This window comes from Elgaria multicarinata, chromosome 1 (genome assembly GCF_023053635.1).
Source record: "Elgaria multicarinata webbii isolate HBS135686 ecotype San Diego chromosome 1, rElgMul1.1.pri, whole genome shotgun sequence".
NCBI lineage: Eukaryota > Metazoa > Chordata > Lepidosauria > Squamata > Anguidae > Elgaria > Elgaria multicarinata.
Window position 1 is genome coordinate 84020306 of NC_086171.1, and position 144179 is coordinate 84164484.

A 144179-nucleotide genomic window follows, 5' to 3' on the forward strand; every position below is an offset into this window, starting at 1 on the left:
AGCAGAGAATGGACTGGGTTAGAACTTTCCTTGCTGATTTCTAATTTGCAATAAGATTTTTTGCCATGGGGGAGCAAAATTGATTCTGGTCCTGAAGTCTGAAGTAACACAAGCTGGCTCTTACCACCTCATTCTGCTGTTTATGTAGAACCAGGCATGATCAGTAGTTAAACTGGTCTGGGATTTGAACAGTTCATGGTACAAATGCAGCACCAATATTAGTCATATTAAAAGACTTACAAGGAACTAGTTTCAGGATTGTAATCAGCAAGACTTGCAAGGAACTAGTTTCAGGATTGTAATCAGTAGTTTGCGTGGTATAAACCTATGTAAAATAAACGGAGGTTGTGCCGCTACATTCTGCTGTATGAGAATGAAGATCTTGCAGACTTTGTGCTGATAGAAAAAACAATGATATAATTTGCTTTATTGTTTTGCACTCTTGTTATTAAAGACACTTCTCTCTAATTTTGCTGCAGAATAAGTGGATACTGCGAACGTTGCTTGTAGCAAGCTTTTGAAGATCCTTCATGCATAACAAAGGAGCTAAAATGTGTATATTAAAATATGTAAAACAAATTCACTAGTCTTGGAATCACATTGATTTTTTAGTTATTTCCATGTAGAACAAGTTTAATACATGTGCACCATGCAAATGAAAGCCTCCTAATCTATTGTGATGCTCTGTCTCTCCCAATCAAGGGAGTACTAACCAGGGCTGCCGACAGGGAGCAAGATCCTACAAGGTCTTTTTGGGCCCTCATGTGCTGATTCCACAAATCATTGAGGATGCCTAGCAACATGCAAGCATGCAAGATTCAGCCTCTGAGCAATAATATTGGAGCATCAGAAATTAGTTTCATATTCCTACAAGTAATTTAAAAGTTGAATGCAAATTATGACTTCAAAATAGCAGTTGGGGAACGTGTTTTTATATTAAATCTTGCAATGCTCACATCACGTCACCAAGATACATTCAGAAAGCTTTTAATCCATTGAAAATTAAAGTTCATGTAGAAGGGATTCTTTTCTGATGCTACTGGGCTGGTGTGTGTGTGTATGTTGGTCTGTATGGGATTTTGTGCAATTTTGAAGTTCATATGAATTTCATATCCAGTGGTGTAGCCTGAGAGCTCATGAATGGTGCCTGCTGAATGCAGAGGGCTGAGCCAGATGACACTTAAGATATTTTTTTCTAAAGAGAGAGCATTATTTTATTTATTTATTTATTTATTTATTTATTGCATTTATAATAGCTGAAGCTCTCTGGGCAGTTCACAAAATTAAGACAATTCAAGTATAAAACAACAGTATAAAACCATAATATTAAAAAACAATATAAAAGCACAACCAAGATAAAAACAGCAGCAATGCAAAAATACAAATTTAAAATACAAATTTAAAACAGCAAGTTCAAATTAATTTATAGACTGTTAAAATATTGGGAGAATAAAAAGGTCTTCACCTGGCGTCTAAAAGCATATAATGTAGGTGCCAAGCGAACCTCCTTAGGGAGCTCATTCCACAGCCGGGGTGCCACAGCAGAAAAGGCCCTCCTCCTGGTAGCCACCTGCCTCACTTCCTTTGGCAGGGTCTCACGGAGAAGGACCCCTGAGGATGACCTTAGGGTCCGGGCAGGTACATATGGGAGGAGGCATTCCTTCAGATAGCCTGGCCCCAAGTCATTTAGGGCTTTAAATGTTAATACCAGCACTTTGAATAGGGCCTGGACCTGGACTGGCAGCCAATGAAGCTGGAAAAGGACTGGCGTGATGTGGTCTCGTCAGCCAGTCCGTTAGTAACCGTGCTGCCCTGTTTTGTACCAGTTGAAGTTTCCGGACCATTTTCAAAGGCAGCCCCACGTATAATGCATTGCAGTAATCCAAACGAGAGGTTATCAGGACAGGATGGGAAAGCATGTATATGTGTATTTAATATTGTAACTTATTCATTTATTTTAATTTTTGTACATTTCTTTTCCTAGGTTTAAAATGTATATTTTTAAAATTTTGTAAGGCTGCCTTGAGGCCCAGTATTGGGCAAAAGGCAGGATACTACTACTACTACTACTACTAATAGAAAATATTTTTAAATTTAAAACAGCTGCGAAGGCTGGTCTGTGGAAACAGCCTCCATCTTGGATTCTAGTGCCTCTCCTGTAATTTAACATTCTCCACAAGACCCCCACCTTGGAACTTTCAGTCAAACTGAGCCAAAGACTATCCCCTTCCACTGAAGTGAAAAATAAATACTAAATCTTCAGGAGTTCAGTGTCCATGTCATAGTAGTATGCAGTCTAAATCAGGACCTGTGTGCACATTTGGGAATATGAGAAACTGCTGTGGGCACCGCCACAAAATGGCTCTCATGGAGCATGTGGTTTGTCACATACTGACTGTCATGGGGGGCTGGCTAGTCAAAAGAGGTGTGGGAGGAAAGAAATAGTGAGGCTAGGTTGGAGGGGGACATAACAAGGCAAAGAGGGAGAGAAAGTGTGAAGCTAGAAGAAGGGAGAAACCACAAAATAAGGTGGGAGGAGAGAAACAGCGAGATTACAGGCTGGGCGTGGAAGGAAACAGCAAGGTAAAGGGGTGAGTGGGAGAAAAAAGCAAGGCTAGTGAGAGGGGGAAAGGGTTAGGGATGGGGAAGAGAGGCTAGAGTCTGGCAGAGGGAAGAGACAGAGAATGCAAAGGGAAAAGTTCTGGATTGGTCTGTGTAGATGGAAGAAGTAGGGCCAGGAAGGAACTCTTTCCTTCGCTTCCTGCATGCTGAACAGCTGATCAGCAGCAGGTTCACGAAAGAGAAACTGGCACCCTACCATTTTTCATTTTTTTTAAAATGAAAAATAAATCTTTGAAGGGGTAATGAGCTTTGCAGGTACTGTTCAAGGTCTCTGTGGGTGCCATGAAACCCACCGGCACCATGTTGGAGACCCCTGCAGTAGATAGATCACAAAATACTAAAAGAAACACTGAAAAGACGACCATTTGCTATAAATTTAGTAACATTGTTGTGCTCTTTTCCCCCCAATTCACATCTCAAATTGCACCTTGGCTAAACTGCTAAGGATGGATATTTAAAGAAAGAGATTAGAGAGAGAGAGAGAGAAAATGAAAATAGCTCTCAACTGGCATAAGTTCATGTCACTAAATCCCAGCCGAAACCATTCTTTAAATTGCTTCCAGAAAATGCTGAAGACTGCTACAGTTTCCAAGTGGCCCCTGCATGATAAATCTAACATATAAACTGGTGCGTCCCATCCCCCATCCCAAGTAAATACAGTGTCTGTGTTTGTGTGATTATGGCTATAGGAAGCTAGTGTAGAGAGCACAGGACTGATGGAAACTGCTCAAAGCAGCTTGCTCTGCACCAGCTGCAGTTTCTTAGCAATCCTCACGAGCTGACGGTGATAAAATAGATGTTGGCAATGTCACACACCCCACTCTAAAAACAACACTCACTTTCTGTGAGTGAAAGTAAAAATAATATGACAAAAATTAAATGTGGGGCTAACTTATGCAACAGCCTGATATGCAGAAATCAACAGGCAAAAGTTTTCACAGCATGTTACCATATTCACAGCATGTCACCATATATTATCACCTGCCAGTGTCTATTATTATTATTATTATTATTATTATTATTATTATTATTATTATTCTCCTCCTCTCTTTTCTCTCTTATGGCAGTTTTTCTAGACAGACATGATGGGCTTTGCCAAGTCATGCTGTCTTTTACTGATTCAGAAATTTCCTGACTGTTATGCTTCTCGCCTGCCCAAGGGTCTCTACTTCCCTTGCTCGGCTTCGCCCATTTTCCTCTGCTGCCCCTCATGCCTGGAATGCTCTTCCAGAACACCTGAGAACTACCAACTCAATCACAGCTTTTAAAACACAGCTAAAAACTTTTCTTTTCCCTATAGCTTTTAAACTTTGAGTTTGTTCTGACTCTATACTGTTAGCTTCACCCTTCCCGGTGCCTGTTTACACTTCCCTGTGCCTGTTTGCATTCTCTTTCCCTCCTTATCGTATACTACAACTTTATTAGATTGTAAGCCTATGCGGCAGGGTCTTGCTATTTACTGTGTTATCTGTACAGCACCATGTACATCGATGGTGCTATATAAATAAATAATAATAATAATAATATACACGTTTTAAGTATGACTGCCTTCTGGAAGTTGGTGTGAATGTATTTTGATAGGCTGTTTCTAAAAATGTGGTGCTGGTGACTGATGTGACTAATGGAATAATTGTGATCTTTTCCTGTTGCTATAGTTCTTTAGCTTCCATAGTCAGTGGTGTATATTTTCCTCTTTTCCTCTTCCTTTTCTACAACATTGTCATTAGATATTGCTATGTCAATGAGGTAAATGTGTTTTTCTTTTTTGTCTATGGCTGTTTTGTCTGGTCAATTGCAAGGTATTGTCTTGTCTGGGTGAATTGTTCTATCACAGCATATTTTATGATCTGCATTTTCCAAAATTCTTTCGGGTGAGTATGTATAGTATGGTATAAGTTGTTTGATGAGGTAGAATTTGATGGTCAGTTGTTGGTGAATTATTATTATACCATCTATGAGCATGGCACTTTGAAGTTGGCAGCTCTAGATACAGTTGAATAGATTGAAGGAAACACTGGAATGAGGCAAGGGGCTGAGGTTAGAATGCTAAAGAGACAGTGGACAAAGTCAAGGATCCCAAAGGATGGAGAGAGAGAGAGAGAGAGAGAGAGAGACAGACAGACAGACAGACAAGAGCCCAGGGGGATGAAAGTGGAGGCAAAGCTGATGGAGAAGAGAAAAGAGAAATTGAAGAGTCCATCTACAGCCCATCTTTATGGCTATGCTTTCTTTCCAAAATTACCTAGTTTTGAATAATATTACATACAAGCATGCAATGTGGGAGGAAAATTGAGTCCCAGAGCCTGTTTTTGGCACCAGGGCCAAGTCCAAAGATATCTGAATATATTATTTATTTATTTATTTATTTATTTATTTATATAGCACCAACAATGTACCTCTGTATAATAAAGTAATGTACCTCTGAGCACATGCAAAGCACATTTTTCTTACTACCAAGTAACAACAGATGATCCCTATGCTTAAGAAACAGGACTTCCAAGGTAGATGACACAGATTCTCCAGTAGGTCTGAGGAACTTGACACCAGTTTTAGGAAGAAACTGACAATATAAATGTTACATAATCTACTCAAAAGTAAGTCCCAATGAGTTCAATGGAACTTATTCCCAGCTAAATGCATAGAGGAGCCTGAGGCTATTCCCACCCCCACCCCACTATATAAAGATTGTACATGTTTTTGAGCAAAAGAGTGGAACAAGGGGTTACTTGCATTTTATTACAATGTGGATAAGGCAGTGTAAGAATATCAAGGTCATCATCAAGTACACCAGGGAAACAACTTATCTATTCTATTCCATATCATGGCTAATGTAGTTGATTAAAATATTTGTGATAGCAGATTGTACTGGAACCTGGGGAGAGGAAGCACACAAAGCAGTAATACAGAAGCAAACTTGGAAGAAAAAGGAAGCTGGTCACTCAGCCCAACTTATCTCAAAGGCTTGATGTGACAATGAATTAGAGAAACTCCATTCATATTGCTCTGCCTTCCTTGGAGGAAAGATGAATAATAATATGATAAATAGCTAAGGCTGCAATCCTATGCATGTTTAGACAGGAAAAGGTACTACAACTCCCAGCAGTCTTCAGTCCGCACGCATAGAATTGCACCCTAAGTCAATCACTTTTGATTTGTAAGCTGCTCTGGGAGCCTTTCAAACTGAAGAATGGGTACAATGGTACAATCCTATGCCTGTTTAGACAGAAAAACATCCTACCATGGCCAGCACTGGGGAATGCTGGGAGTTGTAGGACGTTTTTCTTTCTAAACAGGCATAGGATTGCACCTTTAAATAAACAAATAGAATTATTATAAGAAAAATGAGACTGCAAAGCAAAGAACTGTGATATTTGAACATGTGTGGATACCAATAGTGAATGTAGCACGATCTGAGTGAACATCTGGCTGTTTGCTTTAGGGAACTTAGATTTTATTGGTCATTTTCACCAAAATGTGGTCCATTTTTTAAAAACACACAGGGCCGGTGCTACCATACAGGCCACTCAGGCGGCCACGTAGAGCGCCAAGCTAAGAGGGGCGGTGGGCATAGCGCAGCACTCACGCGCGTTGGCTGTGAGCTGGGCCATCCCGAGGATTCAGCTGGGCCTGGGCGGGCGAGATGGAGCCCCGCGCCCGCCCAGCTGAAGCGAAGCCAGGGACGCTGGGGTGGGGGTGGGGCGGCTCCATGTTCAGACTTCCGGAATGTGCCCGGAAGAGAGAGAGAATGTATGGGTGAATGGGGTGCATGCATGGGGCCTTTGAGTGAATGCATGTGTTCATGCGTGTGTTTGTTTGGAGTGAGTGATGCTGTGTGTGTGTGTGAGCGTGTGTGTGAGTTGGGGGGGGGATGATTTGGAGGTGATATTCTTATTAAATAATGCATTTTAGACCCATAGACGTTCCTTTCCAATTTGTTTGCTATAATTGGCATGATGTATTTCTTGCACTTTAAAATAAATTTAGCAGTTTCAAGTTTTGTGCTTCTCATTTTTTCCAGGAAACATATGTTCTTAAAAATCAAAGTTGGCATTTTTTGGGGGGGAGGGTGGTGAAAGTAGCTCACCTTGCCTAGGGTGCAAAATAGTCTGGTACCGGCCCTGAAAACATACATGCACACAGTAGTAACTTACAGATGGAGAAACTAATGGATGGTAAATGGAAAAAGATAGTATTTGAAAACGATAAGGAATAAATTAAAACAAGGTTGTATTCTATAAAATTTACTGAAATTGTTTAATGGTGCAATCCTATGCATTCCCCAGCTAGCTAGCATTCCCCAGCCATGCTGGTTGGGGAGTGCTGGGATTGCGCCCAAAATCATTTTCGTTGTGGTTATAATGAAGTGTTAGGCAACCCGATGTCTTCCTGATCTTCTGGACAACAACTTCCATCACTCCAGCCATCATGGGCAACGGGCAGGAATTATGGGCATTGAATTTGAAAACATCCGGAGGGGCACTGCTATAAGAAAACGCAGCATTTATTTCGAACAAGCAAGACCCAACCAACATTTAAACGCTTTGAAGTCCCATTGATTTATTTCCCCATTGAAACCCTTAGGACGTAAACCGACCTAAGTTTGCCTGGATCGCGTCCTTCTTTCTTGTTCCCAGATAATGGCTTTCGATTTCTTCTAAGTGTAAATTGCAAGAAATATGGGGAAAGCAGAAGTTAAATAACAACGGTTGAGTTCCGACGACACACTAATCAACTGGGGGTGGGCGGGGGGGGTGTTGGTGGTAATAGCAACAGACTGGGAAACAACCATTGATTAGCGTGTCGTCCGAAGTCAGCCCATGTCGATATCCTGCACACTCTTTGATAGTAAATCCCACTGTATTTAGCATTTCTGCAAACGCAGCCAGAAAGCATAAAAAAAAGCAGACCTTCTGTTAGGTTTGCTTTTGGTGTAGTTTGCACGATTGACGTAACGTAAGCTTATGCCCCGCCCACTGAAACACCTACAACCCTTCCCCCGCCCTTTTCCTATCTCCCAATCTCTTCTCTCGCTTCTTCTCTTAAGGCCAGGCGAGCCGGGCCACGTGACCGAAACATCCGGGTCACCTGTGGGCGGGAATAGGACCCCCCCCTCCCCGACGGGGGTGGGCGGAGCCCGGTGTTGCTGGCGGGACTGGGTTGGGTGGGTCGACGAGGGCGCGCGCCTGGTGCACGTGCGCGCGGGCGGGCGATGAAGCTGCGTTCTCGGGGCTCGCGGACGCGCGCGCGTGAGGTGGGACTGTTAACGCCTCGGGAGAAGCCAGTGGCTGCCGGCTGCGGAGACGCGGTGCTGAGGGAACGGCGCTGAGGAGGTGGTGCGGGGCCTGTGCCAGGGGATGCCGGGCCGGGCCGGGGCTGTGGCGTTGGCGGCGGTGACGGGCTGGCTGTAGCGGCGCTGCGTCCTCTCTGAGGCGACCACCGCGGCGGGAGGGCGACCGACCCACCGACCTCCCCCTCGCCGGGATCCTTTATGCACTTGTGACGGTCGGGCACGAAGTCCGAGCGGAAACCTCTCGCCGTCGCGGCGGCGGCGGCGGCGTTTGAAAGCCCCCGACGGATGAAAAAAGGGGCTGGTCTTTCCCGGGCTGACGGGGACGTACCCGGGGCTTCTTCCTTGGCTCGCTCCGAGCTGGCGGCGGCGCCTTCTCCTCCACCGCCAGGGGGACCCGGTTGGCGGGAGCGCCGCGGCGGCGGCGGCGGAGCTGCTGCTGGCCACATCGCCTCAGCCCGGCTCCCCGAGGCCGGGGCCGCGGTTGGCTGAGGAGGAGACGGGGGCGTCTCTCCTCCTCCTCCTCCTCCTCCTCCGAGGAGACAAAAGGCGACAGAGACAAGCCAGGAGAGGTGAGTTGGCTCCGTTCAATAGCCTCGGTAGCGGACTCCCTCCTCTCCTCTCGTCTCCGCTCCCCCACAGGTTCACACGTACGTGTCCATATCGCCGGATGACTTCGCAAGAGTTTAGCGTGTCGCCGTCACGAGCGTGACACCGGGCGGAACTTTTCACCTCGCTCGCATGCAGCGAGGCAAGTCCGCGCAGCGGCCCTCGCCCAGCCCGTGGCAGATGCCCTGCCCGTCTTTTTGTGACTTGGATCGGTGGTTCGATTTTATCGCCGCCGCAACCTCCGTAGAGTGGAAGCTGAAGAGGGCGGATTGAAAAGTAGGGACTGGCCCAGGGCAAATGTCACGGCAGGAAACACTTCGTCTATTGCCTTACTGAAAGGGATCTCAAGTGATGACAAGCGAACCTGCCCTAATTCCACGCATATTTACTCAGAAACAAGTCCAAGTGTTTAGTGGTGTGTACTCATTGTGAAGGATTGCAGCTTTAGTCTCTTTGACTACCATCTGTAGGGTTTCCCTCACTCAACGTACAGACAGTACAGGTGGCAGAATCCATTCATTGTAGCGAGGCCTCCAGTCGTTTTACCTAGTACTGAACTTCTCAACTGCCCATTTTTCATTATTCCCCCTTTAAAAACGCTATAATTTCCTCTTTACCATGTGTAAAGTCAGTGCTGGCCCTAGATGTTTTACTGCCTGAAGCAAAGCCCAAATGGTGTGCATTCACCGGCACTTCAAAAATACTTGCTGCACCACTCAGGCACCAATTACTGCCTTAGTCCACCCTCCATCCCGGTTGCACTAATGCATGGATTCCCACTTTTCTTGCTTCCTCTAATTCCTCCTCTTCCTCCTCTGTCCTCTCCTTCCTGCTCCGGGCTTCCTCCTCCTGCTTCCTCTTCTTTACCCCGCCTCTCCTTTTTTCTTCTTTCTCCCCACTGCTTCTGCCCCCACTACCTCCCTTCTCACCCCTGTTCTACCCCCACTGCTGATTGAGCAATAAGTCTCACTTTGTTGACTTCCTGCTTCCTAGCTGCTGAGCGTGGCTGGAGGCAGAGGTGGTAATAAAAGTGGAGATGGGGGGCATTGGGGGTCTGGTGAGCGCCTGCATGCTCACAGGCACTGAGTTGCTGCCCCCTGCCATAATTGTACTGCTTGGCACCCTGTCTTCATGTTTGTTTACATGAAGACTAGTCATAGTAAGTTTACATAGTTTACATAACTAGTCATAGTAAGTGACTAGTATGATACCTTCTCTTTATGTGGGAGAGATCAGTTAATAATCCTGCACCAACTTGAAAAAAGTCTTTTCTCCTTAAGGTAGGGATCCTTAAGGTAGCAGATTAAGTTGCCTATGGATTCTTAAAGCATTTATACCCTGCTCTTCATGTGGAAGGGCTCCCAGATAAGTACAAATTAGACTATCTTAAAATATTGTGTTCCTTTTTTCTGTGAAGATGCAAGTTCCTCTTTCCCCTAAAACGACTGCTAAATATGGGCAGAATTCTCAGCTTGCGGGGTCTAATTGCATTTATCTTTTGTTTGAAACTGGAAGGAATCAAAACACTAGATAAAGGCAAATTGCCTATGCAGCGTTTGCTATACAAAGTGATTTTTTAGGCCATAGTGACACAGTTGACAGCTGTGTATCTAATATATTTAATTTATCCAGAAATCTTTCAGGACAGAATATAATGTCCTTTGTTTACAGCAAGTGATAGGAGAAACCAATTTATCTTGTGTGGGATGGGAAGTACCAAACTGTTGTGTTTGGGGTGTGTGGGGTGGGGGGATGCTATCATGCTGCTAAACTTACCAGTTCTGGCATTTATATTTAACTTTTCTCATTACTGCAAGATATGTTTGCAGTTAGGTTCTAATGAGAATTTTTGCATGTGTTTGCAATCCTTGTAACAGAACTTGGCAATCTTAACCTTTACTATCTAGATAATAAGCCTTAAGAATGCTTTGTTCTGTTAGTGCAGAATATTATTTCTTTGAAATGTGCCTTATCCTGGGTGAGGGGGGGAGTGCTTAAGTTCATCACTGATGTACTCAGTTTTCCAGTGCTGTGATATGACTTTTAGGTGCTGCGCAATGCAAGGCGCATGTGCAAAGCCAGTGAGGTGTAGTGGCTAAAGTGTTGGACTGGGAGTCGGGAGATCCGGGTTCTAGTCCCCACTTGGCCTTGGAAACCCACTGGGTGACTTTGGGCCAGTCACAGCCTCTCAGCCCAACCTTCCTCACAGGGTTGTTGTTGTGAGGATAAAATGGAGAGGAGGAGGATTGTGTACGCTGCCTTGGGTTCCTTGGAGGAAAAAAGGGGGGATATAAATGCAATAATAAATAAAAATATATGATTATAATATGAATAAAGAATTTAGTGGCTGGTGTGTATAGCTGAATCTTGGTTGTACCAAGTAAGGTAAACTAGATGGCATCTAATGTAGAAATACCTTTGATACATTAATGATGTATGTCAGAGTGGTAGGTTATCTTGTCTTTTCTAAGCTGCCGGGAAGAATACTTAAGAGCAAATTTCTCTGAAACTTGGATTATGAAATAATTAATTTAAAAAGTAGTTTTGAGGGAGAATATCAGCTGTTTGTTATAGATTGTCTGAGTTCTTGATTCTTCAGTTCTGTTTTTTTGTTAATGCGGATTTAAGGTGTTAAATGATTCTAATGTAAGAATTATTAGTATTTTTTTTTTTTAGTGACTTGAAGTTTAGGCTGCTGTTTTGTTGACAAAACCAATACAGCACAGGTATCAATCTTACCAGACAGGCCTATCTTTTGTGCTTATTTGCAAGGCACAACTTTACCTGACACAGTCCTCCGGCTGTTCTGACATCCCTAGGCATTTTTTAAAGACTACGCCTCATCCTTAACAAGTTTACTCTGAGTTCAGTAGGACTTATTTCCTGTTAAGTATCACAACATAACTGGAGAATAAAGTTGTATTGTAATTGATCCAGTCCACTATAGCTGTGGAGGCTGTATGTAGAGAAGGAGTTCCCAGCCTAGGGCTTAAGAGAATCTGGTTTCTCCCTTTGAAGCATGGAGTCAAACGATTACATTTTGGAGGTCTGTCCAGATTCAGCTATAGCAGAATTCCAGTTCAGGCCAATAAAAGTAAATAAAGTAACTGATTTGGGGCACACAACCTGCCATTTGATTTCCAGTTCACATAAGAAAACTTAAATATAAGGCACATTATTTATACTGATCATTTGCACAGTGGGATGGAGTTTGCTGTACCTGAACCCTGGAAAACATAGCCACCACAGATGGCTAAGCACTGCATTATGGGGTCGGGGGATACTCTGTAGTGCAGAACAATGGTGTCCTCTCCTTTTTCCTTCCTCCAGTATGTGTACTGCAAGCCCTTATGTTTGTCCCTTCCTCCCCCATTCAGATTTTGGTTCATATTATTGATCTGAATGGGATCTGCTTGATCTTTATTTCTACATTTCTTGTCTTTTAGTAATCCTATTTCCCATTTATTTGCTCCAGATTCTCCTCTACTTCAAACACATTCCTATTTCAGTTTACATCTATATGTGTATGACTACATGTCAAGACTGTTTGATAGGTAGATTACCTGTATTGTATGTGAGGTGATAAACTGTAAATTATATGCTCATCTTTCCTGTTGTAACTTGTAAGTGGACCAAAACTCTGCCACAAAGATGACACAACCCTTCAGTTCAGCCCCTGCTAATGCTTCCAAGGCCCAGCCTTTGAAGAAGCGGAGTGTAGAAACCTGTTCAACAGAGATAGGCAACTTGTGACTCCAGATATTTTGGGCTGTAACTTCCAAGATCTTTCACTATTGGCTATGCTGGCTAGAGCTATGGGAGTTGTAAGGTGAAATACCTGGAGGGCTAGAAGCTGTCCACCTTTGCTGTACAAATTCAGAATTCATAAAAACTCCAAGATACTGGCTTTATTTTATATGGTCATTCTGATTCTGAGTCATTGTGATGTTGCCAGTGAGTGTAATGCATTAAGTATTATTTGTTTGAGCCTTTATTTTGTGCCTGTAATGTGATTCTCTACTTGCCACCCTTGCCCAGTTCTGTTTCAGTTCAGGTTCAACAGAGTCTTTCAGATAATGGTTCATATTCTGCTTTTGGGGTGGGGGTGGGAGGAATTAAGGTTTGTTCCAGCATTTTGTTCAGGTTTAGTTTGACTCCCTGCTTTGCAGTGCCCACTACCCTCCTGTTATAGAGAATGAGAGGACTGTGTAGAGCTCCTGTATCCCTGTCCAGGGGTGTGCCTAGTTTAAAAAATAAAGGAGATCCCTGGTATCTGTAACTTCTTGCATTTTTGTCCTGCAGGTCCTATTTTGAGAATAAAATCTCAAAAACCTATTGCTGTTTTTTGGGCTATAGTTATGGTCAATTTCCCCCCATCTGTTGAAAACCTTAATGGCTGAAATGTGTTAGGGTTAGGTTAATATGTATGTGTATGCAACACGTTGGACTGTCAAGTTTTTGTTTGTATAATTTTATAATTGTTTGTAAAAAAAATTATGATCATTTTTTATTTTAGACTAGGTTATTAATGTTTGTTTGGTTGTAGGTGTTTTTTTTATCCTTAGTTACTTACGAGCTCTCTAGACCTATTTTGCTCCTCCCTCCCATAGGAACTTAGGAAGCTCTCCAGGGTTTCAGGCAGAAGTTTTTCCAGCGCTGCCTAGAGATACAGGGTGTTGGATCTGGGACCTTCTGCATGCAAAGCACATGCTCTATCGCTGAACTACGGCCTCTCCCTTGCACTTCTTAGGCTGCAATCCTATGCACACTTACTTTGGAGTAAGTCCCATGGAACTCAGTCGTGTAATTAGGTTTATATCAGAGTAGTCATGTATGGGATTGCACTGTTAATAAATGCAAATTCAGAGATCACATTCTTTCACAAATGGAGGTGGAGGGCTAGATGGGCATAGGGCAGGTGCACACAGGCATCCCATTCCCCACAGTGGTCTTGTGTACTGAGAGCCAGCATTATTTGGGGTGACAGAATTGGAGGACTAGCCTCTATTATGCCATATGTGTCCTTTAAAAATGATTTTTTAATAGTTACACTACACACTGTTAACAATTAGATATTAATGCATTAAGTGTTCGAGTATTTCAATGATTTCCCAAAGGAGTATCTATGGAAATAGGATAGCTTTTGCTTAGTAACTATTTCAGATTGTGGCCTTGGTGCTCCTGTATTTCAGCTTCTTTTTTGTATGTAGGGTATTGCTTCAACATCTTACTTCTCTTTCCTCTTTGTGTGGTGTAGTGCAATAATTATATATGGAGAAGACTGTTTATATTTTGATGATTCCTTTAAATCATGTGGGATTAAATTAATGAAGTGGTAAAAGACTTGTCTAAAAGCAACTAATGCAGCATTTTAATAACTAATTCCTATTTTCCAAAAAAGTAGTAGTAGAATGCTTCACATGTCCTAGAATCCTGGAAGGATAGATGCATTAAACAGTGTGGTGTATTTAAGAAACATCTGGCTTTGCTGAACTTGGCAACAAGTCTGAAGCTCAAGTAAATGTTAACATACAGTACTGCTGCAGAATAACCTTTAAAAAGCCTTTATTAATAAGATCTCTTGAAACCTCAAATACCATTCATTCTCTATATTGCAGAAATGCCATACTTGAAGGTAAATAGATAGATCTGTATATCTACATCTAAGACTAGAACAGTGTTCTTGCTACGAACTTTCAAATAAAGACGTGACTAAACTAGTGGACTAGGAATTTCCAGCCATACTACAATAGGTGACTCAGTAGCAGTTGTTTGTACTTTCATAAAGGAAGTGAACTCTTGGTTCCTGATTTCTCATCCCTTTTGTCTGCAGAATCTTGGAACTTCAGTGCATGCTTTTCCCTGTATTATAAACTAGGCACAAGTCCCCTGCCCCAAATAAATGTGTGTTCTGTTCTGATTACACTTAAGCTGCTTTAGGCACTTATGATCAATTTATCTTTGGAAAAGCTCTATGAAATACATTGCTAACTAGAGTACTATGATATGAATTAAAGGCTACAATTTGTACTTCTAGATTAAGGTAGGTCTAGTTTAGTTTGAGGTAAAATAGTGGCCTTTCTCCTGACACAGTTCTGTAGATAATGATCAGTGAAAGCATTTCATCTAGAATTATTATTACAATTATATACCGCCCCATAGCCTAAGCTCTCTGGGTGGTTTACAAAGATTAAAAGACTGAACATTAAAAATCAATAGAATCACCTCTTATGAAAGAGACTGATTTTCCTGACTATTTTAAATCTGTGGCTCTCAACTTCGTTTACAGTAGAATCTATGTACATATTTTAAAACAGTAAATATCAAGTTTCTCAAATAGCTATGTTAATATTAAATCTGAACATAAGTATTTTGGCCCAGCAGAGGCATTTCTGTGTGAATGAAGAACCAATTTGATCATTTCTCTAACATTTATATTCTACCTGTCAAACATAAGTATTTTTATTTCACCTGATGAAAATGCTGCTCTAGTATGCCTAATTGTCAATGGGACATGGGTATGAAAAGAGGCGATCATAACCATCTGGAATAAATAAAGTAGTCCCTTTTTGATGGCCTTTGACCCTAGTAAAATGATTAGCCATGATGCTTGTCAGTAATGAATAGTTTCCCCTGTAAAAACAATTTAATGATATGTTTTAAAAAGCCCCCAAACATGTAATACTTATGTGGAGCTACAAGTTAAACACTTTTGCCCAATTATGGCCCAAGAAAGCTCAAATTGACCAGAAAATATTCATAATGTATTGAAATAATGGAGGGAGGGACTGAAAAGTTACAGAACAAGGTGAAAATATGTAAATCATGTGTGAAAAAACATGTGTTTTGTTGCCTGCATATTCTACACTGCAAGGTTCCTTGGTTAGGATACTACCTTTCCTCAGCCTAGTATCTGATCAATCATATCTCTATTGAGATAATATTCTTGATGTAAAACAATACTCCCAGGACAGCTTCCAGATACATGGGTCTTTACATGGGATGGTTGGTCTCATCTTGAGAGATTAACCTTCCACAGAAATGTGCATAATGTGCATAAACAATACAAAAACAAGAAGCTGTGTCAGTATTTCATTACAATAAACAATTTAGTACCAGTTTATTTCAAAACATAACATCTCATTGCAATAATACTAATGTAACATAACACTTTACATTCATTACAAAAAAGACAATACCAATAATTAAAACACAATGCGTTTAGGGAAATTATGGGCACCCATACACATTGCTATACTACAATATTTTAATGTAGTGTTACGTATTTTATGAAAACCTATGTCTTTATTGCGATTGACATGCATTTTTTGCTCTAACTAGATAAGTTTTTGTTTGCTGTTTTCTGTGTATCACTTTTAGCATTTTAAATCTGATTTTAATGAAAAGATGTACATCTAAAATATGTCTCCTTACTGGAAGATTGGAATACAATTGTATTACAATTCTTTAAATGATGTAATGAGGGCCCAGGAAATTACAGGTCACAGCAGCCTTCTAAGTTCTAAGATGGGAAACTCTATGGCTAGAATGGTGTAACATACATACAAAATCAAGCCGGACTGTGGTGGGAGTCATTGCAGCTTCAGCAAAAGGAAATCTTGCATCTCCAAGCTTACAGAATTCTAAGAGTGTTAGCTATGCAAGTAGGTGAAATGTATTTTTATGGCACCAATGTTTTAGTCAAACTTTTAATTTAGCAACTGAAGGGATGCTCTCAGTTGGGCAGTAGAGTTTAAAATGTTTTTAATAGAAATACTTTTAAACTGCAGGTGGCAGGTGCCATTATTGCATACAAGAGGAAGAAGAATGTGTCTTAAAATGATGCCTGTGGGAGGATTAAAGCAGCTGTGCTGGTTAAAAACAGGAAGCAAAGGTTGAATAGGACAACTTGCTTAGTGGAAGGCAATAAATAGTGGGTTCTCTCCAGGATCAGCATTGGGACCAGTAGCATTTAACTCACCCTATCAGAGGTCCATAAAGTTACTAGTTCACATAATTTGTTTTTATTAGTCTTACTGTTTGCTTTTGCCTTTTCTTGTAAAATGATTGGGGGGGAAAAAGCATGCCTTTCTCTTTGCTTGGTAGCAGTTGTTTCCACATGTGACTGATTATTTAGAAACCTGGCTTAATTTATCAATAAATTATATGGAGTTGGCAGTAAACAGTGAGGTAGCTGGGTTTGTGGCTGATGCACCAAATGGTAAAATACCAAATGGATATTAGAAGAGCCCCAAAAGCATTTCCCCACTTTAAATTGGGCAACAGAAAGGTAGATGAGATTAATCAAAAGTGCAAAGTAATTACCTTGGGGCAAAAATCTGACCTTATAAATCTGATATTAGCAGCCCAGTTCATAAATTGTGAGAAATTTTGCTTGAGCTTGGCTCAAAAAATCTAGGGAACAATTTTGACTGGGTGAATTACCATCTCCCTTTATTTATTTATTTATTAAATTTACATACAGCCCCATAGGTTTACAAAAGTTAAAAACAGTGAACATTACAAAGTATACAAAATTTAAAACCATCAAAAATATAAAAACAACAGTATAAAACAACAGTGTCCACTTAAACAACAACAGTTCTGGGGTCCATTAAAAAGCAAACTTGGCATATGTTATTAAAGGCTGTTATTTATTTATTTATTTAAGTATTTTTATGCCGCCATTCAGCCAAAAACGGCTCTCACGGCGGCTTACAAAAGTATTTCTTGACAGTCCCTGCTTTTACCCTACCCTGTGCCTGTTTGCTTTCTCTTTCCCTCCTTATTGTTTTATTATGGTTTCATTAGAATGTAAGCCTATGCGGCAAGGTCTCGCTATTTACTGTTTTACTCTGTACAGCACCATGTACATTGATGGTGCTATATAAATAAATAATAATAATAATAACATGACACAAAAGGAAATGGGATTGGGAGGGAGAAGGAGGGGGGAAAGGAAAGCAAATTCAGGCACTACAGTGTTAGTTGCAAAGTTCAGCAGTTAAAGTTGACAGTTGGCAGCAGGAGGGAGGGGGCGCTCAGCTGGAGCTGGACCCAGGCACGATGGAGGGGTGCCTGGCTGCTGCTTCCTCCCTCACTGGTGGCCTCTGCAGAGACAGTTGGTAGCAGGAGGGAGGGGGCTCTCAGCTGGAGCTGGACCCAGGCACGGTGGAGAGGTGCCTGGCTGCTGCTTCCTCCCTCACTGGTGGCCTCTCCAGAGACAGTTGGTAGCAGGAGGGAGGGGGCTCTCAGCTGGAGCTGGACCCAGGCACGGTGGAGAGGTGCCTGGCTGCTGCTTCCTCCCTCACTGGTGGCCTCTCCAGAGACAGTTGGTAGCAGGAGGGAGGGGGCTCTCAGCTGGAGCTGGACCCAGGCATGGTGGAGAGGTGCCCGGCTGCTGCTTCCTCCCTCACTGGTGGCCTCTGCAGAGACAGTTGGTAGCAGGAGGGAGGGGGCTCTCTCTCTGTTGTGCTGCCTCTATCACTATATCCTTTAATAAGGGCAACAGTAGCAATGACGACATCTACCTGGGGAAAGGCTTTTCCCATCTTGTCTCTCCTAGCGCTTGGATGCCTAGAGGCAACTAAATGGGACGTTGTCATAAAGATGACAGTGCCCTTTCTCGGCTCAGGAAATGGAGCCCTCTTGAGAGGAATGTCACTTTCTTTTGCTGGAGGATGGGCTCTCTGAAATGCCTTGTGGTTATTATGCCTTTTTGCGGGGTTGTTTGTGTGTGTAGAATTGAGATCCCAGTGAGAGGCTTTATCTGGGACAAGAGAAAGGCTTTTAGTTGGACATTTTACCTGGATTTGTTTGTTGTGAAACAGACTTGGCTTGACTTAGTTGGAGGCTGTTGCCTGCATAGTTAAGTTTTGTTTTATCTTTTATTTGGTGTGAGGTATCGTATTGTTAGGTCTCTTAATATGAATTGCTGAATGCATTTTTTAAATGTGGGTATAGTCTTGATTTTATTTGTAGTGAATATGAATTGATATGTTTTGAGTTTGCTTATTTTAACTCTTGTTGAACTGTTATTATGTTGTACTGTATTCATAATTTTTTTTATTGAGTTGTCGATTTATTTAAATTGCTCTGAGCACAGTGCACAAATTCTAGGTCCTGAAGTAGAAAAATGGAGCACACGTGCTTGTCTCTGCTGAAGGGCAACCTCGGTTTTGAGTACTCTCAGGCACAAAGGCAAAAGAAAGCCTTTTACCCTCCTCCAGCTCTGTTGGAGGTTGTGCTAATTTTCTGTCCTTCCAACTTGCCCCCTTCCCCAAGTTCCAAGGTTAGAACTGAAAAGGGGACCCTGGCTACCTACTGTGTTTGAAACATTGCATGAGGTCTGATACAAAACCTCCCCCGCTGGAGGAGTGGGGTCCTGGCAACAAAGTTATTGTTGCCTTTGGAGATGTGAAGACCCAGAAAAAAACGCGAAATTCAAGGGGAAATTTTTCTTTCTTTCGTTTTTTCCCCCGAAACCCTTTTTTGTTTTTTTCTGAAAAATTGGAAAAAATGAAGAAAAGATGGATTATGGAATGTTTTATTTTAGCATGATGAATAAAATGTTTAAGACAAGGTGTTCATATATTTACTTTTCCAAATGATTTCTAAAAACTGTGTACAGTATCAGATTATTAGGATTTCTGTGCACCGAGGACAAGCAAGTCCTAGGTTGCAAACTGAGACTACAACTCTCAAATGCGAGAGCAGGATGCGTTTCTGCCTCTAGGGGGCACTGCCACTGAAGCAGAGATGGAAACTGATAGTGATAGCTATAGCTCAGAAAATGAGTTGGATTAAATTTCATACATATTCATTGAATCTTGCCCCTTTTCCCCTCAGTTCTTTTTATGGGAAAGGGTGCTTTATGTCTTCTCGACATGGTTGAGGACTAGCGGAGACGTACATAATTTGTTACTAATGTTGATGGTTGCTTGTCCCCTCCCCATTTGCCAGAGAGAAGGGGAATCCTTTGCTGCGGCAGGAAGGATGCAGGGGAATTGGACGCACAAGCATCCCTCCTGCCGCAGCAAAAGATTCCCCTTTTGTTCTGGCGAATGGGGAGGGGCACAAGGCTGCCCCCAGCCCTGCAATTCATTTGGAGATTGGCTCAAGGGGATGGAAGGGACTCAAGCTGATCTTCAGCTGGATCGTGGGGCGGGGAGAGCAAGGGACATGCGGGGCACTTTCTCACCCAAGGATGGCATGTGGCCGTCCTGGGAAGTATGTGGGGAGAATCCAATCGTTCTGCCAACCAAAGGATGGCATGATTGGCAGCTACCCAAGTGCTTCTCCAGACAGGATTATTTCCCATGCTGATATAGGTGTGCTGGGCAAGAGCGACAGGGGGTTCTGCCGCTCTTGCCTTGTGACACTGTAAACATGGGAAATAATCCATGGCGCCCACCACGCAACATGCTAATGAACGATTGTGCAAGGAAACAACTCTGCAAGCTGTTGGCTATCTCCGTTGGTTGTTTCTGGGAAATAACTAACAATGGTTAGGTTTTTGCCCAACCGACACATTAGTCAACGGGGAACCATTTCAGCAACGGTCGCTTAAATAGTCCACCGTTGACTAACATGTTGTCCGAACTGAGCTGTTATGTAGCCTGATTTAGTTTTAGGCCTGTACAATAGGGATATGCATTCCACAGTGGAAAGATCTGATAACTGTGAACATCTACTTAATGGGGCTCTGCGCCTGCACAGGGTCTCGATCGGACTTTCAATAGCTGAGAACTTTTTGAGCGGGAACCCCTCCCCCACCATCAGGGTGTATATATGTGGTGTTCCCGCCCACTCCCTCAGTTCCTCTTCGACCGCCGCCACCTTCGCCTCGTCGGGACTAGAGTGTTCATACTCACCGTTGCTGAGATTCTGTTCGTTTGTTCATTATTTCTTCTTCTTTCTCTTTCTTCATCTCCTGGAAAACAATAAAGAAGAGAGAGGGAAAAATTAGAGAAGTAAACATCGCTCATAGCGTCCTTGAGCGCATGGCCTCGAAGGCCCCGTTTACAAAATGCAGCCAATGTGGCAGTAAATTGCCACCTTCCGAAGGACACACCCTCTGCCTTCTGTGCCTCAGAGAAACTCATATCGTCGAGTCCTGCAAGCATTGCATGACTTTTTCTAGACAAGTGAGAAAAAACAGGGCAGATAGGTTAAAATCTTTTTTGTGGCAAAAAGCGCTCCAAACTGTCGATTCCAGTCGTCAACCCAACATGGCGTCCATCGATGAAAACGGCGCGTCTACCTCAAAAAACTTGCCTATCAGCCTCTCAGCTTCTGGGGGCTCCACGGCACAAAATGCAGCTAAAAAACTGACTAAAAAGGCAAAAAGACCTAAAGCATCAGCCGAAACACGGCCTAAGAAAAGGAAGGAAAAGAATAAAAATTCTACTCCTCCAAAAAAGCCGCCACAACCTCCCCCTATCCTGGGCTCTCCGATTCGAGTACTGATACGGTCTCCATTGCCTCCCCTGGTCATCGAGCCTATCTCAACCGCATCGGAAGGGGAAATTGTGGAATTACCTCCTCACAATCGAAACTCGGTCTTGGCCACTCGAACCCGAGAGACCTCACCGGACCAACCGGTTCCACCAAACCAAGCAGCTTATACTGCTTCTCCTCGGAACCGACGCTCTCCTCCACAACCTCGCATTCAAGCGACCTCACCTCCTCGTTCACCCTCGCATTCCTATTCGAGGGACAGAGGACGACATGCCTATCAACACTCGGAATACGACCCATACCGTGCCCGTTCCAGGTCACCACATAGAGACTGGGATCGTTTTTATGAGCACTATCCCCCACCATCTCACCATTTTTATGATTATTGGAGGGGATACCCAGAGCCCCCAAGTCCTAGATACCAGGACAGATACTATCAGCCTTCACCACACCCACCAAGACCGAGGTCCTCCACACCTCCTCCGCCAGTACCGCCAAGGGGAGCATCATTGACCGCCCCGCGTAGACAGCTAAGATCCCCATCACGGGACCGACCACTCCCACAGCCACCAACCTGTCAACAAGCTCCATCTTGAGCTATTAGACATGCTTCTCCTCTATCAGAGGAAGATTACCAATCTGATTCATCTTCGACTGCATCACCCACTCCATCCATGCCGTCGCCAGCCGACACGGTACCAACAAAAGGCAGAGTATCTCCATCGGAGGAACTTGGAATTTTTTCAGACCAAGTTCTCCGAATAGCTCAAAGTCTAGGCATTGACGCTCAACAACAAGTTGAACAAGTCAAAGACCCCGTATACGACGCAATCTATACAGCCTCCGCTGTACCAGTATCGGTTCCGCTCCTCCCTGCTCTCCTCCAGACTATTCAACAAACCTGGGATACCCCGTCAACTATTACTTCGGCATCAAGACGACTTGAGTCCATGTACAGAGTGCAAGAAAAAGACGCCTCCTTCTTATTTTCACATCCCCGCCCGAATTCCATAATAGTGGAATCGGCACAAGGGAAGACATATAGACAACACAGTGCACCAATCGACAAAGAGGGTCGAAAGCTCGACACTCTTGGTAGGAAGCTATATTCTACAGCAGCCCTCGGCCTCCGAGTTTCTAACTATGGAGCAATGATGTCTAGATATCAGCTTTTTCTCTGGGACAAAATAGGGTCCTTATGTGACTACCTCCCAGAGGACCAACGGGAACTAGCAAGGGTGTTCCAATCGGAGGCGATGAAACTCTCTCGCCACCAAATAAATACAGCTCGTCACCAGACAGATTGCCATGCAAAATCCATGGTCGGGGCTATTGCATTACGCAGGCCTTACCCTGAAGCCAGTACCAGAATTGAAGAGCTCCCCTTTGACGGGGAAGGCCTCTTCAATGCTAAGACTGACGACCAGCTGGACTCTGTACAAAAAGCTCGATCTACTGCTAAAAAGATGAGGATCAGCCAGCCATCGACACAGACGGCCAACAGCCCCCGCAGGTGGTTTAGACAACAAAACCCCTATTATAGTAAGCAGTTCACGGATCGCACACCACGGTACCAACCGCAACATCAACGAAAACAGTACCAACCACCGAAACCGCGTCCGACCCGTGGCCGCACTGACCTACCCCAGAGATGTCATCTTTGACGGTCATTTGGTTGCGCCCATAAAATTTGGCAACAGGTTGACCCATTTTCACCATGCTTGGGCTTCCATTACGACAGACTCATGGGTACTAGACATCATAACCAACTGATACCGCCTAAAATTCAACACCCTTCTGCCCCTGGGCATCGTAAAGATTACCCCTCCCACACAAGTCCTCAAATTAGAAACTTCCACTCTTCTCCAAAAGGGAGCCATAGAACAGGTCACTGTCGACCCATTCTCAAACGGTTTCTTTTCCCGATACTTTACCGTCCCCAAAAACGATGGAGGACTTTGCCCCATTTTGGATCTTCGCCCCCTGAACAAATTTATCTCGACCGAAAAATTCAGGATGAACTCATTAGGGACAATCTTGCCCCTCCTGCGTCAAGGAGTATGGTTCGCATCCATCGACCTTCAAGACGCATACTTCCATATCCAAATACATCCCAACCATCAGAAATATCTCCGCTTCGCAATCGGATCACAAGTATTCCAGTTCAAAGTCCTCCCATTCGGCCTCTCCTCTGCCCCCAGAGTCTTTACGAAATGCATGGCCCCCATATGTGCATTCCTCAGAACTCAAGGCCTCGAAATTTACCCATATCTGGACGATTGGTTAATCATATCGACCGAGAAACACAAACTTCAATCTGACTCAATTATACCCTCCACCTCCTGGACACCCTCGGCCTCTGCGTCAATTCCGAAAAATCCAACCTGCAACCTTGCCAAACCATACAGTTCATTGGGGCGCAACTGAACTCTCAAAAAGGAAGAGCGTATCTTCCCAGAGACAGAGCCACCAAACTTCTTTCTCTCACTACCACAGTATTCTACAGCAGACAGACAACTGCACATACCATCCAGAGACTGCTAGGCTACATGGCCGCGACCGTAGCCGTGGTAGAGTGGGCACGACTCAAAATGAGACCCATACAACTATGGCTACAAGAGGTCTTCGATTTCGCATCCGACAGTCGTCGGATCTGCCTCTCTCTTCCAGACACCATAGCCCAATCCCTACTCTGGTGGATGGACATATCGAACCTGACTCAAGGAATTCCATTCCTGACTCCCTCACACACAAAAACTATCACAACGGATGCTTCCCTCACAGGTTGGGGAGCCCATTGCGGCACCGTCCAAGCTCAACGCCTCTGGTCCACAGCGGAGACACGATTCCATATCAACAAGTTAGAACTCCTGGCTGTTTGGAAGGCAATGATTGCGTTCGAATTGGTCATAAACCAATATATACAAATACTGACGGACAACACATCTGTCCTATGGTACCTGAACAAACAAGGGAGTACTCACTCGCCACCCCTCGCCAACCTCACTATCAAAATCTTGACCTGGACTATACCCAGGAATATTCGGCTCAACGCAGTCCATATCGCAGGCGTCTCCAATACCCTGGCAGACTCCCTAAGCTGCGCGCCGAAAACATCCCACGAATGGGAACTGGCAACCGAAATTCGCCATTCTATATTTCTGGAATGGGGACAGCCCACCATAGACTTGTTTGCCTCCCCACAGAACACTGCATGCAGCAAGTTTTGCTCCAGGGTATGGCACCGTGCGTCGCTGGGAGACGCGTTCTCTCTCCACTGGTCAGGGACATTATTCTATCTGTTCCCACCGTTTCCCCTTCTCATGAAGGTTATAGCGAAAATTGCCAAAGAAAACACGGATGCCATCATCATTGCACCGTGGTGGCCACGTCAAACTTGGTTCCAATTCCAATTCCCCTTACTGACCTTTGTAAAGCAGCTACTTGGTCTTCGCATTCCACATTCATCAGACATTACAAGATGGATGTCCAAGCAAGATCCACAGCTCACTTTGGGAAAGTTGTACTTTCATCGATTCTACAGTGAGACACCAACCCACCTCTGGTAAGTCAGCTTGCTAATCGCCCCATTAAGTGTGATGCACAGAGACCACGAAGAAGAAATGCAGGTTGCTTACCTGTAACTGTAGTTCTTCGAGTGGTCATCTGTGCATTCACACTACCCCCCCACCGTCCCTGCTTCGGTGTCAGTATTCTGTCTATACCGATGGTGGGTTCTCCCGAAACCAGTGATCGACGTCGATCTCGAGGAACTGAGGGAGTGGGCGGGAACACCACATATATACACCCTGACGGTGGGGGAGGGGTTCCCGCCCAAAAAGTTCTCAGCTATTAAAAGTCCGATCAAGGCCCTGCGCAGGCGCAGAGCCCCATTAAGTGTGAATGCACAGATGACCACTCGAAGAACTACAGTTACAGGTAAGCAACCTGCATTTTGGATAATCCTGTGAAGGGAAAGTGAAGTCCTCATGCTGATGGAAAGAACTTATCAGTGTTCTCCCAGATTTGGTGCACCTAATGATGTGGGGTTTCTTAATAATAATAATAATAATAATAATAATAATAATAATAATAATAATAATAATAATAATAATAATATGTTCCCATGCAGTTCACATTAATTTGCATTGGAAAATGATCAGATGCCTTAGAGCACGAGTACGGGGTCCTAATCCAGCCCTTTGGGGTTCTATCCCTTTCCCCCCTGTACACCAGCTATTTGGTGTTTTCTCAGTTTTTGTGCAGTTTCTTCCTATTCTAAAAGTTTGAAATGTTTAAAATAAAATATGCTGGTATTTTTTGCTCCTGCCCCCTCAGGTCCTTCAGCACTTTTCCAAAATAGACGGGCTGAAAGAGGTTCAACGCCCGTACCCTGGAGAGTGATGTAATTTAGTATGTTTATGTTAAATGATGTAACTTAGTATGCTATAAAAAAAGTACACTCTATTAATTTTTTCCGCTAATACACCACAAATATTTGACCTGAAATATTTAAGGGAAAAGAAATAAAGCATCTCTAATGTGATTAAAATATTACACTATGTAGAATTTTTTATTTGAAATGTAAAGACAACATATTCTTTCCTTACATTTGTTAAATTTATGGAAATAACAAAGCTACTGAAAACTTTTGACATACTAATAAATTTTAGCAGCCTAAAGAGATATGCATACTGATAAATGCTCATCTGATTCAACAGAGTTCAACTCTCTTCCACCGAGGCTGTTGGGGCACCTTCAGTTTGTTGTCAACTACATATTCATTACATTTTGTAGTGAGACATATATCTATTTCAATGCCATTTATTTATTTTCTTACACACTAGCTATGGATAATCATCTGGAAAACATTAATTACAATTTTGAAACTGCCACACTTGCCTAATAATGTATTTGCAATTGGCATCCATTCAATGTTCCACAGAAAAATAAAGCAGTGGAAAAATTTCCAGTCTGGAAAATTTTCTGCCCCACACAACTGGCTGCATCTCAAGACTTTTGTCCCGATCAGTTCTGCGTGATTGTAGCTTATTTATTTATTTATTACATTTCTATACCGCCCAATAGCTGGAGCTCTCTGGGCGGTTCACAAAAATTAAAAACATTCAAAGTATAAAACAACAGTATAAAACCATACTATAAAATACAATATAAAAGCTCAACCAGATAAAAACAGCAGCAATGCAAAATTACAAATTTAAAACACCAAGTTAAAATTTATTTATAGACTGTTAAAATGCTGGGAGAATAAAAAGGTCTTCACTTGGCGTCTAAAGGCATATAATGTACGTGCCAAGTGAACCTCCTTAGGGAGCTCATTCCACAGCCGGGGTGCCACAGCAGAGAAGGCCCTCCTCCTGGTAGCCACCTGCCTCATTTCCTTTGGCAGGGGCTCGCGAAGAAGGACCCCTGAGGATGACCTTAGGGTCCGTGCAGGTACATACGGAAGGAGGCGTTCCTTCAGATAGCTGCAGATTGGAGAGTACACATAGCTGCACATCCACATTCTGCCCTAGCTATCAGGGTGAGGATGATATAAATCATTGATATAAAGCACCAAGGAAAAAAATCTGATTTTAAATCAAGTTTTCACCTCTCTAATTCATGCATTTTTGTTTTTTAAATGCATTTCTGAATAACCCTTTCAGTGCTTGAGTCAATTGTACAATAAAACTTTTAAAATAATAAAATTAAACAAACAATTCCAAACAAAACCTGGCTGCTATAACAATGAAACCATATCTGTTTGCGGTGAAATACATCTGTTATATTGTCTAGGACTGAAACTTCTCGTCATGCAGCTCATATATTTTTAATCCTACAAAATCTGTATTTGCTTATTGAAGACTTTGCTTGATTTCCTCTGTACGAGGCAAAGAGAACCTCTGGCCTAGGGGAGTTCTGCTAAATCTTGCCAGCTTCTTCCCCAGGCCTCACCCCTTCTCCCAGGAAGGAAAAGCTCTTATCTCTGAGCAGTTGCTGATTGGAGATAAGAGTTTTTCCCTGCTGGGGAGAGGGGGATGGGACCTGGGGAGGAAACTGCTGAGTGATTCAATCCTGCTTACTTTAACGCTTGCCCTGTTTACTTCTGAGAAGACAGGCAGAGGGATGCCCTGCTTACTTGTGAGTAGCTATTCTGTTCATATTCATGCTTACATTCATGCTCGACATTTAGAGGCTTGGTATTTGGGATGCTGTTTGAAAATCTTGCTTGCTTCTGAGTAGAAATGCAGAAAGGCTTGTTATGCTTATTTCTAAGAAGGCTTAAGATCTGGTAAGAATCTGATTTTGACCTCACTTGTTTAGCCCATTCACAGATGGAATGTGGCCAGGTTGGATTTAGACCCTTAGATTGAAAAAAAGTTCCCAACCCCTGCTCCACAGACTTGTAAGGGCACTATGGATGATTGAAGTGCCTGAAATTTTCCAGAAGCAAATGCTGGTAGTTACTTCGCAAAACAGTACTTCTCCATGACATGAACAGTAAATATCCATGCTGTTTCGTTAATAGCCATAAATACTCATAATATGAACGATGATAATACAATTCTTGTCCTATTTTGTTATTTATGATTTGCTTCAAAATATTTGTTTTGGCTCCTGGTTTTTTTTTTTTCTGCATAGAAAACCAGGCTCTGAATTCATGGATTCAGTTTTAAGAGAGAATGTAAACTTTAGTGCCGTTTGTATTTCACTCAGACATCACTTTACGCCAGGATTAGATTTAAAGTCACTTAATACATTTTGATACTTTTAAGAAGTGGTGGTTTAAACAACAAAAATGCCATTTTTATCCTCTGACTCCCTTTCCTCATGAAGTTTAATTCTCTGTCCTCCTCACCAGTAGCCCCTGTTCCAAACAGTTTTATATGAAAAATTTCCAAAAAGGGATGGTATGTTTCAGGGTGGGGGATATAGAAACACGCTTTTCTGGCTTTGACCCAGCAGTAACAGTAACACAAGATCTACATCACTGCTATTTGCATCATATCCAAAATATGTAGAGATAGCCACCATCAGAGCATGTCAAACAAGGCTTCCAGCTCAGAAGCCTTGTTTCATTCTATAATTTTCATTCGTTTATTTTGTTCTTTATGTGCTAGTCCTGTGGAGCCTAAATAAGATGCCTACGGCTTTGCTTCAGTGTTCTCCCTTAGTTGATAAATGACTAGCTTTACAGGCTTGGAAACGCCACACTCTTATCTGACATTGACTGGGATAGTGGAACTCCTAGAATTGGCATTTCAAGAACAGTGACAGATATGTGAAGGGAATACCTTTCACCAAGGTAATGGCATATGGCAGCCTTTCCCAACATGATGCCCTCCAGATATTTTGGACTACAACTTCCATCAGCCCTACCCAGCATGGTCAATGGACAGGGTTGATAGGAGTTGTAGTGTAAAACATTTGGAGGGCACCATGTTGGGGAAGGCTATCACATGGGATCCTATATGGAATTGGATGTCTTTCTGGAAGTGCTTTGACTACAACAGTATTACTTCCAGAGGGCAACAGTTGTGACATGGTAATCTGACTCTTTGCCAAGCTCATATACTTGCACACCCCTTCTCTGTCTTCCCCTCTCCCGAAATCACAACCTTCTGACTATTATTTCTTTTTTATTATTATTTTCAGTCTTGTTTCTTATCTTCCTATGTATCTGATTGAAAATGTGCCACTTTTAAAAAATAAATCGGAGTCCGAGACTGCACTCGGCTATTCATGTTTATGTAATAGAGGTGTAATTTGTTAGAAATCCCACTTTTTTATTATCTTTGTACCATCCAAAGAGATTATTTGTTTCAGAACTTTGTTCTAAGTATTTATAATTCTTCTCCATTTGTATAGTTATAATGCAAAATCTGATTTTGCAAAAAACAGCAAGAGTGAATATCTTATAACACGGCACACATCTATAAAAGCCAACATACTGCTGCAGCCTTGACCTTTATTCCATGTCAGAATACCACTGCATTTGTGGCAGCTTGTGTTGGTGTTGAGCTGTCAGCCATGTCTCTTCAACACTAATGTATGAAGCATACTATATAGCAGCTACATGACTTCTGGCTTTTAATTTCTGTACATCTGTGTCAAGGAGACTTCTGTCACAGAAAATACCAGTCCCTGAGAAAACTAAAACAGCAGAGGAAGAGCGTCCTCCTCCTCTGTCATTTGACGGTTTATTTAGAGAGAACATGTAGAGGCACTGATACCTTCAGGCATGTCAGATTCTTCAGTTTAGGCATTAAGGGCACTGAGAGGAAAAGCCTCCGCTCTTGATTCCTCAACAGTTTTGGTCACTTGATGAGATAATTTTTCTAATAGGTTCTGTCACACTCGAGGAAATTCTGCATTTAAATATGGGTTTCCTGATGCAGTTGTTACTAGTGAACCGTATTTTTGGGAGTTACAATTTTTGTCATGAAAAGTGGACTTCCATGGAGGGGCAAAACATTCTATCTTAATGGTATTTGGCAATTGGTCAGTCTCCAGGTAGATGTAGGAATGACTTTTGTCTGAAACCCTGGAGAGTTATTGACACTCAGTGTAGACCTAATCCAGTGTGCGGTGGTTCTCCATCTGGCTCACAGAGCCTCCTTTGCCTCCAAGACCTGCTCCCTGGAAGAATCCTCACTGGAGGAGTCCCTGCAGTTGCGGGAAAACTCAGCTTGGATGTGTCCCCAGCTTGGGTGTCATGCGTTTTCTTTAGCTGGTGCTTCGACGTTGATGAGGGCATGGCATGGCCGTGCCCCCTGATGTCATCCAGGCCACTGAAGGTCAGGCAGGGGTCATTTGGTTCCCCACACCTAAACTGTTTCCCACCCCTTGTGTAGATAATACTGAGCTCAATGGAACTATGATCTGACTTTATAACATGTTCAGTTTTTACATGCCCATTTGTAGGATTGATAGGCTGTTATTTCAGTGCCATTTTTAGAGCACCTTCATCACTGCTTGATCTCAGCTAATCACAGATTATGTAATGAACATGTTATCAAAGTGCAATGTATGCAACTAGATTTTGCTACATGATACATCCCTGAGCTTTCCTATTGCCTTGCGCTGGATATGGGCAGAGGGAACATGTGCTGTTGCCCAGGCAACTGGCAATACTCCCTGCATATGGGCAGATTGGTTTGTTGCCTGCCAACCTGCCCTAGGTTTGGGCAGCTTTGTTATGAATAGTTGGGGCACAAAGCAGACTAACATCCAGAATAATTGCATCTGACCAAGAGTCCATTTTCCTGAGGCAATTTTTTTTCCATAAAGGAAGGAAGCTTGGACGCTAATCTGAACATGCTGTACTTAATATTTCTAGACTGGTAGTTTGTGGTAGGATGTAATTTTCATGGGAGTACTTACATAATTTTTAGAGGTGACTATAAAAAAACATTCTTTACATGTGTGAACATACTGGAAAAGTTTACTAATGAATAAGACAACCTACTTAACCAGTTTCTGTTTTCTCTAGTATTTTGGAGGAAGAATATTAAAGCGGCTTTTAAATTTTATGTTTTAGTCTTAGACTGTGGTTGTCTCAAACTCTTTTTCACCATCACTGTACTTCAGTGGCATGCACCCATTTATAATATCTGAATCTGTTCTTTTATTATGCCTGTCTCCTTTTATTTGAATTCTTGAACTTGTTCAACACTTCTGAGGAACTTAAAAGTAACTTAACTGTATTCATGTTTGTTAGCTTCTCTAGCAAGCTATAAACAAAACCACTGGAAATGATTGCAGAAAATGGCCTTAGAGTGCCTGTACTATTTTATCTATTCCACACAGCTATTTCAAACCTATTAAATATTTGTTCCCTAACTCATTTCCTATAGTTTGATCCATGAAATGTCCAAATTGGATTATTATTTACAAAGTTAGGACTGTAAATGGGAGACATGATCATACCCGTGAAAGCAGGTACAAGCCAACAGTGAGAAATGCTTTAGTCACCTCCCAATTAGACTAATCCAACACTGGCTGCCTTTGTGAAGTGCCTCGAAACTTCAGCTGGTGCTAAACGTTACAGCCAGACTGTTGTCTGTGGTGTGCTATATGGACCATATTACACTGGTTTTGCGGCTGTTGCACTGTCTACAGATTTGTTTCTGAGCCCAATTCAAGGTGCTAAATGGAATGGGATCAGGATATCTGAAGGATTACCTGGGCTTGTTTGAAAACAACAAAAAACCTTCCAGCAGGACTTTTTTCCATGACTATTGAAGGATGATACTGTGTCACAGCCTGTTCGTCCATGGAAGAATTACAAGTTCTATACATGTTTTGACAGCCTCATGTTAATGGTATTTAATCGGTAGCATCTTCATTTTCTAGCTTTGGAGAAGCAGGCCATCCATGTTTCAGTTGCTTTTATGGCTAGGAGGTGCAGAGTAGAAGCACAAAAGCTTACCTTTGGAGATTATTACAACTTGTTCATGTTGAGATCTTTTACATGTTTGGAAATGAGAGAGATGTCCCAAGCAGTAATGAATACAATGGCATGCATCGCGTGCCTATCTTAGAGAGTAAATAAAAGCACATAATTTCTTCCTAAATTTTCATTGAGGGCTACCATTGTCTGAATAGTTTGGGGATAATGAGAAATCTGATTTCATTATCTGATCTGTACATTTTGCTTTAGTTTATTGAGAACTGGCATGTTCAGTAAGATCTGGCTTAATAGAGTCCCTGTACATCAAGCAGTTCATGTTTCCTAAGCATCATTTTGGAAACTTGAGAACTATTTTCAGTAAGATACTTTATTCTTCAGATCCTCTAACTTTTTACTTTTTTCTCTCCCTAGATGCAGAACATGATCTCTGAAATGGATTTAAAGCAGTGTCATTAAGTCAAATGCAAGAAATAAGTGTTTATTGAAGTCAAAGTGCCATGAAAAAATTTGCATATTGCAAGGTGGTTCTTGCCACCTCACTGGTTTGGGTCTTTTTGGATATGTTTTTGTTACTTTACTTCAGTGAATGCAACAAATGTGATGAGAAAAAAGAGCGAGGCCTTCCACCTGGGGATGGTGAGTACATACTTCCTTATCCACAGACATTACAAATTTCAGTTAGCAGAAAAAAAGCTTCATTTCATAGTGAATCACATTAAGTTGGCTTGTGACTCATGCAATTTGGTGGACTGTTGTTTGAAAAAAGCAAGTGCGAAGCTTGCTTGGACACATTGAACTAGCTTTTTGGATGCTGGCTCTAGACTATACCAGAGACACGCAGCTGATAGATAGATGATGATGTTGCACTGCAGGGGACATATTCTAGCACATCTGGGAGGGTAAAGAGGACAAAATAATGCATTTGAGCTTTAGAGATGGGGAAGGGGAAATTCAGAAAATGTCTGTTTATACTATTTACATACACTGAAAGAAAGCAGTTTCCTTCCTCCATTCCTTCCCAATATCATTGGCTGTGGAACATTCTGAAGCTAAAGTGCTTTATAAGAGCCTGCCTTGAGCTACAATATAAGCCAATAATTTGTAGCCGCAATAATGAATTCATTTATTTATTCTATAATGAGGAAATCAAAATGATCCTAGCATTATGGAAAAATTCTGGTACTCTTTAACATGACAGCTGTAATCATCTAGTAGCTGCAGTCTGTATTTAGTGTTGTTTGGCCAACAGGGCTGAATCTTAAACACTGCATCAGACTACTCTGGAGGCAACACTGAAAACATGCAACCTTGTCCCAGTTCCAAATCTTACTATGGAAATTGGCAGTTTGTACCTAATTCTAATTGCTGTCATTCCCTGTAGAAGCTTAAATAATTAAGTCAAGCCTCCAAGCAGAATCATAATACACCCTAGATATGATCTTAACAATCATTAAACTAGCTGGCATTAAACTTTTTGATTAAATATGCTAGTTCACTAAAGACTTACTATTGATAATGCCCAGCTGCTTGCTGAGAAATTGACTATACCCTTGGTGTGGAACAAATTGACTATGCTCACCACATCAGATGGGAGGGCTTGCCACCCTTGGCTGTGCTTGCACTGATTGCCATAGTGAAGGGCACCAGTGCTAATACTAAAGGGCACCATTTAAAAGACTTATCATTCTACTACTTGACAAGTATTAAATGTTTGCCATCATAGCACAGATCAGCTATGACTGGCTAATAAAACAGTTGTTCAGTTTGGCAGGTAACTTATTGTAGTAAAAAAATTATGAGGTGAGGCACTAGACTTCATATGAGATATGAGGAATATCTTGTGTGGAGTAGCTGCTTTGATCACCATTCAATTTAAACACACATACATTAAATTGAAAGAGAGACTTTGACAGGTCTGCTGGCTGTAGTGGGGTACAACTGCAACGGCAACATATTGGCACTGTTTGCATGATGTAGCCTAATATGTATTTTACCCACGGCGAGGCTTTGCGGCATGCAGGTTGTTTGCTGCCGCCATTTTGAATGTGTAACCCCCACTTGGGGTTGTGTGGTGTGAACCCAGTGAGCGGGGGTCATGCAAGGCTTAAACAACCCTTGCATAACCCATGGTCAGTTTTAGGGGTTTGCGCGGGTTGTTTAACCCTCACATAACCCATGTTCTCACAACATGACAACCCCTAAGAGGGTGTTTCATATACAGCCTGACAGCCATGGACACTGTGGCTTGTCGTAGTTTAAATAACCTATGACAAGCTGTGGCATGTCGTCTGAGCCTTCCCTAGTCTGGTGCCCTCCAGATTTATTGAGCTACAACTCCCATCATCCCCATTCAGCATTGCCATTAGCTTTATTGATGGCAGTTGCAGTCCAGCACATCTGGAGGGCACCAGGATGGGGAAGGGTGGTATATATATTTATATGCCTCATTTTAAACCGAGTTTTGAACACAACTTAGAATAAAGCATGAACAGTACAAAACTGCATAAGCATAAAAACAAAATAACAGTAAAACTGAATAGAGCAACAATATAAACAAGAAGCGAAAGTAGCAGTATAAAGCCTAAAAAAAATTGGGGGTGGGGGGCAAACTCCAGCTGCTGTAGTTTGCAACAGTAAATCTACAACAGATCAGAGCTGCCATCTTCCTTAAGGAAGTCCTGTGGGTTTGCGGCAGCAGCTGGACATTGGGCCAAATGGTCTGAAGCACTTGGGCTGCTTCGGGCTGAAGCGACCCAATCTGGTCCCACCTTCGATTCGGGGTTCAGGACTGAGGTGATGCACATCCTTAATCTTAACACTAGTTTTAAGTATTGGTGTCTTTCAGCCTTTTAAATTCTGCTTTAACTTCTGCATTTCCTGTTTGTCCTATTAAAAATACAGCTCTTTAAGGCTAAGACACTGACCCAGTTCACCTTGGTGTGACATCTGAACTAGACCAGTGTTTCTGACCTTAACGTGCAGCTTCCTGCAGTGTTCTCTTCTCAACTTATCAAAGGATTTTAGTGGAAAGAAAAAATATACAATTCTGCATTTGTACAGATTGTTGGTGAGGGAAATCTTGAAACCATCAATAAGGATTGTCCTGAAGCAGTGTCATTGCATAGTTACCTGATTCAGTTGACTGGAAAGTAGCATCTTTGGGTAATCTGAAACAGAAGTTTGGACCTCTGAGGGCTAATATGTCATTGCCTCCTGACATCCATACTTTGGTGCCTTCTATGTGCCGCTGTTATGTTTCAGTTTTGTTCTGTTTGCTTTGACATTCAATGTTGCTTTCATCTATTCAGTCACATACTTGTCATAATCAGTATGTCATTCTAGAACACTTGTTTCAGAATAGCCTGTATGCAAAAAAACTGTCAGAATGTGTTAAAGTTGCAGTAGACCAGGGGGTGGGCAACTTCCCAGACTCAGGGAGGGCACATTTCCCTCCTCCCCCAGACCATGCTGGGGGCTACTCCCCTGCCCTGCCACCAGCAAAATTCAGTGATGTGACAGCAGCAGAGAAAAAAACTTCAAAATACCCCCCCCAGCAATTTAAAGCAAAAAGTCACAGTTTGCCACCAAAATTGGTGCTTGCATTCTCTACTAAATACTTTTAAATCCAATTTAATGGTATGACTCACAATCCTATTTTTCTCAGTGTTAAATATCTTTATATTCAATATTTATAGTGATTTGATTATAGCCTTTAGTCTCTTTTAAACTGTTTTATTAATACAGACATTGTTATTAGTTCCAGAACTGGTACAGAAACCTCATGAAGGCCCAGGAGAAATGGGAAAACCTGTTGTTATTTCTAAAGAGGATCAAGAAAAAATGAAGGAAATGTTTAAAATAAACCAGTTTAATTTAATGGCAAGTGAAATGATTGCACTCAATAGGACTTTACCTGATGTCAGATTGGAAGGGTAAGTGCAGTTACTGTGCTTTAAAGCTATATACATTTAAAAAGAACATTTGAATTCTTTAGAGTTGCAGATACTGGTATGAAATATATAAAATGTTCTCAGAATTTGTTTTTATATACTGTGCTTTCTGAGCTGTTAAGTGCAAATAACATTTCAGTGCCAAATGAATATATCTAACTATCTGGAGTTACAGATAGTAGATATTATTTTAAAATGACAGTTTTGCAGAAAAAAACACAGTTTGGAAAAATGGTCTAACATCTTCAGTGGACCTACTTGCGCATCCTCATGTAATAGGAACACATGAAATACTTCCTTACATTTCATTACCTTTTCAAATGGTAGAAGTTGGTAAGTACAATGAAAACAGTAGCTCTTACCATTTTGTTTTGTAATATTTGTAACTTTTTTAGCTCACTTTTTTTTCCGTTTTGGAGTTAAGCCCTTGCCTACGTGGCATGATACAGTTGTCTTAATATGGCACTATAGCTGACATTGACATGATATAACTATTGGTAGCTCTTGCCCATTGTGGCTAGAGAAGTGGAGGGCAAGGCAGCCAACAGTAGCTGGAGCCAGGGCTAATAGATTGAGTTGGGGGTAACAATAGGCAGCGCTACTACACAAAACCACTCATTTGGATCCAATTTTTTTCTGATGAAACAGAGAACCGTTTCGCTGAAAGGCAAAGTGAGGCTGAATTCTTGATACACTGTATTATAGCCAATTGTAAAAGTCTCACATAGCTGTACTACTCTGTCGGTGTAGCTTATAATTCCCCATTTTTTAATGAGTTATGTAAAGCTTTACCAAAAAAAAAAAAAGGGACACGTGCAGCACTTTTCCACTCTAACAAAATATGAATTTGCCACTTAACCAAAGCTTAGAACAGGCTACTTCATAGGTTGCGCGGATGTAAGAGAGAACAGGGCACAAGCCACACCTGCTGAAATTCCTTCTTGTACACAACTATTACAACCCTAGGAGTCTTGTTCTCTTGTGCAACTGCTTCCCCCCTACTCACACACCAATTCCTGTCTTCGCTTGCTTCCCCAGTGAGTAAACCCCATTGAACTCATTTGGACTTACTTCTGAGTAAACCAATGTAGAATTGATCTGCATATCCCATCTGCCCCTCTTTCCGATCCACCCCTGTCCCCACATCCATGTCCCGCCACCCCCCCGTCCCCACCTGCTGTGTCCCGCTGCTGCTGCCAGTGTCCCTAGCTGCTCTGTCCCGCTGCCGTTGCCAATGTCCCCAGCTGGCATTTCTTGTCACCATGTCCAGCCTGCAGGACATGGTGATCCTGGACGACAGGGATCGCCATGTCCTGCAGGCCGGACATGGCGACAACAGGAAATGCTGGCTGGGGAAATTGGCGGCGGCAGCAGGACAGAGTGGCTGGGGACATTGGCAGCGGCAGCGGGACATAGCAGGTGGGGACGGGGGTGGGTGGTGGGACATGGATGTGGGGAAGGGGGGATTGGAGGCCAGGGGAGGTCGTGGGGGGGAATCGGGGGAAGGGGGGGCAGGGGTCCCTATTTTTTTAAAAAAATTCCTTACCTTGGTCGTTGGTACGCTCCTGCGCACGCGGCCGCTTTAAGTAAAAAGAAAATGGCGGACGCGATGGGGCTTCCTTCGGCCCCGTCCGCCTCTGGTGTAGATGGGGCCTACAGGCCGCGCTACTTCTAGCGTGGCCTGGCCCCTCCTCACCGCCGGATTCGGTGGTACGTCTAGCAAGGCCCTATGAATCATGTCAAGTGCATGTTAAACAGGGAAACCCTTAATCTCTCATGGAACTATATGGAAGCTAGCCTGAGTGGAATCTATACTATTATTGTTTTGCATACTGGAAGAACAGAATGGTGATAAAGTAGAAAAATGTTTGCTAAATTCAGAATTGATTACCTTAGAGGTTTACGATTCTAGCTCAACTGGTGTGTGTTTTACAAGAAAAATATAACTTAACTGGTTATGTGTGGTGTTCTTTGTCCATAGATGTTGCATGTACTGCAGTTCTTACTTGAAGTGTTATTTGTATGGTTCAATGGGGGAAAAGTGTGTGTGTGTATTAATACTTAATCTCTTCAGCTGCAAAGGGCTGGACTAGATCTAAAAGGTTGTATCCAATGGTGTCATTTCGCAAACTCTAGTGCTTGTGTAGCCCTGCCAAATCTTTCAGTTGTGGAAGTGCATTATGCTAGTGGAGTGTGCTCAAGCAGAACTTGCATTGGATTCTCCCCTTGTGCATAGTTCTGAACTTAGTTTCTGCTAGTGCAACATCATTTACACTAGCGGATTGACACTGTTGGATATTGTCCAATGATTTTAAGTTACATGAGGGTAGATTTCAGTTGAACATTAGGAGAACTTCTTGAAGGTAACAGCAGTTTGACAATGGAACTAATTTCTGAGGTGCTGTCCCTCGGTGGAGCAAAAGGTGGCCAGAAATCTGTTGGAATGCTCTATCTCTGGATTTCCTGCATTGAGCAAGGAGTTGACCTATAAGGCTCCCTGCAGTTCTACGATCTATCAGTTGTAATTGTCTCATTTGCAGATATTTGAGAGAGCATCTTCTCCTTTACTAGTCTCGTCATCAGATGAGGCAATCCTGGTAATTCTGCATGGACCTATGGTTTGTTTGGAGTCCACTTAGACTAGAGCCTGCAGTGTGTTGCCCTCTCTGTGGAATTCTCTACCAATTGTTGTCGGGGAGGAATCAAGGTTGTTTTGTTCTCGCCATCTGCTAAAGACACTTTGATTGGGACTCTTATTGGATATAGAGCAGCATATAAATTCTGTAAATAATAAAATAAATATGGCTGGCTGTAACTTAGAGAAGAACTGATAGCCTGTAAAGTATTGCTCCTGATCTTAATTAATTTTGTTTAATCTGTTGCAGAATGCTGGCATTAACTCTCCCATACTGATAACATAGCAAATCTTTTAGCTGTTTAGCCATGCAGTCTTAAAAACTTCTTAAAATACTTTTTCCTCTAAAAATTTATAGTGGAAGATGTTTGCATTTGCAACTCTGCAATCAGTCCCATCAGAAAAGAAAATCTTGTGCTAGTGATTGCTTTTCCCTTGCAATGTGGCTTTCCCCTAATCAGGAGCAGTGATGGCAAGCACTTCAAGGGCCATCTAGACCTCCCTGCTTGACATAACAGGTGGTTGAGTAGGGTGGATAAAAATTAATAATTTACTTTATCAAAGAATCATACGTTATTTTTTAAATAACGGTTTTTAATTGTGCAATACTTGGCAAAAGCAGGATATAAATGCAATAAAATATAAATAAATATTGAAAACCCCTGCATCTCCTTGCATCTAATCTCCTTGCATATGATTTGCTTCTGAGCCACAGACTCTCAAAACCCGCCTTATATTAACTTGGCGCCTAGGATAATTCATCAAATAAGAAATTCTGTTAGAAAAGAAGGATTGCTGATTTTATATTAATATAGCACTTGAAAGCAGTAACAATAATTAGGAGCACTACTTAAAGGGTGACGGAAGAAAGGCATTTGATAAGGAAGGTGTTGCATGTCAGCCTAAGTTTGTCTTCAAACATACATATACAGCAGCCTCTCCCAAATAGTGTTGTCTAGATGTCTTGGATTTCAGCTCCCATCAGCCCCATTCAGCATGTCTGATGGTCAGAAAATGCTGGGAACTGTAGTCTAAAAAAACCTGGAGGCCACCACGTTGAGGAAGTCTGGTGAAGAGTTGGGTTCAGATGCACCTTTACCTTGTGGACCTCATATTTCACGAAGCATGCAGTTCCACTTAGAGTAGGCTTTCCCTCTTGTACTGAGTACCCCTGCTCAACATGTCTGTCCTGTCTAGGTTGAGCTTAAGCTTCTTCAGTTATCCAACATCACCACGCTCAGCATATGCAGAGACAGCACTACCTCAACTGGAGTACATAAGAAGAAGAAATTGACAGTGCACTCCATAATCCCAGATGACTTACTCCAGAAGTTTCATATAGCTATTAAAAAGTATGGGGTACAAAATTGACCCTTGATGAACCTCACAAGACAAATCCACGGGGAGGAGCAGTTGTCTCCATTGCTTTCTGAAACCTTCCCTGGATGCAGAAACTCTGAAAGGCCATATTTGTTTTACTTCAATTTTTTTAAAAAAACATTGTAATTGTACATTCACCTTTGTGCTCTAGGATAAAAGCCAACAAATGGTTCACATTTATAGAAAACTTACTTAACAGCAAGTTAAAATTAATTACATGTCTTAAAGTTAATTTCATTGTTTCACAATAGAAGTTAATTAATTTGTTTCTGCAATTAGTATGTTATCCAACATATTGGTTGGTCCTTTTGTTCTAAAAAATGCTTTAAAAATACTTGACCAATGTTTGACCAAACTTTTTTTCAACTGATCAAATGCCCAATCCTAATATATACATTATTTTTTAGATCTTGATTTCTTGTATTCAAAGCATGTTTAATTATATTTGGAGTCGCCTGTTAAAAAAGGGACTATTCTTCCATTAATGGTCATGTGGCAACTTAATTTGTTCTTCTTCGTGGTCTCTGTGCATCACACATATGGGCTCTGCGCCTGCGCAGGGCCAGCTTCGGAAACTTCTCTAGCTGAAAGTCTTTTAGGCGGGAACCCCTCCCCCACCGTCCACTGAGCATGCTCGGGGATTCCCGGCTAATCCCCTCAGTTCTCTTCAACCGCCTGTGGGTCAACAGCTTGTGGAGACTTCTCGTGTGTGGTATACTTTACCTCAGCTGAAAATATTCTATTTTCCTTCTTGTCTTTTCTCTCCAATGGACATCTGTCCACCACATCAGGCAGTGTATACCTTGCAGGCTAACCACCAATTTCAAGGTTTCCATTCCAGAGTCTCTGCGCTCTGAGTGCTTTGCTTTCAATGGAGAGCGTTTTATTACCATGATGTCTGATGTCATCATTTTTGGGGCTCCTCCCCTCCCTTGGAAGAGGAGGGCACACAATGTTAAATGGGCCACGTCTCCTGAGAATACCATACAAGCATGGATACTGGCTTTAGTACCGTGATGGGGATACGTACAACCGTGATCAATGTCATTGCGACCGATACACAGGGCTCAGCTGTTACAGCCACAATGTGTCAGCACAATTATTATTATTATTATTTATTTATTTATATAGCACCATCAATGTACATGGTGCTGTACAGAGTAAAACAATAAATAGCAAGACCCTGCCACATAGGCTTACATTCTAATAAAATCATAATAAAACAATAAGGAGGGGAAGAGAATGCACCAAACAGGCAGTATAAAAGTCAGAACAAAATCAAGTTTTAAAAGCTTTAGGAAAAAGAAAAGTTTTTAGCTGAGCTTTAAAAGCTGCGATTGAACTTGTAGTTCTCAAATGTTCTCGAAGAGCGTTCCAGGTGTAAGGGGCAGCAGAAGAAAATGGACGAAGCCGAGCAAGAGAAGTAGAGACCCTTGGGCAGGTGAGAAACATGGCATCAGAGGAGCGAAGAGCACGAGCGGGGCAATAGTGTGAGATGAGAGAGGAAAGATAGGAAGGAACCAGACAGTGAAAAGCTTTGTAGGTCAACAGGAGAAGTTTATATTGGATTCTGAAGTGAATTGGAAGCCAATGAAGAGATTTCAGCAGTGGAGTAACATGGTCAGAGCGGCGAAAAAGGTAGGGGGATCACTAATGGAAACTACAAGCCCCACTGCCTGACTCTTGGTAATTTTAGCCAACTCATGGCCCTGGTAGCCTTCAGAAGCCAGTAGCTAGGAGGGAAAAGCACACAAGGTAAGAAGGGCACCTTACTTTACCCCCCTGAACACCCTGTAATTGACTCGAAAAGAGAGAGAAAGCTCAGGATGCAAAGTCTTGTATTAGTGGAAATCCGAACGCGTTTCAGCGTCTAACTGATTTTTAAGGCTTTGTTCAAGTGGTTCTAAAAATGTCTGCGGAGATTCCGAGAACAAAACATCTCCTGCTGTAATTCACCGGCGACCTAGCAGACGCCTCTTCCCCCTTGAAAAAGGCCTAAAAATAAAGTAGGGCCCGAAACCCACTGGGCTTCCCACAAATAAAATCTTTGCATCTTGAGATGTCGCTCTCTCCCTTTTGGGTCTACCTCGGATGTTTGCGTCACCCCGCAATTACGCCAATAATACCTGAGAAATAAGGGGTAAGGTATAAACACACGCACACGTCAACACACGTGGGCCTTGATTGCAACGAGACAGAATGTTTAATGGGTGCTGTGTGGCCACAAATTCCTGAGTCGTGATTCGTTCTGCAGAGCAGTAGAGGAGCTACATTTTCAAGAGACACGGCTTTCGTACGGACTCCTGTCTTGTACAGGGGATGCGCCTCGCTGGGAGTATGCTGTGTCGGCTTCACAAGGGGCTTTGGTGCGAGGTGATGGAGCGAGGGCAGCGTCAGAAGTACCAGATGCCACAGTCCTGCCGGCAGCTTTGTTGGGGGAGAGAAAGAGAGTGTGGACGTGAGCAGTGCCATCGTTACCCTGAGCTCTTGGCAGCCGAAATGCTGAATGCAGGGTTAAAAAACCCGATCACAGGCTGGAATCCTCGAAGGCAGACACAGAGAGTCTCGCATCCAGAAGGGAAAAAGTGCTGCTCACAGCCTGCTTGTGCTGAGTTTTGGCTCTAGCAGAGTCCCTTCAAGCCTGTCACTGCCTGAAGACGTCTCTCCCTGCCTTGCTGATCCCATTTCCTGGACAGCTTCTCTTGCTTCTCTTTGCGTGAAGGGGAGGCGCCGGCGTAGTTTCCAGCCTTCGCACCCGCCTCAGGAGCTGTGACTGGACGCCCCTGCCAAGATTTGCTGGGCGATATTGGCTAGCGCAGGGAAGGCCGAACTCTTGGGAAATTCCTGCAGGAAGTCGCTGCCTTCTTCCAAGCTCCGGCTCAGCTGTGGGTCGAGCGGCACGCAGCCAAGGAACGGCACCCTGGCGTGCTTGGCCAGCTCCTGCCCGCCCCCTTTGGAAAAGAGATTTGTGCATTCCGAGCAGTGCGGGCAGACAAAGCCGCTCATGTTCTCTATGATCCCGAGGACGCGCAAGCCCGTCTTCTTGCAGAAGGTCAGCTCCCACCTCACGTCCCCCATGGAGACGGCCTGCGTTGTTGTAACCAACACTGCCCCCAGCGGCTTGTACGGTCGGAGGGATTCAATGGTGGAGATGTGCTCGTCAGAAGTCCCGGGCAACGTATCCACGATCAAGAAGTCGAGTTCTCCCCAGGCCACGTCGCTGACAAACTGTTTTATCAACGCATTTTTCTTGGGTCCTCTCCATACATCCGGCTTCTCCAGGAGGAAGCCAATGGACATGAGGGCGATGCCTTTGTCTTGGTCCACAAAGACCGGCACCCAGCCGCCGTCACACTGGTGAATGTCTCGGTCCTGCGCATTGAGCATGCGAGGGATGCTGGGGCCACAGAGGTCCGCGTCCAGGATCCCGACCTTTTTCCCAGCGTGATGCAACGCCAACGCCAGCTCTGTCGAAATGGTGCTCTTCCCTACGCCTCCTTTCCCCGACAGCACCAGGACAATTACTTAGCTTTTCCCCATTCCACCCCCATTCCATGGGACATCAGGAGATCAACTTGGGGAAGATGAGTTAGAGCATAAGAATAGACCTGATTCCCTTCAATCCTTTGAGGACCATCAGTCGGTCTCAACATTGCTCTCTTCTGCATCACCTACACAGGGCAGAACCTCCTTTGGAGGACTTATACCACTTCCCGGTCATTGAAGATGACCAGGCTTGGTATTGAGACACATAACTAGGAAAATAAAGTGCAGGATTTTGTATCTCATGCTGTATGTACTGAGAAGCCAAATCCAGTGTCGATATTTTTCCTCCCAGCACTGCTTCTGACAGTTAAAAATTCCTGGAAGGGCCCTTCTTTGATGGCTCTGACATTGGAAAGTGCAGAATCTTTACATAAGGTCCAGTAATCGACATGGGTTTTTTTTCTTTATGTACCCATGTTTCAATTCTATATTAGTTCAGTTAGCCCCAAGGGGAGTTTTCAGAACATATTCATCTGCTTTGGGCCCCGGAGTCATACACTATCTAGTTATGATGTCCAGATACAACTTTTCCTCTTGTCAGCAACTTAACATGACCCGTCACTTCACTGAGAGTTGAGAGCGATGGTGCGCGCTCTGGCGCTTCGCATGCATACCTATGATTAGCAGGTCTCACTCTGTGAACTAGATTGAGGACCTCCCGTCCGATGGTGAAGGATTGTTCAATCTCATTGCTCATCTTGTTTCCTGCATCAGAACCAGCAAATTACAGATGACACACTGTCCTTCTTAATGCTGCTCTTCAAGAAGGGAGTAGGTTTTGCCCCATACACATAAAGTATGCATACTTCCATATAGCCATTCAGAACACTTGCCAGAGGTACCTTGGGTTTATCATAAGTACCGATATGTCCCAGTTTGGGTGCGTCTATTGGACCTAAGCACAGCCCACCGAATGTTTGCAAAATATATGGCAGTTCATTTGCCTACACAGGGTGAAAGTCTACCTATATTTAGACAACTGGCTTCTAGTGGCATCTTAGAAGAGGATGCTGTCAAAGGCAGTGGGACTAATCCTCAATTTATTGAGCTCTCTGGACCTCATAGTAGAAACCACAATGTTAGACTGTCAATCCTTACCCCCTGATATATGGGACATAATTCTAGCAGCTAAGAAACTAGCGACTAGAAAGTCATATGCTACCAAATGGGAAGCTCACTCCTCCTTTGCACTAAGCAGGAATGAGAAACCCCTTTCAGAGCCTATTTCCACCATCCTCACTTTCCTTTTTTCCTTGTTAAAAGAGGCCTTAAGTTTCCTCACTTAGAGTTTATCTGGCAGCGATTTCTGCCTCACATTTATGGATTCAGGGCTGTTCGGTCTTCACTCATCCACTGGTTAAGCGCTTTATGAAAGGGATGAAAGATACAGTTCCACCCCATTTTTCCCTTGTTCCGCAATGGAGCCTTTCCGTGGTGCTCAAAGCACTGTCTGCCAAGCCTTTCGTACTGTTGGCAAAGACAGATTTGCGTTTACCGACTTTTAAGGTGGTATTCCTTGTTGCCATAACGTCTGCTAGACGTGCATCAGAGTTAGCAGCACTCCGTATGGATTCACCTTATACGGTTTTTCATGCCGACAAAGTGGTCCTTAGACCGGACCCAGCTTTCTTCCAAAGGTTGTTTCTCCTTTCACCTTGGGCAGGATTTTACTCTGCCAAGCTTTTTCCTTGCGCCGACAACTCTTCTTGAGTCAACACTACATACGCTGGACAGAACAGTGACTCTCCAGAGATCCCTAAGATTTTTTGTTTGTTATGGGTCAAACAAAAGGGACTCCAAGCATCTCCGCAGAGAATATCTGCTTGGGTTTTTCAGACTATTAAATTAGCCTATGAACTTGTTGGCCAAATCAACGGATTGCCGATAAGAGGCACAGTCTCTACGCGCTCTGATGTCCAGACGGTAGTGACTGGCAAAAGTCAGAGGTGTCGACCAGGTATCCGCTTTGCAGAGGTCCGGTATGGCAATACCTCTTTCAAAGCTGTCTTTGAAAGAGGTATTGCCATACCGGACCTCTGCAAAGCGGATACCTGGTCGACACCTCTGACTTTTGCCAGTCACTACCGTCTGGACATCAGAGCGCGTAGAGACTGTGCCTCTTATCGGCAATCCGTTGAATTTTCATCCATCACCTGACACCACCCACCTCCGGGTAGTCAGCTTGTTATTCACCCATATGTGTGATGCACAGAGACCACGAAGAAGAAAGACAGGTTGCTTACCTGTAACTGCAGTTCTTCGAGTGGTCATCTGTGCAGTCACACAACCCTCCCACCGTCCCCGTTATGGTGTCATTTTTTGATTACCTGGTGGTTCACCTCAGTGAGACTATTTAGGCGGTTTCAAGAACTGAGGGGATTAGCCGGGAACCCCTGAGCATGCTCAGTGGACGGTGGGGGAGGGGTTCCCGCCTAAAAGGCTTTCAGCTAGAGAAGTTTCCGAAGCTGGCCCTGCGCAGGCGCAGAGCCCCCATATGTGTGACTGCACAGATGACCACTCGAAGAACTACAGTTACAGGTAAGCAACCTGTCTTTTTCAGTTGCCAGAATGGCTGACTTCCCTTTTTTTGTACTATGCTTGAATAACCCCAAGGACTTACTTTAAGGGGCTAGAAAGTTTTCTTGAAAACTCAAAAGTAGAATCGGGTTGATGCAGCTAGTGTGGTGTTACCCTCTCCTCAGTCTTGGTTTGCATTCATCAAAAAGATCAAATGCTTTTTTTCCTTGTATACCCAATCCTTCCTCACTTCTACAATACTTTTGGAAGTTAATTTTGGGAAAATAAAGTCGACTTAGGCATTTCTTGTGCCACTTTAGAAATTGTGATTTAGTAGGAATGAAGATCAGGAATGTACATCTATGTATAAGGTTATGATTACTCTGTTTAAAATAGAAGTTGGTGATGCAAGGTTTTAAGTAGTCTACATTATTACCTGTAGGATAGAAGTCCCCAACATTTCTAGGTGACTACAGAAATGGGGTTGCTGCCCACCTGAAAAGAGCTAATACAGTATATCAGTCTCCTTTGTTTCCTTTTCTGCTGAGGAACCTTCCTTTTTGTCTTAGTATAAGAGGTATAGACTATTCAGATTTGTTTTCCTTAAGTGCATACATAACACCATGTTTGGGCCCATCACAGAACTTGGTCTAAGATTTCCTTCAGGTATATGGATGTTAAAGTGAATTTTCTAGGAAACATTAGCATCTAAATCTTGATTATTTTTCCTTCTTCTCAGAAGTAACTAACTTCAAATATCTAATAGTTTTGTAACATCTCATACTGATTTACAGTTTGATATTTCAAGCTTCATTCAGTTAGCATGTAGAATAATTTTATAAGACAAACAACAGAACCTTTAAGTCTTTTTTGTCAGAAAGAGCTCTCTTGAGAGCAGCTGGCTCTTACCATAAACACTAGAAAAGCTTCAGGCGTTTTCCTTTTGTGAATTCTGCTTGAACCACAATGGTTTTAAGGACCATTTTGGATTTTGTTTCCAGGGTCTAAAGAAGATTTCTACTTTATTGAATCATGAAATATTGCGACTTTCTTATATCCAAATCTTTGAACTGAGAAGAGAGGAAAATTTCTTACTCTTGCTGTCAGGTAAATTATGAATTAATGTTAAGGACAGATTTAGACTTAACTGGGAAACAATGTGTAGATGCCAGCAAGATCATGTTTTCGTAGTAGATAGAATAATGGAGATTTATTGAGTGACTCGGAGTCTTAATACAAAAGTTCTTATCCATTTTCTTGGAAAGTGTTGCTGTTGAATTCTACTGATCCTTCTGCTATGCACTTGTCTCATTTAGTAAGATGACTGTTCTTGACTCTTATTATTAAGTTCATGACTATGATATTCTGCAGGGAGATACTTGCTGCCTGTTGGATGGAAATACAAAATATGCTTTCATATAATGTTTTGATGTGTTCTGCATGGAACCAAACTTCTAGGAGTATCTCATAAATGTTGTTTTTATGTCTATAAAATATACTATAGGCAAATAAAATTTTCAAAGGTTGAAAATATTTTCTCAATACTCCTCTCCCACCCTCACCATTTGCCAGTATTTTAGTGGCATCTTTAAGATAATTTGATTCAAAATTTCAGCTTAGAATGGCAGGTGCTTGGCTTTTTTGTCTGCTGGGGATTATTATAAATTTTGACCTATTCTGGTTGGTAGTTAAAATCGATGAACATTACTTATTTTGGGGTAATTGATTTACCCTTGGTGAGATACCAGTGTTTTTTCTGTCTTAATATCACAATTGTTTTATGCGTGTCTGGTTCTGTGGATCAATGTCTTCTCTTCAAATAGGCCTAGATCAAGTCATTTGGGTCTATGAAACTACTGTAGAAGATTTTGTTCAATTTTAGATAATGTACATAGAGATTTCATCCTAGCTGTAGAATTCTACACTTCAGCATCACCAGTTCGGTGGCTTTCAAGGTAGTGTTGTAAAGGTTGTAATAAAGTGGGTCAGTTTTACTGCAGACATTAAAATTTTCTCTTCACGTTCTTATGATCAAAAGATCATGTTATTTTCAAGATTTAAGGCCTGTATCAAGAGTACTGTTTGGCTAACCAGGCAGCAGCTTCATTTGTCTTTTCTTGGGGAGCTGTTAAACTTGTGTGTGTGTGTTGCATTTTACAAGTAATCCTACTTGCCACAGCTTTTAGATGTATGGCAATTCTCAATCTGATTTTCTGTTACTGTGCAGTATATCTTTAAATCTGTTCAGTAGTCTTTGGGCCATTGAAATGATAGTCAAAGTACCATTCATCTCTTAGATGTAGCTGTATTGCAATAAACCCTTCTATCTTCTTAGTGCTAATCCTGTCTGTCAATTAACTCTCCATTTGGCAGAAGTTAATAATAATAATAACAATAATAATAATATTTCTTACCCACCTCTCCCTTTGGATCGAGGCGAGGAACAACATTAGCACAGGAATCAACACATCTTAAAAATTCTTGATTTTACATTGATCTGGGTAGGCCTGCCGGAAAAGGCTAGACTTCAAAGCTGCCTTAAAATTATGCCCAATTTCCAAAGCTATCATCTCAAGATAGGTGGTCTTTCAATAATACAGTAAATTAAGGTTGCAGGCATCAATTGATCAGTGCAACTACTCAACTAAAACATAAATAGTAGATGAATCCCCATCCAACTACCTACTGAACTGGTAGAGCTGAGAACTTTTGTGATAAAATGGCTTATAAATCCTGTAAATAAATTAAAAATAAACTGGCAAAGACCATTCCCTCTGCTTGATGCACAGGCACATCAATTTCCTTTTCCTGTGCTGAGTTGGAAAATAACTTTTCCTTCCAATTTCTGTACAAATATATAAAGGTTGCTTTCCTTTTATAGTGAAACCGCTGTGACTTTCTTCTTAACAATGACTGCAAGCAGCAGAACCTGACAGTTGAAATCTGTGTCAGCCTATTTAAAGCTGGACAACTTGCACAATTCTTGATACATGTTTCAGTTTTCAGTTTGAGTCCCAGCACTGGGAAAAAGGCGGAATATAAATAATAATAATAATAATAATAATAATAATAATAATAATAATTCATTGCTTAATTACCTATCAGGCTTTTGCATATGCATCAGACTAAGAACACAAGAACAAGAAAATACGAAATGTGAACGTATAAAGGAATCAAACTAAATATAAGAACAAAGTGATAAAAATAATAAATGCCAACAACTGATTCGTGTACTAAAAATTATTAATTATAATAGTTTAGAATCATAGAATAGTAGAGTTGGAAGGGGCCTATAAGGCCATCAAGTCCAACCCTCCACTCAGTGCAGGAATCCACCCTAAAGCCTACCTGACAGATGGTTGTCCAGCTGCTTCTTGAATGCCTCATGTGGAGGAGCCCACAACCTCCCTAGGTAACTGGTTCCATTGTTGTACTACTCTAACAGTGAGGAAGTTTTTCTTGATGTCCAGCCGGAATCTGGCTTCCTGTAACTTGAGCCCATTATTCCGTGTCCTGCACTCTGGGAGGATCGAGAAGAGATCCTGACCCTCCTATGTGTGACAACCTTTCAAGTATTTGAAGAGTGTTATCATGTCTCCCCTCAATCTTCTCTTCTCCAGGCTAAACATGCCCAGTTCTTTCAGTCTCTCTTCATAGGGCTTTGTTTCCAGACCCCTGAACAACTTGGTTGCCCTCCTCTGAACATGCTCCAGCTTGTCTGGGCACCATGCTTCATACTTCTTGAAGTATGGTGCCCAGAACTGGACGCAATACTCAAGATGAGGCCTAACCAAGGCCGAATAGAGAGGAATCAGTACCACTCACAATTTGGAAGCTATACTTCTATTAATGCAGCCCAAAATAGCATTTGCTTTTTTTGCAGCCACATAACACTATTGGCTCATATTCAGCTTGTGATCTACAACAATTCCAAGATCCTTCTCGTTTGTAGTATTGCTGGTTATATTAGTAACCTATATTATCACCTATTGAGATAAGAGGCTTCCTCTTCCCTATATCTAAGTTATCAAATTTAGCAATGCAGTATGACACATAATAATCCATCTCAGCCAATAAGAAAAAAAATAATCAAGGGGAGTTATCTCTAATACTAGCAGTAAAGGGATCAAAGTACATAGTTCTCAAATCTGAATACAAATGGAATTTCAGAAAAATGTGAGCCAAATCCTCTAACTTGTGGCAATATCTATACAACTTTGTTGGCTACTATAGTGCCCCTTAAGCTCCCTTAACTGTAAGGTGTTTAATCTGCACTTAGGTAAGAACCATTGAAAGCCATGTGGGCAGATAAAAGACAAATATGGGGGCAATTTCCTAGGAAGGGCTGTAAAATCTTTATACAGCATGTTGGAACAACCCTTGGCCACTAGCTCAATAGTAATCTGAACATCCAGGACAACAAGATGTCTTAAAACCTTCACAAGGGTGTCCTCAAAGCTCCCTGCAATCAGGTAGCCAATTGAAAAGTCCAGTATAGTGTAGAAATAATTTTAAAGATTTTGGATGTTCTAATGCCAGTAAAATAAGAGAGCCCTGTTTAAATATGACCTTAAGTAAAAAAAAAATAGACTCCTTCTAACTAAGGTTCCCACTGAACAGTAGTCTGACTAATTTTGGACAATTGCTTTGGGGGGTGGATCTAGGAACACCCTGGTCTCTAGACAGGAATTGTTCCAATTCCAGGGCCACGATATCTGAGTGAGCTCACATGGTACCCCATACAAGTGCTGGGACAATAATTGCATATCATATAGCTCAGCAGGGATGTCACAAGCTTCCACCTGCAGTGGCTTTCAAATGAGTGGATCAGGACCCAGAATGTCCTGAACTTTCTTTACCTCAGGAAACATTTCAGGAACTTGAGGCTGAGGATGGCTCAACGCTCCCTAGTATTTGTGAAAGGCTATATACGTTCAGTTTGTTCAGCCTTTCATAAATGAAGTAAAATTTAAGCGCAGAGACTGACTCCTGTTCAGGAAATAGATGCTTTGAGAATCTGAAGAAAATGTAAGGCACTTTCTTTTTTAGAGCACGGTTCTTCTGCAAAGACAGATTTCTAGCTTCACTTGTAGACCTATATATATATACCTGCTGAACTCAGCATCACACATGTAGTCCATTTTTCAGTTAGGGTTTTGTTTCTTGCCTAATCATTTCAAATGTTTGGAAGGATTCAAAACTGAGTGAGTGTTTTGAATCCTTCCAAACTGTTTGAATCCTTCCAAACTGAGTGAGTGTGAGCATGTATGGGCTTGTGAGTGTGGCCATTCCTTGATACTGATTTCCACATGGTTTTTGCTGTGACTTGCATGAGCTTAAAAATAACCATTGAAATGTTACCAATAGAAATCAAATGTGACACCACCCATAATCTCTTGCATCATAATCAGATTATTCCGTCACATCCACTGGTGTCCCCCCAAATAGCAGTAGTCATTATATTTAAGGCTCACTGCTGTTTCCATAACAAAAGTTCAAGCAGCTTCTTGAGAGTAAGGTGAACCTGATGTTTCCTCCCAGCCCTGGAGCTGCAGAAGGATGCAGAAACCTGCAATTTGTTTTGGCTCACTGCCTGCTGGATGGTCTGAGCTTAGACCACAGAGCAAGCTGACACACCTCTGCTAACCTTCATCAGCACTAAGCTACAGAGGGGAGGCCGATGTGTGGGCTTGTTTCTGTACCTGCTGGGCGTTCCAAGCACTGAGCCAAAGAAGCCTCTGCCCCTCTCAGAGCTGGGCAAGGGTGGGGTTTTGTTTTTATATTGGGAGGAATCCCTCATCTCCTCAGTTCCAAACTTGTAGCAGAGGGCAGGAGATTTTCCTCACCTTGCACTGTATTTCAGACAGGCAGCATGAAGACAGATGCATACTCCTTTGGGGAAGGGTCTTACTCTGTCAAACACCAGTTTTTAGTTGGCCACCAAGGTTACCCCAGGTTTGTGGACTCCCTGTTTGTGTGAATGTAAATAGACTTGTGCAGAAGTTTTGAAAGAGTTAAAAAAAACCACCACCTTGCTATTTCTGTTGTATAAACCATGTATAGATGTTTTGCTCAAAAACTAATTATAGCACTAAACGATTATAAGCACCAACTGCTATACACAACGTCCTGCGTAAAACATTTATGCATGGGTTTGAATCTGTTCCCACCAACTGGTGATGTGTATACTGTACCATCTAGTCCCAGAATGTATACACTTTCACAAGAAACCCTATACATTTCAGTTAAAACATTATGTATAGTTACTTTGTCCCAAGCGCATATGGTCATGCTTTGCAGCATGCCAGCATCTCTATTATTATTATTACTACTACTTACTACTACTATTTAAAGTCTTAAAACAAAAATCAGGCAGAACATGGAGCCTGGCAGGTACCAATAGAGGTTCACTGGTGCCCATGGTCACCATGTTGGAGACCCTAGCATTAGTGTGGCTGGCACAAGAACTTGCTTGTATATGGTAGCTACTAACTTCTGGAGGCATAGAGTGTTGTTTGCCTCTGTGAGTATGTGTGGGTTATCCCACTCATGTTACTTTTGGGGTGTGTGTGCCTAGGCCTATAGAAATTGCCACAGTTTTAATCACGTTTCCAAATACATCTCACCTATAAAGTCTTTAATCACTGGCACCATAATAAACCCTTTATACTAAAAGAAACACAGTAGCCGGGTTCTTATAGTGTAGGCACTTGTGAAAGCAACTACAGAAGCTACAGAAGTAGATATGGTTACATAGCATTGATCTATAGGCACAGAAAACTGCAAAAGTAATTGTGCTGAAGGGCAGTATCCAATCTTGTCCATCTAAACATGAGGCCCACTGATGCTTCCGTCCTGTGCACAGCAAGCCATGTCACTTCTGTTACACAAGCAGCCCCCACCACTTGCACAACAGCCGTTTAGCCCATATGGAGGCAAGCACTAAAATGAGCGGAAACAGTCATTTCTCTAAGGAGTCAGGTCAGCAGAGCTCCCTAGGAAATCACTATAAGTATATCAGAAGATAATTATGCAACGAATGTGAACCTTTGCTCTTGAAATATACGGTTATTCTGGATAATGTCAAGAATACAATAACATCAACAATTGGAAAGAATGTTAGAAGTCAACGCTGCTGGCCTCTTGCTACAGATTGTACTGCACTTTCTGGGATGTGAGGGGTATGCTGCTTCCTTCTAAAGTTTCTAGGCATATCTTAGAACTAACTACACTCCCCCCCCCCCAAAACAAACCTTTGCGTAGGATTTTGTTGAAGCTTCCACTCCGTTCTACCTTTATTCCTTGGATTTTATATAGTTTACCTCCATTAGCAATAATACCTAGTAGCAAAAAATACTCTGAATATGTATATGGAGGAAATCAGTGTAGAATCAGCCTTCCCCAACCTGGTGCCCTCCCAATGTATAATATAATGCACAGTAGATGTCTGAGTAGCTACCGCATGATACCTTCTGGTTGTTGATAAGATCAGGATGTTCTTTTTTCAGCCATTTATTTTTGCCACCAGTAAAAAATGACATGCTATTTCATTTCAAATGAATTTTTATGTACTGGTTAAAATTAAGCTTAATTCAAATGTAATCTAGTAGTATAGAATGCATTTATTATTCCTTTGCTTCCTTTGTATATTTTTAGGTGTAAGACAAAGGTATATCCAGATAACCTTCCTACAACAAGTGTTGTCATTGTCTTTCACAATGAAGCGTGGAGTACTCTCTTGCGAACTGTTCACAGTGTCATAAACCGGTCTCCGCGACACATGCTGGAAGAAATTATTCTTGTAGATGATGCTAGCGAAAGAGGTAAGAGCTTAGCATTGATTGCATCAGGTGCCATTTGTTTGCTGGGCACATTGGCAGAGTTGTAGGGCTGCTTCATACAAACTTCATTTGCTACATGGACGTAATTTCTGTGTAGAAGAGACACGTATATACTACTGGGCAACCAATGTGCCTTCTGACTTTGGTACCAGAAACAGGAATCAATTTCTGGATAAATATATACATGGACAGATTTTAAAACTGTTTCAATTTTAGTATCATTAAGCAAGGGTGTTCCATAGTCAGTTTGAGGTTCTAATGCAGTCTCCTTGTAAATTTGATTATTATCTATGCTTGTTGATGCTATTAAAAAAAACCCACCACCTCACTCATACCTGCATTCATTTTTAAAAAAATTTAATGGATCCCTTGAAGCTGCTCATTAGGAGCATTTGTTTAAACATTCCATAGAATGCATATTTGAAATACAGATTACTCTTCGTGTACTAAGCTAAGTCAGTCCCTCAAACAGTCTAGGTACCCTTAATGCTCAAACATGCATGGAATGGTTATTCATTAAATAATGTCTGTTAAATCTCTAAGGGTGCGATCCTACACATGTTTATACAGGAAAATAGTCCTACAGTTCCCAGAATTCCCCTGCCAGCCATGCTGCTATTGAGGAATGACAGGAGTTGTAGGACATTTTTTTCTGCTTAAACAAGTTTAGGATTGTGCCCTTAATCAGTATTTAGTTGGATTTTACTGACGTTTTTATAAGTAAAGCGCATCCACACCCTGTTCTACATTTGAGATTGCAGTGAACTTCTAAGAGAAGTCTTTCACCTCTATGTAGAATTAATGATTAGTTCATTGAAGTAGTGTTGGAACAAGAGCTTCTGTGCAAGGTCTGCTTTTTAAAGAATAAAACCCCTTATGTTTTCTAAGTTTGGCATTAAATAATAAAAGTAGAAATGTTGTGCACCTGCCTCTTTTCCAGTTTTATGTTGCACATTAATCATAATTTTCCTTGAAACATCTATAACTGACATGGATTTTTTCAATAAAAATAATTTTGAAGCTTTATCAAGCTGAAGGTTTATAGGCAGCAAATACAGACTTTATTCACATGCTTGTTACATATTCTGGGTTGCACATAGACATCATATTTGGAATGGATCCATTGAAATCAATAGGACTTAAGTTCATCATGAGTAGAAAATTCATTTCATTTCAGTGGGCATTGCTAAATATGACTAAGTCTTGACCCAACCCATTGTTTGTAAAAAGAAAATCAGACTTCTACAAAAAATAATTTCCTAAGCTGGAAGGAGTGGGTTGGATACATGCAATTGGCTAGGCAGGAGTGGACTCACCCACTCCATCTCCATACAGTAGCCCTCCAGCCCCCTGAAAATACTACACAGAGGGTCAGGTGACCCTGTTGAATGTAGTGAGCTGTGAAGGGGGAACCCCCCAAAACTTGGCAGAAGCACCTTCCATGAATGGAGTCCTTTCCATCAATGGAAGGCCAGACCCAGTGAGTTTCAAATTCTAGCATTAGGTGGTAGAGCTGAATAAAGCAAACTTTGCCTGAGGCAGGCTTTGTATCTGCTGTTGTCGTGTTCCCAACAAACTTAATTTTCACACTCTTCATACTGAAAAGAGAAATGTTAAAAAAAAACACCAAGTTTTCCTGTGAACATAATTTAAAAGTGTTAATTTTTCATTTCGAAGAAATGTCGTGATTAATTGAGGTTTTTTGATAACTAGTGGAAAAAAATCAGCCAGGGCCAAAGAAGCAACAGGTAAAAGAGAATGCAAGCTAGTTCTATGTTAAAATCTGTAACATTATTATTGTTATTTTATTTTTACAGAGTAGGAGAGAATATGCTGAGATATCTGAGTGTTGAACAAAAACTAAGCTACTTCATTTGGCTTTCATGGGCTCTGAAGCTCAAGTGGTTGTGAAGTATGGGACACAGTCTAGCTAAAGTGAAGTAGTTTTAAGTGTATTTCAGTGAAAGAGTTCTAATTATGTATTTAGTGTTCCTGTTAAAATCAATAGATCTTAAAAGTACTTCTCTTCTGCTGGATCACGTCCAGGTTAATTCATTAATGATGACAATATTGCCTGTCTAATCTTTACTATAAGTAACAGTAGTAACTCTACAAATGGCAGTGTAAAGGATATGTTAGCAATGACATGCACAAATTAATTTAAGTACAGCTGTCAAAAATTGATCTTATCTTTAGAACTTGAATGTTGACAGCTGCAATCCTATGCATATTACGTCAGAATAAGCCCCACTGAATGCAGTGGGATTAACTTCTAAATAAGCATGTATAAGTTTGCATCAAGTAGTTCTTGGAAGCTTATGGGAGAAGCCCTTGTCTCCTGTATGGTATGGAAAATTGCAATACTGAAACTGACAATACATTAGCGTTATTGTATGGTTATCTGAATTGTCCTGTCCTTCTGTCTGCTCCATTTCAGAGCTCATTTAGACTGGTGCCAATTTTTTGAAGAGTAAGTACACATAGAATGAATGTTGCATGCAGGCTACCATTTATTTGCCCATGTTTTTCAGACTTCTTGAAGAGACCTTTGGAGAACTATGTGAAAAAGTTAAGAGTACCAGTTTATGTGATTCGAATGGAGCAGCGTTCCGGTCTGATTAGAGCCAGATTGAAAGGCGCTGCCGCTTCTAAAGGCCAAGTCATCACCTTTTTAGATGCTCATTGTGAATGCACAGTAGGATGGCTTGAACCTCTGTTAGCGCGGATAAAAGCCGACAGGTGGTTATTTTATAAACATGTTAAAGGTTAATATTTCATAATTTAGCTAAACTGTTTTTCTAAAACATAGTTGGCATCCTTGGAAGCAATCGGTAAACCTTGAAATCCCTTAATATTTGATAGTTGTAGTAGAAGAGTGCTTACAAAAGGATTAATTAAAGACAAGAACTTGGCTGTCTTCAATTGTATTAAGCGTATATAATCGAAATATAGAATTAGGAAGTGTCAGACAGCCTGCCACACCCCATTAATAGTGTTGTGAGCTGTATGATGCCCTTGCCTATGTAGAAATGGAGCAACATATTCTCTTAGGAACAAAGGAAGCTGCCTAACATGTCAGACCACTGGTCCAGCAGTGGCTTTCTAGTGGCTTTTTAGATGCTCGTTGTGATTTCAGATAGGAGTCTTTACCCATCCTACCTGAAGGTGTCAGTAATTAAATCTGGAACATTTTCTATGCAAAACATATGCTCTGTTACTAAGCTACATATACCTCTTCTGGATATATATATATCCTCTTTAGTGAAATAACATGTTTAATATAGCTACCTTGAATTGTAATGCTATAGTTTGCTTGTATCCCATTTGTCTCCATAAAATACGTAATGTACAAATTTTAAAACACATTTACAATAGATTTGAATCTCAGTAAAGTATGTGTTAAAATTATTTGCCTCAGAAGCACTCTTAACTGTGTAGGCATAAAATATTTGGTTGGTAAATGATTGTTCCAATTTTGTTGAGCATAGCAGAGATGTTAGGCTGTAGTATTGTATTTCACATAGCTGGAATGACTGATGGTTTGCTTTGCTCCTCATAAACCTCCAATGAGAGCATCTTTTAAAGTTTTTAATGGATCAACTGTGGTATGCAGTTAATGTGATCCAGTCAGAGGAAAAACAACAACAATCCTCATTGAGGTAAATTAAATTAGTGAGAACTCCGTGCTTAGCATTGGGTGGGTTATGATAATCTAGTGATTTTAAAGATGCATGTTACCTTGAGATATTAGATTTAAGACTGACCCTTGAATATTGTTTAGGTCTATAACTTGTATAACTAGGATTATCAAGTAATTTATTCAGAACACTATGAAGGGAAAGAAAGTCTGATGCACACAACAATGGATGAGTCTTCGTTGTACGTTTGCTATTTGTTTAGAATCCACAAATAGAGATGTTCCATGGTTCACTTCCATAGAGCAGTAGATGAGCCTTGAATCTGATCCGGTGTGACATTTCATTTTAAAGGGACAAATGTGCATTGTCCTCCTTCTGCCAATATAATGTAAACCTGGAAGACACAAAGGGTGTGCACTAACGTATAGTACAGTCTTGTGCATATTTACTCAGATGTAAATCCCGCTAAGTTCAATGGTGTGTGTTCATGGGAAAATGTGCATACAATTGCAATGTTAGTGAGTTGCTCTTGTGTGGTGCTCATAGGTGCATGTAACGATGGCTGCTCTCCTGTGCTGTACAATTCAGTATATTGTTCTTATCTTTATCCTGTAACAATGTATGCTGTTTCTTTCTTTAGGAGAACAGTAGTTTGTCCTATCATTGATGTAATCAGTGATGATACATTTGAATATATGGCAGGATCTGATATGACTTATGGTGGATTCAATTGGAAGTTGAATTTCCGATGGTATCCTGTTCCTCAGAGAGAAATGGACCGAAGGAAAGGTGACAGAACTCTTCCAGTCAGGTAAGAGAAACTGATCATTATAATTTGGATACTCGTCATGCACATCCAACTTGTTATGGCTGATACTAATTTCTAAGTTACTAGGAACAGTGAGGAAATGCAATATATAATCAGCAACAATTAACTGGAAAGAGGACACAGTAAATTAAGGAATATCTTGGAAAGCTTGCTGAAACAAGATGATCTTACAGGCCCTTACTAAGTGCTTGCAGTGTTGAACATTGGGATTCAACTTCCACAGAGGATTAGTATATTGTGTTACCTATGCTGCAGTGTGCTTCCTGAGTGAAATGAGAAGTCGAAGGTCAGGTACTTGTGATATCAGCTGCCTCCACGGCATTTCTGAATACACATAGAGACATTCTTTCCGTTTATTTTCTCACAGTGAATTAAACTGCATTTTCCTCAATTCATGTCTAGACGTGCATTTTTCAATTCCTTATTGCATTTGCATAAAGTTTCGGGAAATTGCTTTACGGTTGCTCTTTGGATGTGTTTACTGAACAGCAGCACCGCCAGTGCACCCCAGAGCACAGTAGAGCGTAAAACTAAGCTTACAATATGTCATGGGAGTCTGCTGTTCAAAACCAAAAACCCAACTGGCTTTTTGCATCCTAGCCAAGTTAACATATTAATATTGTACAGCTAACATATTAATGTTCGGGAAGAAGTTGATTTACTGAAAGGGAAGTTAGATTTACCCTGAAAATATATGATTTTTGAGACAGCAAAGAGTGAAACAACTGTGTTAAACATATCAGCCTTTTCCCATCTTTACTCCCTGCTCCTACCAACATGAGGCAGGATCTACAGAGCTACTTTAAGCATGTCCAATGACTGAGGCCTGTCTAGTGGGGTTTTGGCTTTGTAATATAGCATTTGTGTGGCGTGGTCTGTTTTTCAAACTACTTTTGAAAGTTCCATCTATATCCCATTTCCCCCCATTTCACTCATGTTCAAAATAGGTTCATTTCATTTATGCCAATTGGAAGATGATTGTGGTCCTGGTTGTGGGGTGGGGAGGGTGCATCAGCTTGTGCAACTCTTTGTATCAGTTTCTTGGGGAAAATATGCAAGTCATGAATGAGAGACACTGTTTTTATTAATCCCTATTAGCTATTCCTTTTCAAACACTTTAAAATAAAGTATAAGATTAACTTTAATAGTGTAGCACTCACATTTAAAGGAGGGCAAGGGTCCCCAATCATTTTGGGGTGGAATTTTGAGAGTGTTGTGGGCACTCCCACAAAACAGTTGCTTGGGGGTGGGGGTGGGTCTTGCCCTTTCGTAAAATGGCTGCCATGGTGGACGTGGCTGATCACGGAACATTCATTTCCCAGAAAGTAAACTGGTGAAGCTAAAAGAAAAATAACTTGCCCAAGACCCTAAGTACAAGGTGACTTCTGAGCTCCAAAACACAAAAACATCCTTTTGAACCCAAATTAAGATGATGACGGAGAGTGGCGCTTGCTTTTCAGCATGCCAGCCTCCCATTTTAATGACAACAATAAAAAGCTTAAGAAATAAAATAGAAATCAGGAGGGGCAGGGAGCCAGGTGGGCACAAAGAAAGCTGTCTGTGAGCGCTTTGGTGCCATAGGAGCCACATTTGAGATGTCAGCTGGTGCAATAATACTGAGTACACACTAGGCTATTACAGAGAGTAAGAGGTGAGCACAGCACCCCCCCCCCCCATTTGCTATATAGAGACACAAAACATTTTAAATGATTATTGTAATTTCCTACAACCTCCCTATAAGGTAGGTGAACGTCAATAGTGCATTGCCTAAAGCCGCCTACAGCCTCTGCATGTTTAGACAGAAAAAAAGTTCTACAACTCCCAGCATGGCTGGATGGGGAAACATGCATAGGATTGGGGCCTTAGTTGGTGGGTGGCTGAGGTGCAATTTGAAGCAGGAACATCCTGGCTTACACTTCTAGTTGCTACAACTACATCCTTCTTAAACCATAGCTACATTTTCTATCCTTAGTAGTATGGAAATGCATGATACAGTTGGTAGTGCAGATAGGTAAAATAGCCATTTCAAAAACTAATTTTCCTCCTTGCTTTCTGTCAGTTACTTGGTCAACTTTTAAATCTGCACAGCTTGATGTGTACTAGCTTCATATCCCTGAAGTTTAAAAAGAGAAAGAGATGAAACTTACTTGATTCATATGTACCTTCAGTGAAAGAGGAATTAAATGAATTCATATTGTTCCAGCTACATTATAGGTATGGTAGAGCTTAGACTAGCCTTCCCCAACCCGGTGCCCTCCAGATGTGTTGGAACTTCAACTCTCAGCAAACCACAGGGCTGGCTGGGGCATGCTGGGAGTTGTAGTTCCAACACATCTGGAGGGGTGGCTTAGAGTAATACAAGTGGGCCTGGCAAGAGAATATTGCAATGTATTTTTGCTGTACTTCTGCAAATGTCTGGGTTCCCAAGCATGCTGGTGCCTCCCCCTTATTTGCTAGTGTTCCTGTTTTGGCTCCTTTCCTGTTGGCACTTCTTCACCACCTGAGTTCCCCATTAAGAAGTGCTAAATGTCAGGTTTGAAACTTTAAAAAAACACAATTGGGGTGCTGAGCACTCAACCACAAAGACTCACACGTGAAATAGACGCAATATATTACAAATGTGGGTGATATATACAGTATTCTTACATATACAGTTCGTAAATAAGTATACAAAACACTTTCTCCTTGTTGATACCCCGCCTTAAACCTCTCCAAAAAAATCCAATGGTGCAGAAGCCTCCACCATATAGACAATAAAGAAAACAATAACAATAATAGAGTCCAATGTGTCAGCACTAAAGTCTCAATACTATGTTACCAAACAGCATATGGGAAAAATATTTTTGTAGTAGAAGTACAGAATTGTATCCCCCCCCACATTCACTAATTAGGGTGTCTAAATAAACATTCACAATTCTAGGCGTCTAAATAAACAGGTGTCCGGTACAATTCCCGTTTCGAGGAGTCTTCATCAGTTGGACGCTTGTTCAAAGAAGGAGCTGTGGCTGTATGTTTGGGGTGGAGACGTCCAACATTGTCTTGTAGTTTTCATGTTTAGATCAGCCACATAATGCTCTCACCCACATTTGTAATATATTGCGTCTACCTTATATTTCACGCGTGAGTCTTTGTGGTTGAGTGCTCAGCACCCCAATTGTGTTTTTGCTATTTTCTCACATTTGAAACTAAAACATTTTTACCTTCTCTCAGGACACCTACAATGGCAGGAGGCCTTTTTTCCATAGACAGGGACTATTTTCAAGAAATTGGGACATATGATGCTGGAATGGATATATGGGGTGGAGAAAACCTAGAGATTTCATTCAGGGTAAGTAAGCTTCCTTTTAATTCTATACATTGTATAAAAGGTACAGTCCCAGCATAAACATCTGTGTAACATTACCAGGGGACAAATGAATACATATGGTATTGGGATCCTTCAACAACTCTTTTTTTTATCGTTTGGTTTTTGGGGATAAGAGAGGGTGATAACTAGTATGTTGTCAAAGCACTCTGGAGCAGCAGGGCAATCAAGCTGCAAACCTCTGAACAAAAGCTCTTGGATCTGGTGATACACCAGTGTCTGTGTGTGTCGTCTTCCCTCTGCTATTCACACATGCTGGCAAGCTTACGTGAGACACTCACATCAGTGAGAACCAGCTACTCCCATGGGAACTGCTTAAGATAAGCTTGCAGGGAACATCTGACATTCTCAAAGCATTTCTTAATAAATCTAATCACTAGGTACAAGGCCTATATCTGACAGTGTGTACAGTTGATTGAGCAACGATTAAACTTTGGAAAGACCATCATATACTGCATCACTGGCAGGCATCCATAATATAAGGGCGCAGATCTGCATGGGTTTGACACAGGCCCTGTTCAGAAGACACTTTAAGCCATGGCTTTAACCACGGTGACTAAGGCAAAAAGCTTTATTCACCATGGTTAAAGCCATGGTTTAAGGTGTCTTCTGAACACAGTCAGGCTTTCTGGCTTAACCACCATGGTAATAAAAGCTGTGGTTTAAGGTGTCTTCAGAATGGGGCCATTGTTTATGTATTCCAAGCTGCACTCCATGCAGAACCCTAATCAGTCACGTACTGGTAAGCACACAATCTTGCTTTTTACACGCAATGTGTTTGCCTCAACAAAATGTCCTTGCTATTTAATCAGGACCCAGTGTCACATGGGTGAAGAGTCAGGCATCTGGAGAGAGTACTTCTGGATGCAGCGGTCAAGGCAGTATCCACCGGTCAAGCATGAAGCGTACATATAATTTAATTTGTATAATAGTAATACAAGCTTTCTACTCCTTTAACTTCAATGTGTGTACTCATCAGGAACTTCCCAGAACTATTTTTTTTTAAAACCAATGATACCGTTTTTTAAAAAGTTGATCTTTGACATCTTCAGATTTGGCAATGTGGAGGGACTTTGGAAATCGTGACCTGTTCACATGTTGGACATGTTTTTCGAAAAGCCACTCCTTATACTTTCCCAGGAGGCACTGGACAGATTATTAATAAAAATAATAGACGACTTGCAGAAGTTTGGATGGATGAGTTCAAGAATTTCTTCTACATAATTTCCCCAGGTGAGCAAGGTCTCTTCAGTGTAAAATCGATTCTTAAACTAATATGGTGAGCATATAAAGCAGCCTTTTCTGAGATCATTGTGTTATCTAGCCCAGAACTGCTCTTACTTCAGACAGTAGCAACAGCCACCTCCCCCAAGGTCTCAAGCAGAGGATTTTTTCCCAACTCTTCTGCCTGAGGTCCTCCAAACTGGAGATACCAGGGATTCAACCTGGGACCTTCTGTTTGCCAAGACGTGCTCTACCAGTAAGTCATGGTCCCTCTGTATTTTTGTTACTTTGTGTGCGTGTTGGGGGTGGGGAGAGCAAACGATGTTTATTAAAAGGACAAACTTGAATATGCCTATTCTTAATTGGATGCACTTTTTCTTGCATATTAGAGTTTTCCTGTCATCCCCACCTGTCCCTAACTGGCATTTTCCATATTTGGAAAATGAAAGTCTACTAGCAAATTTTTGTTGACACAGTGTCTGCCTTTCTATAGCCCACTGTAGCACTGAGTCACTCGCGAAGCTTTGGGAAGGTTCTGGTGCTTTGGAGAGAATCCTGCTTTGCCTCAGAGAGCTACAGAACTGCTCAGAAATGGCCAGATTTGACTTGCAATTTTGCCAAAACCGTGGAATCTAAATTGAATACTTTAGCTAGGACTATTTTTTCCCTTGAGTATACACTCTTGAGTACAGTGTGTACTATCCTGAGTTCATTCCATGATAACTGAGTTGACACAGGCTGGCGGGAAGCAGCATAGGCAACATTTAAAATTTGGTGCCCACATACATGTGTACACTATAGTCTTCACCTCAAAATGTCTGGTAACTGGGAAAGGATTCTCACCCTGCCTCCCATTGTTCCAGGAAGAAGCAGCGATTTATACACAGGAACATCCTTTATAAATGATATGCTTATTGTGTGTCCTGTGCTCTGGATTGGGCTAAAAAACCCAAAGTGTCACAGTTGTGTAAGTGAACTTGGATTTAGAAACATGAACAAAATTTGTCTGTTAAATAACTATTTCATCCCTTGTATTGATGAGGATAAATCTGGCTGAGAGTTTGTGCTACTTTTGAAGGGCATGTCTACAGTGCTATAGGATGTCTATCCAAATGGCATTGTTGATGAGATCTATCTAGCATGTGCTGCAAACATTCTTTGGGGAAATATTGGAATATCCCAAGTTTCAACGCAATTATGCATGTTCATTCCATGAGCTCTGTCTGAGCTGTGTTTGCGCTTGCTGAGTGGTATCAAAACGTCTATGTATACAACTTCCTACAACAATAAGCAGCTAGTAGAAAAGTACACTATTTTTACCTGCTTGGCTCTGTGCTCCTGAGTATCTTTGTGCTGATCAGGATACTTGTGCTGTTTTGAGGCCCCAGGATAGCAGCACTTCTGCATTGACAAAATTCAAAGGTTACACCAAACCTACCTGTTTGGCCACAATTTTCTTGAGATTTTTAAGCTGCTGCTACTTTAGGTTAGATTTTTAATGATAGCTCTTTAAACACATTCCATGGAAACTACTTTAGATAAAGGAAATTTGATACAGCCCTGCAATATCCAACAAAACGGCTGTTTAAAAACATATCTATATTTAATTTAAGACTTTTGTGTGATAGTGAGATATGCAGTACAAATCTTGCTTAAGAGCTCGTCCTCAAACATGTGTAAAGATGGCTCTTCTCAAGCAGTTCAAGGAATCTATTACTGTATCTATGTTTCACTAAATTTCTGTAACTAACAATATTATACAATTCTCTACAGGGGTTACAAAGGTAGATTATGGAGACATATCCTCAAGACTTGGACTAAGACACAAGCTACAGTGCAATCCTTTTTCCTGGTACCTAGAGAATGTTTATCCTGATTCTCAAATACCACGTCACTATTTCTCTTTGGGAGAGGTAAAGATTTTAAGTACAATACAGATTTGAGAATTCAGTTAACTATAGGACTTGCTTTCATGTGCCTTTAGCATTATAATAAATGTGTCACAACTGCACACCTGGGCTTTTTCAGGGGCAAAGCTTTAACGTTTGGTGCAATGGGATTAAGGCAGATTTATTTCCCCAGTGTATAATGCTGTAATTTAGGTTTATGCAGCCTTTTTTCATATTGGATCTAAATTAAGCCTCCAAAAGAAATAGTTCATATGATACCACTGATGTGGATTGTGCTTTTAGCTAATAGTTTCTAAACTTAAATTATCCCGGGCTAATACAGCCTCCCCCAACCTGGATTCCTCCACACATTTTGGACTGTCATCAGCACCAGCCAGGATGGCCAATTGTCAGGAATTCTAGGAATTGTAGTCAAAAACATCTGGAGTGCCCCAAGTTGGGGAAGGCTGGGTTAGTTAGTAATCATGTGCTTTCTTAAAGCAGGCTCCTTCCATTTATTTTCTTGATCACATTTATATATTGTACCCAAAGTGGGGAACATACAATTTTTGTATGTTTTAAATATTTTTTAAAAATAATAGACATTGGGCATTATTCAGCTGTCATTTCGTTAGCACAAATGATGTTGCGCTTGCTGAAGCTAGGTTCTGAACAATGTGTAAGTGCAACTGTGCAGGTGGTTGTTCATTATGTTTGTACAAGCTATTGTGCAACTGGTTGCACTTAACTCTTATGCAACCCGTTGTGCATTCTAGTTGTGCAGGCATCATGGACAATTGCTTGCCAACAGAAAGATTCAGCAGAAGTCGGCTAGTGCTATTTGAGGTGTTGAAATGACACGGTTGAATACTGCCCATTACTATGAACAGATTCAAAACAAAGCCATAGTAAAAGCACACTTCTTGCTAAAATCCAAATCCCTTGTGAAATAAAAATATTGGTGATGGTTTCCAAAATGGGCCATGAGCAAATATAGACTGGCCTTTCAAGGGAGTTTGTTCCATAGCTTCAGAGCCATAGCCAAAATCATTTTTCTCCTAGTAGAAATTAATCTAATCTTCCAGAAAGATAGCATTTGGAGCAGACCCTAATCAGTATTTTTTTATATAAAACCTGGGATTTCACATTTCCTAAGACAATTGTGCCCTAGATCATGTACAACTTTAAAGATCAACATTGGCACTTTGAATCAGGCTCAGACAAATTGATGACCATTGTAGACATTTCAATACTGCTGTAATATGTTCTAGTCAGCTTGAGATGCCTTGGCAATTTTAAATTGAAAAGCAGAATAGTAATCTTAAATAGCCATGCCTCAGGCTACCTGAATTGTGGGACCCTCTTTGCAATGTGGGTGTAGATGCCAATACATAATGATGGGTATAGGCATTGGTCCATCCTAAGGAAGAATTGAATGGATCAGCCCAGCCAATAGTGATTGACCTTGTATTCAGTGGGTTCAGTCCAGGATTTTCATACCTACCTTCTTTAACTTCTGGCATCCTCAATCTGATATATAGATAAATAATCTGTCTAGCGTTCAGGCCATGTTGCTCTCTGTCCCCAGCTTATGCACTATTTCTCTGCTCCTCCATTCCTGCTGTTTTTTGTATACAGTGAGGGGAGTAAAGGAGGATGGCTTAACAGGCACTTAGTAATGCAAACAGCATCCTTGCTTATAATTTCCAAGGCTGACATGCAAATTGTCTCTCTGCTGTAAATATGTATAGTAAATGGAGTGTGCTGAATGTTTTTTTGTTTTGTTTTCAGATAAGAAATGTGGAAACTAATCAATGTCTTGATAACATGGCAAGAAAAGAAAATGAAAAAGTTGGAATTTTTAACTGTCATGGAATGGGTGGCAATCAGGTAACAGTATGAACTCCTTAAAAATAAAATATTTGCGTTAGATTTGACCTATATATTATTTGATAGATCTTTGGGCAGAATCCAACACGGCGCTTACAGCCCACTGATTCCTTCCTGTCCTGCTGATTCCCTTCCGCAAGTGGTGGATCCAGCCAATTCTGTTGCGCAAGCAGGACCTACCAGTTATGCAAGGGAGATTTTACTGCAGAAACACTCGTTTCTGCACTAAATGCAGAAACACTCGTTTCTGGAAGGAGGCAGATCGGCCCAGCTCCCTTGCACAAGCTCTGCTGACCTGCCCAGAAATGAACATTTCCATTCATTTGTGTTGTACTGGAAGTGCTAAATCTCACTTGCATCAGCAGTGGGTTCTGCTTGTGCAACAGCATTGGCAGGGCAGAAGAGAATCATTGGGGATGGAAGCACCAAAAAGCCTCTTTTTACAAATATAATCAATGGTCTGTCATCTCCATGGTTGGGGTCAATAATGGAACTTCCGAAGGGCTATTTAGATATAATTTGTTTTTTAGCAAAGCACTCTTAAATTAAGCCATAGTGGTATTTTATTCCTAATTGTGTTATCATTTTAGGCTACAAACCTGTATTCACTTACCTGGGAGTAAGTGTGGCTAAATAACTGACTGACATACATAGGATTGCTCTCTTAGACTTCCTTTACATAATTCTTTTGATTTCTGTTGAACTTGGCTAGAATAATCTTAACTGTTACGAGGCAGCAAGATTGTCCTGCTGGAAGGAGATAATCCTATTTCTTTGTATAGGATTGTTCAGTAGACTTCTTACAATGGGAAATTTCCGTAGCGAACAATGGGCGTGACTGCCACTGTTTTAGAAAACCATTTTATGTGAAAAGTTTACCGCAGCCTTTCCCAAACTGGTGCCCTCCAAATGTGTTGGACTACCACTCCCAGCATGGATGCTGGGAGTAGTAGTCCAACACACCTGGAGGATACCAGGTTGGGGAAGGCTGGTTTGATTCATAGGTTTAATGTTCAGATTTATTTAATGTGATAATAACTGAATATTGTTTTCTATCAAGGTTTTCTCATACACAGCCAACAAAGAAATTCGAACAGATGATTTGTGCTTGGATGTCTCCAAACTTAATGGCCCTGTCACAATGCTCAAGTGTCACCACTTAAAAGGCAATCAGCTTTGGGAATATGATCCAGTGGTAAGTTGTCTTTATCTCTAAAACTTAAGAAATTAGAAAGTTCAATGAATGTACATATTTTTTCACATTATTTGCATTTATGGGTGCTGTGGGTTAGGAGTGGGAGGTAAAAGTAATAGTGATAAATGCTCATTATTACTTTTATCTCCCACTCCTAACTAGCAATCCACCTAAGTATATATAATGTAAAAAAAAAACTGCATTCATTGAACCTTGTAATTATATAGCCATTGCATCACAGTTTGCAATTACGTTGGAATTAAAGTTCTTTCTTGATAAAGATTTTTAGAGTTGGAGGGGAGCTGATCCTTGGAGACACTTGGTTCCTGTGTTTCATGACTTACAAAGGACACGTGGATATATAAATAATAGCTGTATCCTTCCAAATACATATGAGTAGGTACTTGAACACCCATAACATCTATTTGGAAGGATAAAGTTGTAATGTATATATGAATCCACCCATACCAGAACTGATGAATCATACTGTATTTTGAATTTGACGGTAACTTCTCTGCAGCCATTATCCAAGTTCAGGTCATTCATATGATGTGCCTCAACAGCAGGGAAGAGATGTTTATCTGGTGGAAGTGCTATAAAGATGATGCATTTCCCTAAAAGAAGTTTAGATATTTGCTGAAAGTTAATGGAACAGTTCTTACAAAGAAGTGATATGAAATGTTGAACAGCTGTGTGGCAGTTTCATCCTCCAGGGATTTTTTACAAAAGAAGTGTGGAATGCACCACCCACTCATACACACACCATTTTACTTCTCTAATCAAAACCATTTTTTAAAAAAATAATTGCGGCCGTATTTTTACCAATCAGACAATCCATTGGATCCATCAGCTTATAATTAAAGAAATTAAATTTTGTCTGGACCAAGGTAATACCTTTGTATTTTTTGCATTTTCAAGAGTGATTATATGAAGTACTAGGTGGGTTGGATTACATCTCTTCAAAACTTTATCAGGAATTAGGTTGGTCCACTTTGTCATTTTCGCTTTTATGTCAATCCCAGGTTGCGCTATTGAGCACTCAGGTTTTAGTTTGCATGGCAAGAAGGAAATAGTCAAGCTGAGGCTATTTCCTTGATTGATCAAAAATGAATGTTGCTAAGTAAATCAAGTGACAGGCCCATGCTGCATCATGGTGAAAATGTTTTTTTAAAAACATATATGTCCATCTTTAAACTGATCTACTGACAGCAACAACCATTTGATAAATTGCCCATGGGATATTTATATTAAATAGTTCTCCAGGATATTAGCATTTTTAAGACAAATGTAATATTTAAGTAGCCTGGGTGTACAAAAAAGTAGTGGAAGAAAATAACAAACACACTTAACTCTCTGATTTCAATAGGGCTGTTCTAAAGGTAACTATATCTGGATCCAACCCACTCTCTTCCTTGATTCAAAGTTTTTACACACAAAAAATACACACACACAAAATAATTTCAATGATTTCTACTCATATTATTTTCCCCTCTAGTGTATTCAAAATCTAGCTAACCTAGATAAGGTATTTGGCCCCTCCATCTTGTGCTTATAGGCCATGTGTTCTTACTTAATTACATGCTTGTTTTCAGTTCAGAGCCTCATGTGGCGCAGAGTGGTAAGCGGCAGTTACTGCAGCCGAAACTCTCCCCATGGCCTGAGTTCGATCCCACCGGAAGCTGGTTCTCAGGCAGCCGGCTCAGGTTGACTCAGTCTTCCAGCCTTCCGAGGTCGGTAAAATGAGTACCCAGCTAGCTGGGGGAAAGGTAACTGCGACTGGGGAAGGCAATGGCAAACCACCCCGCTACGAAGTCTGCCAAGAAAATGTCAGCAAAAGCAGGCGTCCCTCTAGGAGTCAGTAATGATTCAAGTGCTTTGCACAAGAGGTTCCTTTCCTTTCCTATCAGTTCAGTTACCAGATAGGTTTACTGAAGAAGCCTGTCATGCCATCAAGTGCTATTGGCATTGTGCAAGAGGTCATTTACATTAATGTAACATGTTCGCAATGGCACAGGATTGGATACAGCCCAATGGTTTTTTAAAAATCATTCAATAACATTTTATATTTTTATTCAATCATATTTTTGATTTTGTGGATACTAGGTATCTGAATAATGAAGGTAATCAGCAAACCTATCCACTAAGCATCGTATCCTATAAAATGTTTTGAAATTTGTTAAAAATTATATAAAGCATCTCTTCATTTATAGTGTGAATAATATTCAACAAAAGGTCCTCTACACTACATTCCAAGGTGCTTTTGAACCATGGGGAGTGTTTCAAAAGCAGTTTGCAATGGAAGCGAGACTGCTGATCAAAGAAAAGATGTAAAATATCCGCGGCACCCTAACATTCCACTCCAAGCCTTTAAAAAGCTATATTGGCATTTCCTAGAACCTTACGGCATGCCCCGTTCCATTTGTACTTCAGAGGAATGTGGACCAGTTGGAAGAAGGAAAACGCAATTATTCTTTTCCCAGCAATGCTTCCAAAATATGCCTGAACACTGGTTTGGGCTTTCTCTTCCTCTTCAGTCATGCTGAATATAAACCACAGGTGCATTCCCCTCTATGGGAGGAGATAAAAGGTGAACGATTCCAGTCCTCAGGTTGATGGCCTAAATAGATAATTATCTAACCATCAGAGAGGCTGTGTTGTACTTGAAAGAAGCTTAATAGTTTACATTTGCTTGTTTTAAAAGTACTTTGGATAAATTTTCTTCCTTACTATAAGCTTTTCTTTCTTCCTTCCTTCCTTCCCCTCCCCTTCCTTCTTTGGAAAAAGAAATTAACCCTGTTGCATGTGAACAGTAACCAGTGCCTGGATAAAGCCTCTGAAGAAGACAGCCAGGTACCCAGCATCAAAGACTGCAGCGGCACCCGCTCTCAACAGTGGCTTCTTCGTAATGTCACCCTTCCGGAAATATTCTGAAAGGTATCTAAGAGGAGGATTCACTGGACTACCTCAGCAAGTACATTTGCTACATTCTTATGTGTAGCAAGCAAAGGCTGCAAGGTTTCTTGGCCATTGGAGCAGACTCTTCTAAATCTTCGAGAGCTGTGAGCCAGCCATCCTGGTGGAGCTAACTACATGAGTACTTGTGAACTTGTATGCACTGATGTTTACAAGAGATTTCTTCAAAAATCATTTTATAGAAAACTTGGACAGTGGAAAACTAATCAAGGAAATACGCTCTCTGGAGAGTGGCACAACCTAGTTTGCTTGTACATCAGCAACCTTAGTCAACGGTGCTGTCATAAAGATTCCTAAGATTTTTTTTTTTTTTTGGCAAGGTTTAACATTAACCAAGGTATCAAACATAGGCATAAATGGAGCAGATTCAATGTCACAACAGAAAAATCATTGAAGAAAGAAATGTGTAAAACAGGGTTTAGAGGCAAGAAATCAGAACTATAAAAAGTACAATTTGTAATACTAAATATCAAATTTATATGTAGAATTTTTTTTACCTCAATGGCAAAAATAACCAAGTGAGACAAAAACTTTCTCTTCCATTCTGTGGTAGTCCATTAATATATTTTTCCTCCCTCAATGGGTCTGAACGTATTTTGGGCAGAAACAAAACTGAGCATAAATTCAATTGGCTCTTTGAATGTCAGTTCAACTTTTAAAAATACTTTTCATTTTGACTTGTGGACTGTTGGAAATGTTACACCCTTTTTTTAAAAATTATCTTGAAACTGGAGGCTTAAGCATCAACATCCTTTGTGACTTGCTATTTCAGCTGAACTTGGGTCAGCCAATTTTTGACCTTCCATCACCTGTCTTAAGAATTTGTTAGTGCTTTCTAAATTTGTTAATGACTGATTATGCTTAATGGCCAAGTCTCTTACTACTGTACTACAGATTTTGTTTTCACAGCAATAAATCTTTCATTCTTCGACTCCAGTCATCGGAGCCTGCAGATATGGCTTATTCAGGTAATAGGCTGTTGGCATCAGAAGCATTTTTCCATACCATATTTGGATATCACACATATTTAGATTTTCGAATTGTAATGTTGATCTGCTTTTTTTCTAATAAAATCTAAGGAAATCGTTAAACTGGCCTCTTTAAATAATGATATAGACAATGGCCTTATGACCCTTTGTCACTTTAGTTTGGCACTTTGAGCCAAATAGCTTTATTGAATTACGTTTATGAAGAATCAGAGTACTGGGGGAAAAAATACAGTTTCTTAAATATGTTCCCTTTTTACAAAAGAGACAAAGTCGTGACTAGTAGCCAGAGTAATTTTCAGTGTAATCGCTTCCCTAAGAAGCAAATTAATATGTGTGCACAGAGAATGTGTCTCATTGCAGTTGGCTATATGCTGCTTTGATTAGCCATTCTCGTCTGACCCTATTACGCGCAGCATTTATAAAGCAGTGCCTGAATTATCTTTTCCATACATAATGGTGAACCTGTCTCACCAAGATGTAATTACATTTCTCAGCATCATATGGGCACTGAATTACTTGCATCTTCACTGATAAACGTTGCATATAAATGTGATTTGTACATGGTAGTAATGATCTCCCCAGTTAAATGTTTGCTTTTTTGAACTGTAGTTTAGCTGCAGTCAGAACTAAGCAAACCTTGATTATTTATTGCTGCAGAGTTTTTGTATGATGTTTGCCTGAGTAGAGGTTCATATCTACTATGTGCCTTTCAGATGTGGAATTTTAATTTAGAGTACCCCCAGAGCAGAGAATGCTTTACTAAATTACAGGGTGATTCTAGCAGTAAGAATTAAATGTGTACTAAGGGTTCAATCCTATCGCGATGCTTGGAAGCCTCCAAACTCAGATGCGTAAGGGCATCCAGTGCAGAGCAGGGTGAGTGACAAAGGCGATCGTCACCTCCGCGCTCCTCCTGCTCTGCATATGTGCTCGACAGGCATTTTCGTGCATCTAGCTGGGGTGCTGCAGTGGGGGAAGGAAGAAGGCTGGGGAGGCCTGGGGATACTTCTTAAGCTGGCCTCTTCCCCCCTCCTCGGAGGTTGCTTTTGCGACCTTGGAGAGGCATTCAGCACGGTTCTCTCTGTGCCAGCTGCAAAGGGGAGGGAAGTACGGATTCCTAGACCCAAGGTTGGAGACCAGGACTCTGAAATTTCCTCTGGCCCCCGGATGCTGTCTAGGGGCCATAGGATTCCTCTTGAAATGGCTTGTTAAATATATATTAAAAAGCTAGCAGGACCATAAAGCCAGAAGGACTAGACAGTGGTAATATGCAGCCACTGTAGAATACTGTAGCTCAGTTGTTACATTTGCATCCTGCTCTTCTAACAACTTTTTGAGGTATATTTGGCTGGAAGATAAAGGTTTGCCAAAGGCCTTCCTGTGACCTTCACAGCCAGGTCTCTCACATCTAACCCAGCATTCTAGCCACTCTCCAAAAGGTTAAACCTGTATCCTAAATCTATGCGTTTACTCATAAGCCCTACTAAGTTCAGTGTAGCTTGCTCTATAAGTGTGTGTGTGTGTGTGTGTGTGTGTGTGTGTGTGTGTGTATGCATGCATGTTAGTCCTAATGTTGCTAAAAGCAGCCGTGACTGAGGGTGGTGACCAGCTGAAGAAGCTAGTGAAACAGGAAAAGTAAAAGCTAAGTAAGGGTCCTCTAGAACAAATCAAAGGTTGCCCAGAGATGGTGTCTGCTTTGTCATTTTTCCCCACTAATGTCTCAACCTCCAATTTTTAATTCTTCTATTAACTCTGCAACATATTTGTTTAGATATTTTTTTTAGAAACATTGAACACAATCTATTTTAGAAAATAAATTACAGAAGGCAAAAACAAATAGAAAATGAGACATACTTAGCAGAAAACCACAAACATATCTTTATAATAATTGAAAAAGTTACCAATCCTGCTCTGGCGTTTGTTGCAATGAAGTCTGAAACACTTATAATCTGTTAGAACAGTTGACACTGTGCACTGCTTGTTGTAGCCTCGCTGCTCCTTTTTATGTTTAGAAAGTACAGTTTCCATAATTTAATATGCCATTATTTCAATCTCAAGAGTTTAAGGACTTCTTCAGTATTTTGCATATAAAATCCTGGCTGCTATAATCAAATGAAATAATAAGACTTCTTTATCTTTGGATGCTTTCCCTTTTGGAAAGGTTAATAAAAACAACTTGGGATCCAAGATTATAATAGATAGCTTTTACTTTAATTTGCCAATATTTTCTATTTAACGCAAAGCCACCAACAGTGGACAAAATCATATTGTATCCTTCCACACTTCCAACGTTTTTAGCAGTTTAGCTGAAATGTGGTACCAGTGCACTAACATTTTAAAATAGTTTTCTCATAATGAGAAGCAGTAGTGCATTTATTGACCTTTGTACAATGGTAGGACCATTCTTTCCTAGGAATTTTGGTTTGTAATTTGGCTGGCCATCCAGCCTCATAATCCAGACTGTCTTTCTTAACACATAAGGGGATCTGATGGAATGCCACCCATTAGGATCCAAGACCAGAATTTTTTCTTTTACATATTTTAGTTTGGTTTTCTTATTTGTCTCCGTAAACAAATGACACATTTTAAAACTTTAAATAAATAAATCTTGACCCAAAATGAAGGTTAGAAACTAAACAGTAGTTGCCCCAGATAATTGATTCTAGATTTGGCTTCTTTAGCAAGGCTTCACTAGTGCTTTCTTTAAGGACAACAGGAACTAGGGCTGTGCACGGACCCCCCCCCCCCCGATCCCCTTTGTAGCCCGATCTTCAACTTCCAGATCGGGCCAATCCACCCCGCCATGATCCACCTGTGGCCTGGTCCACTTCATTATGGAGCTCCGGATCCGAATCGGAGCTCCATTTCTCCCCCACCCATAGACTTACCTGGCTGCGCCACCATCGCCACACAAACTGCAGCGGGGGCAGGTAAGCCCCCCCTTGTGTACACCACTTACCTGGTCCGTCGCGGCCCGTCGCCGGCTTCACTTCAGCCCGCGGCTCAACCCGGAAGTGTAGGCCTACACTTGGGGCCTACGCTTCTGGGTTGAGCTGCGGGCTGAAGTGAAGCCAGCGACGGGCCGCGACGGACCAAGTAAGACTCCCCTGCCCCCTTACCTGGCTCTGCTGCCGTTGCTGCACAGGCGGCGGCAGCACCAGGTAAGGCTCCCTTACCTTTTTTTCGGAGCTCCGGATCGAGGCGAAGGATCTGCCTTCATCTCAATCCACTCCGTGATGCTCTGCTGCCCCCCCGATCCTCTTCGCCTCTTAAGGAGAGGCGAAGCACCCCAATCTGCTTCTCCTTCTCCGACCCTAAGAGAAGCGGAGCACAGCCCTAACAGGAACCCCTCCCTCCCTCAAGTGAGCATTCACTACCTCAAAGGCCCCAGTCTTCAGACCTGCCTTGACAGATTTTAATTTCATGGGCTAGGGTCCAGAAAACAAGTAGTTGGCCTCAGTCCTCCAAGCAGCTTGTCCACATCCTCAGGTTGCGCAAGCTGAAAGTATCCATTAAAACCCAACTAGATAGTGTTCTAGTGACAACCATTTCTGACTTCGTTTTAAAAAATGGTACCCAGTTTGGTGTGAATATGAGTAATTTTATCCAGAATTTTTCATCCAGCAAATTGGTTACGATGCACTTTCCAGGGTGCACTCCTTGGCCACTAAGAGGACACCTTTCCCCACCCTAAATTAGCTCCACTGGCCAGCCTTGCATGAATGCAATCGTGGCAGCAAAGAAATTGCAGCATAGCATAAGCCCAAAGGTGAATTTATACTTGAGTTTGGTCATGCTCACAGCAAGTCTTTAACTGTCTGCACTCCAGTCATCGGCCCAATTGTTGCTAAGAATACTAAGGAGTTGATACATCTCTACAATGTGATAAAGATATTAGTTTGTGATTGTATGGCTTGCCTAACTCTTCACATTCCAGGCAGAGACCAGAGCCTCGACAATATCATTGGGTAGGACTGTAATAAAAAGCTCTCAAAACTTCAGAAGACTTGGATTTATCAGCCTTAGGTACAAACCATTAAAGATGACCTTCTACCCCTATGGAGGCTACATGTAGCTTGAAAATCCACCGTGATCAAGTGAGTTATCTATCCATGAAAACAGCACCATTTCTGTCTCCTCTACCCACAGATCATCTTTCCCTTGTCCCAAGCAGAACTCCAGATCCAGAGTGTAACTTGCCACTTATGTTAGCCTATTCTTAATTGAGACAGACCTGTAGTAGTCGTAGCAGTTATGACATCCTGAGACACTCCAGACAATGTAGTCCAAACATTATTGAAAATCCCTCAAGACCATCAGAGGTGGTTTCCAACACCCACCAAGGCTACTGCCATCAGCTCGGACAGAAATGATCAAACAGGGTGGATGGTACAACAACAGAACCCTACTCCTGTCTTGGGTTCACAACAACAGTTATAGGTACTCAAAACTGGCAAGAGTCTGGAGTAGGGTATATGGCCAGAGAGATTGGATCTTTTCAGACCAAAGCTACTCGCTCCATGCCCTTCAAGTTGTTGTTGCTGCTGTGGCTGATAACATAACAGACACACACTTTGTCCAACCAGTTCTTGGCTGTATAAGCCAGGTGAATGTGTTCTTGCTGGATGAGGTCACTGATAGTGAAAGCCTTCTTGTTAACTGACTTGGCATACAATTAGCCCCACCATCAAACTAGAGGGAACTGCAATCAAGCCTCTGATATTATCAAGGTTGAAGGTAGGTTGGAAGGGAAAGCAAATGCAAAGCTGGGTAACTTTTCTTCACCTGACTTGACACCTTAGCCCTCTACTCCCATAAGACTCTATCTCATCTATCACTCTTAGCATGGCTCCACCTGCCTTCTGAACCTCTGTTTCTCCCTTCCACGCCCTCAACTGTAAATTGGCTTCCCCAAGCTTGCTTAGGCCTAAACCAATGTTGCCTTTAAACTGAAGGTAATGCAGTTTTTACAATAGTGTAACTCGGGCACAGTGAGAATGACCCCAGTGTCTTTTATTCCACAAGAGGGCAGAAACTGGGGTTATATTTCGCACCACCTGCCCAACTCCTAATTAAGAATCACACTGAATCACCAGTACAGCTCCAGACTCTACCTCACACACAATGGGAGGATTCCTCTTTGCAAGGCCTTTTGCCCTTGCTCCCCCTGAATCAATGTTCCCAAGAGGACACCGCCTTAGGCATCACTCCTTCAGCAACTCACACTTGTGTCAACTGCAGCTTAATGGACTGAATGCAACCATTCCATTGGTTTAGCCTCACATCTGCCGATCCTCTACATTTTCCAGAGCTAGTCTCAATGGTAGGCTGCAGGCGGGAGACTGGCCTTCACGGCTCGGGAGCAATGATGCAATTTGACACACTTAACATGAAGGTGCTAATTGTGTGTTGCCATTCCTTTCACACAAGACAGAATTAAGGTGAGTTAGTAGGTGGGCCAGACAATCTCTTCCGGTTGGAAGAGTCTCTGCTGTTAAAATGCACGTTCTGCAAACGATAATTTTCTTCGAGATATCTTTTTAATAAAAATTTATTGGAGAAATACAGGGCTGTATGTTCTCTGTAAGGACCTACAATTCTCTACAAAGGAATGAATGTTTCCAATCAGTGAACTGGGAAACCCCATTTTGATGTCTTAGTAATATCTTGTAAAAAGAAAGAAAATATTGCCCAGCCGCTCAGAAGGACTCTGGCAAGCCTTGTCATTACTTTGTTTTGGCAACCAGCTTGCTGTTATGTTTTACACAAGGATCCCTTGGGAGCCTTACAGATTAAAATAATTTACTGGAAAGGAATGAGCTCAAAACCAATTTAAGTGTGCAAAGGCATTAAGAAAGCAATAGTTTCTTTTGAAAGATGGCGGAATAGGGTGCATGTATGTTTACTAGAGCATTTAAGAGAATCATAATATAGGAAGTTTGGTTTCTATTTCACAGTGTTTTTAATTGTTCCCATGTATTATATTGTTGGGGGTGGGGGTTCTTCTGTGCTTACTATCATTTACATTAAAAAAAATGCTGTTTAACTCCCCCAGGGTTCAAAGATTATTGTTTGTCAACACATTTCTTCTTTAAACGTTGACTCTACATTCAAAGTGATTTGCAGGTTTCTCCAAACATTCAGATATTCTTGGGCCCATTGGAGGGAGGGAACAGAAAAGATTTAGTGGAAGAGAAGAAACAAGCTTCCTCCCCCTTTCTTTCTTTTTCATTTGCACAAGCCGTTCTTTGATTTCAAATATGAATTGTGATGCCGCACAAAATTGAATGGATAGTCTTCCTCAACGTTTTGAGAGTTGCCATCAAAAAGCCACAAAAGTTAATAAGCAAAGAGAAGGGTAGTCATTATCAAGGCTCAGCACGATCAAGAGAATCGTGCTGCAGCTCTTGCCAGATCATGATTTCAAATAACTGGTGGGGATCTTGCACAAAGAGAACTATAGTGTTTTAGGAAGATGGGTTCTAGGCTTCTGTAATCAAGGAACTTTTAACATGGGAAAGCATTCAAGTATGATTTCCACCTCTGATTCCATTATTTGAAATTGCACAGTGCAGCTAAAACAAAATGTGGTTTAGTTCATCCTGTTAATGTTTAGGGGCGTATTGTCCCTAAATATGGTGGCTGTATGTTGCAATGTCTCTTATTTCCCCATCCCATTCCCCCCCCAAAATACATTTTTCAAAGTGGACTAATATTTTAACATTACCCTTTTTAGCTTTGAAGGGATGAATGAGATCTAATAAAAGCAAGCACATCAGTGTGGTGAGTATTGGGCCTTAGCTAGACCTAGCGGATAATCCTGGATGGAGGAGGGGTGATCTCGCGTTGCGATTAACGCGAGATCTCGCCCTCATTTACACGTAAGGCATGGCGACCTCCGGAAGAGAGGCATCGCGCCCACCTTTTTTTTTAAAAAAAAAAAAAAGATGGAGCTCACGAACGCTCATGCACAAAGGTAAGGCATATATATATATATAATATTACCCTGCTTTCCTGCCCCCCCCCCCACCGATGGGTGCAGCACTCCCGGCTCTATGCGAGTAAACCCACAGAAATGAGCCACATGCTCCGTGGTCTCGGTCTCCGCCCAAGACCACGGAAAAAACGGGCCCAAAGTGTAGGGCTGTATCTCGGGGCCAGGGAGGAATGATCCCTCCCTGATCCCGGGATCCCCTGTGCGTCACGTGGACGCACAGGGACAATCCTGGGGTTCACCCCGGGACAAACGCTGGTCTAGCTAAGGCCTCAATCTAAGTGAGACCATATAAATGGAACTTGGCAAGTTTTGGCTATTAGAAAAAGGGGCCTTTATTATGGATAGCATACAAATATCAGCAGTTGGACTATGCAAATATTCATTGCTGACTGTGAATTTGCTGCTAGGATGTCTAAATGCTGTGAAATCGGCTACTGGGAGTAATGCAGCTGCTTTAACATTAAATACAAACGCCCATTACCGAGTACTGCAGTGAAATCAATTATACATAAAACAACGATTGTAAACAAAGCAAACTCAACCAAGATGTAGCTTAAACAGTTTGTACGTCAATATAATTGAAAATCACTAAGTATCACTTTTAATTAACTTCACTTAAGTGACAGGAGGAACTTTTCCTATACAACCTGAAGTGCCTAGAATTAATATAAAGCAGATTGGCTGTGTGCCATGATTCTGTTTTCTTATTTTAAACCGGCACTCTTCTTTAAAATAGACTCGGCTTTTGAGACCAGATGAATGAGTGCACTGTAAAAAAATGTTGCCTCAATGGTAGGTGTGGTGGATCATTGCTTGAGATGTTGGGGGAAATCTTTGTTCAAATGGCTGCACGGTTGTAAAGTTCAGTGTAGGTGGGCCTAGCGTGCTTCACGGGGTCCTTGTGCAGCTAAAATGCTACTCTGACTTACTTGGAGATAGGGTCGATTACACATGCAATAAATCCCAGTATTTTGTTGTTGTTTCTGTGACCCTTTGTGATGGGTAGCATCTGCCATGCCCTATAAGTAAGGTGAAAGGGCATGTTTCATTATAGAAATAGAAAGTTTCACTTTGTTCTAAAATGTCTTTATGCTGAGCTAGTTACGGGGGGGGGGGCAAGGTTTGTGGTAGAAATAACACTTCAATTCATCAACTGTAATAAATGGCTATATGAGTGCAAATGTTAGCTTGGAGTGCAAGAGGATCCCTGAATCCAGCAACTTGATGCATGTAGTTATTGAAGAGAAGGGTGCATAGAGCTGTGACCGGTGCAACCTCTCTTGCGCAAAAATTAACAAATTTTGCCTAGCAGGAAAATGGAGGCTCCCAACATCAAAGACTGGGGGTTACAATGTGCACATATTCCAGGGGAAAAGGCACCCAGATATTGTGGCACTTGGCTGACAGTTGTCAATCTGGATACTGTTTTATACTGTTGTTTTTATATTTTTGATGGTTTAAAATTTTGTATACTTTTTTTAATGTTCACTGTTTTTAACTTTTATAAACCGGCCAGAGAGCTTCGGCTATGGGGTGGTATATTTATTTATTTATTTATTTATTAGGGGTGTGCACGGACCCCCCGCTCCGCTTCACTTGCAGATCCGCCATTTTCCGGATCGGGCCGCTCCGCCCCGCCTCCGCTCCGCCCACTTCCGCTCCGCTCCGCTCGGAGCTCCGGATCCGGATCCGGAGCTCCGTTTCCCCCCCCATAGGCTTGCATTGAAAGCTAAAAAATTATACAACTTTTTTTCTGTTCAAGTTAGAAACCTCATGTTTGGCACCATGACACCTCATGGGGATATACACACGCACGCCAAGTTTCAAAGCAATCCCATCATCACCTGATTTTTGGGGAATTTTTGAAAATCGGGCACCCCATTCACACCCCTTTCCATAGCTCCGTCAATTTGCACGTTAGATACCTCAAACTTGCCACCATGAAAGCTTATCCAGGGATACATACGCACGCCGAGACTCAAGGCAGTCCCATCATCCCCTGATTTTTGGGGAATTTATGAAAATCCAACACCCCTTTCCATAGCTCCGTCAATTTTGCACGTTAAAAAAAAACCTCAAACTCACCACCATGAAAGCTTATCCAGGGATACATATGCACGCCGAGACTCAAGGCAGTCCCATCATCCCCTGTTTTTTGGCAGGGCTTAAACCTGCAAAATTTGGAACTTCCAAAACTCCAAGTGAGCGCAGGAAGGACTTCTCCCCTGAGTCAAAGCCACACACACACAACATCCCTGCGAGGTGGGCAGGGGAGGAGGGAGGGAAGGCAGGCAGGCATGCAGCTGGCATTTCTGGGGGCATAAGGAAGTGAGCCAAGGATAAGCCAGTAATGCATATAAAATGGAATAAATCAATAAATAAACAAAGGAGGGGTGGAATTAAAAGCAGCAGTGTTGCTGAATAAACAACAAGAAGAACTTTTTAAAAAAGGCTATATCTGTCTTTTACCAGTAATAGGGGGACGTGCCCGGGGGAGAGGGAAGCAGCTGCCAGTTCAACTCAAGACAGCCACCAACAGCTCTGAGATTAAGAAGTAAACGCTCACTTCAACTCATAACAGGCATCGCTCCACCACTAAAAAGTGAACATTCACTTCAACTCATGATAGGCATTGCTCCACCGTTTTACTCTCTTTGGAAGGCTCTAATGGCCTTCCAGTGCAGGAGAGAGTGGGGGCACGTCCACAATGAGATGCCCTAGGGGAGCTCATCCCCTTGCACCACATCTTTTCAGTTGTTCCCCAAAGTTAGGGTGGGGAGCAGTGCTGTGTTTCTATCTCTTATTCTTGGCTTAGTATATGATTTCAGGTTGTGTTTGTGCATTTGGTGGGGCTACTGTGTTAAAAAACACGGGGAAAAGCCCGTTCAGATGAAGAAAGAGAAGTTTCCCAGAATCCCAAGTTACCTGTTTTGCCTATGCCCTCCTCTAACTTTGGGATCATCATGACCGGGAGCTGACTCTGCCCCTCAGCCCTTTGAAAAAGGTATTTTTCCTGCCGATTTTTTAAAAACTTCTAGCGCGCGACCCGTACGACGCAGAAAGTTGAGAGTAGTCTCAAAATGACCCCCATCCACGACTCTCTGTGCACAAGAATTTTCAGAACGATAGCTTAAACCCCCCCAGTTATCCCCGATTCTTTCCCTCAATGCAATCCTATGGGCGAAAAGCCGAAAACGCCGTTTGAGCCGCGCGGTTGACCCGATTTTCAAAAAAATATAGCATGCGACCCACACAACGCAGAGAGGTGAGAGTGGTCTCAAAATGACCCCCATCCACGACTCTCTGAGCACAAGAATTTCCAGAACGATAGCTTCAAAAACAACCTAGTTATGCGCAATTATTTGCCGCAATGCAATCCTATGGCGAAATGTTTTCAAGATGGCGACCGGAGCGCTCCGCCTGAACTAGGAGCTCCGAAAAATGGTCGCTTCTCTTCGCCTTGCTTCTAGGGGTCCGCGGTCCGCTCCTACTCCGCCTCTGGGTAAGGCGGAGCAGGCCAATCCGCTACTGCTTCTACGCTCCTAATCGGAGCGGATCACACCCCTATTATTTATTACATTTTTATACCGCCCAATAGCCGAAGCTCTCTGGGAGGTTCACAAAAATTAAAACCATAATAAAACAACCAACAGGTTAAAAGCACAAATACAAAATACAGTATAAAAAGCACAACCAGGATAGAAACCACACAGCAAAATTGATTTAAAATTAAAATACAGAGTTAAAACAGTAAAATTTAAATTTAAGTTAAAATTAAGTGTTAAAATACTGAGAGAATAAATTTCATAAATACATACATACATACATACATACATACATACATACATACATACTCTATATTCCCAGGAGTTCAGAGAGGGGTTTTTGAGCTGTAACTATTGGGGGAGACAATGAAAGGTTCTAGTTAGGGCAGTGCTGAACATTCCATGAAGAACTTTTGTTTTTTTACACATTTGTGGGGTGGGTGGGGAAAGGAAGATTAAAAAAAAAGAATGGGAATGTTCTGATTACTTTTGGAGATGGAGTGTGTATTTTTAATTGAGTAGCCACAGAGGCCTTTTCATCTTTTCTTACTGTGCTTAAACGGTTCTTTGCCACCCCTCTCCCATAACAGCAGCAATCCTCCTTAGTCAGGAGCCATTTCACTCCACTGCATCTAAGGAAGGATGCTATGTCCTCCAGATGCACTGCAGGGTAACATGGATCTGTTGCTGCCACTAGAGGAAAGAGGGAACAAAAACCGTTCAAAGGGAGGGGTGAGTTTAAAGTGACGGAGTAACTCTGACTGTGCACCTGTCTCGGCTAAGCGTAAGTGTCCCATCCTCAAAAGTCTTCTGAAACAGAGCAGGGATGGCAAAAGCTGTTCAAAGGAAGATGTTTTAAAGGCGACGCCTCTGACTGCCACTGCTGAAACTGTGAGTCTCCCTGCCTGTGAAATTAATCTGAATTTCTCGAGTCCACTCCTGTATATGCAACAAGTGCCTCCCCAGCTTGACAGCCCCAGAAAGAGGTTGCAGAGGGTGGGGAGGTGCTTTCTAACTAGCCCCTAGTTCCAGAGTGTCCACATGCTTAAACGCTATTCATGTTTGAAAGGGAGATACACTTCTGCCAAACTGCCAACAGTCTTGTTCACCTTGCAGTGTTTCCATGAGACATGCTGTGAACGCTGGGGGCACATCTGCCTGATAAAATGTGAAGCCTGTAGATTTGATTGTGAATGGAGTTACCATCTTGGGAAGAAATCCCTGGGACAAGCCATAAAGAGGTTAACTGTTTTGCATAAATTATATTGTAGCATACTATGGGGATAATATTACCACATGGTGAGGAGTTGGAGCTGTCATTTGATTCAAAACTTCTTTTGCCAATTAACTGTGTGTGGTTGAAAGTTTAGATACTGCCATCCAGTGACTGGGAGGGAGAACACACTTTTCCCTTTACAGGTCCCAGGGTGCATTTTACCTTTCTCGTAAGAGAGGGGAAGACATTCATAAGAACATAAGTGCCATGCTGGATCAGACCAAGGGTCCATCTAGTTCAGCACACTGTTCACACAGTGGCCAACCAGCCATCGGCCAGGGATGAACAAGCAGGACATGGTTCAACAGCACCCTCCCACCCATGTTCCCCAGCAACTGGGGCACACAGGCTTACTGCCTCAAATACTGGAGATAGCACACAACTATCAGGGCTAGTAGCCATGGATAGCCTTCACCTCCAAGAATTTATCCAACCCCCTTTTAAAGCCATCCAAATTGGTGGCCATCACTACATCTTGTGGTAGTGAGTTCCATAATTTAACTATGTGCTGTGTGAAGAAGTCCTTGCTTTTATTTGTCCTGAAACTCCCACCATTCAGCTTCATGGGATGACCCTGGTTTCTAGTATTTTGAGAGACGGAGAAAAATCTCTCCCTATCCACATTCTCCTTACCTTGCATAATTTTGTACACCTCTATCATGTCTCCCCTTAGCCTCCTTTTTTCCAAGCTAAACAACCCCAGTTGATGTAACCTTCCCTCATAGGGGAGATGCTCCAGCCCCTTAATCATTTTAGTTGCCTTTTTCTGCACTTTTTCCAGCTCTATAATATCCTTTTTTAGGTGTGACCAGAACTGTACACCGTATTCAAAGTGTGGTTGCATATTCAGCTTTGCAAATGACAGTAGAACTATTTTTAACAATATTGGGAGAGAGAGACACACACACCATTGTTGCTGGTGATCCTACTTTCGTAGGGGAGGGGACAGTTGGCTTACGGATTTACAACTGGTGCCATAGAATATTGGAAGCTGCTGAGGATCAAGCCAGTTCCTATCTGCATAAGCTCTGTCCCATCATCTTTACAGCTCCTTCACAGATGCATCGCTTGTGCTAGAGCAGCCTTTCTCAACCTGGGGCGCTCCAGATGTGTTGGACTACAATTCCCAGAATGCCCCAGCCAGCTCTGCTGGCTGGGGCATTCTGGGAGATGCAGTCCAACACATCTGGAGTGCCCCAGGTTGAGAACCACTGTGCTAGAGCATGACAAAGATGGAATGTACGAAATGGCTTATAGCTATATGTAAATGTGTATAAAGTAGCACATCATGATGAACTGTGTATAATATCTTGTTCTGAAGTTAATATTGGACTCGCTGACAGCCAGAGAAGTTGGTTTGATCTGCTGCTTTGGTTTTCTTCCTATTTTAGCGCAGGGGGTTTGAACTTATTTTATGTGGCTGTCTATGAACAATTCCAGTAACCTACCATACATCATACCATTCTCTTTTCTCTCAGTATATACTCTGATTGTTCGGGGGGGGGGGGGTGAGAGAGAGAGGTTGCTGCAGACTGCTTTTCGTTCTCACCATGTTTAGCCCTGAGCTGTAAAATTGCAAAATAGCACAGCCGTGTAATTGGGAGGTGTTGTTGTTGTTGATACGTTTTAAAGCCCCAAAGCCAATAAAATGTAGATCGGTGCTGATGAAGCAAGAGCTAGGGAGAATTCTGCTGAGTGCCACACTAGACAAAATATACTTTGTACAGAAAGTGTGCCCTGGAATGAGGGTTGTTCTTGTAGTGTAAGAGATGGTGGTCTTTATCCTCTTCCAGTCATTATTCTGAACTGAAATGGTATCCCTCTATTATGAAATGTCCTACCACAGTGATGAGAAACTAGCAAGGGGATGTTCCGATTAACATCTGGCCCCTGTTAAAACTGAATTGTTAACCAGAGTCCTGCCATTTGAAGTGTACTCGTAGCTTCCAGTTCCAAATGCCCCCCCCCCAAGAGACCTCAGAATTTTATTTTTAAAGCGCTTGCCTCTTAATTTTGACCTTTAGCGCGTGGCCCATTGAAGAGGCCAAGTCATTGTTCTTCCTGGAATTCTGAAGAACAGCAAGAAGCCACAGTCCAGAAGAGCCATGTGCAACATCTGGATTTTGTAGGGTGCCATGGAGAATTGTTGTCCCCAAAGCAAAAAGCTCCAGCCGTACAATCGTTACTCAGAAGTAAATTCTACTGTATTCAATGTGATTTGCTTCTTTATAAACGTAATGAATGAAATGAAGAATGAATGCTATAGAGCAGTGGTTCTCAACCTTTTTTTGCTCCATCCCCCCCTTCACCATTGTTCAGAATATAATTCCCCCCTTCCCAAGATAGTCTAACTCAAAAGGTGCATACCAAATAATATGCATATAATATTGAAAATCTTTTATTTTTTCTATATTAGTCCCATATAAAGGGGCAACGCAAAGCATGGCCCCTTTTACATTCTCACCTCCCATGCTTTGTGTTGCCCCTTTAAATGGGAAGCTTGAAACTTCTAGGGTTGCGAGGGAGGGAGGGAAAAGAGAGCAAAGGCCTGACTTTTGCAGATGACATGACACTTTTCTGGGATGTTTTTAATAACGTGTAGGAAGACATAATCTACAGGACATCATACTTTGCTGAATAGTGGTCCCAATTCCCCACCTGGAACCCTAAAATTCCCCCCGTGAGGAATTCCCCCCTTGTTGAGAACCCATGCTATAGATCATACAACTGTACAAAAATGAGTGACAAACCATTACATAGGAAATAACTATATAGAAACTATATAATAACTATATGAGGGGACAGGAGCAGGCAGAAGTAACATCGGGGCCTGCTCTTGCTGGACTCTCCCCCCCCAACAGGGCAAACTGCCATCTTGGCCCTGTGGGGAAGAAGAAGGACCGAGGGGACAGGAGCAGGCAGAAGTAACATCGGGGCCTGCTCCTGCTGGACTCTTCCCCCCCCCACAGGGCAAACTGCCATCTTGGCCCTGTGGGGAAGAAGAAGGACCGAGGGGACAGGAGCAGGCAGAAGTAACATCGGGGCCTGCTCCTGCTGGACTCTTCCCCCCCCCCCAGGGCAAGCTGCCATCTTGGCCCTGTGGGGAAGAAGAAGAACCGAGGGGACAGGAGCAGGCAGAAGTAACATCGGGGCCTGCTCCTGCTGGACTCTTCCCCCCCCCACAGGGCAAACTGCCATCTTGGCCCTGTGGGGAAGAAGAAGGACCGAGGGGACAGGAGCAGGCAGAAGTAACATCGGGGCCTGCTCCTGCTGGACTCTTCCCCCCCCCCCCAGGGCAAACTGCCATCTTGGCCCTGTGGGGAAGAAGAAGGACCGAGGGGACAGGAGCAGGCAGAAGTAACATCGGGGCCTTCTCTTGCTGGACTCTTCCCCCCCCCCACAGGGCAAACTGCCATCTTGGCCCTGTGGGGAAGAAGAAGGACCGAGGGGACAGGAGCAGGCAGAAGTAACATCGGGGCCTGCTCCTGCTGGACTCTTCCCCCCCCCCACAGGGCAAACTGCCATCTTGGCCCTGTGGGGAAGAAGAAGGACCGAGGGGACAGGAGCAGGCAGAAGTAACATCGGGGCCTGCTCCTGCTGGACTCTCTCTCTCTCTCTCTCTCTCTTTCTCTCTCCTCCCTCCCTCCCTCCTTGACTCCTTTTCCTTGTGTGTCATGTCTTTATTAGATTGTAAGCCTGAGGGCAGGGACTGTCTTTTTTTCCTAAGTGTAAGCCGCTCTGAGAGCCTTTTTTGGCTGAGGAGCGGGGTATAAGTATGATAAATAAAATAAATAAATAAATAATAAATAAACGTCCAAAGTAAGCAGAACTTGACTTATACTGACTTAAACCTTTGCCCATCTGGAAAAAAACATTGCTTATTTGTGTTCAATTTATGCTTTTAGGTTATACTGATTAGGCATGTGCTCTGCTCCGATTAGAAGCGCAGAAGCAGGAGCGAATTGGCCTGCTCCGCCTTGCCCAGAGGTGGAGTAGAAGCGGACCGCGGACCCCTAGAAGCAAGGCGAAGAGAAGCGCCCATTTTTGGAGCGCTCCGGTTTCCGCGGTCCGATCCGATCGCCATCTTGAAACATTTCGCCCATAGGATTGCATTGCGTAAAAGAAAGGGGGATAACTGTGTTGTTTTTGAAGCTATCTTTCTGAAAATTATTGTGCTTGGAGAGTCGTGGATGGGGGTCATTTTGAGACTACTCTCAGCTCTCTGCGTTGTGTGGTTCGTGTGCTATAATTTTTTAAAAAACTGGCGGGAAAATACCTTTTCCGAAGGGCTGAGGGGCAGAGTCAACTCCCGGTCATGATCACATGATCCCAAAGTTGGAGGAGGGGATAGGCAAAACAGGTAACTTGGGATTCTGGGAACTTCTCTTTCTTAGTCTGAACGGACTTTTCCCAGTGTTTTTTAAAACAGTAGCCCCACCAAATGCACAAACACAACCTGAAATCATATACTAAGCCAATAATAAGAGATAGAAACACAGCACTGCTACCCACCCTAACTTTGGGGAACAACTGAAAAGATGTGGTGCAAGGGGATGAGCTCCCCTAGGGCATCCCATGTGGACGTGCCCCCACTCTCTCCTGTACTTGGAGGGCCATCAGAGCCCTCCAAAGAGAGTAACCCGGTGGAGCAATGCCTATCATGAGTTGAAGTGAGAGTTCTACTCCTCAGCTCTCGTGGTGAAGCAATGGCTTTCATGAGTTGAACTGGCAGCTGCTTCCCCCTCCCCTGGGCACGTCCCCCTATTGCTGGTAAAAGACAGATATAGCCTTTTTAAAAAAGTTCTTGTTGTTTATTCAGCAACACTGCTGCTTTTAATTCCACCCCTCCTTTGTTTATTGATTGATTTATTCCATTTTATATGCATTACTGGCTTATCCTTGGCTCACTTCCTTATGCCCCCAGAAATGTCTGCTGCCTGCCTGCCTTCCCTCTCTCCTCCCCTGCCCGCCTTGCAGGGATGTTGTGTGTGTCTGGCTTTGACTCAGGGGAGAAGTCCTTCCTGCGCTCACTTGGAGTTTTGGAAGTTCCAAATCCATTTTTCAAGTGTGGAAGAAGATTCATATAGGTTTATCTCTACTCCCCAATTCATGGCATGTTGGGATTTCCTTTGAAATGGCCCCATTGAGATGTCTGCAGGTTTAAGCCCCGCCAAAAAACAGGGGATGATGGGACTGCCTTGAATCTGGGCGTGCGTGTGTATCCCTGGATAAGCTATCATGGTGGCGAGTTTGAGGTTTTTAACGTGCAAATTGACGGAGTTATCGAAAGGGGTGTGAATGGGGTGTTGGATTTTCATAAATCCCCCAAAAATCAGAGGATGATGGGACTGCCGTCTGGGCGTGCGTGTGTGTCCCTGGATAAGCTATCATGGTGGCGAGTTTGAGGTTTTTAACGTGCAAATTGACGGAGCTATGGAAAGGGGTGTGAATGGGGTGTTGGATTTTCATAAATTCCCCAAAAATCAGGGGATGATGGGACTGCCTTGAGTCTGGGCGTGCGTGTGTGTCCCAGGATAAGCTATCATGGTGGCGAGTTTGAGGTTTTTAACGTGCAAATTGACGGAGCTATCGAAAGGGGTGTGAATGGGGTGCCCGATTTTTATAAATTCCCCAAAATTCAGGGGATGATGGGATTGCCTTGAGTCTTGGCGTGCATGTGTATACCTCCATGAGGTGTCATGGTGCCAAACTTGAGGTTTCTAACTTTCACAGAAAAAAAGTTGTATACTTTTTTAGCTTAATGCAAGCCTATGGGGGGGGGGAAACGGAGCTCCGATCCGGATCTGGAGCTCCACAGCGGAGCGGGGGTGGAGCGAAGCGTCCCGAACCGCAAACTGCGGATCTGGAAGTGAAGCAGAGCGGGGGGTCCGTGCACACCCCTAATACTGATAGTCTAGCACATGTGTTTTCTGTGTTATACCTGTTCAATTCACCTATTTCTGCTTGCTTTTTACGTTTCTATATAGTTATTTCCTACATAATGGTTTGTCACTCATAATATTTTTGTACAGTTGTATGCTCTTTAGCATTCATTCTTCATTTCTTATTCAACTGGTGCCCTTTTTTATTTCGGTATTTATCAACATGCCATATTCTATTAAAATAAAGGTTGTACTTCCTTCCATTGCAATGTGTGATCAAAGCCAACAGATGCAACAGAGATATGGTAATTCTTTTGTTGAATTAATACCTATTGGTTCAGGAGGTATGCTAGTTGTTTCTCCTCTACTTAGTGCCAAAAAATTGAAATTCAGAGCCAGACTGCAATATATGTCCACAGCAAAAAAATACTGCTAGCTAGATATTTTATTCCAGTAATTTGTACTCTCATACTATTCTTACATTCAATATTATGCTTGTAAATTGCAACCAGTGATAACTAGTCATCTAAAATGCTGTTTTCTTGCTAAATGAATTCTTACTTGAGGGTTTCTAAATATATTTTTAAAAAACCTGTCTCCAGTACTTGAAGTGGGAGAGGTGGGGGAGAATGGGATACTTGTTTCAAATTAGGCCAAGCTATTATATCTGTTGAAAAGATGTGAGATGACATCTCTACGATCTTCCAACACTATGTCTGGTAAAATTTCTATAATTCCTAGCCATTCAACTTCTTTCCAGTGATCAGGGTCGGATTTTCTTAAGGTTAGTCTCTCCTTCCTCCCCCCACCCCCGCTTCCTCTTAATGTTCTCAAACAGAAACACCGCCACCACCCGCCTGACCTGCTTTTGGAACGTTTGTATCAGACAATCAAAAAATCCTACCGGGCAAGCCTATTTGCAATTGCCCCTTATTCACAACAGAAAGCAGCATCTCTTCTGTGGTAGTCTATCAGACATGAAACCATGATAGGGCGAGGATGTGTTATTTCCCCCTTTTAAATGAAAAAGTACCCCTACAGCGTGCGCAACTTCACAACAGCATGCTACATCAAGGTCACCAAGGGCTTCCAAAATGACTGAAGAGGGAAGTGAAACTAACCGAATTTCAAACCATCTGTGTTTCTCTCTCACCCAATAACCTCTGCCCTTCTTGCCACTAAACATGTAAGGGGCACCTGGCCGAACCCCCAAATTCTACAATGTACAAAGTTGGCCACAACAAGCTTTTTACATTTCTCATCATTCTATTTAAAGCCTACAGCCTTGCTACTCATACAGCGCTAGAGCAGCAAAATGCTTTGGGTTCAGAGTTATGGGACAGCACTGTTTCGGCAGCTAAGTAGGCAGCAGCATGTGAGACGGAACACCTTTGCCAGGTACAGGCACCTGCTCAGAACTGAGGCAGCCGGCTGAAGTAAGAAGTGTTGCAATGGTCCCACCTGAGGTACTGCAATGAAAGAGCAGTAGACCACAGGTTTCGGAGTTGAAAAACTCCGTGAAAGCAGCAGTTGGGCAGAGGTGGGTGAAGATTTATTTATTTGTAATCTGCCCAATAACAAACATTCTCTGGGTAGACTACAAATGGTTAAAAGAATACAATACACCAAACATTATAGGATAGATAAGTAAAGCCATAAAACATAAAAACCAAGTCTCTAAAATGCCTGAGGGAAAAGCAAGTTCTTTGCCTAGCACGGAAAGGGCGCCAGGTGAGCTTCCTTGGCGAGAGCATTCCGTAAGTGGGATGCCAATGACTGAGAAGGCCCTCTCTCTTGAAGTCGCTTGCCTAGCTCCCTTCAGTGGTGCACCCAGAGGATGGCCTCCAAAGGGTCTGAGCAGGTAAATATGGTTGACAGCTGGATGGCCACTGTGTGAACATTGTCCTGGACTAGATGGACCCTTGGTCTGATCCAGCATGGCTCTTCTTCTGAGATGTACTGTTAGGTATTTATTTATTTTATTTATTACATTTTTATACCGCCCAATAGCCGAAGCTCTCTGGGCGGTTCACAAAAATTAAAACCATAAAAAGCATAATAAAACAACCAACAGCCTAAAAACACAAATACAAAATACAATATAAAAAGCACATTGGGGCCTACTCAGGAGTAAACCCCAATGAGTTGAAGGGCACTGATTCTCAGGGAAGTGTATCTCTAAACCAGCCTAGCCCAGTCTGGCACCCCCCCAAGATATGTTGGACTACAATGCCCATCATCCCCACCCCAATCTGGAAAGGTCCCCCAAGGTGCATTGGGACTGCAACTCCCAGCATTCCTACCCCAATATGGCACGCTTCACCAAGGTGTGTGAGACTACAACCCCTATCATCCCTCTCTCATCTGGCATACCCAAAATGTGTTGGGACTACAACTCCCATCATCCCTACCCCTCCAATCTGGCATGCCCACCCCAAAATGCGTGAGACTACAATTCGCACAGTCCCCTTTTGAAGATGGATGGGCATTGTAGTCCAACACACCTCGGGCAGCACCCCGTTCTCCCCCTCCCCATTTCCATAGCAACAAGCCCCCCCCATCAGCACCACTGCTCTGACCCCAAGTTGTTTAAGGCTTTAAAGGTCAACACCAATACTTTGAATTGGGTTCAGAATGAACTAGAAGCCAGTGCAGGCACAGAGTTGCTGGCAGCAACAGGCAGAATGAAGCAGACAGATATAGTGCTAGTGAGCCATTGACCTGGCAGTTGGCACGTGCAGCATGACACCAAGCCCTGCCAGGTAGGCCGCCAGCTAGCTAAGTGAGAAGCACCCTTGCCACAGACACAGTCCCCATATTGTTGCAGGAGCAGCAAAGCGTGTTCTGGATTCAGAGTTGAGGTACTGCAGTGACAGAATAGCGCAGGCAGGCATGAGAAGGGTGGCAGCAGGCAAAGTGAGGAGGCAGCACTGCAAATCAGGGCCAGATGGAAGGATGTTACAGGCTGGCGAGATGGCAAGTGAAGCATGACACTCCCCTACTTCATCCTGGCACTTGGCAGCTCACAGAAATAAAGCCAAGTGGGGCACAGTCCTGTCCCCCCCCGCCCCCGATTCCTGTGTGGGGGCACAAGATTCAGAGCTGAATTTCTTTCAATTCACTACAGGTTTAGAGCTGAGTTGCTGCACTGACAAAGCAGCTAGGTGAGTGGTGAAGGGATGTAGGTGGGCCTGAAGGCAGGCTGTTTGAGGTGGAATGAGTGCCAGATGAGGGCTTAGGCCTGTGAGTTGGTACGCTCAGCGTGACGCCCACTGAGCTTTGCTACTTCATTCCGGCACTCGACAGACAGGCGACTTAATTGAAACAAGAAACACTCTGTGCCTAGGTGGGCGCAGACCTGTACTATCAACGAAAGAACAGCAGGGTGAAAAATTGCAAAGCGCAGTACCTCAGAGTTGAGGTCATGCACTAAAGGAATCTAGACTCCAAAATGAAGCCACACTTAGAAACTTGACCGAAGAGAGGAAGGAGATGCAAGCAGCAGCAGACAGACAGTGGCACTTAACGGCCCAAACCCTACGATTTGGCATCCATTTGACGGCAATTCCATGAAATGATGGAGCAGCTACTCCTTACAGAAAATGCTGAGCAATAGCCCATCTCTGGCCATCTAGCAGAATGGTCCAGGACTGGCAACCTGCACACTTTATCAATCTGATAAAGTATGCGACCTAGTCCAGTTGCAAAGCTGGCTTGAACTTCCGGGGAGACAAATGCTGTGGAAAAGAAAGCTCATGTTGTCTGCAAAGTGCAGCCAAGTGGATAAAAGATTACATATTGTGTGCGGAGAGAAAAATAGGACACGGGTAAATAAAGCAACTTGAGAAGTGCAATACTGGTGTATACAGAAATGCCTTGTTCTACAGTTGAATTGGTCTATTCATCGTCTGCCATGGCTGCGAAAATACTGGCTGACAACTCAGGTTTGTCTAGTTGTGGTTTCACAAAACTCCCAGAAACAAGATAACCCTGCTACTACTTTGGCTCTGTTCTATTTTATATAATGCCTCTGTTCAATAGATCCTGTCCCATAAAATGACAGTTCTTAAGAACGTCAATACAGGAGCTGAAATCTGCAAATGCATTGTCCAGATAATGGGATAGCAAGTTACGCAGGATGGGGGCTGTCTTGTACAGTGGCCCATGTCACAAGCAGAGGAGTTTCAGAAGCAGCTTGTGATAGAGCACAGGGGCCCACAGTTAAAAAAGAAGAAAGTTACTGAAGAAGTGCGAAAACACACAGGCATTGCTGATGGAGATGAGAGGGTCCTCATAACTACATGGAAGTAAGCCAGGCAGAATTAAACTGAGCGTTCCCTAGCTGCAGGAGGAAATAATAATTTCTTACCCGCCTCTCCCTTTGGATCGAGGCAGGGAACAACATTAGAACAAGAATCAGTACATCTTAAAAATTCTTGATTTTACATTGATCTGGATAGGCCTGTTGGAAAAGGCTAGTCTTTAAAGCTGCCACAAATGAGCACAACTATGTGCTGTATGCATTTCTCCAGTCTAGCAAGGAACTGCAATCACAACTAAATTTTTCAAAATAGTATCAATCACTTGTTTGGAACAGAATGGGAGACTGGGGCGAAACCCTGCCTCTTGAACAGATGAGCAAAGCTGTCATTGATATGGTTTCAAAACAGAGCACACAAGCCGCTGCACCATATGTAGGTGTGTTTGTATTTGATACGGTACAGGGCGCTGAATCATACTTGATTACATACAGGCTGCTGCACAATGTACAGGTTTAGAATGGACAGTCTGCTGTACCAGTAGCTTCACAAATCTACATGTAACATTGCAGGCAAATATAACAAGCTTGATACCTGCATCATTGACTTTGGTGAAATTATACGCTGGTTCAAACTGAAGTGCTGTGTCATGTGCATACAAAATAGTTTACAATCTTGCTATTTAAATCTAGCTACCAAATTATAATGGTTGGCTCTTGCTTCAGGTATAAAAAATGATGTTATGTCTGTTTTCATAGAACCAAAGAAGTACTGAAACCAAAATAAAGTGACATAAAAATAGTCAGACAGTTTTTTTGGTTTTTTTTTTTTTAATGATGGGGAAAACAAGAGGCATGTATGCTGCCTTGAACTTACTGGAGGAAGGATATGATTTTTTTTTAAGTGGAACAAATCATCAATAGGTGTGACTGGTGAATGTCACCACACCACAGTAAGGGAAAGGAAAGGAACCTCTCGTGCAAGCACTGAGTCATTACTGACTCTTGGAGGGACGTCAGCTTTCGCTGACGTTTTCTTGGCAGGCCTTATAGCGGGGTGGTTTGCCGTTGCCTTCCCCGGCCCTTATTACCTTTCCCCCAGCTAACTGGGTACTCATTTTACCGACCTCGGGAGGATGGAAGGCTGAGTCGACCCGAGCCGGCTGCCTGAGAACCAGCTTCCGCTGGGATCGAGCTCAGGCCGTGGGGAGAGTTTCAGCTGCAGAAACTGCTGCTTTACCGCTCTGCGCCACGCGAGGTTCACACACCACAGTAAACCACACCACAAAAGTCAAGAGAAGGACCTATACAATTCAATTACTCCAAAGACTCTCACACCATGTCAGATTGAAAGCCTAGAATGGCCATTCTGGAATCTAAACAGGAGCCTTGACAAAATCCAGGCAAAAAATAAATTTGGGTTCCCTAAAATATTTCCAGAGCTGGACCAAATGATTCTGACCATCTCTATGAACAGCTTGGATCTACTAGCAGGAAAAGCCAGAAACAGAAATTTCTGGCACTTCCCCACACTGGAAGATACTGTCATTTCGACCAGCCAGAAAGGCTACAGATATATTGAATTGGGCTGTCTGCGAAACGTGGAATTTCTTTTTAATCTTCTGTGCTCTGAATAATTCTATTCATTTATATGAAAACTATAGCCTTGTCATCTCATGGGATCTTTTGGCAGAGGGTTTCTCTACATGATGACTTTGTGGTGTGATCGACATTCCTCAGGCATGGAATGTATTGGGAGCTTCACATGATGCCGTCATTCTACCCTTTCGTGAGATTTCCCCTCCCCTAACTTGTTGTATTTTAAGTCCAGGGAAATATAGTATTTCTCCTACTCACGCCATCAGACCGCCATTGCCTGCCCATGTATTGTCGTCATATCACTTTATGTGGGTGGAACTGAGGGGTGTAATTATCAGGATGTGACAGTGACGCCTCCCCATTCCTGGCACTTCTGTCTCCTGCCTCCGCCATTTGCAGTTGCGTCGGCAGGTCAGCAGGACGGCCGTTGTTGAAGAACGATAGAACGACATGGCTGAGAAGGTAGAGCACATTGTTTTCCCCACTGCTGCTCCTCTACATGCTCCCCAGGGTCATGGGGTTTCTAGGTGGCCCTTGATCTAGATATTTATGAGGAGAATAAAATACAAGCAACTCCATAGCAGCCATCGGAACATTGATTCCTTTGAGTATATATGGACACATGGACAACCCACCCACCCCACATCGCTTAGATCTTGAATAGGAATTTGGCTCCACTTGCTTTACCTCTGGGCACATGGGATTTCCCTCCTGCCTGTCAAGACCTGGGTAGGGTTTTTTTTAAACAGTAAGGCGTGGCTGCCTGGTCACTGGTACTGGAAGGCTGTGCCAATCATGAGAGGGTGACCAATAACCGGCTATGGGTAAGGAAATGGGTATGAACCACAGAGGTAGATGCGAGAGTCAAACCTTTGTATAAAGGCTTGACTCTAAACAATGCCACTGCTCCGAGAGGTGCTGCCTCTCAATGTAAAGAAATTAAACAGAAAGTTCCACAATAAAACCAGCCAGTGTAAAGGGCGTGTGACCGAAGAGGAAGCAGAGTTCCAGGAAGGAAGGTCTCATGTAGAAATGCCCAGAGGGTGGCCTTAGGTGGCTCTTCTAGTGGTCAGAGGTGGTAACTACAGGCCATTCCCCCTAGGCCATTTCATCACTGCCCAGAATTCTCCTGGCATGTCAGAACTAGAGGACCAATCTGGTGCCACTGGCTGATTATATAGGGACTTTTCTAATCACCTTCCTTCAATATGGGCGACTTTTGCGAAGGGAGGCCACCAGATCCTTCCTCATGTTGATTGACTAACTGGCTGATGTCCACACAACATTCTGAGCTACTATCCTGCCAGCAGTGCATAATAATGGCAAATGATCACTGTTCCAATAGAGAATACTTAACAATGTCCCCATTGAATTTCAAGTGGGGGTAGTGATGTCTCAGTTCATGTAATGTTTATTAGTTGCTCCAGTGAGAAGGTTTTGTCTTTCATTTGTGGGCAAGTGAGCCTCTGACCTGATCCTGTCAAAGAAGAAAATATGTTTTGTCTGTCTTTTCCTGAGCATGTGTGCCTTCGTGGTTTTTTTTTTTATTTTTTAAATGCTCTCAGACTTTCCATCTAATTACAGGGGGAAAGCCAAACACATTGCAAGAATCCACACCAAGAGTTTAGTGTGGAATTGCCATGTTTCATTCACCCAGTTTTTATGGCACACGCATATGCCATCAGCAATGAATCACTGTCATCCTGTGTTTTCCTTGTGGATCATCTGTCTTTTTTCAGACCCCAGAAGAACAGAAGAGGAGCATTATTTCCACACATGGAGCATCATCACATGGGAGAAAATCACATTTGTTTTCCGTTACTTCTCCGCCTCTGCTTTTGTTCTTCATTACTTCCTCATTCTGCCTGGAGGGGAAAGAGGAAGTAAACAAAGACCACAGGGCCCATTCAGGGCCATTATTGCGCCACTTTTCCTGCACACAGTAGGAGACTGCAGCCCATTCTGGTTTTTAAAAAAACTTGGATTAAAAGAAGTCTATTTTGCAACAGAAAAAGGAGCAGGCATCGTCTAAAGGATGTGCACGCATCCAGAAGTGGGCAGTAGCGAACGTGCAATAAAATGCTCGTCTGATGAACCTCATATAGTTGCTAAAGCACTACTCTTCCATCTTTTTTTAATGAGTGAATTTTTATGACCAGTCAGGGAAGTGGGGTTTTTATGTAGCCAGTGACTTATCACAGCTCCGTGCACATTCATTATAACCTTTGCAGCAGGCACCATGTTATGAACCCCTTTATTTATTTTAATCTATCTTTAAATTCATGCTCTCCCATATATTCTTTTAAATGAGAGGTATAGAGCTACAGCACTGTTAAGTCCCGAATGATGTTATTTCTTTTTAAAAATAATAATAAAGAAACCTTTCTGATTACCATCCTATATCATGTTACAATGAGTAAAAAGGGTTTTTTAAAAAACATTTTTTAAAATCAACAGTATTGTACTACAGTGTTATAGCACTATACCGCTGCAATGCAAAATTTAATAACAGTTAAGAAACCAGCTGACTATATGAGATCCATCAATACTACTTCCCTAAATAGCCATTCTAAAACGCTCCTGGTAAAACAATAAGTTAAAATACCAAAGCTACATCTATTTCAGGCACTTTCCCCCTTCAATGGATCGTCATCATCACTTCGGCTGAAGACCAAAGATAAAAGTTCAATTCTTGGGGAGAGAACGGTCATTTAAAAAAGAAATCCCACCTCTTATGACTTAAGTATATTGAAAAGTAAAATAATATACTTTTGCTGCTTAAACGTCTTATTAAAACGTTTCAAAAGGTGTACCTGATAGCAATTGAACCAGAGAGTTATAATTTTAATCATTTCCCCCTCTTGATAAAGCACTTGCTACATTAAATTTTAAACCACTATGCTTTGCTTCCCTCTAGCGATGCTAAGAAGTAAGTACTGCAATGGTCGAAAAAGTCTAAGAACTAGCGATCGCTATGCCATGCAACCTTTGCCTTAAATCCTTAAAAAAAAAGGTGGGTCTGTGGGTGGGAATGCAACCTAAACCAGCAATACTTCTGTAATCATCATTAAACATCACTGACATGATTGTAGGACAGGCACAACCGCAGCTTAACATCATATTTCATTTCTTCATCCGACATAATTTGATGTGGCTCAACTATTTACTACCTAGGGTATTTTGTATATAAGCAGGATAGAAATTGAAATAATAATAATAATAATAATAATAATAATAATAATAATAATAATAATTTTAGCATTGCAATTAAACTAATTTTTTAAAGGAATGAGATAGTACCAGGAGTGTGTTAGATATTTCTAGTATGGCCTGATTCTTTCCTACTTTATGGTTTGGGCCAAGATTTAGCCAGAGTAGACCCACTGAAATCAATAGGTAGTGTCCAGTGTTAGTCAACCCATTGAAATCAGTTAGTCATGATTAACATAGTCAGTTAGTCATGATTTCAATGGGTCTGCTCTGCGTAGGACTAATATTTATTTATTTTATATTGGATACTATCCAGTGAGGCTAGTCATAACTAACTTGTCCCACTGATTTCCATGGGTCTACTCTAAGTATGACTAAATCTGGATCTAACCCTATATATCACAAGTTATAGTAGTACATTTATTATGGACAACCAACCAATTATACAAAATATAAGATTAGAATTTTCGTAAAACTGGCCTATGAGATATAGCAATATTTGTTTATTGCTACTAGCTCAGTGATAAAAAATATTAACTGCCTCAAGAGAAGTCCCCAGGAAGACCTGAAATGGTCTAATGTGAGGATAAATTGTATATTACTTAATCCTCTAGTAATAACTACACTAAGTGTGCAATCCTATACATATTTAGACAAACATATCCTACACCTGGCTGGTAGTTGTAGGGTGTTTTTCTACCTAAACAAACATAGGATTATGCCCTAAAAGAACACAACTGTTTCCACTTCAGTAAGATGCAGGGACAGCACTGGTCTTTATAGAGAACTGTAGCAAATCTGCCATTCAAAGGATTTGAGGGCAAAATGCTGAAATGGGCTGATAAAATTGCTGTTCTATATTTAGGTGTTGCTTCACCAAGAAGGCAGCCCTCAGGGCACCTGCAGGAGGCCCTCCTTGGAAGTGCTTAATGTATGGACAGGCAGACTGTCAATTGCCCTGGTCTTAAACCATGGGTGTACAACCGCTTTGGCCCTGAAGGTCACATTCAGTGTTGGCAGGGGGCCAACAGAAGCAAGATTGCTGAGGTGGGGGGTTTAACCTTGCCCCTATCCCAATGATCCTGTGCAAGAGTGAGCTTCAGGGTTGCTGAGGGAGGGGTAAGCTAGAGTCTCCCCCCCACCATCAGTGACCCTAATGGGCATTGCTTTGGCACTTCCATTAGCAGCATAGAAACAGTGCTTCTGACTGTAAGGGATGGGTGAATGGAACTGGGGCTGGTCTGTCTTTTAACGTGTTAATTTTATTATTATGGTTCATAGGAAGAGGGAGATAAGCGGCCCAGCTGCATGGGGGAGAATGTTGCAACCAGGAACCGCCTGAGGCATGTCCGCTTGCCCTTGAGAGACATTAACATCTCAGGCGGAGCCAAGGGGAGGGGGGAAGGAGTTGGAGAAAAGAAACTATAAAGTATACTTTGTGGGGGGAGTTCAGTGCGACTGGCTGACTCCAAGGCTGGGTGATGTATGAACTGTAGTTTTTAGGCTTGCTTTTTCTGGGTTCTTATATATATGCATGTTTTAATAGTTTTTAGTATGCTAATCCCATGTAACCTACCCATTTCCAAATAAATGGTCCTAAACCTCAAAATTGTGAGCTGTGAGCGTTTGTTCTGGGGATCTGTGCTAAATCCAGTCTAAGGGCCAGCTTTTGCTGGTGCGTGCTTCCTTTACACTGACTGCTTCTGGGTCATCATGATGATCAACTATCCTACACTGGCTGTAGCATTCTCAGTGGTAGGGCTGACCGCAAGGCCAAGGAATAACCCAGGCCAACATCCCAACAGGCAGGTTTCTGTTCAAGTGAGTTCAGGCAAAGCAGGAGTGGTCAAACAGGCAAAGGGTCAAAGTGTAGTTAAGCCGTCAAATACATACACAATCCAGTGGCAGAGTCAAGCAGGAGTCTAAGGTCTGTAGCACAGAGTATCAAGCACAAAGGTGGTGATACATTATTTCCAGCAACTAGTAAGCTCTGACTGAAGGCTTTTAAACACAAAGGCTGCTGAGCCCCACCCAGACTCAGCTACTGTCCATTGGAGCTCTCTGGCCAGAGCCTTGCTCAGGAGGACTCACTTTCTCCTGAGTAGACCATCTTTGTACGCAAGCAGTCCTTCTCATAGGAGGCCTACTGGTGTGTTGGTTGAGACAGCAATGCTCCTGGGGATCAGGAGGTTGCTCAGCATCTGCTCCAGAGTCAGAGTCCCCTGCCCATGACAGGGAAGAACCTGGATCCATCTCCCCTGAAGGCCCAGGCTCCTCCTGGTCTGGTGCCAGTGACTGATCATAGAATCATAGAATAGCAGAGTTGGAAGGGGCCTACAAGGCCATCGAGTCCAACCCCCTGCTCAATGCAGGAATCCACCCTAAAGCATCCCTGACAGATGGTTGTCCAGCTGCCTCTTGAAGGCCTCTAGTGTGGGAGAGCCCACAACCTCACCAGGCAACTGGTTCCATTGTACTGCTCTAACAGTCAGGAAGTTTTTCCTGATGTCCAGCTGGAATCTGGCTTCCTTTAACTTGAGCCTGTTATTCCGTGTCCTGCACTCTGGGAGGATCGAGAAGAGCTCCTGGCCCTCTAGTGTGCCCCTGGTTTCTGGAGGCTCTAGTTCTTCCTCTGAGGAGGATTCCTCTAGTGAGGGCATGACAGCGACCCAGAAATGACTCCTGTGTCCCAGAAACTCTGACTGCCCTCGCTGCTTTGGCACCTCCATTAGCTGTTCAAAAGCAGTGATGCTGATTGGGGGGTAGGTAGGAGATACAGCAGTGGCAGAGAAAACATGTATCCGGGGCATGGATGCAGCCGGCAGTGTGTGCACCCATTTCTTAAGCCATGAAGGCCTTTAAAAGTTCAGAACCAGCATTTTGAATCTGAGCCGGAAATGGACTGGGACCCAGTGCAGTCAGCGTCGCACACTTTTAATACAGATCAGTACACCCAGTCCCAGTCAGTAATCATCCAACAGAAACTAAAGCTGGTAGCGTTGCCCGTGGAACTTCTTACCATGAAGTGGGGGGAGTGACTAGCAAATACAGCTCTGCTAAATGAATAGCAAGAGATTTGTGATTGGCTCGCCCGTGAGTTTTAAGTTTAAAGATAAAACTAAATCTAAAGGAGAGCCTCGGCTATTGGGCAATATAGAAATGTAATAAACAAATTGTAGGGGGTTGTGGGTGTCGATCAGGGCCATGCCGTCTCCCTCAGCTAACCCACAATGCAGCTGGTTTTTGTCCTGGGTGGGGAAACATACAATTACAATATCTTTGGTTCCCCCACCCCCCAGGAAAATACCAACTTATCTGGGAGGCTACATCTGCCAACGTCATTCAAAAAGACGTTTCAAAGGTCTCAATTTTCAATCAAGCTATCAATCTTATCTGTTAAGAATCCCAGGCTGTTTTAGCCTGTTCTTTCATTACGGTCCTTTTGTACTCATCACCTGCCACAGCTGCAGTTAGTTGAAAAAGGACGCTCTTATCCTGCAGAGAATCCATCCTGATAATCCTGAAGCCAAGACCCTGGGTGGCAAAGGACTGTGGGGAGTGCATATATGCTATGACACCACCCCATTGTCCCTTGATGACAGTGTAATTGCATCATTCCATTGTTCTCCTGATCTTATCAGAGTGTGATGCTTGTCTTAGGAGATCTCCTTGCCTACAGACCTCACCTCCTTACTTGGGCATTGTGGCGCTAAGTGGGAGTGCAGAATGAAAGTCCAGTTACTGTACTGCCATCTCCACTTAGCCTGGATGAAAGCTTAAGCCCAGGAGCGTGGATGCTATGCTGCTCCTCTGATGCCATGCTGCTCCTCTGATGCCATGCTTCTCGCCTGCCCAAGGACCTCCACTTCCCTTACTCGGCTTCGTCCTTTTTCTTCTGCTGCCCCTTACGCCTGGAACGCTCTTCCAGAACACTTGAGAACTATAAACTCAATCACTGCTTTTAAAACTCAGCTAAAAACTTTTCTTTTCCCTATAGCCTTCAAATATTGAGTTTGTTCTGACTCTATACTGTTAGCTTCACCCTACCCGGTGCCTGTTTACACTTCCCTGTGCCTGTTCGCATTCTCCTTCCCTCTTTATTGTTTACTACAACTTATTAGATTGTAAGCCTACGTGGCAAGGTCCTGCTATTTACTGTGTTATCTGTACAGCACCATGTACACTGATGGTGCTATATAAATAAATAATAATAATAATAATTATGTCTTATCCAGCCGTTCCCACTCACTCAATCCTTCCATATGTCAACTAAACCTGTGGCTCAGTTACATGATGCTCATTCTTCTTTTTTTCAGAGGACCGTCCTCTATTTGAAGCACTGTCCTGTCCAATTTTGTTTTAAAAGTAGAGCCGTAAGACCTGTTCCCCATCAACAGTTAACACCTGGCAGCAGACTCAACAGGGAGGCACACAGGTCACCTGGTCACACTCTTCCCCACTAAGGTGAAATAAGTTTTTTAAAAAAATTTAAATCATAGCAATTATTTCTAAATTTGCATTTATGCATATAAATTAGCATATGCAAATTTAGTGCAAAGATCTTTTGTCTCCCTTTTTTGGTGATGCATTTCCTCTTTTGGGAGGCAAAGTATAACTGGCAACCCTAGTTCCTGTTGACCAGTGTTCTTCAAACTCCCCCCCCCCCCACAACCCGGTGCAATAATATCACATACTTTCAACACCCTATTCCTGTGCTTAGGCTGAAAATGTCTGACAAGTATAGTTTCATCACACCAAGGTTATACTGTGTAATCACTGTGAATTGCGGGCAAAGGACTCTGAAGTTTTCCAGCTTATAATCTGCTTTGATTGTGAAGCACTCCCATGCATCCTGCTTTAATGGTGCTTCATATATAAAAGAACTGACCTATTTTGCTACCTCTTTAGGAGCGAATCTTTTGTCGTTCTCCGAGCGGCCACTGGGGGTGCAGGAGAATGATTTGATATGTTTAAAGTACAAATTTAACAAATGCTTACATCTGCGTAAGCTTTAAAGATAAAGACATCAAAATTGGCACAGCAATAGATATTAAGGAGGGCTTTAAGCATACCAAATTTGAGTTGGATTGGGCCATGTGTTGATTTTTTAATGAGTTTTTACATTTCTCCCCCTTAAACCCTTTCCTGGTATGTAAAGGATCTTAGGTGCGCTGCCGCTCAGGGTGTAATTTAGCTAACAACAACAACAACAGCTTTACGGTATGGGGATAATTCAAGGGAAACGGGTACATGGGATGAAGCCCGTAATATGCTTTTGACTCATTAGTCAAGACATACTGTATTAATTTAAGGAGATTCTTTGTAACTAATATTTAAAAGGCAACAACCCCCCTCAAATTATACTTAAGGCACAATCCAACCACAGATAAGCACCTTCAAGGCCACAATCCCATGTATGCTAACTGGGAGTAAGACTCATTGAGCACAGTGGGACGTATGTCTGCGCAGACATGCATAGGGTTCTGCGATCTCATTAGTTTCAATGCAAGAATGTTAAATGCCTGCTTTTCTCTGCCCGTTTACGTGGAAACAAGTTCTACTGCATACAATGGGACTTACTCCCTAGTAAACATGCATAGGATTACTCAGAAGTAAGTCCCAGTGAGCGCTGTGGAAATTACTTCTAAGTGAACATGCATAAGTTTAGGCAGCAAAAAGTGTTTAATAGTAGCTGCATCGTGCCACTATGTGTATATTTTTTGTTTCTGCTTTAAATCTCCTTTACTGTATTTTATTCAGTTAAAATGAAAGGCTGCTTTTATGCTTTGGTGCAAAGTAATGTTTTTGTTATTTCTCAATTAAAAAGAAAGAAAGAAATTTTCTACACACATAATGCAAGTGTATACAATGAAATTTACTTCATGATTCGGCAAATTGCAATTTTAAATTCAAACATCAACAACATCAGAGATTTTAAGTCCACTACAACTTACTTCCAAGTAACAGATTTGAGGCTCGCAACCCAAATCCAAAGAGATGGATTTTTGGAGGCAATTTTGGGGGTGGGGTTGACTTTTCTTCACCCCTTTCCTGTCTTTTCCCCCTCACCCTCACCCACAAGAGAGCTTCCCCCACAAACAGCCCAGGGGCTCTGCCTGGCACTTACCCTAAACCTCTGACCACAACCAGTCAAGCTCACCAAACTCCTTCACAGTTCGTGGGATTCAGGCAGCCTGAGGAGAGCACGCGCACCTGTCCTTGCTGTTGTTCCTCTTCTACGCAGCCGCAGGTGCAATAAGGTGAGTCACTGTGAGTGACTCAGCTGGCGGCACTCTGAAAAAGGCGCCAAATCGATGCCGCCATTTCTCTGCCGCTGCTCCTCTGCACAGGCTCAAGGCCCCATTGAAGCAGAAGAAGAGAAAGCGACTCAGTGAAAAGCATCTCATCAACCCAGTACTGGGTCCCAACCCATACTTTGAAGAACAATGCTGTAGACAAAATCTGTTTCAACGGAGGATAGCTCTGTCAAATGGAACTTTTGAGGCAGCATTCATCTGAATACCAGATGCTAAGAACGATCAGTAGGGATGAACGCCATACTCCATGAGGGAGATTTCATGCTCCCCTTGCAGACTTCCTAGAGGCATCTACTTGGTCACTGTCAGGGCCAGCTTGGGCCTGCAGCCAGTGAAGCAACAGGCTTCAGGTGGTATCATGATGGGATGGTGGATGGAATAGATGAGGAGAGGAAATGGCTTCCAAATGGTGCAGCAAGGCTTTAAGAAATATTGGCACTAGAGGGAAAGGGTCCCATTTGAGCTCTGCTTCAGCCAGCAAAATGCCAAGTTGGCACTGTCAGGAATGGCATGCTGAACTAGTCAGGTCTAGTAAGACAGTTCTCGGGTTTATATGTGCATCACACAGTGCAGCATTATGATGCAATAATTCCAAGGGCACAAGGAGCAAGAATTCAAGTGGTCCGAGGGATGCTTTGAAGCTAGAGGATGCTATCAGGCTGGTAAGAGAATTTGAATCATGGTGTGTGAACCCTGTGGCCTAGCCATGGTAGACAACTGCCTGGCAATGGCAACCTGATGCCAATATTGGTGCTGTACGCATGTGCTCTACCTCTTGTGACTTGGCTTTTTATCCCTTTCAGCTCAGTCTATCCTTAAAAAACATACAACCACCCTCATTTAATTAGCTTGTGGGGTGGCTTAATCAAGGCCTTTTATGGCTGACTTTGTAGCAAAACAGACAGATTCCAGCGGGTGGTATCCAATGTTAGACCTATGTAGAGTAGTCCCCTTGCAACGAATTAGAAAAAAAATGAGTCGGCTACACTTCCTTGCAGCTCCTGGTAGCTATCTCTTTTTACTGCTCTCAGATTCCTATGTCACTCGTTGGATGAGAAAGATGGAGAAGAAGCTACTTAGGCTGGGCTTCTCTGTGGAAGCTGTAGGCAACTATGGGCTCCAGAAGGCCCAATCTCGTGTTGTTCAAAGACTAAGAGATCTAGATCTACAGCATTTAAGAACTGCTGCTAACAAATCTTGCTCTCCACTGCTCTACAATAATTTTAATAACTATGGGCTCACTGCAGCTTCATATCTGTATGCTTTAACCATTCCCAAGTATAGGAGAGCATTTACCCTCGCTCGCTTTAATGTGTTGCCATCAGCATTACTAGGACGATTTAGTAAGATCCCAGTTAATGAATGGATATGTCCCTGTGGTTCTGGAGCAATAGCATCTGTTGGACAGGTCATTTTGCATTGTAACATGTATGAGGAATGCAGAAAAAAGTTAATCTTTCCTTTATTAACAGCCTTTTCTGGATGTAGCCCCACAACGTTGGTATTAATCTGTTTAAGGGATGTGTCCTCCCAGATTACTGAAAGGGTCTCAAAGTTTCTCATGACCTCAATGCAAATTAGAAAAATAACGTTGCAATCCTTCTGAGAGAGAAGCAACTCACCAAGCTGTATTTTGTTTTTACGTCACTTTTTATCTAACCTTTGTATGTTTTGGTGTTGATTTTGCTGGTCTGTGACCGTAATAAATAACAATGAATGATGAGTGGTACAATAACAAAGAGGAAGTCCCCCCCCCTCCTTCCCACCCCCCACAACGGAGAAGTCCCCTTTCAGGATGAATGGAAGGCTTATTGATATATGCTGTAACAGCTCACATGGTGCAATCATTTCTCCTCTGTGTCTGTGATTTGCTTGAGAAATTGTTATTTCATCCCTGATGAAAATAACCCCGCTCGATGTACTTTTGGTGTATTGATCACGCCAGGAGACAAACTGATTACGGGACTTGTGTATCTGCCAAGGCCTTTCAGCACGCTGGCAGCCCGGCATCATGACTTTTCTCTAAAAGCATGAAATTGCCTACGGCTGTGATGAAAAAGCGCAGGCTCCATTACGTTGCCGTCTGACAGGCCACACAATTGCAAAATGTCCTCTGTGCATATTTTTGGAAGGCGCCATTACATAGACCGGCGTGTTGTACCAAATCGCAACGGGTGACTCACTGCTTCTATGGAAATCTAATAATACAAATTCTATTCCACTTTCCTGGGAGAGGCAGACGTGAAATGCCACTGCAAAGTCCACATGGCTATAAAGCTATGAATCCTCCCCCCCACCCAGCTAAACCATAATGCTTCCTACTTCATGTAGTGATGATCTTGATAGATTTCTTAGCACTGAGTCCCTGGGTCTGTTCCCATTCAGTCTGTAGGAAGCAGTTCGGTCTATCCTAGCTCCCCGTCTTGTTTTTAGGGTGCTTCCAGATGAGGCCTTAATCGTCCTGCCTCATACGTGAAATTTTACAGGGTTTTATTTATTTATCATATTTTTTTTATAATGCCCAATAGTCAAAGCTTTCTGGACAGTTCACAACAATGTCATCTTATTTATATTGATTTATTTATTACATTTATATACCGCCCCATAGCTGAAGTCCTCTCAGTTCAAACAATGTCATCTTCCTCTTTCATGGGTTTTTTTTACTGCTGAAAAGCTGATGAGGAAAGAAAGGTGGACTAGCTGCACAGTGACTTCTGACTGGTAGTGCTAGAAGCTCCTCCATCTGGAAGTATCCTTAGTGTGGTTTGTAGTTATACTATTGCAATAAAGACAGTGCATTATCTTATGAATGTCTAAAGGCAGTTCCAAGTAGGAGAAGTGCAGAGAAATGATCTGAAAGACAGAAGAGGGTTCTGGAAGCCTTGAAGGCAGTGTGTGTGTGTGTGTGTGTGTGTGTGTGTGTGAAATGCACTTTCTTTTTTTAAAAAAATTGCTTTTTCACACTTTAGTTAGTGGGCGGAAAGTGCACACTTCTGAAAAATACACACAGAAATGTGCACTTTTCCCATTCAAAATGTGCACTTTTCCCATTCAAAATGTGCACTCTCGTGAAAGCACTGAGTCATTACTGACTCTTGGAGGGATGCCAGCTTTCACTGATGTTTTCTTGGCAGGCCTTATTGTGGGGTGGTTTGCTGTTGCCTTCCCTGGCTGTTATCACCTTTCCCCCAGCTAACTGGGTACTCGTTTTAATGACCTCAGGAGGATGGAAGGCTGAGTCGACTGCCTGAAACCAGCTTCTGCTGGGATCGAACTCAGCTGCAGAAACTGCTGCTTTACCGCTCTGCACCACACGAGGCTTCAAAATGTGCACTATTCCCATTCAAAATGTGCACTATTCCAATTCAAACAAGTAAAAAACCAGATCAAAAAGGAAAATGGGAGTGATCTGAAATGAGCTTCAATGTGAATTTAGGAAATTTTAGGTGAGCATGGAAGTCGCTGCTTCCTGAGGATAACGGATCAAGATTTTCATACAATGGTTATGCAGTAATTTATATATTTAGCTGCAAATTTGGAAAGTGTGCCTGTAATTTAAATAAAAACACAGTACGTCTTGCCACGGTTGTGAAGATCATGACCATGTGTCTTCTGTGTGCCAGCACAGTCTGCTTTCCAGGTGGGGATTGCTGATGGTCTCTCCTCCTCTCCCTTCTTATGGTTCAAGAAGCAAGGCTCAAGAAGTATAGCGACTCATGGGCTCCTCATGAATAAAGAAGTCCTCATGAGGAGGACCTTTCACCCAAGCCTCTGATGAACTCCAGCTGGTAGCTCTAGAAGCTCAGCCAAATCAGCTCTCAGTTGGAACTTGAGAGCAGTTGGAAACAATGCTTTGCCTCAACTTCCAGTTCCTTGTATGCTTGTTTCCTTGACCCTCCCTTGTGACTGAACTTCAGTGCTATTGACCTCTGGACTCCTGCTTGACTCTGCTTTTTGGATTGTGTGCTTCTGCTTGACTACTCTCCTGTATTTGGACCTTGGCTGCACCTCAGACTTCTCTCTTTAAAGTCTCCCTCTTGACTGGTAAAACTGTGCTGTTGACCTTTGTCTGTTTATTGACTTGCCCTTGGATTATCCCCTCAATTACCTCACTCCAGAGTCTGACCCATTCTAAGTGGGACTCAAGGCAGAGTGGGCTTCCCTCCAAACCCAACAGAACTGAAGCTGCTCTAGAACGAGTTCCTTAGTGATGTCTATTCCAAAAACATGCAGATTTTGTCTCCTGCAAATAGTGTCTCTTGGTTTTATTTGTGTAAATGCTGATTATGAACAGGGGGAAGGGGGAGGGAGTGTGGTTAAGTGACTATCAGGCCCACTTTCTAATCCTATGGCATGTCTTACCAGGAGGTCCAACCACTGTACTTTGGGGGAAGGTAAAGATGGGACCATGAAATGGCCATTCTTCCAACACCATCAGGCTTCACTTTGAAAAAAAGAGCGCCTTAAACTTGTTTTCAATCATCATAATTCCTTAGCCCCTGCCTCTGTTGTTTTTTGAACATTTTCAGGTTCCTTGCCTAGGCTCACCTCTATGACATCTACCATTTTGATACAAATTGCCCCCAAACTAGACAGGTACAGAAGGGGATGCAAATAATTTCCCCCTCCAATTTTTTTTTTGACATCTCCCTTTTGCTGCTCCTACTTTTCTGAAACATTTAAGGGATATCGCTAGGTTGATATCATCTTCAGAGCAGTCATCCACAAAGAAACATAGAGGCATAAGCAGGTCCTCTTTTAGAGACCATCAAAATGTCAAGCCTGCTTTTGCACCAAATTCCATGCAGCCATCATTCTGAAATCTGGCAGATGCTACCCTCTCAGAAGGGGTAGCTGTCCCTACAATTTTCCACCAACGTCTGCTAAGAAATAGCGAAGTTATCAGCATTTTAAAAACAACACCACACAAGCAAAACCAAAATATAAATACAGAAACTCTTGCAGCTCTTTTTCAGATATTGGGCAGACATAACCCCCTCCTAAGGAGCTACTGTGCCTCAACTGTGATCCAATTCTGACTGAGAAAAAAGTTATAGTCATTTTTGGATTTCTTATGATAGTCAGTGGAAGGCACAAAGCCTCAGGATTCTGAACCTTGGCTTGTGTTTGCTACCGTGCTGAAGCAGATGGAATCAGTCCAAGTCAAATTGGGCCATTTTCCAAAGTGCTGAATTGGCGTCTGAGTCAATGGGCGCCATCACACCTACTTTTTTTTTTCCTGGTTTGCCTCCGTGATTTCCACTTCCATTTCATTAGTGGGTCAAGCTAGTTGTCCCTTTCACGTGTGTTTGCAGTATTGCCACTGTATCGGTGAAATCTCCTTTCACTTGTTTGCTCTCCCACTCCACTCCTTCTCCTTCCCTCTCCCGTTCATTGGTTCTTGTCGTTTAACTTATTCAGCACAAGCTTGTTCATTCAATACAGCGTGCTGGAGGAGAACTGTCCTGCCCTCCTCTTTCATCAGCAAGACCCCCCTTCAAAGCACATGCCCCCAACAAAGGACATGGCATGAGGATGGCAACACATTTATTTATTTATTTATTTATTTATTTATTTATTTATTTATTTATAAACCATTATAAAGCAGTAGTGTAGATCCGGCCCAGTACTGATTACTCAGACAGCAGTTCCTCAAAGTGTGAGTCTTCCATACTCTGTTACATGAAATCCTTTTAATTAGAGACCTCATGAACTGAACCTGTAGGCAAACCACGTGCTCTACCACTGCATGGAGCAAATACATAAATAAATAAAGTCTGGAAACCCTTTCAGTACTCTTCTGTGAACATTGTAGACCACGAGTGTTGAACTTCCTTCAGCCCAAAGTTTTGGAGGAGCTGTCGGGGGCCACATGCGGGTGGGGCCAAAGGCAAAAGAGGGCATGGGCCAAAATACCCCAAATTCCAGCATGTTTTAGCATAAAGTAGGGTGACCATATTTGGGAAACCAAAAAGGAGGACAACATGGCCCGCCCTCAAGGGGGCGTTCCCAGCCCAACCTGGCTTTGGTCACAGGTCTGATTCTACAGCTCACAATTAAGACAACCCTGCTGCACAAAATATGTTAATTTTAAAATCACTGGAATAAAGAACAAGTGAGACATTCAATGTATCTGAAATTAACTTGCATTTTTAGTTGCTGTTCCAATGTCTGTGTGGCAGTTCTTTTTGATGTCCTCATACAAAATCAATAGAAAAGAAAATCTATTACTTTCCATTTTTCTAAAGAAAACAGGTCCTGGATATTTTTTGGGGGGGGGGCAATAGCTAAAGAACACTAATTAGGAAGGGGTACACCAGTGCTAGACTAAACAGAAAAGAAAGATTGGGTAGGGAGGCAAAAGGTGCAATCCTATGTATGTTTAAACAGGAAAAAGTCTGACAACCCATGCATGTTCAATGAGAAGCAAGCCTCAATGAGTTTAATAGGACTTATTCCCAGGTAACTGTGTGTAGGATTGTAACCCCAATGTGAAATATGTGACATTTCATCGTGTGTAGAATTCAGGCAGCTGAAAGGGTGGAGAAAGAAGAGATAAAGAATGATTGGGTCATTGCAGCAATAGTTTCTCAGGCCTATTTAGTGTGATTTAATATTAAGCAAGGAAGAGGAGCTGTCTTTAAAACATTGTAACACTTGAGATGTAATATAAACTAGATTTCCACAAGTAAATTTCTATTAAAGGACTTGCTCCAGGCATAGCCTTTTGCAGATTTTTAGCTGTACACTATTGGGAGAACTAATGATAAGCACCCACCATATGGCCTCAGTGGTGAGTTTCTACCAAACCCTATAACTCTATCAAAACATCTGACTACAAGCTACAAGATTACAGAGTTTACTTTTGGTTTATTTATTACATTTATATCCCACCATTTTTCCTCCAAGGAACTGAAGGTGGTGCATATAATCCTCCTCCTTTCCATTTTATCCTCACAATAACAACCCTGTGAGGTAGGCTGGGTTGTGAGTCTGTGACAGGCCCAAAGTCACCCAGTGAACATCTATGTCCCATGTGGGGACTAGAACCCAGATCTCCCAACTCAGTCCAACACTCTGGCCACTACACCACAATCCACAAGTCAGACATTTAATATACTAGCAGTATTAAATGGATAGTCAATGCAAAGTTCAAGTTAATTCTGGTTAACTTTGTAGTTATGACTAGACAGTGTAGCATAATCCTACTCAGAAATAAGCTCAATTGAGTTCACTGTATTGATATTACTTCCAGGTAACTGGGCATAGGATCGCAGCCTAAATAATTTAAAGGCCACACAAAGATAGCAAAGTGCACAGCATCTTTTTTTAAAAATAAATAAATTAGCACGCTAGTTTTACACAAAATATTGACTTTATATTGGCATCTAGTAATCCTGAAGCAAGTTCAAAAATGCAAACTATGTAGCAACACTTAGCAGTCATATAGCATCTTTAGTAGGGGTGTGCACGGACCCCCCACTCCGCTTCACTTTAAGATCCGCCATTTTCGGATCGGCCCACTCCGCCCCGCCCCCACTCCGCCTGTGCCCACTCCGCTCCGCTCGGAGCTCCGGATCCGGATCGGAGCTCCGGTCCCCCCCCATAGGGGGGGTTACCGGGCCCTGCCACCATCGCCGCCCATGCGGCGACGGCGGCAGAGCCCGGTAAGGGACCAAGGGGGAGGGGGCCTTACCTGCCTCTGTCCGCGGTCCGTCGCCGTCTTCAATTGAGCCCGCGGTTCCACCAGGAAGTCTGGGCCGCAAGTGCAGCCCAGACTTCCTGCTGGAACCACGGGCTCAATTGGAGACGCTGACGGACCGCGGACGGAGGCAGGTAAGGGAGAGGAGGGCGGGGGGCGTTACCGGGCCCTGCTGCCGTCGCCGCATGGGTGACAGTGACAGCGGCAGGGCCCGGTAAACCCCATTTACCTTTCCGGCGGAGCTCCGGATCAAGGCGAAGGATCCGCCTTCACCTCGATCCTCTTCGCCACGCTCCGCCGGCCCCCCAATCCTCTTCGCCTCTGCCTTAAGGGCAGGCGAAGCCCCCCGCTCCGCTACTGCTTCTCCGGTCCGATTAGAAGCGGAGCACATCCCTAATCTTTAGGCTACACTTTACAGCATCTCCTTCATTTTTTTTAAATATCACTGCACAAGACTCCCTTACAAGTTACTATTAAGAAGCACATTCAGACAGAAATACAAGACCAGCAGGACTTGCAGCTGATCTACTCATAGTTACTGAGCATGCACAGGATTACGGTCTAAATTGGTAAATGAATCAACTAATATAGTTGATTAATCATGGTGACAAATTTTAATCAGTGCAATTAAGGGATAGCTTTTTTTTTTTTTAAAAAATCTCTTGCTTCTGGTGTGTTACTGTAATAAAAAATATAAAAAATAAAAGATGGCCTTTCTGTCCAACAGATGGTGGCTTTTGTTAATTAACATTTTCTCATGCGTCCTTCAATATCTCAAAAAGAAAGGTTATAGTGAGGTTTCAGATATATCTATATATCTATATATCTCCAGTAAAGGGGCAGATGATTTACTCAACTAAAAAGTGTTTATTACCAAGCCGTTAAAAAAAAAGTGTATACATTTTTATCTGAGCCACCAGGCTCAGCACAAATGTAAACACAAATGTAAACACAAGTGTACATAAATGTACACTTTCAGTGCAATCCTATATATGTCTACTCAGATGTAACTCCTAGTAAGTTCAATGGAACTTACTCCCAGGTAAGTCTGTAGAGGATTGCAGGCTTAAATTTTTACCCCCACACAAAGTCCAGGAAAAGAAGATGAGTAAAAGTGACTTGGGCTTTGGAAAAGTAGCTGAGCTGTTGCTGCTGCTGGTGCAGCCACAGTTCCAGGGCCTGGCTGGGTCATGGTTCCAGCGCCAGGCTGCCATAGCTCCAGGCTAGGCTGGGGCTCCAGCAGTAGGTTAGGCTGCCACAGCTCCAGGGACAGGCCGTGGTTCCAGGGCCAGACCACTGCTTCTGCAGCTCCAGGACCAGGCGGGGGCTCTAGGGCCAGGCGGGGGCTCTGGGGCTCACCCAGTTGACATGCTCACCCACCTGGCTGATGCTCCAGGCTGGGCCACGTTTCCAGAGCCAGGCCAGGCAGCAGCGGCAGCTCCAGGGCCAGCCCAGCCCAGCCACCTTGCCCACCTGGTTGATGCACCAGGCTGGGCCATGGCCCCAGGGCCAGGCCAGGCCACCATTGTGCCCAGCATGCCACCTGTCCCAGAAAACTCAAGTCCTGTGAGATTTCTGGGATCTTGGAAGTCTCACGAGATTTGAAACTTCTGGGACAGGTGTGTCAGCCAGCTGGGTGTGTTGGGTGGGCGGCAGGCAGGCATGGCCTTTCTCACCCAGAGCCCCTGTTCTGAAGCCCGGAACTGGGTCAATCCAGGTTTGTCCACTGGGTATGGTCAGCCTACATAAAGCTCTTGCCTTAGGAGAAGCATTTTAACCTTTGAGAATGGGTGTGTGTGTGTTGAACTGTGCAAAAGCCAAGAAACCACCAAATGATTGATGGCTGGAAAGGGGATGGAGCATGGGGAAGGGGTGTCCCCATCTGGCAATCCTTGGAGGTCTGGATTTGCTCTGTGAGCCTGAAGTTCAACAACCCTGCTGCTGACCAATACAGTTATTGCAGTTCTGGGGCTTTGCCGGCAACCCACTTCTTTGCTTGAAATATTCATTGAAAACGTCATTCAAAAGTCAGTCAAATACCATCTTTTCATCTGACAGTATTTCTGTTCAGAAAAGGGATTTTTGGCCACTGTGTGCCACTCTTACTCCACAGTAAGCAGAAAATGAGCAATGATTGGTCATATACACGGAATAAGGATTCCATTCAGCAAACATACCTGAAGGAAAGTGAAAATGAAATACGAGGGTTATCAGACAATATATCCCGAGGGAAGAAATCTCCTTGAGACCAAATATACCAATCAGTTAGACAGATCCCCTTGTTTCGATGGAGCAAGATTGAGTGAAATCACAGGAGCACTGAAATCACGTTGGTGTTTATTTTTGTTTGCCAGGATTATCTGAAGACCTGTCCTTGGAATGTTTTCTATCCAAGTTGCAAATACTCAAACTAATACAATCATTAGGGCTGCAAATTTAATCAATTAAGAATAGATTGATTCACATTTAATTGATTAAAAAGGTCAATTGATCGTGTGTGTGTGTGTGTGTGCACGCGCGCTTATAAAACTGGCCTTTTTTGTTTTATAGAAATTTCACAATAAAAAAATTAATTAAAATGGCAGATGACAAGCACAATCTTAAAAGCATTTCTCCCTCTTCCCTTTTTCTCAGCCTCTGGTCTGAAAAATGCAACAGGACTCTTTTAATACATTTTCTACAAGAAGAGGTTCTCATGTGGTGTTTAATCCCTCACAGATTAGGGATGGAGTATATCATTCTATCTAGGTGGCTTGTCTTTTCAGTGTTACTTTTTGCACGTTGCCAACCTTTTATTTGATTTTAAGATTATTATTTTAGCTTTATACTATAATATTTCTAGCCCATTTTAATGGTTTCTTTGTGCTCTGAAGTACTTTCTCAAAAAAGAAGAAACAAAATATAGAAACTAAGAGATCACCAACTCCAGTTTTGTAAAGTAACCACTAGATGGCCACAATTCAGCACCTCATCTTAAAGGCCATTTATGTTAAAAATATATATATGCTACAATTCTCAGTTTGTATTGTGTTTCTAAGATTTCCCCTGCATCAATTTTTCTTGCCACATGTTGTAATTTCAGTTCAGTCAAACGAATTATATAGAAAATGCATTCAAAGGGTACCTATAAACTCCACAGCACCTGGAGAGACCATACAATGTGGAAAGAGAAGTGTGACAGAGGCTTTTAATAATCAGCCTACTCCGGAAAGAGTGAATCAATCCATTGATCACTTGATTATCTGAATGCTATGTTCTTTTCTTTCTTTCTGGTATAGATGAGTTTATCAAAAAGAACTGTAACTAATTTTTTGTTGATTGAAATGAGAATATGAGCTAACTTTGATGCAATTAAATGTGATGTTGGTTTTCTGTATTTGTTAATAAAGATATCCAATCTATGTTCTTGAACTTTACTTCGGTAGGTTAATTCAGAAGCTTTATTGTGAGGTCTGTTGATTGGATCAATTAACCGACAGATTAATATTCCAAAGTTAGCTCTGGGCTACCTGATGTAGTCACTATCACTAAGGCTACAGTCCTGTACACACTTAACTGGGAATGGACCCCACTGAGTTCAATTGAGATTACTTCTGAGTAGTTACACATAGGATTGTATTCTCGGTATTTGTACATAATGTACTGCAATTCTGAAGAACTATTTTAATTTTTTTAAAGCTTCCCTTCTCCAAGCACCAAAGCCTCAAATTGCATGTCGGTAACTAAATTAAATGAACAGTGCTCTCCTCCACTTCAATTATTAATGTTACTCTCACCTTGGCTATTTTGGTTCCTGTTTTTCCGATGTTAAAAACACAAAACAATGAAGAACGTGTTCAATCCTCTTGTTTGTGTCTTGCAGTGCTGGGCATGTTGCAGCATTTGGCTCCCAGTGTATCTTCTCTGGCTTTAGACTTCGATCATTTAGAGGGTAAACTGGCTCAGGAAACATAACATTCTGTCTACCGACTCCAAATTTATTTATTTATTTATTTATTCTTGGCAGCCAAAGCTCTCTTGCGCCCCACGCCAGTGCATCTCCAGCAGCTTTGGGCTTTCATAAAGCATCTTTTGACACAATGTTATGAACAATATGGCTCATAAAAAAGGTACTTTAGAATATACCCTGAGCTTTGCATACCCACGCCAAGTTGGAACTGTTTGTTTAATTCCTCTTGGCTCCAAAATGACTGAACATGATTTTTTGAGCCAAACAAAGCATGTAATTATCTCCACTTGGCTTTGCCTCCAATGGAGGAAATATCTAGAAAAGTCTCTGGCTCCATGGTGTTAGGCACATCTGAACTTACTGAGTTATTTTTGCCATCCACTTTTCTATGTGTGTTATGGCTGGGCTAAAGTTCTGCCAAGTGATAGATCGATTTTTCTGTTAGGGAATTCACATAGAGAAAACAAGCCGTAGCTGATTCGAGCTGCTTCTCATGTTACTACTTCCAGCACAGGTTTGTAAAGTATAAAACAGGAGTGTCTGAGCCTGAGACATTTACAGTTTTCACGAGTGATAAAAACTAATGGAGATGGTCCTTGTCAGGCCATTTGGGATGGAACATTTTCTGCAACAGGCATCTCGGAAAGAAACATTGAGAGAAAAGGCCTGTAAAATGAGCCACTCAAGAAAAAGACGTTGCCTGTGTAAGAAAATATCTGGAGTTGGAGCATTAGAATCTCACTTGAAAATTGCACATGTCCACATGGTAATGGCCCTGAAACATTCACTCATGTACTATTGTTTTGTTCTTTCTAAGAGATCTATGGAATGAGTTAGTTACTCCACCGTTAGTATCTCTCCCAGACTACTCAGCCGACCTGCATGTGTCCTTCCTCCTTTTGGATCAACACTATATATATATATTTAAAAATAGTCTGTCAATTCTTATTAGTGCTTTGTATTTGATGTATTTTGTGACTCCTGTGGTTGTAGGAGTATCTATTGCTTCAGGAGGAGGAATTCAAAATATTTTGTGGTTCCTGGGACCCTATCCCAGGAGCCATAGAATTGCTCTGTGAGTTCATTTTTTTTTACTGTTTTTAATATTCTTGCTTTTATTGTTCTAATGCGTTATTGTTTTAAGTTGTTGTATACCACATTGGTGGATTCTTAGCAGATAAAGTAAGATACTATCATCATCATCATCATCATCATCATCATCATCATCATCATGGTGGAATCAATTTATATGGCACATTGCAATTTATATGGCAACTTGCAAAAATGACAAGTTCCTACCCCATGAAGTCTATAGTCCAGATTTTCATAGTAGTGGAGGCAACAGAGGGCAGGAATGTTAGGGCAAGGAAGGAAAAGATAGCAGAGGCTGAGTATCAACACATTCAATTACACAACAACAACAACCTTTATTTGCAGTCAACAGACCATTATTATGGCATGTAGGTACACACACGTTAATAAAAATACATGATGGTAAAAAGGAAGGATACAAAATCTGTAAAAATGCGAATCAGTAGATTTAAAGAAATGATCAACCATACATGAGTGGTCCAATGAGAATAGCCAGATTCAGAAATTTGGCCACTTTCTCAGTAATAGGCTTACTGGTGCCTTGGAGTAAAATACTCATAAGAGACTCGGGAGAGCAACCAGGGAAACTCTGTATAATAGGACATATTAGGTGTTTCCTGGCCTCTTGGTAATAACTGCAGTAGAGTAGAACATGCAAGATGGACTCCACCTTGGTGTTATTATAGGGGCAGCATCTATTATTCAATGGGATCTTCTTGAATCTGCCCTCTAATAGCTTGGAGGGGAGAACATTGAACCTTGCTAAGGAGAATGCCTTCCTATATTTAGGGATAGCTAGCCATACCAAATATGGCATTCCGCCTTTGAGGAGTGGCCTGGTAGATCCGATGACTGAGGGGAACATGGTCCCCATGCAGCTCCTTGGAGCTCCTGGTAGTCTTATGTCCAGTAATCTCTGTGTAACAGTCAATTTGGCACTTTCTATGTCCATGGATAGCAAGTGGGAGGGAAAAAGCCCTACTGTGGTGACTTTTTGCACCACTGCTTTTGTCCAAACCTAATATTTCAGGTTTGGATGAAGGTTTCATAGAAGAGATGAGCTTTTATAGCAGAGATACTGTGGATGTCAATTTCCACTCTAAATGCAGAAACTGTATAGTTGCTGTGGCCAATAACAATCCCAAATAGGCAGCATGTTTGAGACTGTTATTGTTGAAGCCCATGGATGCATCAGATAATGTACAATTTACTACGCATTTATTGTTGTTGGAAGTATCTTAATACTGTGTTTTAAAGTTGTGAAACAGTGAGTCATTCTATTATATTCAGTATTATTTATTTATTTATTTATTTATTTATATAGCACCATCAATGTACATGGTGCTGTAGTATATACATGTTACAAATATTTTTTAAAAAAAATTAAGGCAACTGCAATACCAGAGTGCCTGTGATTCATAATAGTGACTGAGTATTATACTACTTATTACATTTCTATATTGCCTGATAGTCAAAGCTCTCTAAGCACTACTAATTTCCTACCGTGGCATAGAGGAATAGCAAATACACAAGAGGAAATTGCACTTTCTTTCACTTTCACAAATAAATGCTACATTTTCCCTGCTCTAAATAATAATAATAATAATAATAATAATAATAATAATAATAATAATAATATGACGAAAGTGCTGGTTAGACACAGAAGCGAAAATGGAGGGTCATGACATCATCTAAAGAATCCATAAAAAACTGTGACTAGGGAATGACGAGCACACCATAAATGTCTTGTGTAGAAAAGCCCCTGAATATGTGATGCCAGCAAGCAGGAATGTAGAAACAGATGTTTATAGATCCCTGTTTAGTATACATTGTTGAAGGATGCATGCAATACCTTTGACAACTGTCCTTATAAATTGGGGCTTTGCAGCAGCAGCAGCAGCCATCAATGATCTTTGGCTGTTTTCACTTTTCTGGTGTGAAAACCATCTGTCAGGGATGCTTTAGGGTGGATTCCTGCATTGAGCGGGGGGTTGGACTCGATGGCCTTATAGGCCCCTTCCAACTCTACTATTCTATGATTCTAACATATCCCCCCCCCTCCTCCCAGTTAGAAGCCAGTGAAGAGATGAAGCTCAGGTATGCTCACACACATTGTGATGACAACATAGCTGAGGATGGAAGAGACAGATCATGTATCCAGAATCTAGCACCATGAAACAACCAATGGGACAGGGCAGCCAAGTAGCAGGGCCGGGCAAAGCTGCTTAATTAGGGTGACCAACTGTCAGGATTTCCCCGGATTTGTCCTGGTTTTTGTTCTTTCCATGGTGTCAGGGGGGATTTTCTATAATTTTCAATAATGTCCTGGAATGACACACCTTCCCCTTTAAGGCTGCCATTAGCATGGCAGGTGGGAATGACATGCTTTCTTGAGGCACATCATTCCCCCACCCCGAGCTCCAATTGAGGTCTTAAAGGGGAAAGTGGGTCATTCGTGGACATTATAGAAAAGGCCCCCATTGGAGTGGATGGTGGTGGTGCAGAATGAAATCCTTTCCCCTCCTCCACTCCAATCGGGTTCTTTAAGGTGGCGGGGGAATAACGTACTTTCTGCAGGACTCAGAAAGCTGCTTCCCCCCACACACACACTAGGTGTCCTCCTTTTTGGTTTCCCAAATATGGTCACCCTAGCTTAATAGACCTGGGCCAGATAGAAAATGTAGGCCCCATTTCAAACTGCTCATTAAGTATTTTTAATCAGTTCTAAATACATATAAACTAGAACAATTTATTAAAAAGGTAATGGCAAACACTTTTATTCAAGACGTATATAAGACATCACTTCTTCACATTCAGAAATGCTTTAAGAGCTTTTCTTTGGGCAAATTCATCATCACCAACAACAGAAAAATCAAGCAACTTTGCCCAGGGGGACTCTGAGTAGGCCCCCTCAAAATCATAGGCCCATGCCAACTGCCCCCCCAGCCCCAGCCCAGCCCTGCCCTGCCAGGTAGAGAAGCACTCGGTTAAGGGTCCAGGAATAAGCGACTTCCTGATGACACAACATGACGTGGCAAACAGAACCAGAGGATCTGATACAACAGCAGAAAAAGGACTAGCAGACAACTAGCAGACCTTTCAAGTATGGCTATTGAACCAGTGTATTTTTCTAAGCCACTCCAACAAGATTGAGTGTGATTGGATCCTATTTCAGAAGAGTGTTTTCTGCGGGGAGAAATGGATCATACCTATTGCTTCTAGTTATACTTACCATACTTTTTGGAAGCCAATTCACACAGACGCACTCTGCAGTGAGATCTGCCTGATAAAACGGCAGTAATGTGCCAGTTATCACAAATATTTTATGACAGATACTTCTTTCTTGGGATGTGATAAGGGGAAAAAATGTTTGTCATAAAGCCACGATAACATCCCTGCAAACTTTATCACGGAAAAGCTCTATCTCATTAGATGGCTACAGATATCGTTTGCCCTTGAGTTTCTTTATGAGGCAGCCTGAGTCTTTTTGATTGTGTTAATTCATAAAAGCAGATTCATTATTCTCCATACTACATGCTGTGGCTAGATCAATGGATTTTCTGTTCATAAAGTGAAGGCAATGCCTGAAAATCTTTCAGTGCTTACTACAGTGAAACATTGCTAGGAAAGGGAAATTAACGCTGGCATTATTTATCTACTCGTACATCCATATTATTTATCTACTAGTACATCCACTGAAGAATTTGGAATTGAATTGCTGGTTATGATATCTATTCAACAAGCCTAGTGCATAATAATAGTTTTGGAACATTATTTGACTCTGAGCGCATATTACTAATATGATTAAAATCCCAATTTCACCCCTAAGCATGAAGTGCAAGGATGGAAAAATGTATCATTTTACACCCTTGATAGTGGAAATGACCTGTGTGGTTGAACTGCTTTATTTATTTATTTATTTAAAACATTTATATCCCGCCCTATATCACTATGATCTCAGGGCGGCGTACAGATAAAAATATACAGTATAAAACAATAAATATACACAGTTAAAAATAAATTAAACCATAATCCAAGTTAAAACAATATATAATTTAAAAGCAATAGATGAAGTTAAAACAGTTAAAACAATGTGCCAGTGAGTTTAACCATCAAAGGCTTTGTTAAAAAGCTATATTTTTACTTGGCGTCGAAATGCAATCAACGTTGGTGCCAGTCGGGCCTCCAAGGGGAGGGCATTCCACAGTCGGGGTGTCACCACAGAGAAAGCCCTCTCCCTTGTCCTATCATAACGTATATGTTGCATTGGTGGGATGCGGAGAAGGGCTCCTTCAACAGATCTAAGGTCTTGGGGAGGCAAATATAAGGAGAGGCGCTCTCTCAAGTATCGAGGTCCCAAGCCGTTTAGGGCTTTAAACGTCATTACAAGCACCTTGAATTCCGACCGGAAGCGTATAGGCAGCCAGTGCAGTTCCTTTAAAACCGGTGTTACGTGGGCTCTGTAAGATGTACCTGCCAGCAGTCTAGCTGCTGCATTTGCACTAGCTACAATTTCCGCGTCGTCTTCAAGGGCAGCCCCATGTAGAGTTGATTTCAATGGGTCTACTCTCAATAGGACCAAATCTGGATCCATCGCATCCCATGCAAATATAGTATTTTAGAGCTTTTCTACATAAGACATTTATTGTGTGCTCGTGAGTCCTTATTTATGGTTACTTATGGGTTCTTTAGACATCATTGTTATCCTCCAGTTCCACTTCTGTTTTTTAAGAGGGGGTGTTAGAGCAAGGAAAATGGAGTGTTATTTCTGAAAGTGAAAGAAAAGGTATTTTCCTACTTGTATAATTGCAATATTCCGGTATAGCATAGTGTCACCTAGAAGTTATGTGGTGTAAAAGCAGGAATGGAAAAGCTTAGAGCTCAGATCTCAATTTTGCAACAAAACTGACAGTAGATACAGCAATTAACAGCTTCATGTAGAACAACTTAAATAGTAGGAGTCATAGTGTGAGAGCGCATGGTTTGTGTATTTCAGCAAGGAAAATATAATGGCAATGGAATTGCTAAAAGGCAGTCAGAAAGAATGCTCAGGTGCTATAAAGGGATAATCAGTTCACCTTTAACTAAACTATGCTTATCTGAGCAAAAGGGAAATGAAAAAAAGGGAAATGACATGGAAATCACTGCACCAAAGAGAAATATGAGTTCATAAATACTACTGCTGAAGGAGCAGAAGCGATATTATTAAAATAATTATTCTCTTGACCTCCAAAGAATTTGGCAAGTCGAAAAAGCAAATTTTAGTCAATAAGTGAGGAACGTTAGGATTAAACCCATAAAGCTAGAACAAAACAACCATGTTAATCAAAACTGGAGCAGCTGCAGTGCAGAAAACCAGCTATGAGTTAAATTGCTATTCTTTTAAGAACATAAGCAGTGCCCTGATGCTGGATCAGACTGAGGGTCCATGTAGCCCAGCACTCTGTTCACACTGTGGCCAACCAACTGTCAGCCAGGAACGAACAAAGCAGGACATGGTGCAACAGCACCCTCCCACCCATGTTCCCCAGCAACTGGTGCACACAGGCTTACTGCCTTGAATACTGAAGATAGCACACAACCATTAGGGCTAGTAGCCATTGATAGCCTTCTCCTCCAGGAATTTATCCAACCCCCCTTTTAAAACCGTCCAAATTGGTGGCCATCATTACATCCTGTGTTCCATAATTTTACTATGTGTTGTGTGAAGAAGGACTTCCTTTTATTTGTCCTGAATCTCCTACCAATCAGCTTCATGGGATGACCCTGGGTTCAAGTATTTTGGGAGAGGGAGAAAAATGTTGCTAAATAGTAAATAGTAGTAGGGTCCCACAGGGATCAGTATTGGGACCAATTCTTTTCAACTTGTTCATGAATAATCTGGAAGTAGGAGTGAGCAGTGAAGTGGCAATGTTTGCTGATGACACCAAATTATTTAAGGTTGTTAAAACTAGGGATGTGCTCCGCTCCGATTAGGAGCGTAGAAGCAGTAGCGGATTGGCCTGCTCCGCCTTACCCAGAGGCGGAGTAGGAGCGGACCGTGGACCCCTAGAAGCAAGGCGAAGAGAAGCGACCATTTTTCGGAGCTCCGAGTTCAGGCGGAGCGCTCCGGTCGCCATCTTGAAAACATTTCGCCATAGGATTGCATTGCGGCAAATAATCGCAGATAACTAGGTTGTTTTTGAAGCTATCGTTCTGGAAATTCTTGTGCTCAGAGAGTCGTGGATGGGGGTCATTTTGAGACCACTCTCACCTCTCTGCGTTGTCCGTGTCGCGTGCTATATTTTTTTGAAAATCGGGTCAACCGCGCGGCTCAAACGGCGTTTCGGCTTTTCGCCCATAGGATTGCATTGCGGAAAAGAATCGGGGATAACTGGGGGGGGGGTTTAAGCTATCATTCTGAAAATTCTTGTGCACAGAGAGTCGTGGATGGGGGTCATTTTGAGACTACTCTCAACTTTCTGCGTGCTGTGGTTCACGTGCAATATTTTGTTAAAAATCGGGGTTTGGGGTTTTTTTTATTTATTTTTTTATTTTTTTGGAAGCGATGACAGGCACATTCAACTCCCAATCCTGATGAGAATTGATCTCCTCAGAAAGCATCCTCCTCCAATCCCAGCGTTGGAGGGGGGACTAAGGCAGACCCACCCTGAGAACTTTCTGTTTTGTGTCTCTTTGTGGGTTGGCGTTCGTGGAGGGAACACTTACTTAGTTAGTGCTCCTGCTTTGGACTTTGGAGATAGATTAGGATAGGTTTAGTTTGGCGCGTGTGTGTGTTTGTTTGGAACTGGCCCCATTGAGCTGTCTGCAATTGCAACTTTAAATCCCTGACATACTGGAGTGTCCAAATTTCAAAAGTTCCCCTAACATCAGGGGATGATGGGATTGCCTTGAAACTTGGTGTCCATGGGGACACATGGGTAAGCTGTCATGGGACCAAAGGATAGGTTTCTAACGTGCAAATTGACGTAGTTGTAGAATGGGACTTGATTTGGGGTGAGTTAAAAAGTTTAAGCCGCGCCAAAAATCAGGGGATGATGGGATTGCCTTGAGTCTGGGCGTCCATGTGGACACATGGATAAGCTATCATGGTGCCGAGTTTGAGGTTTCTAATAGGGGTGTGCACGGACCCCCCGCTCCGCTTCACTTGCAGATCCGCCATTTTCCGGAGCGGGTCGCTCCGCTCCGCCCCCGCTCCGCCCACTTCCGCTCCGCTCCGCTCGGAGCTCCGGATCCGGAGCTCCGTTTTCCCCCCCCCCATAGGGTTGCATTGAAAGCTAAAAAATTATACAACTTTTTTCCGTTGAAGTTAGAAACCTCATGTTTGGCACCATGACACCTCATGGGCGTATACACACACACGCCAAGTTTCAAGGCAATCCCATCATCCCCTGATTTTTGGCGAATTTTTGAAAATCGGGCACCCCATTCACACCCCTTGGGATAGCTCCGTCAATTTGCATGTTAGAAACCTCAAACTCGGCACCAGGGCAGCTTATCCATGTGTCCACATGGACGCCCAGACTCAAGGCAGTCCCATCATCCCCTGATTTTTGGCGCGGCTCTACCCTCTAATGCACCACCCATAACCCTAATTCACACCCCTTTAGATAGCTCCGTCAATTTGCACGTTAGAAACCTCAAACTCAGCACCATGATAGCTTATCCACGTGTCCACATGCACGCCAAGTTTCAAGGCAATCCCATCATCCCCTGATTTTTGGCGCGGCTTAAACTTTTTAACTCACCCCAAATCAAGTCCCATTCTACAACTACGTCAATTTGCACGTTAGAAACCTATCCTTTGGTCCCATGACAGCTTACCCATGTGTCCCCATGGACACCAAGTTTCAAGGCAATCCCATCATCCCCTGATGTTAGGGGAACTTTTGAAATTTGGACACTCCAGTATGTCAGGGATTTAAAGTTGCAATTGCAGACAGCTCAATGGGGCCAGTTCCAAGGCAATCCCAACATGCCACGAGATAACCCTAAATCTTCTGGCACATTTGAAAAAGGGATTATTGAACTTGATAAAGTCTAAGTGAGCGCAGGAAGGACTTCTCCCCTGAGTCAAAGCAAGACACATCCACCATCCCTGCAAGGCGGGAAGGGGAGAAGGGAGGGAAAGCAGGCAGGCAGGCAGGCAGGCAGCATGCATTGTAGTGCCGCAAGGATGGCTTGAGCACTAACGCATAGCAAACCAACCCGTAAGCGGGCGCAAGGAGCAAGTGAGGCAAAGATGGCTGGTTGTTTCTTTCTAAGCCAGCAGTTACGCATTGAGGGGCACAGAGGAGGACGACTGGGAGCAAGCGTGCCGGAGGGTGCTGGGCACGAACCGCAAAGCCCATCTCCCAGGCACCAGGCGGGCAGAGCAGGCGAGGAGTCAATTTTTTTTGGTATATTTTGGTATTTTTTGGTATAGAAGATAGAAGGAAACACAATCAGGATTTAAGAGAGGGGAGGGGGGGAAAAGAACCAACCACTACTATAAGAAGAACAAAATATGAATACTACTAATAATATGTATGAGAATATATACTAATAGACTACTAAGACTATGTAAAAGAATAATAATATGTTTAAGAATAGGGAAATGGTGTGTGTATGCTTTCCCCAAAAAGCTCAATCTGTGGCTGCCTGTTGAACTTCACAAAAGCAGCACACTCCGTCCAAGTTACACAGAGAAGAAAAAGAGAATCAAATTTTTTGGGTATATTTTGGTATATAGAAGATAGAAGGAAACACAATCAGGATTTAAGAGAGGGGAGGGGGGAAAAGAACCAACCACTACTATAAGAAGAACAAAATATGAATACTACTAATAATATGTATGAGAATATATACTAATAGACTACTTAGACTATGTAAAAGAATATAATAATAATATGTTTAAGAATAGGGAAATGGTGTGTGTATGCTTTCCACAAAATGCTCAATCTGTGGCTGCCTGTTGAACTTCACAAAAGCAGCCCACTCCGTCCAAGTTACACAGAGAAGAAAAAGAGAATAATTTTTTTTTGGTATATTTTGGTATATAGAAGATAGAAGGAAACACAATCAGGATTTAAGAGAGGGGAGGGGGGAAAAGAACCAACCACTACTATAAGAAGAACAAAATATGAATACTACTAATATAATATGTATGAGAATATATACTAATAGACTATGTAAAAGAATATAATAAAATATGTTTAAGAATATAAATGTAGGGAAATGGGACAAAAAGTGTGTGTATGCTTTCAAAAGAAAGCTTTCACAAAAGCAGAACAGTCAGGCTTTAATACAGGGAAGGGGGGGGGCAACCAACCCAACCAACCCAAACACACACTCCAAAGTTAACAAATAAAGTTTATATTAAATCAAAGTAAGGGGAAAACACAGGGCAAACTAAGCTATAAGTCAGAAAGAAGCAAACAAACACACACACGCGCCAAACTAAACCTATCCTAATCTATCTCCAAAGTCCAAAGCAGGAGCACTAACTAAGTAAGTGTTCCCTCCACGAACGCCAACCCACAAAGAGACACAAAACAGAAAGTTCTCAGGGTGGGTCTGCCTTAGTCCCCCCTCCAACGCTGGGATTGGAGGAGGATGCTTTCTGAGGAGATCAATTCTCATCAGGATTGGGAGTTGAATGTGCCTGTCATTGCTTCCAAAAAAATAAATAAAAAAAAAAAAAACCCCAAACCCCGATTTTTAACAAAATATTGCACGTGAACCACAGCACGCAGAAAGTTGAGAGTAGTCTCAAAATGACCCCCATCCACGACTCTCTGTGCACAAGAATTTTCAGAACGATAGCTTAAACCCCCCCCCCAGTTATCCCCGATTCTTTTCCGCAATGCAATCCTATGGGCGAAAAGCCGAAACGCCGTTTGAGCCGCGCGGTTGACCCGATTTTCAAAAAAATATAGCACGCGACACGGACAACGCAGAGAGGTGAGAGTGGTCTCAAAATGACCCCCATCCACGACTCTCTGAGCACAAGAATTTCCAGAACGATAGCTTCAAAAACAACCTAGTTATCTGCGATTATTTGCCGCAATGCAATCCTATGGCGAAATGTTTTCAAGATGGCGACCGGAGCGCTCCGCCTGAACTCGGAGCTCCGAAAAATGGTCGCTTCTCTTCGCCTTGCTTCTAGGGGTCCACGGTCCGCTCCTACTCCGCCTCTGGGTAAGGCGGAGCAGGCCAATCCGCTACTGCTTCTACGCTCCTAATCGGAGCAGAGCACATCCCTAGTTTCTAACATGCAAATTGACGGAGCTATCCCAAGGGGTGTGAATGGGGTGCCCGATTTTCATAAATTCCCCAAAAATCAGGGGATGATGGGATTGCCTTGAAACTTGGCGTCCATGTGGACACGTGGATAAGCTATCATGGTGCCGACTTTGAGGTTTCAAACATGCAAATTGACGTAGTTGTAGAATGGGACAATTTGGGGTGAGTTAAGCCATGCCAAAAATCAGGGGATGATGGGATTTGCTTGCAACTTGGCGTGCATGTGGACACATGGATAAGCTATCATGGTGCCGAGTTTGAGGTTTCTAACATGCAAATTGACGGAGCTATGGAAAGGGGTGTGAATGGGGTGCCCGATTTTCAAAAATTCGCCAAAAATCAGGGGATGATGGGATTGCCTTGAAACTTGGCGTGCATGTGGACACGTGGATAAGCTATCATGGTGCTGAGTTTGAGGTTTCTAACGTGCAAATTGACGGAGCTATCTAAAGGGGTGTGAATTAGGGTTATGGGTGGTGCGTTAGAGGGTAGAGCCGCGCCAAAAATCAGGGGATGATGGGACTGCCTTGAGTCTGGGCGTCCATGTGGACACATGGATAAGCTGCCCTGGTGCCGAGTTTGAGGTTTCTAACATGCAAATTGACGGAGCTATCCCAAGGGGTGTGAATGGGGTGCCCGATTTTCAAAAATTCACCAAAAATCAGGGGATGATGGGATTGCCTTGAAACTTGGCGTGTGTGTGTATACGCCCATGAGGTGTCATGGTGCCAAACGTGAGGTTTCTAACTTCAACGGAAAAAAAGTTGTATAATTTTTTAGCTTTCAATGCAACCCTATGGGGGGGAAAAACGGAGCTCCGGATCCGGAGCTCCGAGCGGAGCGGAGCGGAAGTGGGCGGAGCGGGGGCGGAGCGGAGCGACCCGCTCCGGAAAATGGCGGATCTGCAAGTGAAGCGGAGCGGGGGGTCCGTGCACACCCCTAGTTAAAACACAAAGGAATTGTGAAGAGCTGCAAAGGGATCTCTCCAAGCTGGGAGAGTGGACATCCAAATGGCAGATGGGGTCCAATCTAAGCAAGTGTAAGGTGATGCACATTGGGGCAAAAAAACCCAACTTCAAGTATAACCTAAAGGGATCTGAGCTGGCGGTGACTGAGCAGGAAAAACGTGAACAGCTGGATGAAAATTTCAACCAGCTGCTGTAAAGAAGGCAAACTCCATGTTAGGCATGGAAAAGAATTGGGAATAAAACTGCCCGTATCATACTACTTTTATCCAAATGAATGGTGCAACCACACATAGAATACTGTGTACAGTTCTGGTCACCACACCTAAAAAAATGATATTACAGAGCTGGAAAAAGCGCAGGAAAGGGCAACTAAAATGCTAAAGGCGCTGGAGCATCTCCCGAATAGCCAAAACTTGCCCTTTTAAGAAATGTCTGAGGCGTTGCCCTTTTAAGGATCATTTTCCCTTTAATAAAGTCGCCTCAGTCCATTTTTTTTTTTTTTGATGAGCAGAAAGCAGACCCAAGGGGGCAGAAGGAGGGATAATGGAAGGATGAAAAGGAGGGATAATGGAAGGATGAAAAGGACCAGGGCCAGGCTTACCATGAAGCAGGAGGATGCAGCCGCAGCAGGCGGCGGAATAGGGGAAGAGTGGCGCTCTCCCCCTCCAAAGACTCTGCCACTTCTCAGTCCTGTTGGCTGCCTGCATAGCCGGCTGGCAGAACCAAAAAGCAGCCACTTTGTCTCTCACCCACACGCCAACCTAGCTGGCCCCACTCAGGCAGGCTAGTTTTCTTGATGTGTGTGTGCATGCCCGCCTCACCAACGCACCGCCCATAAAGTGTTTCCACTCTAAGGAATGGCACAGCGCCTGCGTGAGGTGGGGCAAAGTACTGCGAGTGGTCCTGGATGTTCTGCTTTGGCCGAGGCCAGGGGAAGGGAGCGTGGTCACTTGGAACACCTGGGGGTCCCAGACTGGGACCCTGGGCCTGAGGTTCTCCACCCCTGGGCTACAGCTGGCTTCACTTCCCTCCTGGGCTCCACTCACCCCTGCTCCTGCACATTCTTTCTCCATTCCTAGGGCTTCCCCTTCAGCTGTGTCACCACAGCAGCCAGGCTCTTGCACAGACAAAGGGATCATCTACATGGGCTTCGGAGTGGTGGCTGGTGATCTACATGACGCAGCTGCCACTCCGAAGGGATCCAGGGGCAAAGCCCCAAAGCGATCCTTCGCATTTACAGCTAAACAAACACACAAAAAACCACTTTTCTCATTAAAAAACCCCCCACTTACCAAAGAAGAGGGGGGCGGATGCTTTGAGGCGCCTCTGGAAACCCTCAACTGCTCTCCTTCCCATATAGACACTGGGAAGGAGCGTCAATGTGTCTGCGCCCCGGCTCGTGCTGCCAGGCGCAGCATTACAGAAGCCGTATAGATGAGGGCAAAGCCTCTTGCTGCTCAGTTACCAATTGCAGTTCTCCACAGTTCAAGCAGCCCCTCACTACATAGCCAAGACCTGCCCCCGATCCAGGTGCTGCATAGCAGGGCCTCTGGGCCAACCCTGGGCCCTTTGGGGGGCTGAAGAGGCAAAGTCCTCATCTCCTCACATTGAGACTGTGGCCGTTGCTAGACGAGGGTTTAGCTGGGCTGAAACACGGGCTCATCCCTGTGTGTGCAGATGACGCACAGGGGATCCCAGGGTCAGGCCGGGCTAAACTCTCCCTTGACCCGGGATAACCGGATCCACTTTTGGCCTGGTTTTTCTGCAGCCCCAGGCTGAGACTGGGGCTGCAGAAAGTCTAGCAGGTTCTGTGGCTTTTCCTGGCTACGCGGCTTACTCGTGAGTAGCTGGGAGAAGCTGCGCACTGGGCACAGTGCTCCTATGGAGTGCTGTGCCCATCAGGCCAGAGGCGAGGGAATTGGGGGGGGAGAGATGGGGGCAAGCGGGGGGGGGTGAGCGGATGGGCAAGTGAGCGTGCGAGCGGGTGTGTGTGAGAGGACGGGTGAGCAAGTGGGTGAGCGGGGATGGCCAGCAAGCGGGTGAGTGGACAGGCAAGTGAGCGTGCGAGTGGGTGTGTGTGAGAGGATGGGCGAGCAAGTGGGCGAGCGGGGGGAAGCAAGCGGGCGAGTGGACAGGAAAGCAAGCGGGCGAATGGGAGGGGCGAGCGGACAGGTGATCAAGCGGGCAAGTGGGGGGAGTGGGGGAGTGAGCGGGCGAGCGGGGGAGTGGACTGGCGAGCAGGGGGGGGCATCAGACATTGCGGGAAATCGGGGGCAGGGGGGAGTGGGGAACCCTTTATTTTTTTTAAAAAAAAGCCTTACCTTGTCATTGGTGCGCTCCTGCGCACATGGCCCTTTAATTTTTTTAAAAAATGGGTGACGTGACGGGGCTTTCCCTTACCCCGTCGTGTGTTACGTCTAGCTAGGGGCGACGGCCCACGCTAGCTGCAGCATGGCCTCGCCCCTACTCCCCACCGGATTACCAGGTAGGTCTAGCAAGGCCCTGTGTCATCTGTCCCAGCACTGCAAAAAAAGTTTCCAGCCTGTCCATACTAGAAGGAAGGAAGAAAAAAAAAAAAGACCCAAAGAGCCCCCACCCCCAAATTGCAAGGGGTTCTTCTTGCCTGTCCATTGGCCTACCAGTAACTTCGGTTCTAGCTCTGACTTGTGAGTGAAAGCGCAGCGGGGGTGGGTGGGTAAGGAGACGAGACACAGATAGTGAGATGAACTTGAGCCACATTTATTTAAGGAGAACTGTGAAGTGGAACCAGTCCAGGCTCCTAATCTATACAGGCAACTAGCCTGTCAGTGTACTAGGTGATGCCTCCTAGCCCTGCTGAGCAGCGCCTGTGGGACTGCCACCCCTCAGGTCTACACCATTCAGGTGCTGGGAGGCGTTCCTGTGTCACCCCCTCCTGAGGTTGCAAAACTCCTAGCAGGTGAATTGAGTGAGCCTCAATGGGAATCCATATCTCCCCACTGGGTCTCTAAGCTCTGAGCAGGAAGCCTCAGGCCTCACCTGTCACAGTAAAGGTGTCTCTGGATGCTCATCAACCCTAACCCCAGCTAAATCTGTCTGCACCTACCTGCCAAGCCAAAGTTGGACAAATCAACCTAACAAAGCACAAATCAAACAAATTGAGTTATGAATATTAATCACTAACCCACCCCCATTTATAGTGTAGAGTAGGCAAAAAGACCTATTGCCCACAGCCAATCAGACAATAGGACCAAACCCCCCCCTTACTTGAGCCCCAAAAGCAACCAACAAAGGCTATAGTGGTTGCAAGGAGGGAGGGAGACAGAAATCCAAAGAGGCCGAGGGAGGGGCTGCATGGGCTAATATCACCCCATAAGCCCTGCCCCCCCTTTCAGCATAAGCTGGCTCCTGGTCCAGGCACACAGTTCCTCTCCCCTCTCTCCCTGCCCCCACCACAAGCCAGGCACAGGAGAAGGTCTTTCTTGATTTACAAAAGAAAGATGTAATAGACCAACTTTATCTAGGGTGTCGTGCCCTTGAGATGAGGGACGATGAATCCATGAAGAATGTGATTCAAGGCACCCATCAGAGGGATGAAAGCTCCCTTAGTGACAAACACTGTCACAAACATAAGCAATGAAGGAGGAACACCAACGAAAAAGACGTTTCCGATATCCATCCATTTGTATGGCGCAGACAAATGTGAACCAGCCTTTTGGAACAAAGCAAGCAATAATATCACATGCTTAAGATCAAATGTGTTGACATCTTCTCTTGCTTCGGAAATGAGTTTGCAATGCAGGGATAGGAAGGCTTTTAACCATCCCACAACCCCCCCCCCAAAAAAAACACATTTCCTGGGCATTAAGGGTGAACTAGGCGTGAGTGGGAGATCTCTGATCACCATCTCCCTATACAACCTTTGTAAAAGTAACCAGTGTGGCTGGCTTAAAGACTGGAGAAATGGTGCTTGGGTTGTTTAACCCTTTAGATCAGAGAAATGGTCTCCTGGATATTATTCCCCCCCCCCCCCCAGCTGCTATTAGCATGCATCCATGTACACACAATCCTAATGATGGCTCTCCCACGCAATGCCTAATTTGGCCCTTAGAAAACACAACTTCCGTACCAAGTGATACAAGGTGTTGAGTTCATATGACAGAGAGGATGTCAAAATTAGGGATGTGCTCCGCTTCTAATCGGACCGGAGAAGCAGTAGCGGAGCGGGGGGCTTCGCCTGCCCTTAAGGCGGAGGCGAAGAGGATTGGGGGGCCGGCGGAGCGTGGCGAAGAGGATCGAGGTGAAGGCGGATCCTTCGCCTCGATCCGGAGCTCCGCCGGAAAGGTAAGTGGGGTTTACCGGGCCCTGCCGCTGTTGCTGTCGCCCATGCGGCGACGGCAGCAGGGCCCGGTAACGCCCCCCGCCCTCCTCTCCCTTACCTGCCTCCGTCCGCGGTCCGTCAGCGTCTCCAATTGAGCCCATGGGCCCAGACTTCCTGGTGGAACCACGGGCTCAATTGGAGACGCTGACGGACCGCGGACGGAGACAGGTAAGGCCCCCCTCCCCCTTGGTCCCTTACCGGGCTCTGCCACCGTCGCCGCATGGGTGGCGATGGCGGCAGGGCCCGGTAACCCCCCCGCCCTCCTCTCCCTTACCTGCCTCCGTCCGCGGTCCATCAGCGTCTCCAATTGAGCCCGTGGTTCCAGCAGGAAGTCTGGGCCGCACTTGCGGCCCAGACTTCCTGGTGGAACTACGGGCTCAATTGAAGACGGCGACGGACCACGGACGGAGGCAGGTAAGGCCCCCCTCCTCCTTACCGGGCTCTGCCGCCGTCGCCGCATGGGCGGTGATGGCGGCAGGGCCCGGTAACCCCCCCTATGGAGGGGGACCGGAGCTCAGATCCGGATCCAGAGCTCCGAGCGGAGTGGGCACAGGCGGAGTGGGGGCGGGGCGGAGCGGGCCGATCCGAAAATGGCGGATCTTAAAGTGAAGCGGAGTGGGGGGTCCGTGCACACCCCTAGTCAAAATCAGGCAACACTCAGCTAGGATTTAGCAAGGTCTTCTGTATGTTTCATAAAGTTACCTGATCACCAACACCATGTTATTGTTTTTATTCAATAAGCATATTTGCAAAAGAGACAAACAGGCCACCAACAGGGTATCCTGAAAAGCATGACAGAAAGATGCATATTGCTGAAGCATTCTACTAAGAACACTGCATGTGGCAAACCCTATTTGTAGCTAACTGACTTAATTCTGGTTTTGGACCCCAGTTGGGGAAAGTGAGTTTAAAACAGGATAAGAAGGCAGGGACATTTGCAGAAAGGAGTCAGTGATCAAAGGAAGAGTTCAGCAGCAGCAGCACAACCCACTTCTGCCCTACAAATCCCCCACTCCCATTATGGGCATTTTCACATGAGGCTTTTATCCAGCACTTTTATGAGGCTTCTGCTTCCAGATACTTTGCGCAATTAAGATTGGCTCCTTTACATGTGCTTCTCCCCCACCCTGTTTTTTTCTTTCTTTCTTTGCTTTTCTATATGTTTCATAATATAACCACTAGATGGCTCTGAAGTATGACGGAATTGCACAATTACTCAGGCTTTCATTCCAGTATTTCTAAATAACACCAGCCGTTTTTCATTAGCAAAAAATAAAACCCATGAGAAATGGTTGCAAATCAAGGGAGAGGCCCTAGAGGATGATGGTGTAATGTAAAGGACCAACGAACTTCTGTGAATGAGCAATCACAAGTGCACCATAAAAGCTTTATATAGGAAGGCTCTATGAGGCAAATTGAAGTTTAGGGGTCCTGTGTTCGCCTCATCAAATGGTGTCTGTCCTAAGCAAGCTTTGCAACATGGGTGGACTTATTCAGAGTGAGTTATTCAGTGTACACAGTGAAAAATCAGATCTGCTTTTCACTGCAGTTCAACGTATTTCTGTATCTTGACTGTTCAGGCCTGTCTGTCCAGTAGCTTTATTAATTGATAAGTGACATTGTAGAACTGGGAGGTTCTGGCTGAGATTGACCCATCATTGTTAATTACAGTTCTCCTTGTCCAGTAGTGCTGGGGACATGGACACTGGTGGTTGGAAATACCTGGCGTGGGCCCTCTGAGGGGGGGGGGAACCCAGGTGTCCACTCAAGAATGGCCACTTTTGAATTGCCAGAAAAGAAGAAATGCATCACCAAGAAAAGAGGACAGCAATTTGCATAAAATTTGCATATGTTAAATTATATGTATAAGTGCATTTTTTTTTTTTAAAAAAAGAATTTAAATAGAAATGAAATTCATCTCACCAGTGTGGAAGACTGTGGCCAGGTGAGCCCTGTACCTTGCTCAGTCAGCTCCCTGAATGCAACTCAGACCTGTTTAGAATGTTACGGAATTCTATGGGAGAAAACAAAAGAAAAGCAATTTCTGCAAAAAGATTGGTTTTAAGTGCAGGAGTCTTCAAGGATTGCTGAGAACAGCAGACAGGTCTAGGCAGTGTACCTATGAGGCACGACGGAAGGCATAAAATAGGTTTTTGTTTTTAAGTATCTGGAGAATGTATTTAAGGTTGGCCTTTTTCCGTGTCTCTGGCTTGACACATTGTCAGGCTGGATTTGCTCTTGCCCTTCCTGCAAAGTGCTCTTCTCAACCGGTCTTTCTTCCCAGGCAGAGACCTTGCAAAGCGCTTGCTCTCCCCCGAGTGGCTTGAAACTACTCCACAGGAGGATCCGTAGATAAAGAGCTTGCAATCTGAAAGAGGTGGTGGTATTTATTTACTGCATTTTTATCCCATTTTTCAGACCACCGTTGTCTTCGAAAGGCAGACAGGCCATCTGACATCAGGCTTACACAAAGGGCCAGTGCCAGACTATTTTGCGCCCTAGGCAAGGCGAGCTACTTGCACACACCCCCCCCCAAATTGTGCAGAAGTCCAAACGTGTGCACTGAGTGGAGAGCTGGGACGGGCTCACTTTGATTTGGGACCGAGCCGTCTGGAATTCACCGGGACTTACTTCCGTGCGAATGGAACCCGCTATGCAGCCTGGCGTCCCGATCCCCCCGCACATTTACTCGGGGGAATAAGGCTTCCGAGTAAGGAGGCATAGGCGGATCGGGCTGCTTTCTCAGATGCAAGTCCCGTTGATCCACGCGCGCAGGATCAGGAAGCAGGAGAGTTTGCCTTGCAAGGAGTCCACAAGTCCCTAGCTTTCCTGGGGGAAGGGAGAGGGAGTCCCGCTTGCCTGCCTACCTGGACATCACAGCCTGTTTGAGGAGAGAGGCGAGGCGACCCGGTGCCCTTTCCTCGGGAGTAAGGCAGAGGCTGGCTTGGGTGAGGGTCGAGCTTGCCACGTGCTTTTTCTTCTTCTTCTGGCAGCGGCCTCCCAGCTCTGGGAGGGCGTCTTCCAGGCAGAAGTCTGAATGTGGAGCCGCCCCACCCCAGCGTCCCTGGCTTCACTTCGGCTGGGCGGGCGTGGGGCGCCACCTCGCCCCCCCAGGCCCAGCTGAATCCTCAGGCTGGGCTGACCCAGCTCACAGCCAACAACGCGTGCAAGTGCTGCACAGCACCCGGCGCCCCTCTTAGCTCGGCGCTCTAGGCGGCCGCCTGAGTGGCCTCTATGGTAGCACCGGCCCTGCTTACAAACTAAAATGACAAGAGACATGACGGAGAAGGGGGTGGAGGGAAAAGGAAGAGGACGGAGATGTTTTCAGTGCCAGAGCAAGGAGGGGGCATTGAAATGCACTTTGGGGCAGGCTGATCTCCCTTGCTGGTGTTGTTGCTTGAGCCGCCTCCCCTTGATGGCTCCTGTTCCTTTGGCTGCTGGATGGGTCCAGAGCATTGGTTGAAGCTGAGATTTCTGAGGTTGGTCTCCTTTGGCTTGATGTGATGCCTGGGAAGCAGGGGGCGCAGCCTCCCAGTGGCCCCAAGTCCCCTGGTTGAAGCCAGGGCATGCTTCCCTTCTGCTCTCCAGTCCCAGGGCTCCTGGGAGATGAATCAGAGGATCAGACACCTTCAAGTATATCAGGTGGAGGTCTTGCACAGCATGAGGTTGCCTTTGGCCCACACGAGACACCTGCCTCACAACCTATTGGCTCTTGGATGCAGAAAGGGAGTAGCATTTTGACTACACCCTTGCTGCACTGGGTGGCCATTGGGCACGTGCAGAGAGGTTCAGCACCACGTGACGCCAGACTGGAACGCTCTTCCAGAACATTTGAGAACTACAAGTTCAATCGCAGCTTTTAAAGCTCAGCTAAAAACTTTTCTTTTTCCTAAAGCTTTTAAAACTTGATTATGTTCTGACTTTTATACTGTTAGTTTTACTCTACCCTGTGCCTGTTTGGTGCATTCTCTTCCCCTTCCTATTGTTTTATTATGATTTTATTAGAATGTAAGCCTATGCGGCAGGGTTTTGCTATTTTATTGTTTTACTCTGTACAGCACCATGTACATTGATGGCGCTATATAAATAAATAAATAAATAATAATAATAATAATAATAATAATAATAATAATCACCGGTTTTTGGCAGAGAGGAATTGCAATGAAGAACGAAGAGAGGCAGAATGGCAATTCCTTTGGAAAGCACTACATTAATTATACAGGTAAATAAACAACATTCTTTATCTTTTAATTTTGAGAAGTAACGTAATTAAGTCAATAACAACCATAACAACAAGTAAAGGAGATGAAAATACGACTAATTCAAGCTCTAAACCACAGTTAATTTCAAAGCATAGCGAGTTACTGTTATTAGGCCAGTAATAGTTCTCTGCTCTGTTCCTTTAGTATGTTGCTGAGGTTCACTGAGCATCCTCAGACGAGCGTTTTATCGCACACTCATTACTGCCCAGTTACAGATGTACATGCATCCTTTTAGACAATTATGTCCACCTCCCATGCACCTCCCACTCCTTCTGCTTGTTTTTCCATCACAAAATAGACCCCTTTTATCCACCTTTTTTTTTTAAAAAAAAGAACGGGATGTGCCACCATTCCCTGCTGTGTGCAGGAAAAGTGGTGCAATATAAAGTGCCCCTGAATGGACCACGTGGTTGTTGCTGCTTCCTCTTTCTCTCCCCGTGTAGAGACCGTCGTTATTGTGGGACAGTAGCAGGAGGCCATAGCAAGGGTAGGGAAATGGGAAAATCCACCTGTCTGATGATGCTCACCGTTCCTCACTGGATGAAGGATGGTCTATCTATCCCTTTCTCTTCTTCCTCATCATGCTCGGTTCCTTGGTGTCTCTACTCCATGGTTTTCCTTTACCTGTCTATGGTTGCCCTTCTTCACTCCTTGTCTTTCCATACCCATCTACTAGGGATGAGGGGATTTTGTTAAATCTGATCAGTCTTTGTTTCACTGATGGCCAAGCATCTTTTGTTCCATTGTCTGCTCACTGATCGAATTGGACATTTTAGAGGGATGAACAAGAATTTTGGACCCATTTGCAAATGTGCATTAGCGCAAATACCCATTTGTGAAAATCCTCCCCAAAAGTAAAAGCTCGGTCCGCAACTCTGCAGAATCCAGGCTTGGTAGGCATTACCTTGCTGCCTGAAGCAGAACCCGTGCCACTGCCCACACCAGCTGCCCACCACCCATTTCTTCATCTTGCCACCACTGCCTTGGGCCCATCTCCCCACTTCCCTTTGCTGTTGCACCAAGGCTGTGGGGCACTCGGGAGATCTCAGCAGGGACTTATGAGACCTGGCCAAAGTTCTCGGAATACAGAGTCAAGATCTCACAGGACAGATCTTGTGGGACAGATCTCACGATCTTACAGGACACAATGGCCATTTCTACATGAGCCCAGTGTAGAGGAAGTGAGGGGGGAGGATCTCATGATATCCTGATCATGAGATTCTCCCCTTAGTCCACATGCGGGCACGACATCCTGGAAGGAAGGTGGGTGTTGCGCCCACCATTTTTTTTTTAAAGGAGATGAGCGCATGTGTGCTCCAACAAAATGTGAGTGTTTTTTTTAAAAAAAGCCCCACCCCTGTTCCCCCCACCTCGATTCCTCTCAGCCTGGTTCCTTCCCTCTACTGCTCCCCGCTACTCGTGGGGAGGAGGAAAGAACCGGGGACAGGCGGCCACACCTCCCGCGGTCTTAGGACGATCATGAGATCTCGGGAAGAATAGGATTTTTCCAGGGAGTACGTATCCCTGGGAAAACCCGTTCTCATCCCTCCTTCCTCCGGGGAGTCTCTGTGCGTCTTTTGGATGCACAGGGACTCGGCCATGACCAGCCCGCATTTTTGGGCTGGTGTAGGAACGGCCAATGTCAGCACTATGAGCCTTCTTGTGGGGCAGAAAAACAGGCAGAGACTCAAGTTTCTAGGCAACACTCTTTTATTGTGCTAACAGCAGCCTTTCAAACTATTTGAATCAGTAGAGGCTAATGACTGCCTCAGGGCTTGATTTGCTAAGTCTGAGTTCTCTGTTAGGAAAAAGTCTGGTAAGGAAGAGAATCGCTGCTGAACTAACTATAGGCTACTACGCAGTACCCAAATGGCTTTCTGAGGCCTTAGCTGGACCTAAGGTTTATCCCGGGATCGTCCCGGGGTCATCCCTGTTCATGTAAATGACACACAGGATATCCTGGGAGCAGGCAGGGACGACCCCGGGACGATCCTGGGATAAACCTTAGGTCTAGCTAAGGCCTGAGTCTCTCCTTCAGGCCTTGTCATCCCTTCCTTGCCTCCTGTGAGTGGCCAGCCTGGCAGAATGCCTCCCTCTTATAAGTTCCGCCCTCTTGGATAGATGACGGGCTCTTGCGCCTGCCAATTCATGCCCCTCCTTGCACTCTAAGAGAAGTTGTCTTCCCATGGTGGAGGGAAAGGTGGTATCTATATCTGATTGACCCTCCTGATTGATATGCCCTTGGGAAGGTTCTTCACTGGCTCCTGGACATAGGCGTGTGCAGCACATTTCATTAGGTGGTTTGGCCAGGGATATTTTTTTTTTAAGGTAAACATTGATTGAATATACAGTAAAGGACTTTTTTTTTCATTCATCAAACAAACGAAATAAACAAAAACTGAAGTAAACTGTATTTTTTTAATTAACAAATAATCTGTACTGCACTGATGTAATTATTTGATTGGGACTGAAGTAGAGGAGCACTGATTTTACTGTACTTATTGTCTTGAAATATGGTTAAATATCCCACAGTTACCTTGCTATTCTGTTTCTACAATTCTTTTTCTCCAGTCTTTTTTTCATCCTCTCTTTGTTTTCAGGCTGCATCCTATGCACATTTACCTCAGAGTAAGTTTGATTGATCTCAGTGGGGCTTGCTTCTGAGTAGACGTACATAAGATTGTGCTGCAGCTCTGTTTTAAAGTGACACAAGATACAAGCATACCATGTTTACCAAAAGAACGGCTTGAAAAAAGGGGGTTAGACGCCCTAACATAAGCAAGGGCAGATAGGAATAGTTTTAGCAAGCATTCTGAAAAAGGTGCTGCTGAATGAACCCTCCTTAGGCAGGAGGTCCTGGGGGGCACTGCAGTTCTCCCCCCTTCCCCCTTTCTTTTCTCTTGCTGGAGTCCAGGCTGGGGTGGGCAGTGGGGCAGTGATGAGGAGAGGAGGCATGTAAACATACAGCTTCTCTCTCTCCCTCTTTCTCCCAAACATTACAGTACCTGCAGGGCTGATGAGGAGAGGAGGGCAGCAGCTCCGAAGGGAGGAGGGCCCTAATCCGCAGCTCCGGGCAATCTTACTACTTACAGAAATAGTCCCCTCCTCGGCTCCTCCACGTGCTGCTTCCTGGCCCCAGCGTGGCTGCTGCTCCCACCTTGTCCAGCAACTGTCGCAAGAGGTCAGGCAGAGCAGCTGGGAGCGGCTGAGTGAGTGAGTGAGTGAAAGAGCGAGCAAACAAGCTGGGGTGGGGGCAGCGGCTGCACTGGTGAAAAAAGCCTTCCGGAGGAGGAGTGGGGTGGGGAGCAGCTGCATTTGTTGCTCTTTTCTACAGCTAGCACTGGCCTTGCTACTGCAACATGGCGGCGGCGGTGGCGGCAGATTAGGGTGTTCAACTGAACCCTTTGAACCTGTTGTCCGCACGCCAATGCTCCTGGAGAGTCTTGGGGAATTTCCTCCTCCACCCTCTGACCCAGCTGTTCTTCTCCTAGCCCCCACCCCCCAAATCTGAATCAGAATATTCAGACTTAACAGGGAGCCTGGGCCCGATAATCTTGACACACAGCCATGATCTCAATCCAGAGCCCTGCAGCAACAGAGGGCTGGCAGCTGCTCCAAACAGCCCGGCCGGCTGCTCTCTCGCTGCGGGAAGCGCCATGACAGGACAGTGGCTGGTGTGGCTCTCTAGAGCACCCACTGGGGGAGGAGGTGGGCTCTCCTGGCAATTCACCACTGCCTCATGTGGGTGCCTAAACCTGCTTCATGGGTGGGCTGTGTTAGAAATATTGCGTTTTGCATAATCTGATTGAAGTTAGACCAACATTCTAACTGTATAAGGTGGGAGGGTTTTTTCTGCTCTGTTCCGTTGCAGTTGAAAAAGGCAGTTAAGTGCTCTTCTGTGTTGTGTTGTGTGTTGTCTGTATTAATAGGGTGACCCTATGAAAAGGAGGATGGGGCTCCTGTATCTTTAACAGTTGTATTGAAAAGGGGGTTTCTGCAGGTGTCATTTGTATATATGGAGAACCTGGGGAAATTTCCTCTTCATCACACCAGTTAAAGCTGCAGGTGCCCTGCCCTCTTTTAAATCTGGTCACTCTAGTATAGCTCCTGCACTTTAACTGCTGTGATGAAGAGGGAATTTCACCAGGTTCTCCATATATACAAATGACACCTGCTGAAATTCCCTTTTCTATGCAACTGGTTAAAGATACAGGAGCCCTGTCCTCCTTTTCATAGGGTCACCCTAGTATTAAGGAAAGGACAGACTGTGATTTGTAGTCTCTCGTTATTTGTTGTTACTACTTTCTTTAAACTCAACATAAAGAAACACTTTAATATAATATATATCCTCTGGTCAAGTATATTCCTTTGCTGCTATCTTTCTATATGTCACATATAACTCCTAACAGAGTTATATAGAGAGAGAGTTTTCTAAGGCTGGCCCTGGCAGAATCCACTTGACTTCGAAAATGCTGGTCCACTGCAGAATCCACACGGTGGATTCATAGAAATCCAAACCCATTTGAATGCATTGCAGATTTTTTTCCAAGATCCCTAACACCCCCACACCCACACCCCCACACCAATGTTCTATACCTTCGTAGGGGTAGGCATAAAGTATTTTATCGGAGCAGAACTGAACAGTTCCATCCAACCCTGTTCTTAACACACACACACACACACCCCAATTCAAGAGCAACCTATGTCAGGAAACCTATGACTCCCTTTCAAAATGCTGAACGCACTTTGCCTAAAACACATTTGAGAAAACAGAAGCAAGGAAGGGCAAGACCATCAGTGTATTAAAAGTTTTCATACATGTGTGTAAAACTGCAAAATCTACGGAAATTGGAGTCGCTTTTGCAAAGCAGGAGCATAGAGGAGAATCTGAATGATGAGATTTTGAACGAGACCCACTTCGTAAGGATAGGAGACAACGACTCTCTGTTGGCTGGAGTGCCAATTGTCATGCTTCACAGAGCTCCCTCCAGGCAGCAATCGCCTTACCTGCTTTTAATCTCTTATTTCCATATATTGTCTCTCTCAAATTGCCCAAAGTGCAATAATACTGGGTAGCAACGGGACTCGTAATTTGACAGACCACTTCCCGCTTCAACAGAGGAGAGGTCAGAATCTCTGCATAATGTTTGCTGACTCAGTAAAGTACTCCAATATCATTTCCTGGTATTATTATTATTTTTTTATTAAATGAAAGCTTTTTAAAAATTCAGCCAAAAAGATATATAAAAAAGAAACTGGGGTGGAGGTGGGGATTATACTCCAAACTGATTTACATAGCTTTTCCGATGTGCACGTTCGGAAAGGGGACTCATGCAGAAGTTTATTTAGAAAGCAGAAATGAGCAAAAACATTCAATTCAACTCAGATTCGGACTAATTAACACTGGTGGCCTTAAGATCATGTTGAGAGGCCTGTATACTAATGGATGTTGGTTGTTCTCAAGTTCAAATTGTATCTGGCTGAAGAAACTTGGGGATGGAGATGAATATGTCTCCTTATCACAGTAATTCCTTTCTCAGGGACTATACAACCAAGACATGCTTTTAGAGGTGTCCCAAAACAACAGCAGCTTCCAGCCAATTTCCTCATTAGGCAAATAGCTATTGGAAAGCTGAGCACAACTGGGGATTAAATATGTTCCAAGGAAGAGACAAACACAGTAGCCTCAGTAGATCAACACAGACTCGAGTGGTACGGGATTTGGGGAATTGTTTGAGAAAGACAGGCTAGAAAGAAAATATCCAGTGGCACAAAAGATTAAAAACAGTTCCTACAAAATACTGGGGGAAATACACATAGCAGATTTTTATTTTTATTTTTTTACAGACAAGAAGGGAGCAACCCAAACATAAAAAGTCCCATCATCATGATTCCCTCCAACAGCAAATTTGTGTTGGAATTCTTGTCAGTTTGGAAGTGAAAGAAGACCACCCCCAAAAAAAGGCAGCAGATTCTATTAGGACTATACCAAATTGACATGGCTTATTCCTCAGCCGTTTCAAACCCCTCAATATCAAATGCCTTGTTTTGGCTGTGTTTCGGGGGGTGAGGCAAAATTATTTTGGGGAAAAGAGAATCAGGGCAGCCACCATGTTGGCTTTCCCAGAAAGCTGTGTTTTGAGGTGCTTTTTGAACTCTAGGAAATTCAAAATGGCTGCTGCCATAAAATGGTTGCCTCCTTTGCCACCCACTGGGTGCAGCAGTGCTATTATAGTGGACAGCAGTTGAATACCTACAGAAAAATGCGCACTTTTACAGAGTGGGAAGATTGTTTTTCTAGCAGCGCATTTTATTTCAGAGGTGGTGTTAACTCCTCCAAAGAAAGGGCCATGATTGAAGCACACTTATTAAAAATATGAAGTCACAGTATGCTGTTCCATGAAACCCTATTTTTAAACCTGAACTCCTTGGCGGGGTGGGGAGAAAATTTAGTTTGTTTTTCTTTCTTTTTTCTAAGAGCCATTTGTTTAAAAAACAAACAAAAATATGCTTTATTTTCAAGACTCAAAGGCTTGAAAGGCATCCTAAAATGTTGAGAGGGATGGGGGTGAGAGTAAGAGGCAGGGAATGAGTGATGGAGGACTTTCAGACAGGGGGAAATTGTGTTTCCTTACCATCGCTCTGCTTCCTGCTTTTCTTCTGCATTTGAAATGAGCTGAAATTACACGGGGGAAAGAGAAGTGACTACAAGGCCCATACAGTTCAATGGGACAGTACTCTCTAGTCTATTGGGCATTTTATAGCCCAACTATAAATCCCGACAAATCCCAACATATTTTAGAAGAGTCAATTTTTCTGAGGTTTATTTTTAATGCTAAAACCGGGAAATGGAGCAGGAGACAAGCAGGAGGCTCACGTCGTCATCAAAATGACCTGCGAATATCCTTGAGTATTATAAATCGCTCCTTTAAAGAAGCCCATGAATGGTAGTGAAATCCTATTCATATCTAATCACAAGTAAACCCTGTTAAGATGAGGAATCACCATTCCAGGGCCAACTCTGAGCCCACTGGTAGTAACATTCCTTCTTCTTACCCCACTCACTCCTGGTCAATCCAAGTCAGAAGTGAGTGAGGTTCCTTCCAACTCACAGGGTGTTTACTAGGTAGGAGCTAAATTCTCAGCCTCTGGTGGCCTTAAAACCTGCTGAGGGAAACCTGACTCTTGGAGATGTAATTATGAGTCCAGCTAGGTAGAGTTGGT

The 144179-nt window shown here is 43.2% G+C and overlaps 2 protein-coding genes across 2 annotated transcripts; one reads left to right on the forward strand and one right to left on the reverse strand.

The window, feature by feature from the left end:
* Nucleotides 1-8353: 8353 nt before the first annotated feature.
* Nucleotides 8354-71356, forward strand: GALNT1 (polypeptide N-acetylgalactosaminyltransferase 1). The gene is made up of 12 exons (XM_063131189.1): nucleotides 8354-8481; nucleotides 31806-32030; nucleotides 35152-35326; nucleotides 53079-53245; nucleotides 55795-56002; nucleotides 57542-57712; nucleotides 60941-61058; nucleotides 62147-62327; nucleotides 64092-64231; nucleotides 65999-66097; nucleotides 67158-67292; nucleotides 70077-71356. The coding sequence occupies exons 2-12, from the start codon at nucleotides 31892-31894 to the stop codon at nucleotides 70221-70223; spliced, it is 1680 nt and encodes a 559-aa protein (XP_062987259.1). The 5' UTR covers nucleotides 8354-8481; nucleotides 31806-31891; the 3' UTR covers nucleotides 70224-71356.
* LOC134392287 (cytosolic Fe-S cluster assembly factor NUBP2-like) lies at nucleotides 42070-42875 on the reverse strand. The gene has a single exon (XM_063116487.1). The coding sequence runs from the start codon at nucleotides 42744-42746 to the stop codon at nucleotides 42120-42122; it is 627 nt and encodes a 208-aa protein (XP_062972557.1). The 5' UTR covers nucleotides 42747-42875; the 3' UTR covers nucleotides 42070-42119.
* Nucleotides 71357-144179: the final 72823 nt, after the last annotated feature.

Bases quoted from the DNA above. Each gene is read 5' to 3' on its own strand.
- GALNT1 (XM_063131189.1), top strand. From the start codon at position 31,892: ATGAAAAAATTTGCATATTGCAAGGTGGTTCTTGCCACCTCACTGGTT. The intron at 32,031-35,151 runs GTGAGTACATAC...CATTGTTATTAG, and splicing joins AGGCCTTCCACCTGGGGATG to TTCCAGAACTGGTACAGAAA. The intron at 35,327-53,078 runs GTAAGTGCAGTT...GTATATTTTTAG, and splicing joins CCTGATGTCAGATTGGAAGG to GTGTAAGACAAAGGTATATC.
- LOC134392287 (XM_063116487.1), bottom strand. From the start codon at position 42,746: ATGCTCAATGCGCAGGACCGAGACATTCACCAGTGTGACGGCGGCTGG.